The sequence below is a fragment of the Bubalus bubalis genome, chromosome 10 (assembly GCF_019923935.1).
Source record: "Bubalus bubalis isolate 160015118507 breed Murrah chromosome 10, NDDB_SH_1, whole genome shotgun sequence".
Taxonomy (NCBI): domain Eukaryota; kingdom Metazoa; phylum Chordata; class Mammalia; order Artiodactyla; family Bovidae; genus Bubalus; species Bubalus bubalis.
Window position 1 is genome coordinate 69,518,580 of NC_059166.1, and position 141,803 is coordinate 69,660,382.

At 38.7% G+C, this 141,803-nt stretch overlaps 1 protein-coding gene across 1 annotated transcript; it reads right to left on the reverse strand.

The window, feature by feature from the left end:
• Positions 1–21,760: 21,760 nt before the first annotated feature.
• Positions 21,761–121,644, reverse strand: FRK (fyn related Src family tyrosine kinase). Its single transcript, XM_006055673.4, has 8 exons — positions 120,335–121,644; positions 61,108–61,229; positions 40,062–40,225; positions 37,764–37,932; positions 34,713–34,871; positions 25,912–26,093; positions 24,080–24,245; positions 21,761–23,700 (listed from the first exon to the last, which is right to left on the reverse strand). Exons 1-8 carry the CDS (start codon positions 120,706–120,708, stop codon positions 23,492–23,494), a joined length of 1,545 nt encoding a protein of 514 aa, XP_006055735.1. The 5' UTR covers positions 120,709–121,644; the 3' UTR covers positions 21,761–23,491.
• Between the last annotated feature and the right edge of the window lie 20,159 nt (positions 121,645–141,803).

Below are 141,803 nucleotides of genomic sequence, written 5' to 3' on the forward strand. Positions count from 1 at the left end.
AAATCAGAAAATCAGGTACTGAAGACCTATGCTGAAAAAATAGGGGATTAAGGATAAAGAGAATGAGGTTAGATTGCAATGCTCTCTAATGATGGGTCCTTTGTGTTGAAATTGTGAGGACTTGAGTATATTTTTTAAAGGGGGGTTACATGATGAATGGAGAAGGCAATGGCACCCCACTCCAGTACTCTTGCCTGGAAAATCCCGTGGACGGAGGACCATGGTGGGCTGCAGTCCATGGGGTCACTAAGAGTTGGAAACGACTGAGTGACTTCAATTTCACTTTTCACTTTCATGCCTTGGAGAAGGAAATGGCAACCCACTCCGGTATTCTTGCCTGAAGAATCCCAGGGACGGGGGAGCCTGGTAGGCTGCCGTCTATGGGGTCGCACAGAGTCGGACACAACTGAAGCGACTTAGCAGCAACATGATGAATTGATTTTTGTAGGAAGACATAATCTGGTAGCTTCTTCAGACCATCCCCTTCTGGGGTGTGGAAGGGGGAGAGAGGGCATACAATCAGAGGATCTTGTGGTAATCCAGTGACCCAGGGAAGAAGTGGGCTTGCATTAGGGCATTGCTGCTAAGAATGGAAACATACTGACATGTGTAAGACATCCGTTGAAGGAACAATTTATGGAGGCTCATGCCTGATAAAGGGAATGAAAGGAAAGAAAAAAAGGGAAATAGCAAAGTTTCTATGCCATGGGATTAAAATAATGAGAATTCCATTCATATAAGTAAGTCTGATAAAAGGAGAAATAATCAAATCGGTACTGGATCTGCTAAGTCTGAGATGACAGCAGGATATGTCTTCTCTGTGCTACAGTTTCCACCTCTATAAAGTGGGGAAAATAGCCTCAGCTTTTAGGATATAATTGAAGATTAAATGAGATAATACTAAGCACTTGGAACAGTGTCTGGCACTTGGCAAGTACAATCTAAGTCTTTGTTATATAAATATACATCTGTAAACAGCTTCAAATGCAGGAAGAGATTTTACATATGAGGCCTTCTACTTAGGTATAGACTGAAGTATCATTGACTTCTCTTCTGCCTCAGGCTCTCCATATTTGCTGATTTATTTCTCCTGCCCTTCCAATGCCTACCTTACTTCTAATCACTGATGTCTTACCTCATGTATTACCCCCATGGGAACATATTTCCATGTCTAAATTAGCTCCATATCCTCACATCTGTCTGCTTTTTAAGCGCCCTTTTTTCTTTTTTGGTACCATAAATTTTATAGTAAATGGTAGCAGTTGTTCTTACTTTTAGTTTGCTAGCTCATCAACTATGCCCAGACTAGGATGTTAAATTCCACAGAGACAAAACTAGGATGTTAAATTCCACTGAACCTGTTTAGTTCACCACTGAATCTCTAACGCATACGTGATCCTGGTGCCCAAAGACAAGCAGCCACTGTCAGGATCTGAAGTGTGGCGGGATTAAGGGACTCAAAAGAGAAAGTCACACAAACTAGCAACAGAAGGAAACCGCAGTTAACTCCAGATACAAAGGAGCAAGAGAAGAAAGTCATGTTACCTGAGCCCAGTGGGAGCTGGTGGTAGAGAAGAGACCTGGCAACAAGAGCTAAAGCCAGAATCAAGGTTCAACAGTGAGGAGGGAAGATGTATGATGACTCTAATTCACTTTTCTCCCATCCTTCCATTGTCTAAATGCAACCAGAGGGCAGGGCAAGGAGCCAGGGTAGTGCAGTCTGTGGCAATCAGCCTCTCATGGCACAAAGCAGGGCAGAGAAGAACTCAAGGGCAATAAGAGAATAACCAACACAGCCTCCAGTGAGCACCAGTAGCCGTTTAATCAATGTAGAGATGACAATTAAAGCCAAAAGCATAGACCAGAATTCTAGCAGAAGTATATTTAGAAATGAACAGAAAATCCAGGAGCAAATCTTATGACCAGATTTAGGGACCAAGAAAAGAAAAAGAGTTTAAAGGAAGGAATGTGATATCTGCTGCATGTCACCCATTTTCTCATATCTATTTTTCATGTGCTGATTCTATAATTTTACCCTTGAGTATTTTCAATAACCAACTTTCCCATCCCACATTTCAATTGAGACACATTTCTCATCCATTTTGAAGCTTGTGGTGTTTATTAGAATGTGAAGTTCTGCCTTTGAGTCCACTGGAGAGGAAAAAAAAAAAAGATAAATGTAGTAAAAAGAAAAATAAAAAGAGAGGGGGAAATCAAGTGACTGCAATCACCATATCACTAAACAAATTAGTTTCACTAGCTAACTATAAAAGCAAACTTGGAAAAGGTGAAGTAAGTAGATATCGAAATGTCCTGCTTTATCAGAGAAGCTGGAAAAGCAGGGGGGCAAACAATCATGAAAAAGATAACAGACAAAAAAGGAAGTTCCATTTCAAACCTACAGAGAATCGTACCTACAGAGTCCAGTTTCTGTTTAGAGTACAATACCTACAACAAAGGTAATTAGAATGTTTGCAAAGTTTTGGAGATCCAGAGTTCAAGACAGGATCTAAGCTTCTTGGCAACAGGAAATCTCATAAGGCCCTTTTCAGCTCTGGTCTACTGATCAGATATTTAATAGAACACAGAATTATTGTTGTTTTTGTTATAGTTGCAGAAACACTCCAAGTGACAAAATTTGGATAGACCCTTATAGAAAAACTGAGTGAGATGCTTAGCAGTATTTGTATTTTCAGTTTCTCTATTAAAAGACCTGTAATTGCTAACAGTGCCCTCTTGAAGCTCCCCTAATGTACACTATGATAATCTAAGCCTTAAATGTTACATTTTTTACAAAACAAAAACGTTACATGTAGGCACTTAGATCATTTCATGAGTTCTGCCTAAAATATTCATAGAAATTTTATAGGATTAAAAAAGTCTAGTAATCTTTATTTCACCAAAGAGATGGGACTGTCAGTTCTCTATTTCCCAACATAGGACAATTGATACCAGTTTCAAACAATCATCAAGCCCTTGGAATTTGGCTTGAGGTAAAACTCAACCATATATGCAGTGTGAGTAGACAGAGTCTTTTAGAACTTTGAAGATTAGCTACATAATTAGAAGCATTTTGGTTCTATTTCACTCATATAGGGCTTCCCTGGTGGCTCAGCCTCAAAGAATCCATATGCAATGCAGGAGCCACAGGAGACACAGGTTCGATCCCTGGGTTGGGAAGATCCCCTGCAGGAGGGCATGGCAACCTACTCCAGTATTCTTCCCTGGAGAATCCCATGGACACAGGAGCCTGGCAAGCTACAGACCATAGGATCACAAAGAGTCAAACATGACTGAAGTGATGCAGCACACACACACACACATGCTTGTATTCCCATAATACTACCCTTCTGATTGTGTAAACTGCAGGATTCAGGCAGAAATAATGGATCATGGTAAGGTTAAGGGTGAAATCATCCTTAGAATGTGGGGCAGAGACTTGCTCTATTTTGTTTGCCTCATTATTCCTAGAAAATACCTGGCATATAATAAGCACTCAAAAAATATTTGCTGAATGAAAATGAATGAATGAACAATCACTTTCAGTTCAGTTCAGTCCCTCAGTCATGTCCACTCTTTGCGACCCCATGAATTGCAGCACGCCAGGCCCCTCTGTCCATCACCACTCCCAGAGTTCACTCAAACTCATGTCCATCGAGTCAGTGATCCCATCAGCCATCTCATCCTCTGTCGTCCCCTTCTCCTCCTTCCCCCAATTCCTCCCAGCATCAGAGTCTTTTCCAATGAGTCAACTCTTCGCATGAGGTGGCCAAAGTACTGGAGTTTCAGCTTTAGCATCATTCCTTCCAAAGAACACCCAGGACTGATCTCCTTTAGAATGGACTGGTTGGATCTCTTTGCAGTCCAAGGGACTCTCAGGAGTCTTCTCCATCACCACAGTTCAAAAGCATCAATTCTTCAGTGCTCAGCTTTCTTCATAGTCCAACTCTCACATCCATAATGACTACTGGAAAAACCATAGCCTTGATTAGACGAACCTTTGTTGGCAAAGTAATGTCTCTGCTTTTGAATATGCTATCTAGGTTGGTCATAACTTTCCTTCCAAGGAGTAAGTGTCTTTCAATTTCATGGCTGCAATCACCATCTGCAGTGATTTTGGAGCCCCAAAAAATAAAGTCTGACACTGTTTTCACTGTTTCCCCATCTATTTGCCATGAAGTGATGGGACCGGATGCCATGATCTTCGTTTTCTGAATGTTAAGCTTTAAGCCAACTTTTTCACTCTCCTCTTTCAATTTCATCAAGAGGCTTTTTAGTTCCTCTTCACTTTCTGCCATAAGGGTGGTGTCAACTGCATATCTGAGGTTATTGATATTTCTCCCGGCAATCTTGATTCCAGCTGTGCTTCTTCCAGCCCAGCATTTCTCATGATGTACTCTGCATATAAGTTAAATAAGCAGGGTGACAATATACAGCCTTGACACACTCCTTTTCCTATTTGGAACCAGTCTATTGTTCCATGTTCAGTTCTAACTATTGCTTCCTGACCTGCATATAGGTTTCCCAAGAGAATACCAAACCCCCAGGTCAGGGGGTTTGGTATTCCCATCTCTTTCAGAATTTTCCACAGTTTATTGTGATCCACACAGTCAAAGGCTTTGGCATAGTCAATGAAGCCGAAATAGATGTTTTTCTGGAACTCTCTTGCTTTTTCCATGATCCAGCAGATGTTGGCAATTTGATCTCTGGTTCCTCTGCCTTTTCTAAAACCAGCTTGAACATCAAGAAGTTCACGGTTCACATATTGCTGAAGCCTGGCTTGGAGAATTTTGAGAATTATTTTACTAGCGTGTGAGATGAGTGCAAGAGTGTGAGATGTGTGGTAGTTTGAGCATTCTTTGGCATTGCCTTTCTTTGGGATGGGAATGAAAACTGACCTTTTCCAGTCCTGTGGCCACTGCTGAGTTTTCCAAATGTGCTGGCATATTGAATGCAGCACTTTCTCAGCATCATCTTTCAGGATTTGAAAGAGCTCAACTGGAATTCCATCACCTCCACTAGCTTTGTTCATAGTGATGCTTTCTAAGGCCCATTTGACTTCACATTCCAGGATGTCTGGCTCTAGGTCAGTGATCACACCATCGTGATTATCTGGGTCGTGAAGATCTTTTTTGTACAGTTCTTCTGTGTATTCTTGCCAATATTAAGAGATATTCTCTTCTTACTATCTTCTGCTTCTGTTAGGTCCATACCATTTATGTCCTTTATTGAGCCCATCTTTGCATGAAATGTCCCCCTAGTATCTCTAATTTTCTTGAAGCGATCTCTAGTCTTTCCCATTCTGTTGTTTTCCTCTATTTCTTTGCATTGATCGCTGAGGAAGACTGTCTTATCTCTCCTTGCTATTCTTTGGAACTCTGCATTCAGATGCTTATATCTTTCCTTTTCTCCTTTGCTTTTCACTTCTCTTCTTTTCACAGCTATTTGTAAGGCCTCCCCAGACAGCCATTTTGCTTTTTTGTATTTCTTTTCCATGGGGATGGTCTTGATCCCTGTCTCCTATATGATGTCACGAACCTCCATCCATAGTTCATCAGGCACTCTATCTATCAGATCTAGTCCCTTAATTCTGTTTCTCACTTCCACTGTACAATCATAAGGAATTTGATTTAGGTCATACCTGAATGGTCTAGTGGTTTTCCCTACTTTCTTCAATTTAAGTCTGAATTTGGCAATAAGGAGTTCATGATCTGAGCCCCAGTCAGCTTCCGGTCTTGTTTTTGCTGACTGTATAGAGCTTCTCCATCTTTGGCTACAAAGAATGTAATCAATCTGATTTCAGTGTTGACCATCTGGTGATGTCCATGTATAGAGTCTTCTCTTGTGTTGTTGGAAGAGGGTGTTCGCTATGATCATTGCGTTCCCTTGGCCAAACTCAGCCTTTGCCCTGGTTCATTCAGTATTCCAAGGCCAAATTTGCCTGTTACCCCAGGTGTTTCTTGACTTCCTACTTTTGCATTCCAGTCCCCTATAATGAAAAGTACATCTTTTGGGGGTGTTAGTTCTAAAATGTCTTGGAGGTCTTCATAGAACCGTTCAACTTCAGCTTCTTCAGCATTACTGGTTGGGGCATAGCCTTGGATTACTGTGATATTGAATGGTTTGCCTTGGAAACGAACAGAGATCATTCTGTCGTTTTTGAGATTGCATCCAAGTACTGCATTTCGGACTCTTTTGTTGACCATGATGGCTACTCCATTTCTTCTAAGGGATTCCTGCCCACACCTGATCTAATACATGTATCTTCAGAATGGAGAAAAGCACTTACAGTGAATCACCCTGGGATCTAAGTATAAAAGTAAATTTGTGAAAATTTCCTTTATGACTCAGGGAACTCCTTTTTAAGAATCAGCTCATAGTGCGGAAACTTCTCAGTCTAATATTTGACAGACCATTCCCTATTCTGACTTTCAAGTCTCCTCAAATTATTAAGTCACAATCCTGACAAACATATCAACCAAGGTAGACTCCATGAGCACTTAGCTTTTGTTCTTAGCATGGGGGGAATAGAAACAACAAAAGTACTTCTTGTATCTAATTTATGTAAATGAGATGATCCATTTTTATACTATATTTGGATTCTATCAATCCCAGCCACAGTTAACTTGTTTGATTTCACATTGAGAGAAGGGAATGGAGATAAAGAATCCTTGCAAAATATAACCCTAAACAAAAAAGAATTTAATAATACCTTTGTTTCTATTTATTCTGGAAGCAAGTATTCTAATGAATGTATCAGGAACCTTATCATGTGTCTCTTAGTAGACAGCTTTCAAGAAAAGATTTATTATCACCTAGTTTTTTTGTAGAAGCAGGATTGTGAGTAGATGACTAGTGGAAAATGTCTTTTGACCTGACTTTCAGGCTCCATTATTCACATCTGCTCTATGGTTCCAAGAAGCTGTGCTTTAGTCGTGGAGGTTTTCATTGTCTCACTTTTTAGTTTATTGATGCAAATATTATATATCGGTTGCCTACGTATGCCAGTACTATACTAAGATTTGGTCATCTGTAATGTGAGGCCAGCTTCCTCTAGGACAAGGAAATCATTGTAAATTCCAAGGGGAGTTCTGTCCATGAGCACAAACTAGAACCAACTTAGATTGTTCAGAATCTTTGGTGTGCTGGCCATTTTCATATTCATTATCCCATGTGATATGCATATATTTAAGAGTCTTAAAGATGAGGCTCAGAGTGATTGCTTAATCTGCTGGAGGTGACAGAGTTAGGGAACAGGACTTCTCTCCCACAAAATTCATTACATGCTACATTGCTACCCTGGAGCCACCTGTCCTAAATCACTGCTTTCTCTTCTACAATATATTCCATACTGAAAGGAAATTGTGAGGCAAATAAACATACTTTACAAGGGCCAAGAAATTCCAAAATCCTCTAAATAAAGAGATTAATTTTAAAATAGAAAAAAAATGTACAGAATAAATTGAAAAATATGGCTAATATAGGTAGATAAAAACCAGTCAAATGTAAAAATGATTTTTAAAATTTTGATCGGATAAAGGGATCCCTAAAAATTAAATCAAATATTTGATGGGCTAAAGAGTCAAAAGCTTAAGATGTAAAACTAAGTTCTTTCATGTCTCAAGGGAAACAGTTATCAAAGATCATCTGAGCTTGAAACTCAGACTAGATGCTTGTAAATTTTATACCAATGTTTTTTCAGACTAGAATATAGGTCCTTGGCTTAGCATGAAATTCTCTTCAAAATCTAGTGTTAACATCCTCTTCCATTTGCATTAATCTTCTAGTCTGATTTCAGTGTGTGTCCCGAGTCTTCTTAATAGACCATGCGTGCCTGGGTGACACCACTTACCACAATGTTATATTCATCAGTTACTTACCCAGATTCCCCATAGATGCCTGAGACTTGATTTTCATAGCTAACATATACTGAGTGCATACTCAAAATGCTTTTCTCATTTAATTTTCAAAACAACTCTCTGACCTAGGTGCTATCCTCATTTTACAGATATCGGGTCAAAGAGATTAAGTACCATGCTCAAGGCAAAGGACTAGTAACCCAATTCTAACTCAAAGCCTTAACCACATAACCACATCAGGCTTTCTCTAGTATTCATATTTTTATTCCCAATTCTAACCCAGTCCCTCAGATGGAGCAGATGCTGAATAAGTGTTGGACTGATGATTGAATGAAAGCCCAAATTAGTTCCTCCTCCTCCTCCACTCCCCCACTTCCTTATATCTCAACCTTCATTGCAAGAGATTTACTGCCCAGACTGAAATTAAATTAGATTGCTTTTCTTAACTACACACTGACTAACTTGTGAAGGGCAACAGCTCAGAAATATACTTCGTAGCAAGGGGATATCAGTCCGGAACTAAATCCACACATAACCCACTAAGTGAGATTTGAGAGTTGGCTGTATTCAATAACACATACTTAGATCCAAATATCTCCAGATCTTCATGAAATATTCATGGCTTTATGTTTATGAAATCCTCATTGCATTTCATAAATACTAACAATAATATTTCACCAAGAGCAAAAAAAAGGCTTATAGAATTAAGTGATTTGATTTGGCAAAGATCTGTCAGTAAATCTCTAGCTAAGACTGAAATAGATACTATAAATCTGACTACTTAGTCTCAAGAGAGAAGAACTAGTTTTCTTCCACTAGCTCACCATCTTGCTAACTACATTTTTTATTCTTCCTACGTCCCTTTTTCTCTTTTCCCTCTTATCTCATTCCCACCCTTTGCCAAACACAGGAAGTATGTTGGAGGGGAAATAGGACAACCCTTGTTGGATCCATTAAGAAAAAAAATCTTTGAATTCCTCAGAAAGCATCACCCTTTCCCTTTCTGGAACCCATTCTTTTCCCTAAATATTCAGTAATTATAAAGGTTTTCTGAGGGGGAATGTGTGTGTGTGTGTGTGTGTGTGTGTGTGTGTGTGTATTAGTCACTCAGTCGCGTCTGACTCTTTGAGGGGGAATGGATACAAATATATTTATGGCTGAGTCCCTTTGCTGTTCACCTGAAACTGTTACAATTTTGTTAATTGGCTGTACCTCAATACAAAATAAAAAGATTTTTAAAAATAAGTAAATTAAGTGTCTTCTTAAATGGACCCCAAAGCAAATTTTCTCTTAGCACAGCATTCTGTCAGAACCAGACTGGGATTCTAACATTCTATATTTTTTCATCCATTTTACCCCGGAAATAAGACCAATGAGATGCAAAAGCAACCTTTCATTGGCATTTTTCTAGCATTAATCAAGTAGTGCTTTCCTTTCTTAAAGCCCTCTCACTAAAGAAGAGACTACCAGAATTTAACCATGTAATATCAGAGGTGAAAAAGAAAATATTGGATTCACCTTCATTCAGGTTTTTTTCCATCGGATGTTATGGAAAAACTTGAACAAATGTTTTGGCCAGCCCAATACAATTGTATCATTTATTCAGAAAAAGTGCATGAATCTTACTAAGTCTTTCTCACAATATTAGAAATCTGATTATCATAATCGAATGAACTTGCAGGACATAATTCTTCTTCAGTCAACAAATTAACTTAAAATCATAATATTGAGTAGATAATAAAGTACAGATCAACTTGTTTTCAGAGCCACCAAAAAGTATCGATGTGATTTAGATAGCCTTAAAATGTTAACACAAAATCAATATTTGACATATTAAAATATTTAAATTCTGTGCTGAAAATGCATTAAAGATTTAATGGAAGAAAACAAAATTATTATAAGGTTCCAAATTAAGTAGAGTTAATGCCACAAACAACATATCATTTTTACTGTTTCATGAACTCAAAATTCTAAACCACGGTAGGGAAAATTGTTCAATTTTTCACTGGTATAATAATAATTTAACTCTCCTATGGTTGAAAAAATGGACTATGATTAGCTGTCAGCTTTGCAAGTTGGTATTGAAAATGTTTTACTTTTTGTGCTAATAACAATCTAAACACCTGTAATTTTTTTAAATTAATTTTACAAAAGTCTCTTCATACTTCTTTGTTAAAAGAATGGATAAGCAAAGAAAGCAAGCAAAGATACATAAAAAATATTTCAGTGCTTTGGAAACATAATTGGGCATTGTAGGAAGATAACCAGAGTGCACATAAAAATAAGAGCTGAAATACTAGAAACTGTATATCAAAAAAGAAACATTCATGAGGACTGCTGCTGCTGCTGCTAAGTCCCTTCAGTCGTGTCCGACTCTGTGTGACCCCATAGACGGCAGCCCACCAAGCTCCCCCGTCCCTGGGATTCTCCAGGCAAGAAGACTGGAGTGGGTTGCCATTTCCTTCTCCAATGCAGGAAAGTGAAAAGTGAAAGTGAAGTCACTCAGTCATTTCCGACTCTTAGCGACCCCATGGACTGCAGCCTACCAGACTCCTCCGTCCATGGGATTTTCCAGGCAAGAATACTGGAGTGGGATGCCATTAATTCTACTTTGGAGAGGAGCACTCAGTTACTTTGATAATTAGAGTTTGGTGAGAAGGGAATTACATAATCTTGCACTTCTCTCAAACTGGGAGCACTGTGTCATAATCTGTATCAATGTCTTCACTTCACCTCTGTCTGAGCAGAGGTACTTATGATCAAGTGAGCTTACTTCCAGAATTTTTTTTTTCCACATAGACTAAATATAAGGATTTTAGAATACTTTAAGGTCTCTTTTTCTCTCCTAATTATAAACTGTTTGGCAGCAATCTGGGCCCCCACCTGCTGGTCAGTTTGAGAACTTGTGGAATTCATTTATCCTGTTGTTTTGACTTTTGCTATTACTCAAGATTGGCACTCATTCCTATTTGCACAACATTGCACATTTTGCAGGCTTTAAAATATTTTTAATGTGCAGCCACAAAATCAACTCTTGAATCTTATCTTTACTATTCTCTAAATTAAGTGCTGTAAGTTTCTCCAGAAATATAGGGAAGAGATAATTAACTTGAAACAATCTTATTTATGCCAACCCTTTTTCTGAAGATTTTCAAGTAATTCTGCAAGGATTTTAGGAGTATATGAAGCAATTTTATTTGAAAAAAAAAAATCTCTCTCAAATGACTAAATAACCCTTGCTTTTTACTATTTTTGTTTCTGAGTTTTCACTCCAAAAGAAAGAGAACTCCTGAGAGACTGACAATATGATCTCCAAAGTTTCTACCCGCTCTCAAATTCTGCAATTCTGTGAAAATAGATCGATGCAGATAATGCCCAGGAAAGATTCTATTGCAAAATCACTTGTTTGACGCAGGTCCTAAAACTTAGCTTGAACTAAGGATATGTTAAAATCAAATAAGACCATTTTTGCATTATTCATAAGATGAATAGCCAAATAAAGGAAGAACCATTTTTCCTAAGATTTGATGATAGGTTTTCTTAAAACAGCTTTGCCTTTCTTTGCTTTATTTTCCTTTCTTTTCCCCTTTTATTCTTTCTTATAATTATATTCTTTGGGGGTAGTTCAAATGTCTTCTCCCTGAAATATTAAAACCCCAGTTTTCTTATCACCTCTTTAAATGGGTTTCATAATTCCTCTACAATGAGCCTTATTGTAATATTTTGAACAATTAGACCTGACATCCATGTTCAAGGAAAATGAATAGATACTTTAGTTGAAATTACTTGAATTTTTTTTTTGGCCCTATTTCTTTAATCCAGATAAAACTTACATTTCCAAAGAAAAGCGACCTATCTACTACAGAATGTTAGGAAACTAGATCAATCTTGAGCAAACAGCTAAGAAAAATTTACCGTGATATTTGCCTTATAACTAAATGGTCCTGGAATAAGAGATGTGTCTGTTCAAAATGTGTTTTTATAGGTTCCAGGCCTTAGTTCTCCTAAGGCAAAAATACTTAGTTTAACAAAGAAATATTCATATTAGATAGTTCGTACAAATGCAGTGAGCAAGACAGCAGTTATTCTTTCAGATTTATTTGAATCGGTAAATGTTCCTACACTGCAGACTCCACTCCCGCTGAAATAAGGTCCAACAAGCATCCTAATGGCATCCAAACAATATCTGGTCTCCCCGATTTTTAGAAACACAACCCCCACCTCGAATCCCACACTCCCTGTGAGCTGATGCCTCTCTCTGACATTCACAACCCCGTGGGGAAAAACTGCCAGGGCCCTAGACATGGTCCCCACTCATCACACACTTCTGCCTCAGCCCACTCCAGTCTCACTTTTGATCCTATTTCTCCAGCAAGAACGCACTTCCTCAGGAGGGCCAAGTTGCTAAAAGCTAGTGGAAAACTCGGAGAAGGCAATGGCACCCCACTCCAGTGTTCTTGCCTGGAGAATCCCAGGGACAGAGAACCTGGTAGGCTACCCTCAATGGGGTCGCACAGAATCGGACAAGACTAAAGCGACTTAGCAGCAGCAGCAGTGGAAAACTTTCACTTTCCAAAGTCTTTGACCTGTCATTTTTTTTTTTTGATATGATATTCTTTTATTCATCATTTTCTTTTTTTTTTTTTTTTGAATAGCAGGTTTTTAAAGATAACATTTGATACAAATGTCTGCTCCTTAATTCTTAGCTTCTGTGATAACACTCCTGATTTTTCACCACTTTTCTGGCTTCTTCTTTTCCACCCAAATTTAAATGTCCACCTCCCCAGGGAAAAGCGCTGATCCCTTTTTGGTCCTTATTCTGCACCCTCTCCTTCAGTGGCCCCCTTTTCTCATGTGATTTTCTTATGCCAACTCCTCCGAATTTACACTTCACACGTCACTTCTGAACTCCAGGTGCAAATATTCAACTCCTTAATTAACATCTCAAGTTGGATGTTTTATGGTGACCAGTCAGCTAATTAGCTCCTATGATCATTGTCTCCCCTACTTGCTTCTTTTCTGTTATGTCATATCTAGTTTCTCCTAGAGGACAGGTCCTCCTTGATACCTAAGTATTCCTCATTCACAGAAGCAAACAGTACCATTGCTTCTACCTCCAGTCTCATGTGGGTTTGTTTGTTTTCTCTGTCTCCTGCCATCCACTCACTTGACCCATTATCACTGCTCCCCCAATCAGTCCTCCTTAATTGTCTCCCCATATCCATTCTCCATAGATTAGTGAAAAGAATATTTTAAAAGTTCAAATTTGATTATGCTACTAATTTAAAGGCTATCAATGTCTGTCCATTACTAACCTGGACTGCACAGCCTCCCACAATTGGGGCAGGACTTGCCTGGTCAGCCCTAATATCTGCCTCTCCCCCTCACTCCACACACTCCTACAAGTCCTGCCAAACAACTTTCTCTTACATTTCATAGGTACTCCTAGCTATAAAAAGAGGCTAAGAAATGTGATCTTTTAGCTGGGATCCAAGAACACAGATTCTGTTGTTAAGGGGCAAGGAGAGAATGAACAGTGGATAGCAGATTGGAGACAATAAGTTAATTCTTAGGGAGAATAGGAGAAAGTAAGATTGCTTATAGGTTTATGGGTTGAGGTTCACATGAACTGGACATGGAACAACAGACTGGTTCCAAATAGGGAAAGGAGTACGTCAAGGCTGTATATTGTCACTCTGTCACTGGGCACATGGTAGGATTATACATACAGTGCTCCTTGTGTCTGGGCGAAGTCATGTCACTATGGCCAATGAATTGCAAGCCAAGGATTTAATTGCCAACACGAGACCCACCAATACTGTCATTCCCACTGCCACAGCTACAAACTACATAAGAGCTGGTAGTTTTTCCATTTGCTTGGGTTTCTGAGAAAGGTGACATAAAGCAGCTAGCCTGCTATAAATATGTGGCATAAAAAAGACCATATTCCCAAGGTTCACAGATGTACTTTACCCATCATACAAATATAAATTCTTTTAATATAATCAACTGAGGAGATATTTTACTTGCTATGAAATACATTAGTGAATTCACAACCAACTTGAACTTTGAAACAGCAAAATCAACTTTAAAATCATTTTAAATAACTAGCATAATAAATTGATTTGAAATAACTATCATAATAAACAAATCCAGTAAGAATGAAGATAGAACACTTAGGGTAAAATATATTTTTAAGAAAACCCTTTGCTTTAGTATTTTGAAGAACACAATTAATTTTTTTTAATTTAATACTTGCACATGTACACATCTGAATGCAGAGTTCCAAAGACTAGTAAGGAGAGATAGATAGCCTTCCTAAGTGAACAATGCAAAGAAATAGAGGAAAACAATAGAATGGGAAAGACTAGAGATCTCTTCAAGAAAATTAGAGATATCAAGGGAACATTTCATGCAAAGATAGGCACAATAAACCACAGAAACGATATAGACCTAACAGAAGCAGAAGATATTAAGAAGAGGTGGCAAGAATGCACAGAAGAGCTATACAAAAAAGATCTTAATGGCCCATATAACCATGATGGTGTGATCATTCACCTAGAATCAGACATCCTGGAGTGTGAAGTCAAATGCGCCTTAGGAAGCATCACTACAAACAAAGCTAGTGGAGGTTATAGAATTCCAGCTGAACTATTTCAAATCATAAATGATGATGCTGTTAAAGTGCTGCACTCAATATGCCAGCATATTCAGAAAACTCCAGCCAAAGGACTAGAAAGGGTCAGTTTTCAATCCAATCCCAAACAAGGGCAATACCAAAAAATGTTCAAACTACTGCACAATTGCTTTCATTTAACATGCTAACAAGGTAGTGCTCAAAATCCTCCAAGCTAGACTTTAATAGTACATGAACAGAGAACTTCCAGATGTTCAAGCTGTATTTAGAAAAGACAGAGGAATCAGAGACCAAATTGCCAACATCCATGGGGTCATAGAAAAAATGAGAGAATTCCAGAAAAACATCTACTTCTGCTTTGTTGACTACACTAAAGCCTTTGACTGTGTGGATTACAATGAACTGTGGAAAATTCTTAAAAAGATGGGAATATCAGACCACCTTATCTGCCTCCTGAGAATCCAGTATACAAGTCAAGAAGCAACAGTTAGAACTGAACACGGAACAATGGATTCATTAAAAATTGGGAAAGGAGTGTGTCAAGGCTGTATATTGTCACCCTGTTTATTTAATTTATATGCAGAGAACATCATGTGAAATGCTGGACTGGATGAATCACAAGCTGGAATCAACATTGCCCAGAGAAATATCGATAACCTCAGATATGCAGATGACACCACCCTTATGGCAGAAAGCAAAGAAGACTAAAAGAACCTCTTGATAAAGGTGAAAGGAGAGTGAAAAAACTGGCTTAAAACAACATTCAGAAAACTAAAATTATGGCATCTGGTCCCATCACTTCATGGCAAATAGATGGGGAAATAATAGAAACAGTGAGAGACTTTATTTTCTTGGGCTCCAAAATCACTGCAGATGGTTACTGCAGCCATGAAATTAAAAGATACTTGCTCCTTGGAAGAAAGCTATGACAAACATATTAAGACAGCATATTAAAAAGCAGAGACATCCCTATCAAGCTACCAACAGTATTCTTCACAGAGCTAGAACAAATAATTTCACAATTTGTATGGAAATACAAAAAACCTCAAATAGCCAAAGCTATCTTGAGAAAGAAGAATGGAACTGGAGGAATCAACCTACCTGACTTCAGGCTCTACTACAAAGCCACAGTTATCAAGACAGTATGGTACTGGCACAAAGACAGAAATATAGATCAATGGAACAAATAGAAAGCCCAGAGATAAATCCACGCACATTTGGACACCTTATCTTTGACAAAGGAGGCAAGAATATACAATGGATTAAAGACAATCTCTTTAACAAGTGGTGCTGGGAAATCTGGTCAACCACTTATAAGAGAATGAAACTAGAGCACTTTCTAACACCATACACAAAAATAAACTCAAAATGGATTAAAGATCTCAACGTAAGACCAGAAACTATAAAACTCCTAGAGGAGAACATAGGCAAAACACTCTCCAACATACATCACAGCAGGATCCTCTATGACCCACCTCCCAGAATATTGGAAATAAAAGCAAAAATAAACAAATGGGACCTAATTAACCTTAAAAGCTTCTGCACATCAAAGGAAACTATTAGCAAGGTGAAAAGGCAGCCTTCAGAATGGGAGAAAATAATAACAAACGAAGCAACTGACAAACCACTAATCTCAAAAATATACAAGCAACTCCTACAGCTCAACTCCAGAAAAATAAATGACCCAATCAAAAAATGGGCCAAAGAACTAAATAGACATTTCTCCAAAGAAGACATACAGATGGCTAACAAACACATGAACAGATGCTCAACATCACTCATTATCAGAGAAATGCAAATCAAAACCACTATGAGGTACCATTTCACGCCAGTCAGAATGGCTGCTATCCAAAAGTCTACAAGCAATAAATGCTGGAGAGGGTGTGGAGAAAAGGGAACCCTCTTACACTGTTGGTGGGAATGCAAACTAGTACAGCCACTATGGAGAACAATGTGGAGATTCCTTAAAAAACTGGAAATAGAACTGCCTTATGATCCAGCAATCCCACTGCTGGGCATACACACTGAGGAAACCAGAAGGGAAAGAGATATGTGTACCCCAATGTTCATCGCAGCACTGTTTATAATAGCCAGGACATGGAAGGAACCTAGATGTCCATCAGCAGATGAATGGATAAGCAAGCTGTGGTACATATACACAATGGAGTATTACTCAGCCATTAAAAAGAATACATTTGAATCAGTTCTAATGAGGTGGATGAAACTGGAGTCTATTATACAGAGTGAAGTAAGCCAGAAGGAAAAACACCAATACAGTATACTAACGCATATATATGGAATTTAGAAAGATGGTAACAATAACCCTGTGTACGAGACAGCAAAAGAGACACTGATGTATAGAACAGTCTTATGGACTCTGTTGGAGAGGGAGAGGGTGGGAAGATTTGGGAGAATGGCATCGAAATATGTATAATATCATGTATGAAACGAGTTGCCAGTCCAGGTTCGATGCATGATACTGGATGCTTAGGGCTGGTGCACTGGGACGACCCAGAGGGATGGTATGGGGAGGGAGGAGGGAGGAGGGTTCAGGATGGGGAACACATGTATACCTGTGGTGGATTCATTTCGATATTTGGCAAAACTAATACAATATTGTAAAGTTTAAAAATAAAATAAAATTAAAAAAAAAAAAGCAGAGACATTATTTTGCCAACAAAAGTCCATCTAGTCAAAGCTACGGTTTTTCCAGTAGTCATGTATGGATGTGAGAGTTGGACCATAAAGAAGGCTGAGCACTGAAGAATTGATCCTTTGGAACTGCAGTGTTGGAGAAGACTCTTGAGAGTCCGTTAGACAGCAAGGAGATCAAAGCAGTTAATCCTAAAGGAAATCAGTCCTGAATATTCATTGGAAGGACTGAAGCTCCAATACTTTGGCCACCTGATTCGAAGAGCCGATTCATTGGAAAAGACCCTGATGCTGGGAAAGAAGGCAGGAGGAGAAGGGGATGACAGAGGATGGGATGGTTGGACGGCATCACTCACTCAGTGGACAGGAGTTTGAGCAAGCTCTGGGAGATGGTGAAGGACAGGGAAACCTGGTGTGCTGCAGTTCATGGGGTCGCAAAGAGTCAGACACCACTGAGCGACTGAACAACAAGTAATAGCTTTATAACAAGTGGTACAATTAAAAGAGGTCTTTTTTAACCTTTTGTTACACAGATAAGTTACAGAGATGTGTAATATATTCACATGTAATTGTACAACATAAATATTATTAAAGGGTACACTATAGAAATACACATTTCTAGAGAAAAAAATCTCACTGACATTCCTTTAAAATATACTAACCTGGCTAATCTGCTTTGCTTCCCACTTTCTGAATCTATAATTAAATGTAGATTTTGAAAAACGACTGAAAGCTGAGATATATTTTATTCTGAAATTGTGTGGACCATAAAAATTAAATCTAATTTGGCTAATATCAACCAACTTTTTCCTTTACAATTAGTACAATTAAAGCCTCTATTCTAAAATTTCAATAAATTATTACTAGACGATGTTTAGATCCTTCCAAACCAAGCAATTTTAGTTGTTTTTAACCACTTCACCCTAACATACAATTCCATGATTCCTATGTTATTTGATTTGAATCTCCTGCATAGCAATACATATAACTAGATGGTTAAGGCATGTTCAAGATTTGCTACCCTTTTCTGGAAGAGTTGACTACTTTCTACGAGGATGAAAAAGATGTTACACTGAAATCTGTTGCTTTAGACGACTAATAGATTAACTACCCAACCAAGAAAAGTAAAAGGAAATAATTGGGTGTCTCTTTCCTTATGACTTAATCTTATAACTCCTATATAGATAGTATCACCTGAGTGCAGACTGAAGCTAAACTAGTTAAAGTTCTGAGATTCAACATTTCTACATTATTTTTATTCTCCAGCTCATTTCTAAATGTCATAAATAATCTAGGAGTTTTACCATCAGTTCCTTAATATAAAAAAAGCAAATCTGAAGGTGTTTAATAGAGCAATGTAGGCAGTAAAAGGATGATACAGTGAAAATTAAAATATTTCTGGGGTCATGGATTTAAAAGATTTCTAAGTATTCTCCATCAAACCTCCCACCTTTTTTTTTTAGCCCATTCCATGGAATTTGGGGATTATGTTGAAGACTGTAGACCAAGACTCTGTAATGATGCCAGGAAATACAAAAACTGAGTATTTCCAGATGAACTCACTGGCAATTCCACTCCCCATGTATAAAAGCTTCATTTACTTTTTTTTTTTAAGTGGCCTTTCACACAATCTGAATAAGTATCCAAATTATCACCATTGTAGTTCACATATCTTTGTGAAGAGTCCTGAAAAGTCACCAGAAAACCCACTACCAACCAGACCATTTGGACCAGAAACCACATGCTCGAGTTCACGAAAAACAGGATTGCAGATTGGGCATATGCTTGGCAAAGCTACAGATCACCAGCTGAGCCTTGCTTCCTCTAGGAAACACCAGCTGGGTGACAGCCGGCATCCTTCCAAGGGCAGTGGTTCCCATTGGGCCGCCTGAGAATGGAAAGAGCTTGGGCCCCTATAGTTCAGTCATCCGTGCAGGCACCATGCAGACGCACATTGTGAGCAAAATATGCGAGCTGATGTGGCCGGCCTGATATTTCCCCATGGCTTGTTCTGTGGTGTCCTTTAAGACAACCCATTGCACAGCCCAGTTTTCAGATTTCTGGTCACTTAGATTTATGCCTCTTTTAACCTTAGACAACATAAAGCTATTTCCTTCATAACCTTCTTAAGAGAGGCTTATTGGAATTTTGAGGGTTTTTTCTATTTTAAAAATCCTTAGATTTTTGTCAACAGAGATTTGAAATACCACATGAAATTATGTACTCACATCTCTCACCACCACCTCCAAATAACTGAACTACATAAATAAAACATTACATAGAAAATGCTTTGCTTCAATTTAATGGAGGTAAATTTAACAAGAGCTGGCTCATTGTAGGAGAATTCAACTTATCTTTTCCTGATCCTTTTATTCTATACAGGGAAAGAAATTTATATCAGTTTAAAAATCTATTCCTGCTTCTCATAACTGAATCTATTATTTTTCTCTATGATCCATCAGGTAAAAACAAGAATAATAGATTGGTTTGACAGAAACTAGAACATAAATGTCTCCAAGAATCAAACGTGTTAAGTCAAAGGGTTTCAGGTAGTATAAAAACAAGAAAGGATAACCTTATTTTTACATTTCAAAATCGGACCTTATGAAAAAATTTATTGTTATTAGCTACTGCAAAAAGAAAATGATATAGTAGTTGAATTTTCACAATGAAATGGGAATATTTTAATTCATTTCTGTATATGTTCAATCAGGATTGAACTCCTAGAAATAATCTCAAAGAAAATGAGCTATTTTCTTTTAATTTCTAATAACTGGCTATTTATAATTTGCTCTTTGCATTAGACTCTTTGACTTTAAGTAATTGAAGTTGCCTTCAGTTCAGATCAGTTCAGTCGCTCAGTCATATCTGACTCTTTGCGACCCCATGAATCGCAGCACGCCAGGCTTCCCTGTCCATCACTAACTCCCGGAGTTCACCCAGACTCACATCCATCGAGTCAGTGATGCCATCCAGCCATCTCATCCTCTGTTGTCCCCTTCTCCTCCTGCCCCCAATCCCTCCCAGCATCAGGGTCTTTTCCAATGAGTCAACTCTTCGCATGAGTGGCCAAAGTACTGGAGTTTCAGCTTTAGCATCATTCCTTCCAAAGAAATCCCAGGGCTGATCTCCTTCAGAATGGACCGGTTGGATCTCCTTGCAGTCCAAGGGACTCTCAAGAGTCTTCTCCAACACCACAGTTCAAAAGCATCAATTCTTGGGTGCTCAGCCTTCTTCACAGTCCAACTCTCACATCCATACATGACCACAGGAAAAACCATAGCCTTGACTAGACGAACCTTTGTTGGCAAAGTAATGTCTCTGCTTTTGAATATACATAGTCAAATAATTAGAAAGATTAGTGTTGACCTTCCCTTACAAATATTTGCTATTCAATAATCCTTGTGGCTCAAACCGTAAAGAATCTGCCTGCAATGCGGAAGACCAGGGTTCAACCCCTGAGTCGGGAAAATCCCCTGAAGAAGGGCGTGGCAACCTACTCCAGTATTCTTGCCTGGAGAATTCTATGGACAGAGGAGCCTGGCAGGCTACAGTCCATGGGATCGCAAAGAGTCAGACACCAATGAGCAACTAACACACACATACTCACACACACACACACATAAAGGAACCAAATGACTCTATAATTGTTAGCTCCACATGGCCCATTTTACTTTCAAAAAGTTTAAGTGTATATACACACACACTATTATATGTATATTGCATAGCTACTTTATTCTAGGGGACTTTCTCCTTAATGGACACCTACCCAGACTTCTCTAATTTTATTCAGATAAGTCAACCTCCCAGCCTGTCTCCAGAAAAGGTACCCATATTCCCAGCTTCAGTGGCAGAACATATTCTGAAAAAAAAAGCAAAAGTGTTAGTCGCTCAGTTGTGTCTGACTCTTTGCGACCCCATGGACTTTAGCCCACCAGGCTCCTCTTTCCATGAAATTCTCCAGGCAAGAATACTGGAGTCGATAGCCATTTCCTTCTCCAGGGGATCTTCCTGACCCAGGGATTGAACCCAGATCTCCTGCATTGCAGGTAGATTCTTTACCATCTGAACGACCAGGGAAGCCTAGAACTTATTCTAAGTCAGCACAAAACAGTCTGTTATTGGTCTAGGGCTGGGCATATGACCCCAACTTGCCTTAAAAGAAAAATAATGATTTTTATACAAGCTGAAAATGCAAAGACAGAGGCTTCCCATTTTTCTTGCTGGATGGAGAAAAGGCAACCCCAGTTGGCTCTGATGGCCATCTATGATCATAGGAATGAGAACAATGCTGATGGCAGAGGGAAGGTTGGGAAAGGACTTCAATCTTTGTTAACACCATTGATGGGATCCCCAGGTGGCCACTGGTAAAGAATCCACCTGCTAGTGCAGGAGCTTCAGGTTGGATCTCTGGGTCTGGAAGATGCCCCAGAGAAGGAAATGGCAACCCACTCCAGTGTTCTTGCCTGGGAAATCCCATAGACAGAGGAGACTAGCAGGCTACAGTCCATGGGGCCTCAAAAGAGTTGGACAACAAGAGCATCACTGAATTGCTAATGGTATTGTTCATGAAACCCTGTCTCCTTTGTTAAATAACAAAAATGCAACTGAGTAAATTTAAAGATCAACTTGGCTTTATTCAGTGATTCTTGAATCAAGACCGCATCTCATTTAACAAATAGAAAACAGGTAGGCCATGCCATAGAAAAGGAAGGACTTTTAAAAACAGAAAAGAGGGTGGGCAAAGGAAGTTATTAGCCAAGAATGGATTGTTTTGGACATAGTTGTCCTCCTAAGTGGGATGGAAGGGGTCTATCATGAAGATTACCTCCCTCGTGCTGGCCCAGTGATTCCAGGTTGACTGGTTGGTTAAAGGTTACATTCCTGGGAGAGGCTGAAACTGCAATTAGGTTAAGTGTTAAGTCTAGGTTTGCTGACATGGGGCTTAGCATGAGTGACTCCCTATCCGGGGCCTGTTATCTCCTTTTTAACCACTTCTGTCTTCCAATTAGAGTTACAGATTTACTTAGTGCTTAATCTACTTTGTGTTGGGGCTTCCGTAACTGCTTAGAAATGCTCTTCCTTCCCTTTAAAGAAAGAAGAGAAAATATACTCAAAATATTCTCAATGTACTCAAATTTTCTTATTGTTTCATTCATATTGCTTTACATTAGAAGATCTTTGCATATATATTTTGATTTGAAACCTTCTTTGAGGACTGTCTACACTTATCTAATGAGGCACAAAACTTGATAAACCAACTGCTTAAAAGAAAAAAGATTCTTGCAAAGGTTAATTAAAACTTAAGATGAGTAAAAAATCCTTTTGGCCTAATCAGACAAAAAATACAGTTTTAAAACCAAGGTTATGAAACCTTATTATTCCTGATTCTTACTCTCTAGATCTGAAGCAGAATTTGACCTGTCTTGTAGTCAGTTTGAAAATCTGGCCTATATGCCAAAGGTACATTTTTTTTAATTATTCAGAAATCCTAGGTCATAAAACAATCCTACTGATCTCCTCTCATTTTCCTGAACTATTTTGATACTTATTTCTCAGATCTTGCAGGCTATTACATGTTTCTTGCATATTTCCATAGATAATAAGTCATCAGCTTTGCAATCTGATTCTTAACATTAAGAGACTAAAACTAATGTAGATGAATCTCAGATGACACACATCGAGGTATAGAAAAATTCCATCATTTCCTTCTACAAAATGAGGGAGATTTTAATTCTTTTTCTCAACAGCTGCTTCATTTTTTTATGCATAGAAAAAAATATGTGCAATTACTCCAAGTACAATCAAGTCATTTAACATGGCTTTGCCATCATTGTAGTTACAGGATATTTTAAATGAGAAAAAAAAAATCTCAAAGCACAGGTCCTGCTGTGCAGCAAAGCAATCAAATTCCTTCATAATAACAGTCTGATGGGATTCTGCAATCCAAGGAATAATGAATAACCACTTTAATCAGTAAACAGGAAAACGCTACAACAGTCACTGAGTAAAAATTGACTATCATCTCTTGATCCTCTTGATCGGCATTTCAAACAATAAATAGAAATGTATGTCTCTTTTAAAAAGAAAAATAACTCTGTTTAGTACGTTTGATTTGGCCAGGCAGTGGGGAGATGATATTTCATCCTAGACTGTCCTTCAGTATTGCCCAGTTGGTAAAATGCACATTTAATCTTTTTTATATCATATGGCCAAATTTACCTTATCACTTGAACATGTGAAGAGAAATTCATTTTTACAGTTGGTTAATATGATTGTATTGCTGAACTGATTATTGGGTTTTATTGCTGCTTCATTATTTGTTCTTCCTCTTCAGTGTTCCTCATAGAAAGTTATTTGTATCCGAATATGAAGACTCTGTTACAAAATAATCCTCAAATTTCCAGTGCAGTGTCTCAAATGTTGGCCGGTCCTTAGGCTCTGCATTCCAGCACTCCAACATGATATTGTAGAATTGCAATGGACAGTTAGATGGTTGAGGGAGTCTATAGTTTTGACCCAACATCTGGATTACCTGAGCACCCGTCATACCTAAAACATATACAATGGAACCAACAAAAAACAAATTGAAAATCAGAGTCTTAAATCCACAGATACTGATACCCTAGAGGACAAAGCAAATTGACTTTTTTGGAGAAACTGTGACGTCCACCATTCTCTTCCCAGGCTGTCAAGACTAAATCCTGCAGCAAGTACTGTCTATAAGACTGCAATTCAAGAGCAAAGGATAAGGAGGCAATAAAGCACCTCATTAATGCAAATCATTATCATCAAATTTTATCTATTATGCTCCCACAGGCGCATGGTGTGGTCAGCCTCATAACTCTGCCCTCTAAGTCTGGGCAAAGCAGTTAAAGTCACACCTAAGTAAGTGACCTACAGCAGAAAGGTCCACTTTAGAATTACTTACCACTATAAGGCATTTTGCCATAAGTAATGATTTCATAAAGAAGGATTCCAAATGACCACACATCGGACTTAATGCTGAATTTATTAGTACGAATGGCTTCAGGTGCAGTCCACTTCACCGGCAGCTTTATTTCGTGTTTAGATTCATAGATGTCTTCATTCTCTACCTGTTAATGCATTAAGGAATCAAGCCAAGTTAAAGTGGTATTTTTTTTGGCCACCCTCATTCGTCTGTAATCTACTGCTCATTAAAATATAGAGGGAAAAGATTCAAAATGAGTTTAGTTCAGGTGATAAGTACAGCAGCAAATTAGTCATTAATGAAACATTATTTGAAAGCCTGAAGTGAAAGTGTTAGTGACTCAGTCCTATCTGACTCTTTGTAGTGCCCTGGCTCCTCTGTCCATGAAATTCTCCAGGCAAGAATACTGGAGTGGGTAGCCATTCCTTTATCCAGGAGGTCTTCCTGACCCAGGGATCAAATCTCCATCTCTTGCATTGCAGTCAGATTCTTTACCATCTGAGCCATCAAGGAAGCCCTATTTGAGAGCCTGTGTATGCATGCTAAGTTGCTTCAGTCGTGTCTGACTTGCAGTTGCCTGGACTGTAGCCCACCAGGCTCCTCTGTCCATGGGATTCTCCAGCAAATAACACTGGAGTGCGTTGCCATGCCCTCCTCCAGGGGATCTTCCCAACCCAGCGATGGAAACCAAGACTCCTGTGGCCCCTGCATTGCAGGTGGGTTCTTTATTGCTGAGCCACTGGGGAAGCCCTTTGAGATCCTACTATGTGCTAAAAGTAGTACTGGAAGGAGCATTATATTACATATGGGAAATTCGTCTGTGATGACACGGGTTTTATACCTGGTCTTTAACAAACTAAAAAAAGTGAAAACAAAGCCTTTTATTTTTTTTAATTTACTGCTGGTATTGAAGAGCCACTGACTTTGAGAATTACCATGTAACCATTTTCTAATACTGAAAAGTAGGATCCAAATGATTTAAATTACTATATCAACTCACTGGGGATCTAATTATTTTACAAAGAGGAAAGACAACTTCATAAAGATCAAAAGAGAATCATATACTTGTGTTTCATGCTCCACACTCATATTTTAGGATATAATGCAGAAATAAACATTTAAATTCAGAGAAAAACAGCTAATACTACACTTTCCATATCAGTGTCTTCTGGCCTGATGTCACAAAATTGAGGGAAGTAGGGGGAGGCAGTATTTTAAAAACCAATGATTGCTGTAGAGTTCTGGCAGCATGCATATTAGTCTGGCACAAAGTGAACAACAATACATACAATGGCTATACAAAGTGTGCTGCTTATAAATAAACAAAGGCAGACAGAGGCTACTGTTGTTTAGTCGCTAAGTCACGTCCAACTCTTCTGAGATCCCATGGATTATAGCCCACCAGGCTCTCCATGGGATTTTCCAGGCAAGAATAGTGAAGTGGCTTGCCATTTCCTTCTCCAGAGGATCTTCTCGACCCAGGGACTGAGCCCACCTCTCCTGCATTGCAGGCGGAATCTTTACCACTGTGCCACCAGAGACTGATACGAAAAACTGATCATTAATTCAACCACAAACTTAATTACATACTTTCCCATGTGGTTGGTCATTGTTTTCTCTGTTTCTTTCAAATTGATGAAGAAACAGAAATAGAAGGTAGTTTTGCCTGTAGGGCCTTGGTATCCCGACATGATCTATGGACCACAGGACTCTCAGAAATATTGTGGAAAAAACAGCAGGAATACTACTAGTCTACTGGCCTGTGAGCCTTTTGACTCATTACCAACTAATTAAAACAAAGCCAAATCCACCTTAAAAACTCTGGCAAGTCCAAAATCTGCCACTTTGTAGATATTATGTTCCCCAACAAGGACATTTCTGGCAGCCAAATCTCTATGGATATAGTTCTGAGATTCCAAATAGGCCATTCCAGAGGCAACCTGGGCTGCCATGTCTACCTGCTGCGTCAGATGGATTTTTGATCCAGCATCATCTAGGCAAAAAGAGAAAATAAGAGGTTCAATTTGGAGAATATTTGAAATATTGAAGCAAATTCTAAGAATTCTGATGACTGAGCTCCCAGTGGGAGTAAGTGCCATCACACTGATCTGTTGAGAAAATAAATATAATCAGTACAAGCCGTTCTATTTCCTGTGAAGGGTTAATGAGGCAGCAATTTTCAGAGTTCAAACACATTTCAAAGCTGAGTCCCTCCCTTCCCTAAATGAACATTACTGAGAGAAAGGATCAAAAGTACCACATTATCCAAACACAGCTATAAATATCTGAAAGAGTCCAGCTATTGCCATTTTGAATACCACATGTCACCGACTCATCTCTTCCTGGAAATTATTTGGTTGCCTCTGGATTTCTTTCATTGTATAGTTTGCTTTAGTCTTTGAACCTAAAAATAATGCTAATTTGCATGGTTGAGCCAATGAAAAGGTCTCATTCTTCCATCATATTGTTCTTAAAAACTAGCTCACAAAAAAATGAAGGCTCTATATGTGTAGTTATAAGCTGTGTATATTACATTTGTACTCCATCAAGTTTGATGCATGTGTTAAAGTTTCTTTCTTAGTCTGTTATTCTTAGAATAGGTTGCTCGTCTCTTGAGGCATGGTATACCTTTCATAGACATAGTTTCTCCTACTGCTGATTCTGCATAATAAAGTATAGGAAATTTATATAGTAGAGCCAGTCTGATAATTATAGAGAGATTAGTGTTATCTTATGATGACTTTGTGAAACAGTGTCAGCCATCCCTGGATAGTTGAGATGCTATACTGTTAATAGATACCTTCAAATTTTTGGAGAATTGAAATTGTCTCACATAAACCCAAACTATCATTATCCTTGTCTGAATAAGCCAAACATTACCAAAAATGCATTGAATTTATGGTCAAGAGTCTTACACACAACTCCTGACTTGAGAGGTAATTACAGTACAAGCGGGGGAACACTGGTTTGAAGCTAGAGTGCCAGCTTTGAATCAGGGCTCCACCTTAGATTTCTTCCTGACTTTGGGCAAGCTGCTTAATACTCCTGTGCCTCAATTTCCCCATATATACAGCAATAATTATCATTACCTCATGGTGTGCTTAGTCGCTCAGTCGTGTCCGACTCTTTGTGACCCCATGGACTGTAGCCCACCAGGCTCCTCTGTCCATGGGGATTCTCCAGGCAAGAATACTGGAGTGGCTTGCCATTCCCTGCTCCAGGGGATCTCCCCAAGCCAGGGGTCAAACCCAGATCTTCCAGATTGCAGGTGGATTCTTTACCATCTGAGCCACCAGGGAAGCCCTTACCTCATGGGATTAGTTGTTAAAAGAGAATTAAAATGAGTTAATACACGTAAAGCACTTAAAATAGTACTTGACATAGGAAGAACACAGTCAAGTCTACCTGTTCTTATTAGCTATCATTGCTGCTGCCTAATCAGAATTAAACAGTTTAAGATTTGTGAAACTAGAGATGCATGTGGATTACCCAAGTGGAAATGTCTAAAAGAAGACAAGCATATGGTTCAGAAGCTCAAAGGAAAGCATGTAGCTAGAGATATGGATTTAAGGGTCATTGTTTATGGGTGGAAGTTAAACATTAAAAGTTGCTGAGATTGCTGCAAGGTGATAGAATCATGAGAAAGGCCAACATTTACAGTGGGCATAGAAAAATAAACCTGCAAGAAAACTGAGAGGAATCAGCCTACAGAACGAGAGAAGGACCAGAAGAGAACATCCCAACAGTCAGAAGTTTGAGAAGAGAAAGTCACCACTAGTGTCAAATAACCCCAGCAAGATGAGAACTAAAAAGCATTTCCTAAATACAGCAATTAAGAAGTCATTGGAGGCACTGGTGACAGGAGAAAATCTCACTGGAGACGGGGTATAAAGGGTGAAGGGCTGAATGGGAATTGAGGACATGGAGATAGCAAGAAGAGAAATCAATTTCCAAAAGCCTAATCAAGAAGGGAAAATAAGAAAACACTAGCAGAGGAAAATGAAGTCAAGGAAGAGAGAGCAATTATCATGAAGTTCATGATAGTGAGGGATCGTCATTGATAAGGTACTAGAGCAGTTTCTGGAATGCTGAGTATCTTATTCTTCATTTGCATATCGGCTGCATAGTTGTTTATTTGCTCACTTTACAATTACATGATAAATATATATGTAGAAAGGACATAAATCATACATGTTCCATTCTACATGCCTGTCATCTTTTATAATTAAGAAAACGAAATTAAATAGAGTCAAGGAAAGTTTTCAAATGAGAAAGACCTAAGCATTGTGTGTGTGTGTTTAATACAAGCAGTGTATTTAAATAGGACTTGAGTAATATTGACTTATGCCAAAGCCTTTGACTGTGTGGATCACAATAAACTGTGGAAAATTCTTCAAGAGATGGGAATACCCGACCACCTGACCTGCCTCTTGAGAAACCTATATGCTGGTCAGGAAGCAACAGTTAGAACTGGACATGGAACAACAGACTGGTTCCAAACAGGAAAAGGAACACGTCAAGGCTGTATATGGTCATCCTGCTTATTTAACTTATATGCAGAGGACATCATGAGAAACGCTGGGCTGGAAGAAGCACACGCTGGAATCAAGATTGCTGGGAGAAATATCAATAACCTCAGATATGCAGATGACACCACCCTTATGGCAGAAAGTGAAGAGGGACTAAAAAGCCTCTTGATGAAAGTGAAAGAGAAGAGGGAAAAGTTGGCTTAAAGCTCAACATTCAGAAAACGAAGATCATGGCATCTGGTCCCATCACTTCATGGGAAATACATGGGGAAACAGTGGAAACAGTGTCAGACTTTATTTTTCTGGGCTCCAAAATCACTGCAGATGGTGACTGCAGCCATGAAATTAAAAGGCGCTTACTCCTTGGAAGAAAAGTTATGACCAACCTAGATAGCATATTGAAAAGCAGAGACACTACTTTGCCAACAAAGGTCCATCAGTCAAGGCTATGTTTTTTCCAGTGGTCATGTATGGATGTGAGAGTTGGACTGTGAAGAAGGCTGAGCACCGAAGAATTGATGCTTTTGAACTGTGGTGTTGGAGAAGACTCTTGAGAGTCCCTTGGACTGCAAGGAGATCCAACCAGTCCATTCTGAAGGAGATCAGCCCTGGGATTTCTTTGGAAGGAATGATGCTAAAGCTGAAACTCCAGTACTTTGGCCACCTCATGCGAAGAGTTGACTCATTGGAAAAGACTCTGATGCTGGGAGGGATTGGGGGCAGAAGGAGAAGTGGACGACAGAGGATGAGATGGCTGGATGGCATCACTGACTCGATGGACGTGAGTCTGAGTGAACTCCGGGAGTTGAGGATGGACAGGGAGGCCTGGCGTGCTGCAGTTCATGGGGTTGCAAAGAGTCGGACACGACTGAGCGACTGAACTGAACTGAACTGATGACAAACTTAAAGCTAACATCATACTCAATAGTGAAAAGCAGAAAGTTTTCCTCTAAGGTCCAAAATAAGGTAAGTATGCCCACTCTCACCACTTCTATTTAACACGCCAGAGCAATCAACAAGGAAAGAAAGAAAGTGGAAGTGAAGCAGTAAAACGTTAACTATTGGCAGATGACGTGACACTGTATATAGAAAATCTTAAAGACCCCATCAAAAATACTCCTAGAGCTAATAAATAAATTCAGTAAAATTTTAGGATACAAAATTAATATACAGAAATCTGTTACATTTCTATACATTAATAATGAACTATCAGAAAGAGAAGACAATAAAACAATCCTGTTTACAAGCAAATAAAAAGACTGTGGCCTTGGTGAGAAACCCTGAGCCAGGAGACCTGGCTCATCTGCACCTGGATTCCTGATTGCAAAAGCTGTGAGGAAATAAATGTTTGCTGCTTTAAGCTACTAAGTTTTGGGGTAATTTGTTGTGCAGCAATAGATAAAAGTTTGATATTCGGAAAATAATATCAGTGCTATGTATACAATTTAAAACATGGACCATGGGGCTTCCCTAGCGACTCAGTGGTAAAGAATCCACCTGCCAATGCAGGAGACACGTACTTGATCCCTGATCCGGGAAGATTCCACATGCTGCGGAGCAACTAATCTTGTGCTCCACAACAACTGAGGCTGTGCTCTGGAGCCTGGGAAGTCACAACTGCTGAAACCTGCATTCCCTAGAGCCTGTGCTCTGCAACAAGAGAAGCCACCACAATGAGAAGCCGTGCACAGCAACTAGTGAGTAGCCACTGGCCACAACTAGAGAAAAGCCTGGGCAGCAATGAAGACCCAGCACTGCCATAAATAAATAAAATTATTTTTTTAATGGATTATGGAGCCAGATTTCCTGGGTTTGAATTCTCACACAACCATCTTGAATAAGTTACTATACTTAACCTCTCCATACTTCAATTTCTTCAACTGCTAAGTGGGGATGATAATGATAAGAATTCATGAGGTTGTTAGAAGAATGAACTAAATTAATACTTGTGTATGACTTAGAAACATTCCTGGCACATAGTAAGTGCTATATAGTTTTCTTTAAAGAAAAAAATTAAAAATATATGCTCCTCTCCTACCACCATCCCATATGGTTGATTTCCAGTAAGTCACCTCATCTAATACTCAGAGCAACTACAGGAAGTAGTTTGCCCTGTTCGATAGGGATTCCTGGCACTCAAAGGAACAAATAATTTTTTTAAATATTTTATTGATTGATTGATTTTTGGCTGCCCTGAGTCTTCCTTGCCGTGTGGGCTTTCTCTGGTTGCCATGAGCCGTGGCTACTCTCCAGCTGTGGTGCACAGGCTTCTCACTGGGGTGGCTTCACTTGCTGGGGAGCGCAGGCTCTAGGATACCTGGGCTCAGTAGTTGGGGCTCACAGCTTCCAGAGCACAGACTCAGTAGTTGTGGTGCAGGGGCTTAGTTGCATGTGGAATCCTCCCAACCAGGAATCGATGCATGTCCCCTGCACTGGCGGGCGGATTCTTAACCACTGGACCATCGGGGTTGTCTGGTAATAAATTGCAGAGATTCAAATCCAGGATATGTTGGAGACTGAAATTTTATGACTCAAATTTATTCTATACTGCCTCTCTAAAATCCGCCTTACACTCCAGAGCACCCAAAAATCAGGGGCTATGAAGAGACTTCCATTCATACAAACAGTAAATAGCTCTATAGTTTTGTTCAGTTAAAGGATATCTCAGTGAAAACATTCCTGTCTGCATCAATCCACTAGGTGGACTGTCCGTGAGAATGATGAACTACATGCTGGAGCTTGATTCGTAGGAAAAGAAAATATACTGACATATACTAGATGCTCTACAAGTATTTATTGGAAAGCAAACAAGCCCAACTAAACTTAAAAAGATGCAGGTATTTATCCTCTTTAAGTTTCAATAAGAAATACCAGGCATCAATTACCCACAGTGCTAAAGTTTTTGACAGGCTTCTCCCATTTTGGAGAAGTTTATTACAAAAAAAAATATTCAGCCAAGCTTAGGGACTACAAAGATGGTTCTATAGAAAAATGTGTTATTTCAACTATCAAATACAACATCTAATCCTATTACAGTGGATATAAAAAGGTTTTCATTGACAGGCACAATAGTGAAGGAAATTGAGTAATACATTTCCTGCCCTGAAAGAGTGCAGTGGCCCAGGAACCTCAGAGCACACTTCTAATACAACAGCCACATGTCAAAACTGATATAAGGGTTCACAGACCTGCGACAATTTACATCTGCAGCAAGGAAATATTTTCATTATGTTCCATTACTCAAGAGCCTTTCAGCTTAATAATATTTATCATGATGGGCTGTTTAAGAGTGGAAGATTCATTTTAAGATCACTTTGTTGAAATGAAACCCTCTTGATTGGGAAGGAATTGCCTCTAATAAACACACCTTCATTACTCCCCCTGGCAACTAAGAATCATGGCAAATGAAGGCCTTTGTCAACTTGACCCTGATGGCTCAACCCAGAAGACAACAGAGTTCATGCTCAACCCTGAGTAAAACACAATGGCCACAGAAATCCTCAATGTCAAAGGAGTCTGCAACATAATATAAGTGTACCTGGCATTCAAGCTGAATATCAAGAGTCTTAAAACAAGTGTAACCCCAAGTCCCAAATTAGGTTCACAATAGCCCCAACTTAATCTATTCATCATTTATTCATTCAATTAGTCAACACACAATTAGTGCACACCTTCTGTGCCCCTGACATTGTTCAAGCACTAAAACTGAGTTGTATTTTAGAAGAGACTAAAAATAAGCTATCTAAATAAACCATTCATTACAAAATGAGTAGGGGCTTCCCAGATGGCTCAGTGAGTAAAGAATCCACCTGAAATGCCAGAGACTTAGGAGATGCAGGTTTGATCCCTGGGTTGGGAAGATCCCCTAGAAGAGGGCATGGCAACCCACTCCAGTATTCTTGCCTGGAGAATCCCATGGACAGAGGAGCCTGGCAGGCTACAGTCCCTAGGGTTACACAGAGTCAGACACAATTGAAGGGACTTAGCAGCCCAGCTATTGTGTTAAGAAGAAATATAAGGGGTCAAGAACCTAAAGAGGGACATCAATTAGAAGGCTACTGCAAAATCCAGGAGAGGGTTGATGATGATTTGCACTGGAGTAGCAGTGTTGAGAAGTGGTAAAATCCTGGATATATTTCAAAAGCAAGCCAGTGGGATTTGCTGGTTGGTCTGACATAGGATCTGAGAGTAGAGAAGACTGAGATAGTAAGCCTGTGTGTTGGCATCATGAGAGAAGGAAAAACCTCAAGAGGGGCAGGTTACCGAGGATAATATCAGAGATTGGTTTTTGGACATGTTATTTTGAGATATCCAATAGACATATGTAATGGAAATGAGGGCTATTTATAAACTTTTGTTTTTTTCTTGCTCTTAAGCACTTTAGAGGGTTGTGCTCCCCTATCCCTTTGACTTGATTTAACCAAATGAACAGTGCACAGAAGTTACCTCTGTCACTCCTGGTCAGAAATTTTAACAGACAGAATGAGATTAGTCATATTTCCTGCTCCTGACAAGGTGATCAACAGACCTGAGACACTAGCCAGTCTACTTTTCATATGTAGCATGAGCAAGAATAAATACTTGTGTCAAGCCTCTGGGATTTGCAGGAGTTCATTACTGCATTATACCCACATTATCCCACATCATCCAGACTGATACAGCATTCACATAGAGAAGTTACAAAGGCAGTTGGATATATGACTCTGAAGTAATGGAGGGATATGATTTGGGCAATTGGTAACACATAAATGTTACTAAACAATAAGAGTGTTGAGATTAGCAAGGAATCTAGTGATATTGCAAAAGAGTTTTGGAAAATCCCAAGATATCCAGAGGTAGGGGAGATGAGGGAAATCACATAAATTGAGAAAAACCAGAAAGAAATAAAGGAGAAAAGGCCACTGGATGAAGTGTCCCAGTAGCCAAACGAAGGTAGTGGTTCCAGAAGGAGAGAGTATCCATTGAATTGAACACTGCTGTTAGTTTTGAGGACTGAGAATTGACGTTGCTGTTTAACAGCCTGAAGGCTTATCATTTGACAAAACATTTTTGTTAGAGATGACCTGAGATGGCTCCTATACTTTTGTCCTTGGGGATAAGGCAAAAGGAGTCAGTGCTGAGGTTAGTCTCCCAATGATGGGTAACACAATACTGTTAAATATGATATATTTATGCAAGGGAGCTAGGTATACTTTTTGTTTTTAACAGTTAGCAGGTCTTATGCTCTTTGTTCTTATCTAGTTTTGCAATTTAATATCACCAGCTTCACCAGTCACCCTGAAATAAGAAAATTCTCCTATCTTTCTGACATCTTTGTTCTGTTTTTCTCACCTCCCTTTACCTCATACATTGTATCAGTCCCACTCTGGCATGTCAAGAAAGTACAGAAAATGCCTGTTCTTTAAGCATGAATTGTTCTCTCAGTACTTGATCTCCATTTCTTTGAACATCTCATTTTAATGCTTATAATATTGTTGTTTATTAAATTATTCATTTGTAATAAACAACCAAAAATCTACAGCACCCTTGCGTCTTCTCAGACTACAGGAAGCAGATGTAAAAATAAGGTAATAGTATGTGTCTGCTTTTTAGCCTGAACATTCTTATGTTTTCTAGCAGTTGGAAGTATTTTAAATACCAACAAGCACAGTGTTGTCAAAAACTGGCAAAGACAAAAATGAGGGTAACTTTCCCTCCCTTCCCCACAAAATAGTCTATGTCTCCTAATTCTGGGCCATTGGAAAATACTGCTCCATGACTGATATTGTTCAATTACTTACTGTAGGAAACAAAGCATCAGGCAAAACATCTATTCTTCAATTTTCACATTGCATTTAAGTACTCTGATATGTCTATGGTGAACAGTTTGTTCTTCCACTACATAAATATTTTTCCTCCCTTTGAGTACACAGCATACAGCCTATTAAAGAGTAGTTGAGCAATTCAATGTTAAGACATTCATTGTCACAGATATGCCATAGTAAATATCCTTTGGGTTATAGAAGGCTTGCTAAATTGACATTTATAGGATTCGCTAAACTAAATTCCTCTTTTTTTTTCCTTTTATTAAGTCTTCAGCTTACTTTGGAGATATTCTTGCAGACTTCCATGTCTCATCAACTCGGTAATAATATAAATTGGATCTTCTAAAGTGCAAACAGCATAAAGCTGGATAAGCTTTGGATGTCTTAGGTTCTTCATTATCTGTGCCTCCCTCAGGAAGTCATTTGGATCCATTGAACCTGAAACAAGAAGAGGGGAAAATCACTTTATGTTATTGAGGCATTCCTGTCCTCAGAGCAGCCTGGTGGGAATCACCGAGATTGCTTCCTGCCTCTCAGTAAAGTAAGAGCACTGGTGTCACAAATCTTCAGATTTATCAAGGAAGAGAATCAGTTCCACCAGGGCAACCTAATAACTGGTGTGTTGGTGCATCAGGGCTGTGCAGCTTATGTATTATGACCTGTCGGTGAAGAGAGGTTGCTTCAGGTCCATATGAAAAATGAATGAAAAAGGAGAGACTGATTGATAAAGCAGTCTAATTGATAAAGCAGTCTAATTGATAAAGCAAGGCAGGCATCTTAGGAACACAAAGAGAAGACATTCTATTAACATGAACCCTGGAAGACACTGAATGTTTAATCGCTGCAGTGAGTTTTTCTGCCCAAGATCCAAAGACTAATCATTGCCCTGTCCTTGGTACCTACTGCAGGAAGAGCTGGATAACTATCCTAAAAAACAATGACATTCTACCACGTTTGTGTCTTTAATTCTGTAGGGACATAGAGTATAGGCCAAGCAGAAAACAATCATGGGCCCCTCCCACAAATTAATGTTTTTTTCACCACTTGAAACTGCATTCCACATTTTCTCATGTATTAATACCTCCACAGTTGGAGTTTTAATAGCTTGATAAGAGAGACATCGGAGCCTATTTTGAAGACTCATCTAAGTTAAATTGCATTTATATTGGCTCGACTCTGACTCACCATGCAGAGTGCCAAGTAGTTACAATCACATAGAATTTAAGAGAAAAAAGGCTACCTGGAGTTTACATTTCATTAGTCATTTTATTTTTTTTTTTGTCTTTTTTTTTTTTTAAACTTTACATAATTGTATTAGTTTTGCCAAATATCAAAATGAATCCGCCACAGGTATACATGTGTTCCCCACCCTAAACCCTCCTCCCTCCTCCCTCCCCATACCATCCCTCTGGGTCGTCCCAGTGCATTAGTCATTTTAAAATCTTTTATTTCTTATACAATATGATGTTTCAGACTCACTGATGTAATTGAAGGAATTCTGTCATTTCACCTCTCAGTATTCACTATAGATAGTGCAAACATTTTCAGTGATGCTCAGAGAGTCCATTTTGTTCCTTATTCTCTCGTTTTGAAGACTTCACAGCTAATATTTGAACCTCAAGCATGGATAAGCTTTGACCCTCCAAGCTAACACTCTGACTTGTTCATTAATAAGGCTATTTATTAATAGCCTTATTAATGAAATGCAGGCTATTTCACAGAGGCAATCTATCCTTTGGTATGCCATCTGAGACTCTAGAAGTTCACTACCCAGGCTCAATCAAGCCCTACCTCACTTTGTGATCTTGAACAAATTACCAAACATCTCTGAACTTCAGTTTCTTCATCTCTAAAACATGGCTAATAATTCCACCGACATCATAGAATCAATGTCAGGGTAACAGTATTGTCTGGCACATGTGTTCAATGAGTGTTGGCCATATTTGTACTATTATTAGCAATCACATTCTTAGGTAAACCAAACAGATCAACTATAAATATCTCTTCACTGAGTAAGGAGAAGAGGCAAGGACTTACAGAGAAAGAATATGGGGAAATGGCCTATTTTCTTCTCCATCAATTTTTACTGAGCTCCCTCATTTCAGTTTCTACCACTGGTTTGCTCCACATAATCAAATAGGATTAAAGTCTTGAATCAAGACCTAATTTAAGACTGTGGCAAAATGGAGCTAAGAATAAAAGAGGCACCCACACCATAATAAGGGACCACTTAGGGTTGTTATAATTAGTTTGGCCTATGATCAATTACATATATAGTGGGATCATGCCCCCACCCCCAAATAATCTGATTCATGAAGTTACCAGTGAGAAACTTCATTCAGACAATTATGATCTTCATTCAGACAATTTATCTACAATACGTTTTTATGTTGATGCTTTGGGTGGTCATCAGATTCATGGAATACAGGCCACTTATGTATGTGTATGTTTTAGTTGCTCAGTTGTGTCCAACTCTTTGTGGCCCAATGGACTACAGCCTGCCAGGCTTCTCCGTCCATGGAATTATCCAGGCAAGAATACTGGAGCGGGTTGCCATTCCCTTCTCCAGGGGATCTTCCCAACCCAGTGATCAAAACCAGGTTTCCTGCATGGCAGGCAGATTCATTACCATCTGAGCCACCAAGGAAGCTTAAATCATTGCCAAATCAGACCATCCACTAGAGCTGGAACCACAGTACATCAGGAGCCTCTGCAGGGGAAGCTTGACCAGCTGCACAGCAAGAGAGACCCAATCTCAACTCAGCTAGTAATGCAACATTAAATATTAATTTTTGCCTGTCAAAGCTACTGTGGGAGTTGATTTCAGGCTCATCTTTATTGCATGGCAGTCTGCTAAGCAATAAATAGCTGAGAATATTGATTAATGACCCCAGTGAAGTGAAGACATTTAAGCAATCACCAAAGCTGTTTGCTGCTATTACACTGTAAATCAATAATAATTATTCCTGTTGGAGAGAAAACTATCGTGGAGCTTTTTTTTAATATAAGAAATCTAATTTTTTTGTTCTCTTTTGACCTGTGAAAGGCCTTCCTTAGAGAGCAATGTTAGGATGGATAGCTAGCTGTTTCTTTTTTGGAAAAAAAGATAATAAGATTGGACAGTAAAGGTTAGTCTCAGTTTTCAACAGAATTAGGATTCAAAACCACACATCTGCAGTAATTGTGAAAATCTCAGGTACTGGGATCGAGTACTGTGGTCACTAGCAAAACACTTGCTTGGTCTCCAAACCAGCTGTTCCATGACCTCTTGAACATTTATAATGGCAAGTAGGTTATAAAAATCAATGTATGCCATTCTGGTTCTCATACCTGGCTTTAATGTTTTTACTGCTACCGGAGTGGTATTGTTCCACAGGCCTTCCCACACTTCACCAAACTGACCAGATCCTAATCGCTTCAAAAGTTGTATGGAGCTGCGGTCAATCTCCCACTGGTCCACAGTTTTATATGACAAATCAAAGGGAGCTGGAACTTGTATCTGTTTCACAGAATAATTAGAATACTGGTAAGAAAAAAGTTATATTTAACAATTTTTTGGTTGAAAATAACCTAGGTACTTTTAGAGATATCACTTTTAAAAACAAAATATTGTATTTTGTTTTTAAATTACTTTAAAATGAAAAGCAATAGTGGTAGAATCTGTGCTATTACCTAATCCAGCTGCTCTCCTCCCAGATGCTGCTACATAAGGCACCTTGCTGTCCATCTGTCCCACCCCAAACCCCAATGTCCCCCTCCCACTTATCTGGTGTACATTCTCTCTGTATCCTTGCCTACCTAAATCAAGGGTCAAGGTCAAATGAAGTTCCATCTCATCCACAGTTATTTCCCCAACTCTCTGACCCGTAGCATCTACCATATGTATCATCAAATTTCTCATAATTAATTTCATCTTTTTTCAATTTCATTTACTTATTTGTTCACTCATTTATTTAATAAATATTTTTCAAGCACCAACTAGGCTTCATTGTGTAAACAAAGCAGGCAAGGCCTCTGCTCTCATACTTCACAGTCCAGCTTGTCATCTGTCATTAGATATTTATCTTATTTCCTCCACTAAGTCATTGGCATCTTGAGTGCACCGAAGGTCACCTATGTTTTGTAAATCTTTTCCCTATCTGAATTCAAAACTATGAGTTAAACTAAGTATTTTTAAGTCATGTCTTGGTATCAGGTGAGATATTTCTTAGCATAAGCTTAGATTTTCTTGTGAGGTCATTTCTGTACCATCTAAGATGTATATGCATGCATGCTCAGTGGCTCAGTCATGTCTGACTCTTTGTGACCCCATGGATTGCAGCCCACCAAGATCCTCTGTCCAAGGGATTTTCTAGGCAAAAATACTGGAGTGGATTACATTTTCCTCCTCCAGGGGATCTTCCCAACCTAGGGATCGAACCCACGTCTCCTGCATTGGCAGGTGGATTCTTTACCACTGAGCCACTGGTGATACCCTAAGATGTATATACATATATCAAAATTGCATATTCACTGGGCAGGATTTAACTCAATAAATTCCCTACATAATGATCAGAACTGTTCAGCTTCTACTTGTCTATAGAATTATAATCAGGCATCACCAGGAAGCTTTCAGCAGTCATCCAGTTATAAACCACAGGACTGGCTATACCATTGACCATACATGAGACCTAAACTCTGATGAGAAGCTGAGGGTTTGCCCAACGAAGGTGACTGACCACTATCTAACTTTAAACACATTTAGGTAAAACATGCAAACAATGGAATTTAATGACAGATGTAGATAAAAATTCTATAAATGTTATCTCCTTCCACCAAACACCAGGCCAAACAAACTGTTAAACAGTTAAATGGTATCTGTTATATGCAGACAACTGGATAATGAACCTGGTCATTTCATGTTAATATTCTTGAATACAGATCATCTAAGTAAGAATTATATTCCAGCACTTTTTTCTCCTCCAGCTGTATCACTAAATGCTCCAATATCAGGATATTAGATTAGTGTCTTAGTGCAAAGAATGAATATTTTCTGTGTTCAGTGATTGCTTAAGGTCAGGACTTGGCAAACTTCTTCTGAAAAGGATGAGATCATAAATGTTTTAGACTTAGTAAGCCATATAGTCTCTGTTTCAACTACCAAACTCTGCTATTATAGCAAAAAGGCAAAGACGATTGTAAATGAATGAGCGTGTCTATGTTCCAATAAAACTTATTTATAAAAATATTGGGGCTTCCCTGGTAGTTCAGTCAGTAAAGAATCTGCCCGAAGAGAAGGAGATCAGGGTTCAATCACTGGGTCGGGAAGATCTCCTGGAGAAGAAAATGGCAAACTACTCCAGTATCCTTGCCTGGAAAAATCCCATGGACAGAGGAGCCTGGTGGGCTGCAGTACATGGGATCACAAAGAGACAGGCACGACTGAGCGACTAACACTTTACACTTTCATAAAAATATTAATAAGTGTGGGGTAGTATTGGCTCATAGGCCATAGTTTGCCTATCCATGCCTTAGGTATTCAATTAATTTTTTTTTTCCTGAGCTAGCATATCATATGACAAAAAACTTCAATATCTGAAGGAAAAAAGTAATTTCAAAAGTAAAGCACACAGCTTGAAAGCATTTCACCTTTAAGCATGGTTTTCCCAGCTTGACACACAGTCCATCACTTGTCTTGGTGTAGTGACTCACGAATTCATTCAGTGTTGGAAAGGTTCTTCTCCGGGCGAGGAAAAAGCCCCCTTCGTCCAGTCTTCTGATTCTGTAGTGTTTCACAACCCCTTCATCTAAAACTGGAACCCAGAATAAGTCCTTTTAATAAACTTGCCAAAGCAAAAGAGATTTGCTTTTTTTTAATGATGATAGCTCCATGCATGGAATAAAATTTTAACAAATTCTATTTATTTCTCAACTTTTCTTTCAGAAAAGGCTTCAGGAGGTTTACAAAAGCATATAGCAGAATAAAAAAGGAAAAAAGAATGGGAAAATCATATTTTAAAGGAAATATAAAAATAAAAGAGTATGGTTAGCACTAAAAAACTATGCTTTGGGGCTTAGTATACTTGTTTAAAACAAGCTATAAAAGTGACTGTATTATTCTAGCAATGTAAAGAAGGAAATAGTTTCAGAAATCACAGTGTTCATAAGATAAAATCACACAAGATATTTAGAAAGAGTTCTTTCTGGTACAGAGACAAAGGATAATTTTCTCCCATTAAATTATATAACATGGACACTGAAATAAAAGTGCTCTCAGGAAACAAAATCTATGTATAGACATATAGATACAGATATAGGAAGGGAAGGAAAGAGAGACAGAGACAAACATTATTTAGCCTTTAAAAAAAGAAAAAAAAGGAAATCCTGTCATTCGCAACAATGAATGGAACTGGAGGCCACTGTGCTAAGTAAAATAAGACAGAGGAAGACACTGCATAGTATCATTTATATGTGGAATTTTTAAAAAATGAACTTATAGAAATAGAGTAGACAAATGGCTGCCTGGGGGAGGGATGGGAGGAATAGGAATAGGGAGGAACTGATAAAAGGGCATGAAGTTTCAGCTGTAAGAGGAATAAGGTCTAAACATCTAGTATATAACGCGGTGACAATAGGGGGTAGCACTATATTATACAGGCGAAATTTGCTAAGAGTGATTGTCACATGTTCTCACCAAAAAAAGAGAGAAATATATGAGGTGACAGATATTTTAATTAACTCGATGTAGGGAGAGGGAATCCTTTCAATATGTATATGTATTTCAAATCATCATGTTGTACACTTAAATATCTTTTTGTCAATGAAACCTCCATAAAACTGAAAAAATCACATCATCTGCATCATGAAAATATTTTACTTTCAGTTCTTTATATTAAATGCAGAGGGCAGGCAAACATTTAGCTCTTCTAAAAATAACATAAGGTTCTTAAATCATAATTTTTTAAGTGTCTAGAACACATTCTTATACTCTGATCTGTCAAGTTACCATTCCCTTTGACTATAACTCTTGAGGCAATGTTAACTGCCTTATATAATCATCACCAAATAGAGGGGTTTTATTAGGATATAGAACTAAACGCATACAGATTTCTGTATATGGATTAAAAAGCTAAAAATAAAAAAACAGAGATGTAAACAATATTAACCTCAATATATTTCTCCACAAACCAATAAAAAATATTAGAAGTAGGTAGCTACGTTATAAATTATACCTGCAATTTATATAAATATTGGCCTGAAAATTCCAGTTGCCATTTATCAAAAAGAAAAGTACATAAATTATAACTGAGATGTCTAGCAAAGCAATATGTCTCTAACTGGAAATAATAGGAAGCATGACCATTTTTTTCAATAAAAAATTTTCCAATAAAAAATTCTTTTTTAATCAAGATGGACCATATCTGGCTCCAAACTAAAATGGACTACCTGGAAATTAAACTTAATTATCTTTTAATGCATCACAAAAGGCCTAGTGACTTCTATGCCAGAGACTAAAGTCAACAGATGACTGAAGAGTCAAAATACTCGTGATTTTCTCAACAAGGGATGCAAATCCCAATGATTGATATGGCTTTGGCAATTGCTATTGATTATAGAGAAAACCTAAGTAAATGTTTACCAACTATTTATAGTTAAAAATTTAAACTCTCAACTGTAAAAACCAATATTTTCTAACTAGTATGTGACCAAAACACGGAAATGTCACTGAACCTCCATTTCTTCAAGATTAAAAGAGCAGGCTTTAAAATTTTTCAAAATTTCCTAATGTTTCTACCTTAATGTTCCAACATTTCTATTAACTGTTGCTTTCTCTTTCTGAATTCTCATTGCTTTTTGTAGTCCTTTCAGAAAACTACAAATTGTGAAAACTACACATTACCAAAAGAAAAAGTCATTCTCACCTTACAACTTTAAATACCCCTTGAATGGTTTTCCCATGAATTTTCTAAAAGCCAGATCTTCTTCGGGTCTCAATTTAAATCCTCAGAACCAGCCTCCTCCCATCACCCTGTTGCATGTACCCTTCCAGCTCCTTTCTCTCACATCACCCAGGTTAATTGTGATGGTGGATTTATCTCAGTAGAGGTGGCTCTGTGAATTACAGGGTCTCTGTGTCATGAACTAATACCTACTCAGAGCCTGACACAGACTAACAACTAATACAAATATTTGCTAGATGAATGAACGATGTCACTAACTTTTAGATTTGAAATAAAATGTAAGCTTCTGAAATGTCTGCTGAAAAATTAAATAGCTAGCATTACTGATTCAACAGACATGAATTTGAGCAAACTCCTGGAGATAGTTAAGGACAGGGAAGCCTGGCATGCTGCAGTCTGTGGAGTGGCAGGGCCAGACACGCTTTAGCAACTGAACAACAGCAACAAATTTTACAAATGTCAGTACTTTGAAGTCAAGACTCCCCAGAATTTTATTTTTAAATAGAGGAAAACAAACCTAACCCCAGCATATAAATACCATTAAAAGACAATCATTCATGTTTATATCCAATTTTTTAAGTTTTGCAATAACACAGGATGTGTACTTCATCTCTGATCAACATCACAGATTATTTATGTATAGTTCATTCAAGTTTTCAGTCTAGGCAAGACTAAAAGATATATATATACACACACATATATATTTTTTTAAATTAGATCACAGAAGCCACCTAAGGTAAATTCAATACACTGGGTTAGGATGAAAGCACTTTTAAAGTTATATTCCTGAGTAATCAAATCCAAAATTCATGTCATTTTCTTAAAGTGGTTTTAATTCGTTAGTAATGGGTCCACACATTTGTAAATTGCCCATTCCTAATAAAGATTGAATTCAGAAGATGTCAGAACCAAGGAAAAATGAATTTTCTATTCCTGTTCTAGTTCACTGTGATCTCTTTTATTGAACCAAATCTATTCTACATTCTACAGGCTATAAGTGAATGATAATGCTTATGCCATCCTTATTGTGAATTACTATGAGTTAAGACTAGTTAAAGTATTTTAGTAGTTTAACTGCAAAACATACAAGGCTAGCTATACAATGGAATTATCCATCAACAAACTCAGGAGCAGCACAATTGAATGAATTGAGCTACTAGAAGGCCAGACATCCTAAGCTGGCATCTTGACTTGCATTTATACTGTTTGACCTAGGGGAAAATATTTCACCTGTCAACTGATTAATCTACCAAAACATGTCCAAGAAGTAGGATATACTGCCGCGATGCAGGTAGGCATGTATGCAGAGTACAATAAAGGCTTACTGAACATTGAAAGAATTCAGCTATTTCTGCCCAAGACCTTCTATAAGGATTGTAACACTGGTTACCTGATTTTTTTTTTTTTTTTTTTTTTTTTTTGGCCACCTTCATAACGAAGGTAACTGATTGTGCAGAAATCCATGTGATATAGATGCAGTCCTATAATTTCAGTCCCATATGCCAGGCCCAAATGCATTTACAAGGAGTTGGTGGCAGTTATGGAAGCCCAGTTTTCTCCTAATGGTGAGATCTTATTTTAGTCTCTAATGTTAGAAAAGGTGTTTGTTCACCACTGCACAAAGGAGCGGTATTTCATAAAAAAAAAAAAAAAACACTTTTAAAGAGTTTTTTCCTCAATTTACCATGACTAACATATTCAGAACATATTAAATAATTCTGATATTCCAAAATTGTTTTTAAAAGACAGAGCCTCCAGAAATTAACTTTAGAAGGCAGTATAAACATTGAGTTAGAGGCTGTGTCTGCAAGACGTGAAGACAACTTATTAGGCTTAGTGAAAAATATCAGTAGAATGAGCAGTTTGGCATTTTGCAGATAAACAAATGGTTGAGTGAGCAGATTTTCATTTTTCAGCTGGTCTTCTGGCATCATCTGGGCATAGCCTTATTCCTACTGACTGATAATAATCTGCTCTCATACTGAGTAAAACAATGTGACTTAGATGATTGAGCAAATGATTGAAAATCAAGAACTCACTGCTCTAATCTTATTCTGCCAGTGATATGTTCTTTGACCTTCGGCAAAGAATTTCATTTCAGTTTCCTTATCTAGAAAATGAAAATAATGATCTTATCTATACACTCCCACAGGGGTAGTTTGAGTGTCATTATTCACAAAGGATGATAGATATTTCTAAATGTCCAATGTGTGAGTACTATATTAGAATATCAGTATTATCAAATAGCATTGTCAACAAAAGAGAGCCACTTCCAAAGTAAAATTTTCCACTCTTTGCACAATAATGACTACATAACATAGTGGCTACCAAACACATTAAGTAAAGAAACTGCTGTAAATTTGTGTGAAAGAACTCCTACACATGTAAACCCCTGTTTATTTGGTTTCTCTTTAGTAGGTTGATTTGCACTTTTCGAAACTGTTACACTCATGATAACACCTACTATGCCATTGCTTCAGAAATTATGTCAAGATAGTTCTACACCCGTAAGTAAATAATATTTGAGTCATTACACTGAATCCCCTATTAAAACAGAAGTGAAAGTCGCTCAGTCGTGTCGACTCTTTGTGACTCCATGGACTGTACAGTCCATGGAATTCTCCAGGCCAGAATACTGGCCTGGGTAGCCTTTCCCTTCTCCAGGGGATCTTCCCAACCCAGGGATCGAACCCAGGACTCCCGCATTGCAGGTGGATTCTTTACCAGCTGAGCCACAAGGGAAGCCCAAGAATACTGGAGTGGGTAGCCTATCCCTTCTCCCCCGGATCTTCCCGATCCAGGAATTGAACTGGGGTCTCCTGCATTGCAGGCGGATTCTTTACCAACTGAGCTATCAGGGAAGCTCCCATTAAAACAGAATCCAAAACAAATATCCATCTTGCACTGTATTTTGTTCTACAGCAAACAGAGTAGAATTCCAGTACGAGTAGTTTTGAAAGAACAAAGTATTGATACAGCTATCTAAAAATATTAAAGTGGCATCATGTAGAAGACGTGTTATTTTTTGGTGAAAAAAAAAAAAATCCATCAAAACCAAAGAGAACAAATGGATTTGACTCTTTTCATGCATAAAACTCGACTACTGTGTTGGTCCCCAAGGTCACCTGCCTCCCTGCAAGGCATATTCAGTGAGCTAGGAACATTAGTCAGTAAGTCTGACTACTAAACTGGTAGGTTAAGTGAAGACTCAAGAGAATATCTATATTAGGTGACTCAAACAACTTACTAAAATAATCTATTTGAAGGGTGGGGCATGGGAGGGAGGTTCAAGAAGGATGGGACATATGTATACTTATCGTTGAGTCACGTTGTTATGTGACAGAAACCAAAACAACATTGTAAACCAATTATACTCCAGTTAAGAATTTTTTGAGAAAAGCTATTTGAGGATACATCTGACAGCTCTCGTGTCCTGAGGTCTTCCAGCATTGTTACTGGTCCAGGAAACCTGCTGACGTACGTTTTAGTCAAAGACAATATAAACAATTATACTTACAGGCAAAAATCAACTGCCTCTTCCATATTATATAGCATAGAAATCCATGAGCTTGAATCACATGTCTATCCAAATACTTAGAATATTTTTGAGAAAACCACTGGTCTTATCCTCAAGACCTATATGGTCTAATTCCTTACAAAGGCAGGCCAATCCCCTGTCAAAGCTGGCTCTTAAATTTTCAGAACAAAATAATCAATTTTGTTGTTTATACCTATGATATCATATGAAGATGAGCATCACTTTAATTAATACATTATTATAGCAATCAATATTTTGTCATAATTTAATTTAAAAACATCTACCACAGTTTTCCATGAAAAGAGCATTTACAGCCTCTGATATTGCACAGAGCTAGAGACATGATGCTGAAGCTGAAACTCTAATACTTAGGCCACCTGATGCGAAGAAATGACTCATTGGAAAAGACCCCAATGCTAGGAAAGATTGAAGGTGGGAGGAGAAGGGGATGACAGAGGGTGAGATGGTTGGATGGCATCACCAACTCGATGGACATGAGTTTGAGTGAGCTCAACATCGCCTGTTGGCGATGGACAGGCGTGCTGCAGTCTATGGAGTCGCAGAGTCAGACATGACTGAGTGACTGAACTGAACTGAACTGATATTGCACAGAAAGTCTCTGGGAAACAATTTGACTGTTTATTCCGCTCAGGACTCTAACTTCTCACTCAGTATTACATCGGCAATAAATCACCAGGAATTTACATCCATGGATTATATTATCTCAGTTTCCTACAGAAAATTTTTCACTGGGTTAAGATTTAATGTGACACGAAAGCCAGTGCTTCTACTTTTCAAAACTTACCCTAAGGAAATAATTCAAGTATTTACATGTATTTATTTAGTTATATCTCTGCTTTGTTCCAGAAAGCTCCAAAAGCTTGCATAAATCATCAAAATAGAATAAAATTTAAGGGAAGGGGATGAAGGAAATAGGACAAAAAGGAAAGAAAAGGATGATGACTCCAGAAACAAGGCTGGTATACTGTATGTAAGGTATTCTTTAGATTTCCATTCCATTCATGTTTGCTAGATATGCACCAAAGATTTGGCTCTCTGCATTTTTGACAGCTCACAGCCATGAGGGAAAATCATTCAGTTACCTGATTCCCTGAAGAAAATATTAATAAATTCTTATTCAAAAAAACACATGATTTCTGGTACTGAAATAAGAGAAATTTCTCACATGAGTCCTCATAAAGAAAAACACAGAAAATGTAATAAGCAATATCACCGTTAACATTCTTAAGAGTAAATACATCAACACATTGCAAAGGGCTGGTTATTAGACTGTCCACTAAGGTGAGCCAGTTTCCAACTTGAAATTCAATGAAAGCATTGTATGGGAAACTAACCACTGTTCATCATCCAAAACAGGGAACGCAATAAGTGTAAGGATATTTATGCAACATTTTTATAGCATGAAATGACTGGTAAATTGCAGCAAATCTTAAAATTGAGAATTAAAAATAAAATCATAAAAAGTATGTAGTAACAAGAAAAATATATAATGTGTTCAGTGTAATAAGTAGGGTAAAAAATTAAGAATATAATTGCAAACATGAGGATACATTTGGCTGCTGCTATGTCCTGGGGTCCTTTCCTGCTGAAGAAACCCAGCTGAGGTTCCTTGTGAAAACCGTAATTGCATGAGGGCTAAGATGATTTAATTTGCCAACAGGATAATAGTTGTGCTAGATTGGCAGATTTGTGAATATTTTACTCAGTCTGTTTTTTCAAACCAACTGTAATAAAAGTATAGCGAATTTAAAATAAAAGCATATACATAATGCTTCCCACTTTATAGAGAGGCAACATAATTAACCACCTGAGACAATGTCCACACACATTATTCAAGACTGTCTATTAAGATACTTGATATTCTTTATATAAAGACCTCTATGAACTCATTTCTCTTTGAACTTGACACTTAAAATCATAATGCATCTCTTCTCCCATAACCCAGTGAGAAGCACAATATGGTTCCATTTCTGCCTTAACTGCAAGAGAACCCCAAGCTAAACTGATTTCTAAATTGTGATAATTATCTCCCATTAGAGGCTCAGCAAGATCTATTTCTCTGTTCTTTTTCATTGATTTGTCTTTTTTACTGTTTAGCTGTATTTTATGTTTTTTTTTTAATGTTTGCTTATTTTTTTATGTTTAGCTCTGTTTCAGCAATGTAAGCCAACTTGAAAGCTTTTGTAGAAGTAAACACATTCACAAATGAAATGATATATAATCAAATAAAATGGCATATCTGCCAAACATAAGAAAGAATTTCTAATTAAATGAATTGCCCAGCACTGGAACAGGCTGGTTCTCTGGGGTTTCTGGGAGGTTTAATGCTCCACTTAGAAAGTTAAAATTATAAGGGATTTCTTGGAAAAAGCAATATTAGTCTAGACAGCTTTTGCAAATTCTACTAGTCTATCAAAAAAAGGAAAACATGATACGTGAATGGCAAGAAACTTTACATATGACTGAGTCTAAATCCCTCTTTTACTGATGAACCTAGAGTTTCAAAATAAACTGCTAGTAGTTTGCAGGGCTGGAATCCACTTCTAGTCATCTAGGGTGCCCTGTTAATGACAGTAGAAATAGGAGAAACCTTAACAATGTATTTCCTGTTTCCTGTTTTGTTTCTCTTTTTTTCAAGAAATTGACTGATTTCTTAGGAGAATGTTTGAGGACTTTTAGAATACCACCTTTATCTTCCCTATCAAACTCACCCCAAACTCTCAGGAAGCCTTCTCTGGGATGGAGAACTCAAGCCCTGAATCCCTCTTCTCCTTCTTTGCACCCCATCTCAGTAAGTAGCAGACATGTTAAACAGAATGAACATGAAAGTCATGGAGAAATGTAATGAAAGATAATTGAAATACTTTGAAATGAATTTTTACCTCCTTGGGAAAATACAAAGGACCTTCTCATGTATTAACTAATTGATTTTCATAGCAGAATACTGCCTCCTTCCATTTTTCACTGTTTTTACATATGCAAGACAACTTTTGGTCATTTGCTCATTATTCCTTCGCATTTCCAAAAGCAGAGAGCTCTCATTCTCCATACCCAATGAGGACCCTTGATATAAGATGTGTTCCTGCTGTTTAGTTCAGACAAGTATTAGGTGAAGTGTACACAGGTCTGTTCAGATTTGGCTTCATTTGTCATAGCTGGTGGCAAACACAGCTCTGGTCATGTTCAAGTAAACATGTCACATAAAGACAAACCATCTCCTAGTCATAGGCTGCTTTTGGAAGGCTGGCCAACCATCTTCCTAATGCCTCTGACTAGTTCAGGTATGAATCAGGTGAACAGCCATGGATACTCACCATGATTCATCACCATCCCCAGAAAAAGAGTTCAAAGTACATGTTTCAGTGCAAGGGGGGGTCAACACCTCCATCTTGCTGCGCAAAAGGTAGTACTCTTTATGCACAACCATAAAACCAATTGGATTTTTATTGAGCACCCGCCTTAAGCAAGCACTGTGCTAAGTGCCTTTTTATGTCGTATTTTATTTAATTCTCATACCAGCCCTAAGGGATGTGGATATCTCTTCATTGTTTTACAGAGAAGAAAACAGAGGGAGATTAAGTAAATGTCCCCTGGATACAAAGCAGGTAAATATTCATTCTATGAGTCGAAACCAGGCAACAAAATGCTGAATCCCACACCACACACTTAATCCCTCCACCAACTGTCTCCTTCTATTGCCAAACAGCAAGTATTTTTAGGCTACTCTCACAAGTCACTGCTCACAGCTCTGGGAGCAAGTAGGCTTATGGGTACTATTCAATCCCGAGATTAGGATAATGCTACAAAGAAGGTCTATTTCTGCAACTGACACCTTTTAAGGGAAACATAGGTTGAACATTCTTCCATCTAATGCTGTGATTCCACTTTTCTTATTCTTACTAGTTCTGAGTCTTCTCTGCCTACATCTTCTCCTTCTAGATTGGTTCTGACCTGGACCACCACCTCAGCTCTCACAACTATCCTTGGTAGCACTACAGACACGCGGCTTCAGCTGACTGTACTAAGTGTGCGATGACCCCCCAGTCTCTCTCTCCAATGCACCTTCCCAACCCCTGCGGGCACCTCAGATGTACCAAGGTGCCTCAGATGCACCAATCACAACTTTAATTCCCATGGTCTTATTCCCCAGTTTCCTCCCCACTTGAATATTCTCTCTCAGTGAATAGCATTGCCATCCTGAAACCCAGACAGCAAAGCTAGAGATTCAAGGATCACCCCTGATTCCTCTGTCTTCCTGATTTCTCATCTCCAACTGAGCATTATATCCTATCTATTTGTACTCCCCATCACCATCACCCTATGGCGTGTCCCCTCAGTTTCTCTCTTCTGGGCCACTGCTTTCCCTGTCTCCAACATCTCTGTCCATCTTCCACAGTCACCAGAGTCACCTTCGAAAACCCAGATCTGAATTTATGATTCTCCTTTTTAAAGCTCTTCAAGTGTGCCCCATTGCCTAATGGTCATACACCTTAATGGAATTCTCTTCTGCACCCTACCCTCAAGGTTTAAACACTTATTGGTAGTTTCTGGAAGGCACCATGATGTTTCCTGTTTCTGTGCATTTGCACGAACAATTTACTTCAACTAGAATGTTATTCTATTTATAGATTAGAGACAAGTTCATTTTTCAAGGTCCAGCTCAGGCTCTCCTCCTCGATTAAGCCTCCAGACCTGAGCAAGCAGAGTGACTCACTTGGTCCTTCACATCCCACTGTTAATAGACTTCTGCTGTTGAATTCATTCCACAGTGCTGCTCCTGCTATTTACACTGGCCCTCTCCTACTGGCTTTTGAGCCCTTTGATAGCATTTAATTAGAGGTGCTAGTGCCAGTGCAGGAGAAGTAAGAGACATGGGTTCGATCCTTGGATCAGGATGATCCCCTGGAGAAGGAAATGGCAACCCACTTCAGTATTCTTGCCTGGAGAATTCCACAGACAGAGGAGCCTGGTGGGCTACAGTCCATAGAGTTGCAAAGAGTTGGATACGACTAAGCAACTGAGCATGCACACATACACACAATTATGTGAGACATGAGGCCCGTGAATCAATCATTCTTTCTTGGCTTCTAATAGGTGCAGCATCCTTCCCCATCACTTTGACTTAGGATGTGCGTGTGTAACTTGCTATGGAGTGGGGGCAAACAACATATGGCACATCCCAGCAAAAGCTGTAAAGAGTCTGAATAGTAGGTCTCCTCCCACCTTGCCCCTTCAACCTTCTGCTCTCCACCAGGAGAGTGCCATACCTGGGGCAATGGCTACTCCTTTGACCTAAGTCCCAGAACAAAAGCTATATGGAAATAAACCTAGGCTTTCTATCTGGGGCAGAATCTAACCAAGTGTGACCAAGCAACACGTCACAGGAGTAAACCACTGAGATTCAGGATCAAAATCTGATTGATTCAGGACATTTTAAAGAAAGCAATGTGACTTCTGAACAAGATTTAAAAGCTGCCCAAAGATCCAATTTTGGAACTAGCTATGCTCAGATCTAGTTAGGTTGCCTTTGATGAGCAACTTACTCTGTCTTGTCTCCAATTCCATCAATTACAAAATAAGTGTCTTGAAAGTCCTTTCCAGTTCAGATTCTCTAATGTCTAGCATTCTAACAAGGAAATAAATATAGTCATCATAACATTCGAATGAGGTAGAGAAAAATTATGACTGCTACTTTCCAGAAGAGAAAACTGGGACACAAACGTAAACATTTAAATAAAATCTGAAAATTCTGAAGACTCATCGTTATGGACAAAGGCACCTGCAGGGAAAGACAGCAGGCTGCATGTGGAGGACAGTGCTTGACGCTTAGGATTCTGCCCCGTCTACTAGGCAACCCTCCCACCCAATAGCAGCTTCATTAAAGTATCCAACCCTCATTTTTTGCAACCTAAATTACCAAAATAAACACAGCAAAGTGCTGAAGTTACAGCACAAATTTAAAAGAGAAAAGAACATAGCCAATGTCTTCTTCCTGCCATCCCAGACAGCAATGACCATATTGACAGTTTCAGAGTCCCATCATTAAGCCATGACACTAAGCTAGGATCATGGTACAAGCTCTCCAAAGGCTTAGGTTTGAATTTTAATGACAATAACATGTATTTACATTGCCAACTTAGTGCCAGGCAGTGTTCTGAGCACTTCTCATGCATTAACTGGTCTAACTTGTCTAATCCAAATACCACCAGGAGGTAGATACTATCTTTAATCTCCATTTTACTAAAGAGGGCTTCCCTGGTGGCTCACACAGGAAAGAGTCTGCCTGCAAGGCCGGAGACCCTGGTTCGATCCCTGGGTTGGAAAGATCCCCCAAAGAAGGAAATGGCAGCCCACTCCAGTATTCCTGCCTGGAGACTCCCTTGGACAGAGGAGGTCCATGGTGTCATAAAGAGTTGGACACGACTGAGCAACTAACTCTTGCTTGCTTGCTTGCTAAGGAGGAACCTGAGGCACAAAGAGGCTAAGTGATTTGCCCAAAGCCACATTGCTACTAAGAGAAAAGAGCCAAACCCATGAAACCAGGCTGCTGAGTTTATTACTGTTGACGGGAGAATCCAACTGTCACTCTGATGACCTCATCGTCCCAACCTAGATAACCTCAGAATAAAATTCTGCTTCCAGATTTCTCTCAAATTTCCAATGTAAGAAAGCAATCCTCATTTCTACTCCAACCCATCATTATTCAATATAGAAAATCAAAATGTTTTCCCCGATTTCAACTATTTGCTTAGTCTTGTAAAAACCACAGTTAACACAACAAATAAGTAGATACCTTTCCTATAAAAGTGTGTCTTTTCTATTTAATTGGCGTTTCCCCTCCACTGCCAACTAGAAGGTACACCTCATGAGGGCAGGGACTGTCTTGTTTACCATTGTAGCCCAGCCTTCTGAATACCAACTGCACATAGTAGGCATTAAATAAGTATTTGATGAATGAATGAATAAATCACAAGTTCTTTAAGGCTTGGATCATCATTTTGTTCAGGATTATACACATAAAAGATATAAAGAAAATGATGCTTACTAAAAGTACATGAAAATAGAAATATAATTTTTGCTTCTTTCCTTTTATGTTTTTTTCCTCCATATTTTACTTCTGGCAAGAGATTTTTAAGTTTCTGCAAGTGGAAAGGAGATAGCTATGAAAGAGGATTTAAGGAAGGTCCCTGACCCACTGAAACAAATAGGAAAATAAATTTAGTCTCTGCCATGGCTAGGCTTTTAAGACAACAGAATACTTTCTTAATTTGTAGTTCCCGTGACAAAGCACCTAATAACCTGATGCAAAGCATGTTTCTAAGATGCATTAGAAATGATTTCATGATTGATGCAATGCTGACAAATAGTTATAAAGTAGCTAATATACATGTATCATTTGAAATACACAGTTTAAAAATTAGAGCTACTCATTTATTAAATTGGATTGTGTCTATTTCATTTACTTTGTATATCATGAACACATCTTATGTAACTATCAGGACACGGAAAATAGATAACCTGAATCATTAAGAAAATACAAAGCTTGGTCAATTTTTTGAAATTAATAAAATTATTGCCAGTTGGATGTGGTTTTATTTATAGCACAAGATGATAGAGATATTTTAAAATTAGAAACTTCTTTTCAACTAAAAATCAGATATTCTTCTCCTTTCTATAAATTAATGAGTCGTGGAAACAGAAAATCTAAACTAAAAAAACCTCCTTTATTGTTTCCATAACGGCATGCTATTTCTTGACATGCCACTAGAGGGAGCACATGCTTGACTGAAAGCCCTCCTTGGCTGCAGTTGCGAAGAAGGGGGACCAGAAAGTAGAAGTCAGCGTGGTGTTTTGGTTTTAAAATAAAGGTACACATATAGCATTCAGCATTGTAGACAACATCCATGTTGTGTAAACATCGTGTGAAAAATTCTCCTTAGGCTTAATGTTACAGTTTTGTTTTGTTTTTTTCCAATAACACGTTTTCTCCACTTGGTGTAACAAAAAGAAATTACTTGGACACTTTATTTAAGAATCAGGTAACCTTGAAATATAAACATTTATTTAGTTATTATTTCCCTGAGATATAAACTAAACTAACTTTCTCAAGGCTGGTGGTAAGGAGGAGGAATTGGAAGGCCTGTGAGTCTCTGACTTTCCTTTCCAAAGTCAAGATATCTTAGCTTCCTGTTCAATCAAAAACTCAGCACCACACCTCAAATGTTCTTCCTTATCTATGCCTCCTTTGTATTCCCCTGTTCAACTCTTCTCCTAATCCTTCCCTCTTTTCCCCAGTTTGAAAGCATCAAGTTCATATATTATCAAAGCCCAAGATCCAGAAAGAACTGGTTTGACACCTCAGGTCTGGCAATGTCCTACTATCCAAAAATATAATCCATATTGAATTTGGATGCCTGGAGAAAAAAGTTTTTTGCCTGTGTATCATGTGTGTGCGTGTGTGTGTGTTTGTATACAGACATAAACACAGATATATGTACTACATCATAAAATGTTAATTTAACTTTATAGAGTAAAACATCTGAAATATAATTTATCAGTAGTAATGTTAAGAAAAGGCAGGCATAATATGATTACTTACCAAAAAACACCACTTGCTATTATGGGCAGTGATATTTGCAATTAAGTTGAACACAACTAAATTATGACTTGAATTAAAAGGCATTTTCTAAGATGGCACCAACATGTTTAAAATTTAATACATTTTATGTGAGATACTGGAATTGTTAACATAGAATTTTCTTTCTGCACCATGTGCACTTTTTAAAAAGCAAAACATCTCTAACCAATATCAAAATGCTCCCAGAATCCATAGACATTTCATTGCATAATAAATTGAAGGAGCACTTTTTTCCCAACCAATTATTACTTGCCCTTCCTTGGGATATATGATTGTATTTATATCCATGGCTAATAGTAATAGAATTCCTGACATTCTCTTGTGGCCACTATGTCCACATTAATTTTAAATGAAAACTAAATGGAGGCTGGGGGGACTGATAATGAAACACACAGCCTTTTGCCATTGGTCAGTATCTGATTAGAATGAGTCAGCAGGTCTTAGAAAGTTTGGGAGCAATAGTGGTATCTCAGCGGTTAGTGAAAAGTGAGTTTGGGTCTGAATTCTGGGCCAGACAGAGAGATACAGGGCCACAATGCCAATGACATCCTTCTCCAATTCTGTCTTCCCTACAAGTCTTATTACCTGGGAACAACTAATTTGTTAAGGTGAGAAGCTGTCTTTTTTCTAAAAGAAGCCTGAAACACAGCACACAGGATTATTTGTGATCTTACATGGTCCAGACCTCTGAGGTTTAACAAAGTGACAATGGCCTTGCTTATCTTTGCTGCTGGTAGACAACAGGGTAAATACGTGAGTGTGTGAGCATCTACCATCTTTACAAACTGTTCTAGAAACCGTGGAGATAGAGAAGAAGCATGAAACAGAAGCAATAAAAGTATGTTGTTTTGGCTCAAGGAGTGTATCACCTAGTTTGAAAAGCACGTTTTTATCTACACTGAAAAAGTAACTCATAAATTTAAATGAGTCTTTGAATATGTAAGTTCAACATGAAGGATACACACAAGGTCAACATGAAAGGGTACACTTCTGCCCTGATGAAGCTGCTGCTGTTCGCATTGTTTTTTGAATTGCCTTCAGAATGAACTTAGAAGGCATGCAGAAATATTTACCAAGTTATAAGTCCATGGTATCACTCAGGTTAATCAGCCATATGATTCAGAAATTTCTTCCAGTGATTCTGGCCACTTCCAAGTATTGAAGCTGCCCTTAATGAACATATTAACATATTAAATTGCCCCAGCTATGGCCTTTCACATAAAGTGATATCCTTTCTGTAAAGGCAGTTCTGCTATTTGTGTGATACTTCAGTTCTAAAAATTCTAGTATATTTATTTTAAAAATTAAATTATGTTGCTGCAGAGACCTACCTTATATTCTCGAGTAGATAGCAGGCTTCAAAGCAATCACAAAGTACTATTATAAAAGTGCTGCACATTCCATGGGACCTATGTGTTCAATGTAATGGAGATGTATCACAGTGAGTTCTCAGTTCAGCAGACACAAGTTAAAAAATAGATATGCCCTCCTGCAATTGCTTCAAACACCTCTGAACTGATTTCCTTTGGTTCCCTCTCCTCTCTCCAAGCATGTCTTCGCATGGACTTCATCATGGCTCAGGTGACTAGTTTCCCCCAATCACAGTTACTCTAGATTATCCATTCTCCCTTATTTTATCTCATTTCTGATCAGCCACCAATTCCTGTCGGCTTTATCTTTTAAATATTTCTCACCTCCATGCCCTCTCCTCTATTTGCTAAACCTCTGCCCTGATTCAAGCCATCACTGACAGAGACAAACAGAACTCTCTAGCAAAAAGCCCCAGGAGCTCCTTCTAAACTGCATGATACTGGGCCCACTGGGCCTGTCCCCCCACCACCCCCTTTGAGCAGTAAGAAGGGCTGCACCTGAATTCTATTATACTTCTGACAGGTCCTATGGTTTCCTTTTCCACAAAAGAGGAGCTACAATTTCCCACAGTGCCAAAGCCCAGAGGAGCTGGGCTTTCCAAACCACCCTGCAAACAGCTGATATCCAAAATCAGGCTAAGAGGCTTGTGCGAGTTTCATGATGAGAGGGACTGGCTATGGGGAAAACTGGGTCTTGCTCTAGTGGGCAGGGTCATGCTCAGTAAACCTTTAATCCAATTTGCTGATGGATGGGCCTGTGCTCCCTCCCTGTTAGGTGTTTGGCTTGAGGCGACCCATTCCCAGAAAGGCAAACCAGTCCTGGAGCCCATGGGCTCTATGGCAGAGCTAAAGAGGACTTATGCCAACACGCGCCTCCCAGGACTGCTGCTGCTGCCGGTGCCCCTGTCTGCATAGCAGACCACGGCCAACGCACCCTTCCAAAGGAGACCCTCAAGCACTGGCAGGCAGGTCTGGCTCCGTCTCCTTTCCCCGGGCTCCTGATGCACACAAGGTTTCGTCTGTGCCCTCCATGAGTCTCTGTTTCCCCAAGTCCCGTGGAAGTTCTGTAATCAAATCCCACTGTCCTTCAAAGTCAGATTCCCTGGGGACTCCCAGTGCCTTTGCCAGATCCTCAGGCTGGGAAGTCTGATGTGGGGCCTAGAACATTTGCAACAGTGTGAGAAATTCTTTGGTACTATTGTTCTTCCTGTTTGTGGGTCGCCCACCTGGCAGGTGATTTTAATGTGATTGCACCCTCCTACCATCTCATTGCTGCTTCTCCTATGTCCTTGGACACGGAGTATCTTTTTTGGTGGGTTCCAACGTCCTCCTGTTGATGGATGTTGCAGCTAGTTGCAGTTTTGGTGTGCTCACAGATGAGTGAAAAAGCTGGCTTAAAACTCAACATTTAAAAAACTAAGATCATGGCACCCAGTCCCATCACTTCATAGCAAATTGATGGGAAAACGTGGAAACAGTGACAGATTTTATTTTCTTGGGCTCCAAAATCACTGCGGATGGTGACTGCAACTGTGAAATTAAGACACTTGCTCCTTGAACAAAAATCTATGAAAAACCTAAAAAGCGTATTAAAGACCAGAGATATCACTTTGCCAACAAGCGTCCATATAGTCAAAGCTGTTGTTTTTCCTGTAGTCATGTATGGATGTGAGAGTTGGACCATAAAGAAGGCTGAGCACTGAAGAATTGATGCTTTCAAACTGTGGTGCTGGAGAAGACTCTTGAGAGTCCTTTGGACAGCAAGGAGATCAATCCAGTCAATCCTAAAGGAAATCAACCCTGAATATTCTTTGGAAGGACTTATTCTGAAGCTGACACTCCAATACTTTGGCCACATGCAAAGAACAGACTTATTGGAAGAAACCCTGATGCTGGGAAAGACTGAGGGCAGGAGAAGAAGGGGGAGACAGAGGATGAGATGGTTGGATGGCATCACCGATGCAATTGACATGAGTTTGAGCAAACTCCAGGAGTGAAGGACAGGGAAGCCTGGTGTGCTGCAATCCATGGGGTCACAAAGAGTCAGACATGGCCTAGCAACTGAACAACAACAACAAACTCAGGCTGCTCTCGAGAGCCCTAAGGCCACTCCTGCACTTGCCCCATAAAAAAAGGAGAGTAACAGAGGGGCCGTGCAGCTTCTGGGGACAAGCAAAGCATCAGTGCAGCTGGCTAACTGTAGGTTCCCAGGCCCCACTCCATGGAATGCTGACTGACTCTGCTGTCTCACACCTGTGATTTCAGACAGCAGCGATGCTGCTTCTGTGTTTACCTGTCATTTCTCCCCAGAATGAGTGAAGTCACTCAGTTGTGTCCAGCTTTTTGCTACCCCATGACCTGTATAACCCACCAGGCTCCTCCATCCATGGGATTTTCCAGGCAAGAATACTAGAGTGGGTTGCCATTTCCTTCTCCAGGGGATCTTCCCGACCCAGGGATTAAAGCCCGGTCTCCCGCACTGCAGGCAGACTCTTAACCATTTGAGCCACCAGGGAAGCCCTGCTCCCCAGACCATCACCTATAAATCGTTCACCTGCTCTGCTTTCCACACTGCCACCAACATTTAGCCCAAGGCACTTTCTACCTACCACCTCCTTCTATATTTGAACCTAGAGAAAAAGGTCCACATTTCTCATGCTGGTAAACAAGGCCCTGAAGAGTTCAGCTCCAACTTTTCAGGCTCATTTTTGGCCATTCCTGCTTTCCTCCATCACTGCTTTACACACACACACACACACACACACACACACACACACACACACCCCTGCACTATCCTTCCCCCTTCCCACCCTCCTTTCCACATAACACCGGACATATCACAACTCTGTGTGTTGGCCTTGCCAGAAATAATCACTGTCACTCCACTACCTTGTGACGCAAACTGAACACAAATGCGGCCTCCTCTGTGAAACCTTCCGAATGCCCTCTCCTAGACTTGGCCCCTGCCCCCTCTCATCTCACAACCATTCAGCCATGTTATAACCCTCCTGAGACAGTGCCCTGCTCTCCTTGATGCCCTCGATTTAAACAAAGGCCTGGCACAGAGTAGGCACTCAAATGTTTGTTCCAGAAATAGTATTAAAAAATGATATCAGCTATTAGATGTATCAACCTGAATATTGCTAATGAACCCTTTTGTCTCATGTCCTCAGGGTGGTCATTTCTTGACTATCTTCAGTCTAGTATCACCTGCTCTTGAAAGGGTTTTACGGAGGATGAATCTGGAACTCCCTCTCCTCCTCTAGAGATTTTCCCATGCAGAGTTACCTAAAGTAAAATCACTATGTGCAATGCAGTGTTTTCTCTGAAAAACTCAACTGAAAGTCATTTTTCAGCCCTCAAGATGTATTTTTCTGAAAGTGTACCTTAAACAATAATATATATGATTATGGGACACCAAACATCGAATTAATATTAATGGCAATAACAATGATCATTTCCTTTAGAGTAATTGATTGAAGTCAAGAAATAGCCGAACCAGTTGACATGCAGTCAGAATTTTACATTTTTCATCAGAAAAACAACTCTCTACCAATGACAAATAACAGTAAAGCCACGAAAACTACCTGTCATGCATCTAATGAAGACAGATTCTCCGGCTACCACATATAATATGTAATATCCAAAAGCACTGCTCTAATTCACAGCTAATTAGTGTCATGCCATCATGAGAGGTGTCACGGCCCCAACTCTCTCCCCAGATCAGCGCAGACCTCACAAGAGCTGACAGCCGTGCAAGGATCACAACAAGCCAATTAGCACCCACCCCAGCCTTGGGCTGCTGCTTCTCAGCGCCTGCCCCAGCATCAATAAATCACGCTTCCTCGTGAAGCTCTTCTCTGACAGCTGCGAACCACTGCCGCCGGAGGAATAAAGACAATACTTCGAAGGAAAACTCATGTGGGAAAGACAGAGATAGAAAAGGGATATTATTTGCCTTCCTTTAGTGGCACAACTGCCAGCAAAATTGAAGACCATCAATTCAGACTGATTAGGAGGCAACTGCACTGAGAAATAAATTCATGACTGATGCACCTGAAGACCGTTAGTGGTAATCCAAGTCAGCAATTGGCTTGTTCGGTCATTTGTTTGTTTGAATGTAGATATATCAAAGACCCGTTTTCCCCATTTTTCTCCCGTATCACCCTCCTTCTGGCTAATGAGAAAATTTCCCTTTCAGCAGAACATAAAGGTCTGCATTTACTTGCCTCCCAGTGAATACACAGCAATCAGATAATTTGTTTGCAAGACTCTAAATGGCTTGACTTCATTGAAAAGGAATCTATAATGATATGCTGGTCTCCAAGTAGAGCCTACTAAGCTTCCTAAATCCATAGGCAAGCGCTCGAGTATTCTCAGCACATAACAGCCAATATCCTTGTAATTTTATTCTAAGCCTACAAAGCTGTTTTGTTCCATAATATTCTACTTAGAAAGTGTTCAGAACAGTCACTGTAGCCTGGGAATTATTTAAAGATATGACTCAAGTAATCCTACTTTTCCTGTGTTTTTCTCATGGAAATATTCTTCTTCTATATTTTTAATGCTAGGATCTAAAACATTTAATCTAGCTTTTGACTGATGACTACCTAATATATAAGCACCTGTAACACTTAAAGATAACTCTTAGGTCCCCTACGCTTCTTGTCTTCTAAGATATTATTAAGTAAGCACATAGTTGACTATTAGCCAGAAAACTACATTTGACCAAATGTTACATGTCATGGGTTAATTAAGTGCATTGGCATTCAGGATTTCAATTCATTTTCTATTTACCAGGCAAATACAAAAAAAAAAAGTATTATGGCAAGATCAATTCTGACAAGTTTAGACTCTGCTTCTTGCTTATCATTTCTCTAGAAGGATAGGCCAGTAGATAATGCAAAAGTGTGAAAACACAGATCCATACAGTTTTCATTTCATACCTAGAGAGTATGTATTTGAAACTATTTACAGATACTTCTAACAATAGATAGAAATTTTTTTGCTAATTTTTATATTACTTGAGCAGTTCAGTAAATTTATTGTTGGTACTATTCTGAAGATAAATAAGCCAAACTTAAAATTAACATGTCCATGTTCACACAGAAGGACATGACTACAGACTCTCAAATCCATACTTAAATCACACAGACAATTCCCATACCTGAAAGGGCAAAATCGCCTTTCTGACTTTCACTTTCTCTGATTAGAAAAGCTCCCGTCTGATTTTCTGAATATAATAGTTGTTTTTCAGCATCTGTTCTCTTGATTGCTCCAAAGAACCACCTAAAAAGGGAGAGAGAGATAAACTTTAATTAACCAATCAACATTTTTTTTTTAAGGAGGAAGAAGTTTGTCAATAAAGTATTTCAATATCACAGAGACTTGATACTCTTCAGTGAAACTATAACAGGTACAAATGGTAGCTTTCGATACTTGACATGGTTCTTCTGGATGTCTTCAATCCTCATCAGGAGTCTTTAATACATTACAAAATAGGAATTTGGGTGATGTCTGTTATGACAACCCTTCTCACACATGCATTCTCTCTGAGAAATCCTGTATTCACTTTCTGTCAAATGCAAAGCTTCCAAGGTGGGCTTACCACCACATGGTTAAGTCTGCCATGCTCCATGATCCAAAACTGCTCATCATCACCATCAGACTGTCCACTAACTCTCCTAACACCAGGTGTTAAGAAGAAAACATTCCAATCCAGGGATTCATATATTTCACATCAAACTGTGAACAGTCAAAAATGTAGTTCTCTGAGCTTTTCTTCTTCTGCTTCTTCTTTTTATTATACCTTTTTGCAGCACCCAGGCTTAGCTGTCCATAGCATGTGGGATATAGGATTTTAGTTCCCCAACCAGTGATCAAACCCATGTCCCCTTCCCAGAATATTGGAAATAAAAGCAAAAATAAACAAATGGGATCTAATTTAAATTAAAAGCTTCTGCACAACAAAAGAAACTATAAGCAAGGTGAAAAGACAGCCTTCAGAAGGGGAGAAGATAATAGCAAATGAAGCAACTGACAAACCACTAATCTCAAAAATATACAAGCAACTCCTGCAGCTCAATTCCAGAAAAATAAACGACCCAATCAAAAAATGGGCCAAAGAACTAAACAGACATTTCTCCAAAGAAGACATACAGATGGCTAACAAACACATGAAAAGATGCTCAACATCACTCTTTATCAGAGAAATGCAAATCAAAACCACAATGAGGTACCATTTCATGCCAGTCAGAATGGCTGCGATCCAAAAGTCTACAAGCAATAAATGCTGGAGAGGATGTGGAGAAAAGGGAACCCTCTTACACTGTTGGTGGGAATGCAAACTAGTACAGCCACTATGGAGAACAGTGTGGAGATTCCTTAGAATCCTGGAAATAGAACTGCCTTATGATCCAGCAATCCCACTGCTGGGCATACATACTGAGGAAACCAGAAGGGAAAGAGACACGTGTACCCCAGTGTTCATCACAGCACTGTTTGTAATAGCCAGGACATGGAAGCAACCTAGATGTCCATCAGCAGATGAATGGATAAGAAAGCTGTGATACATATACACAATGGAGTATTACTCAGCCATTAAAAAGAATACAATTGAATCAGTTCTAATGAGGTGGATGAAACTGGAGCCTATTATACAGAGTGAAGTAAGCCAGAAAGAAAAACACCAATACAGTATACTAACACATATATACGGAATTTAGAAAGATGGTAACGACAACCCTGTATGCAAGACAGCAAAAGAGACACAGGTGTATAGAACAGTCTTTTGGACTCCGTGGGGAGGGGATGATTTGGGAGAATGGCATTAAAACATGTATAATATCATATAAGAAACGAATCGCCAGTCCAGGTTCGATGCAGGATACAGGAAGCTTGGGGCTGGTGCACTGGGATGACCCAGAGGGATGGGATGGGGAGGGAGGTGGGAGGGGGGTTCAGGATGGGGAACACGTGTACACCCGTGGCGGATGCATGTTGATGTATGACAAAACCAATAAAATATTGTAAAGCAAAAAATAAAAATAAAATAAAAAGTTACCAATAAAAAAAAATGTCCCCTGATTGTAAGGCAAGATTCTTAACCACTGGACCACCAGGGAAGTCCCTCTCTGGGCTTTAATTTCCACCTTTCCCCATGTCCATTGCTGTCAACTCCTCCAGTAATCTAAGATGATTTTGCATGTTTAGAAGGAAGTTTTCATCCATGGAGTGAGTGAGTGAAAGTCACTCAATCGTTTCCAACCCTTTGCAACCCATGGACTATAGAGTCCATGGAGTCCTCCAGGCCAGAATACTGGAGTGGGTAGCCTTTCCCTTCTCCAGGGGATCTTCCCAACCCAGGGATTGAACCCAGGACTCCCGCACTGCAGGTGGATTCTTTACCAGCTGAGCCACAAGGGAAGCCCAAGAATACTGGAGTGGGTAGCCTATCCCTTCTCCAGCAGATCTTCTCCACCCAGGAATTGAACTGGGGTCTGCAGCATTGCAGGTGGATTCTTTACCAACTGAGCTATCAAGGAAGCCCCTTCATCTATGGAAAGATTATATGGAAAAGATACTTCTGCCTGAGTAGTATCTTCTCAGTGTCTCCTCCACTTCTTATCTTTACCCTCTTATCTATAACATTCCAGAACTACAAGAGTCAATAAATGTGAATGTGATCAACTCTAACAAAGAATTATGGATATTAATATCAGAGCCAGTTTGAAACTGGCTATGTCAAGTCAGTAGACACCAATATTATAAAGTGGAAACTAAGATGGCCAGATTTTCACAAATAAACTTTCACTATGGGGTCACAATTTTGATCTTTATCATTAAATATTTTAAGTAAAACATTTATCTTTCCAGGTTGTGATCTTTTAAAATATAAGCACTGAAAAGGAAATGTAGGCTTGAGGGAAAAGATTCAGGCTGAGTGAGGAACTGCAGGCTGGGAGAGGCCCTCAAAATTGGCTCCAGTTGTTTGAAGAGGATACAGGTATCAGGGAGTATGAGGGCACTAAGGTGATATAATTGAAAGAAGAAGTGGAAGAAGTTGGGGAAAAAAAGACATTAAAATATAATTACCTCCTGACAAAAGTAAGATGATTGTTTACCATTTTCCTAATTATCAAATTTCAAATTATATAATATTAACTGTATTAGCCAGGAAATGCCAGATTATGTTAGAGCAATGAACCACTCCAAAAATCTCAGTGGTTTAGAGGCACCAGAGATTTATTTTGTACTCAGCTGCACATCCATTGAAGCTCATCCATCTCTCTGTCTACCAAAGAATTTCCACCTCCATGCTTCCATGACTGGCCAGGAAGGCAGAATTGGAAACTGTGGCAAATCACAGGCTGGCTTCTGGAGCTTCTTTTTAATGGACAATGGACAAATAAGCCTATGGACAAATAAGTTGTATGTTCATGCCTAAATGCAAAGAGAAAATGCAATCCTACTATTTCCTCGAAGGCAGAAAACTTGGAAACACTGGGTGGACTACACTAAAGACTACCACACTGATTCAATAACAGGAACCAAATTAGTACCCATAGACTTGTTTGCCCAACTGAAATTATAAAAGGCTTGGAAATGTTCCAACCTAGACAGCATATTAAAAAGAAGAGACATTACTTTGCCAACAAAGGTCCGTCTAGTCAAGGCTATGGTTTTTCCAGTGGTCATGTATGGATGTGAGAGTTGGACTGAATATTCATTGGAAGGACTGATGCTGAAACTCCAATACTTTGGCCATCTGATGCTAAGAACTGATTCATTTGAAAAGACCCCGATGCTGGGAAAGATTGAGGGCAGGAGAAGGGGACCACAGAGGATGAGATGGTTGGATGGCGTCAGCAACTCTATAGACATGAGTTTGAGCAAGCTCCGGGAGTTGGTGATGGACAGGGAAGCCTGGCGTGCTGCAGTCCAGGTGGTCTCAAAGAGTCTGACACGACTGAGTGACAACCGAATGGATTGGAAATGTTCCAAGGTGGCGATGGAATAAATTCATAGAAAAATAGAAATTTATTTTTTCCATCATTGCATAAATAAGTAAATAGAATGATGGAACATAATTAAAAACTCCAACAGAACCAAACATACAAATTAGTGATGAAAGTATAGATTAGTCAATAAATGATGCTGGTACCATTCATAATCCATATGAAAATATTAATTGATGCTACTTACAGCATACACAATAATTCTACATAGATTGAAGACCTAATATAAAAGGCAAAATTTAAAACATTCTGAGGATATTGGAGTAGGGAAGTTTTCCTCAACAATACAAAAAGAAAACGAAGACATAAGCCTTAAGGGGAAAGACTGATGATATTTATTGCATCACAATTAAAAACTAACAACACCAAGATTGCCATGAAATAAAATTTAAATATAAGCCACAGACCTGGAAGAGGTACTTACGCAACATATAACCAAGAATAAGATTACTATCCAGATTATATAGAGATCTATATTCAGTAAAAAAATAAATAAGACACAGTATATACTATGATAAAACTTGACATAGTATATACTTGATAGATGACAGAAAAGAAAAACCTAATAACCAGTAAAAAAAAAAAAAATAGGAGGGAAGTACAGCCTTTATCTATTTCCAGTAATTATGAATATTAAGAATATTTAAATATAAAAATGAAAAGTGATTTCACTTTTCAGGCTGGACAAAAGTTAAAACTTTCACATTCAGACATTAGGGAAAAAGTGAAACAAGAACCTTTATACAATACTAATACTAGTGGCAAGTTAATTGGTACAATTCATTCAGAGAGCATTTGGCAGTACCTGGTAAAACTGGATATTTGTATACTACTTAATTTCTTTTCTAGGTTGTATACTCTACATGCTCAAGGAAATATACCACAAGAACATTTACTAAAGAATTCTCACATTGAAAATTGGAAACAACCTAAATGTCCACTTTAGGGGAATTGATACATAAACTTAATTATGCATATAAAATGGATTACTATATTTGGAGTTAAAGCAAATACATTGTTGAGGGACAAAAGGAAGTTCAAGAATGATCCATAACATTATAATGCCATTTATACAAGCTTTAATCAAACACATTAAAAAAAAAACCACATAGATTTTTATGGATAAATGCCTATTTAGTGAAAGCTAATGTTGAAAATTCTGAAAGAGATAGGAATACCAGACCACCTGACCTGCCTCTTGAGAAACCTATATGGAGGTCAGGAAGCAACAATTAGAACTGGATATGGAACAACAGAACTGATTCCAAATAGGAAAACGAGTATGTCAAGGCTGTATATTGTCACCCTGCTTATTTAACTTATGGGCAGAGTACATCATGAGAAATGCTGGGATAGAAGAAGCACAATCTGGAATCAAGATTGCCGGGAGAAATATCAATAACTTCAGATATGCAGATGACACCACCCCTATGGCAAAAAGTGAAGAAGAATTAAAGAGCCTCTTGGGTGAAAATGAAAGAGGAGAATGAAAAAGTTGGCTTAAAGCTCAACATTCAGAAAACTAAGATTGTGGCATCCGGTCCCATCACTTCATGGCAAATAGATGGGGAAATAGTGGAAACAGTGACAGACTTTATTTTGGGGGGTTCCAAAGTCACTGCAGACGGTGACTGCAGCCATGAAATTAAAAGACGCTTACTCCTTGGAAGGAAAATTATGACCAAGCTAGACAGCATACTAAAAAGCAGAGATGTTATTTTGCCAACAAAGGTCCATCTAGTCAAGGCTATGGTTTTTCCAGTGGTCATGTATGGATGTGATAGTTGGACTGTGAAGAAAGCTGAGTGCTGAAGAATTGATGCTTTTGAACTGTGGTGTTGAAGAAGACTCTTGAGAGTCCCTTGGACTGCAAGGAGATCCAACAAGCCCATCCTAAAAGAGATCAGTCCTGGGTGTTCATTGGAAGGACTGATGTTGATGCTGAAACTCCAATATTTTGGCCACCTGATGCAAAGAGCTGACTCATTTGAAAAAGCCCTGATGCTGGGAAAGATTGAAGGCGGGAGGAGAAGGGGACGACAGAGGATGAGATGGTTGGATGGCATCACTGACTCAATGGACATAAGTCTGAGCAAGCTCTGAGAGTTGGCAATGGACAGGGAGGCCTGGCGTGCTGCAGTCCACGGTGTCAGAAAGAGTCGGACAGGACTGAGTGAGTGTTGAAGTGACAGTTAAAGTACTCAGGCAATTTCTTTTTAGACTCCATTTCCAGCAATGGCAAAATTTCTTCAGACAAATATTTCAAGCAAAGAAGCAACATGGATCAAATATATTGATCAATCCCATACATTTTCCTGATTTCTAGTGCATTAATTATCCAGCAACATTAAAATGTTTGGTCCAAATGTAAATATGTAAACTTCTATGAGAATTATAATTCATCTTGTAGATTGAATTATTAGAAGTACAACTATATCTCCTATATCTCATTTTTCTAAAGAATAAACACTCCATTATGTAAGTTTTACATGCAAACATTACATTTGTATTTTGGATAATCAAGTTTATAAAATGATGTGTTTTCTCTGCCCAATATACATATAAGCAAACAGTTCTGTAAATGAAATGGTTAAAGATATGGTCATTTTACGACATTTGAAGAGAGGAACTTCTGTCTCACCCATTCTGGATTATTGGACAATCACTTTACAAGGCAAATCACATCAGGAAAAAATTGATAATAACAATGAAATACATGAAACTATTAAGTTGGCATAAAAGTTTGTTCAGGTCTTCCCATAACATCTTGTGGAAAAAAACAAACAAACTTTTTGACCATCCCAATACTTAACTGGATGTATCAGCTCACTTAATATCTGGAATTTGACTTGGCTGAGCTACCATCAAGAAGTGAGGAAAATAGGGCTTCCCTGTTGGGTCAAAAGAATTTGCCTTGCAATGCAATGCAAGGTTTGATCCCTGGTCTGGAATGATCCCACATACATTGGAGCAACTAAGCCCGCACGCCACAGCTACTGAGCCTGTTCTCTAAAGGCCTGGGAACTGCACCTACTGTGCTCATGTGCCGCAGCTACTGAAGCCCACGCAGTCTAGAGCCCACGCAGTCTAGAGCTCTTGTTGGGGAGTCTAGGTGCTCCCCAACAAGAGAAGCCGGTGCAATGAGAAACCACAACTAGAGAGAAGCCCCCACGCCTCACAGCTAGAGAAAGCCCCTGTGCAGCGATGAAAACCCACCACAGCCAAAAAACAAATAAATTTTTAAAAGATGTGAAGAAAATGAATAAAAATAGTTTTCTGGATGCAGCGGCATTATACCATCTTTCACACTCAAAGATGATGCATCTGCTATAGATTGTGATCACTAGAGCGTATGCTGTTGTATAGACTAACGGGCAACTGATAGTGCATTCCACCCTCTGCACATGTGAAAATTGTTCCTTAATTTGTGGTCCGAGCCTCGGGCAGAACTGTCATCCTCCTCGATTCTGCCTTCAGAGCCCTTGCTGGCCGCGTTCTGGAGGAGTACATCCACCACAGCCATTTTCAGGGCTCTCTGTACGCTGTAGTTCTTATGTGCAGCAAACAGTGAATGCCAAGAAGAAATCAAGAAATTCTAAGAGGATATAAAACATCAAAGAAGAGTCTTATAGAGCATGATCCTCAAAATGTGGGTCAGCATCGCATGGAAACTTGGAAATTTGCATGCTTTACATCATACCTACTGAATCAGAAAGTCTGAAGGTGAGGCCCGGCATCCTGGGTTTTAATAACTTGTCCCCCAGTAAATCTGATGCACACCAAAGACTGAGAATTACTGAGGTACAGAAACAGTAAAGAGGTTAGAAATTTACATACGACACCAGAGAATAAGTTAGATTTGGCACTTACATGTGAATAACTATCCAATAAAATGACACTACACACACTCACACATATACATTTTATTGATATTTAATGAAAATAACCTTTATTACTAGGCTTTATCCACCATGAAAGAGACCTTGATTAAGACTAACCAAAAAGAAGAGGGGCTCTGTAGTAACCTATAACCTTGGAGAAAAATGCTTAAATTAGATGAAAATGGAGGAAAAAAATACAATTTTTTTAGACAAAAGGAATATGTAATTGAAATCTAAGATTTATTTTGCAAACATTTGAGTGTCTACTGTGTGTAAATTATATAGCCCTGACATAGAAAGATCTTCAAGACATATTGCTGGATACAAAAGGGTAAATTGCAAAGTACTAGGAATATTATAGTTTTATTTATATTCCAAAAGCCAACAAGTCAAAAATTATATGTGCTTACTTCTTTGGAGATTAGGGACATATAAAAAATGATGACAAGGGACTTTCCATTTTTATTCTGCATTCTTCTCTGTAATTTGGAGGTTTATAATAAGATGCAGTTATATCATTTCACAATTTATTTACAAAAAATGTTGAAAGAAGTCAATCAGGTACATACTGCAAAAAAAACTGCATGTTATAAAGATCTGGACTAGAAATTTGGGCAGTTAGAATTGAAAGCTACAAGAAAAATCTCAAAGGAGTATGGAATGAGTGAAAGTGGATGAGCAGTTAAACAGATAGAAGATCAAACATGACACCAGGGTATCAAAACTGCATCACAGAAGGACAATGTACTCAGCAGCACATCAGAAGGCAGAGTGTAATGAGAAGTAGGAGCTGCAGCATCTCACTGGGAAGTTATGCCTGTATTTCCTCATTTATACATGAGACTAATAATCATTACCCTGCAGTCTTATTTTCAAATTAAGGACAATCATGTGTGTAAAGTGATCAATGCCTGGCCACACTCACACTTAATAAATAGCACTTACTTTAAGAGAACTGACTGAAGGGACAAGTTATATATTTGTTTTTAGACATGGTGGCTTGGAGGAAATGATAGAACACAAGTGAATATGTGAACGTGATCTTAGGTCTCTGTGTCTGAACTGACTTCTCGGTCCTGCCTGTCCAGTCTTGACTAGGCCATGCCACCACTAGGTGGCAGCAGTCCACTTTACTAATCCAAAAAAGCCAACTACAGCAATCAGTTCAGTTCAGTTCAGTTGCTCAGTTGTGTCTTGACTCCAACCCCAGGGACTGCAGCACGCCAGGCTTCCCATCACCAACTCCCGGAGCTTGCTCAAATTCATGTCCATCGAGTCAGTGATGCCATCCAACCAACTCATCCTGTTTTGTCCCCTTCTCCTCCTGCCTTCAATCTTTTCCAGCATCAGGGTCTTTTCCAATGAGTCAGTTCTTCGCATCAGGTGGCCAAAGTATTGGAGCTTCAGCTTCAGCATCAGTCCGTCCAATGAATATTCAGCACTGATTTCCTTTACAATGGACTGGTTGGATCTCCTTGCAGTCCAAGGGACTTAAGAGTCTTCTCCAACACCAACTCCAACACAGTTCAAAAGCATCAGTTCTTCAGTGCTCAGCCTTTTTATAGTCCAACTCTCACATCCATACATGACTACTGGAAAAACCATAGCTTTTACTAGATGCAGCTTGGTCAGCAAAGTAATGTCTCTGCTTTTTAATATGCTCTCTAGGTTTGTCAAAGCTTTTCTTCCAAGGAGCAAGCATCTTTTAATTTCAAGGCTGCCAACACCATCTGCAGTGATTTTGCAGCCCAAGAAAATAAAGTCTCTCACTGTTTCCATTGCTTCCCCATCTATTTGCCATGAAGTGATGGAACCGGATGCCATGATCTTAGTTTTTTAAATGCTGAGTTTTAGGCCAGCTTTTTCACTCTCCTCTTTCACTTTCATCAAGAAGCTTTTTAGTTTTTCTTCGCTTTCTGCCATAAGGATAGTGTCATCTGCATATCTGAGGTTATTGATATTTCTCCCAGAAATCTTGATTCCAGCTTGTGCTTCATCCAGTCTGGCATTTTGCATGATGTACTCTGCATATGAGTTAGATAAGTAGGTTGACAATATACATACAGCGTTGATGTATTCCTTCCCCAATTTGTAACCAGTCTATTAGTCCATGTCCAATTCTAACTGTAGCTTCTTGACCTAACAGATTTCTCAGGAAGCAGGTAAGGTGGTCTGGTACTCCCATCTCTTGAGGAATTTTCCACAGTTTGTTGTGATCCACACAGTCAAAGGCTTTAGCGTAATCAATGAAGCAGAAGTAGATGCTTTTCTGGAATTCTCTTGCTTTTTCGATGATCTAATGGATGTTGGCAATTTGATCTAAATCCAGCTTGAACATCCGTAAGTTCTTGGTTCACATACTGTTGAAGACTCACTTGGAGAATTTTGAGCATTACTTTACTAGCATGTGAGATGAGAGCAATTGTGTGGTAGTTTGAATATTCTTTGGCATTGCCTTTCTTTGGGACTGGAATGAAAACTGACCTTTTCCAGTCCTGTGGCCACTGCTGAGTTTTCCAAATTTGCTGGCATATTGAATGCAGCACTTTCACAGCATCATCTTTTAGGATTTGAAATAGCTCAACTGGAATTCCATCCCCTCCACTAGCTTTGTTCATAGTGATGCTTCCTAAGAGCCAGTTGACTTCACATTCCAGGATGTGTGGCTCTAAGTGAGTGATCACACCATTGTAGTTATCTGGGTCATGAAGATCTTTTTTGTATAGTTCTTCCATTATTCTTGCCACCTCTTCTTAGTATCTTCTGCTTCTGTTAGGTCCATACCATTTCTGTCCTTTATTGTGCCCACCTTTACATGAAATTAAAGCAATAACTATATATATATATATATAAAGCTAGCTATATAAATATATATTAAGCTAACTAAAGCTATAGTGTGATTAACTGGACTATATTTTACAAAAAATACAGAATGTGTCTTTTTTAAAAAAACAAAATTTATGCAGTGTTACTGAATACCAACATCTAAATAATATAGGTATCAATCAAAATTTAGGGAAATAAACCTGTGAATACTTGTGGTATCTCCATTAATGTTTCCTTATTTCATTTACTAGAGCCTTATTCTGTTCGCTCTGCTGCCTCACTGACTGGCACAAAGTAGACACTCATAACTCCAATAAGATGGAGGTGATTTCCTCCTATCTTTTTAAAAGGGGATATTCATCCTCAGTAACTTCTAGCTAATGTTTAGAAATTTAACAAATAATTTCTTTCCCCAATGTCTCCCTAACAACTAAGATGGCTAGCCTTAAACTCTAAAGACAGCTGCTGCTGCTGCTAAGTCACTTCAGTCGTGTCCGACTCTGTGCGACCCCATAGACGGCAGCCCACCAGGCTCCCCTCTCCCTGGGATTCTCCAGGCAAGAACACTGGAGTGGGTTGCCATTTCCTGCTCCAATGCATGAAAGTGAAGTCGCTCAGTCGTGTCCGACTCTTAGCGACCCCATGGACTACAACCTACCAGGATCCTCTGTGCGTGGGATTTTCCAGGCAAGAGTACTGGAGTGGGGTGCCATTGCCTTCTCCTAAAGATGGCTAGCTAGACTTTAAAAAATAGATCTCTAATACCAATACTTGTATCCTCCCCAAAAATAGCAAAAAAGAAAGTGGGTAGATCAACTTGGCATAGCCACCAATGGGAAAGTACCCGGGGATGACTCCCCCGGTGGAACGCAGGTTACGGGTGTTTTTATTGCTGTCATCATGGTAACACAGGTTATTATGGATAAAAAACCACCTATTGTCCCCACCAGTGTGGGTTGGGAGAATCAGAAAGACTAACATTTTTGCAAAATACCTACAGTTTGCAGGGTACATTCATAATCACATTTAGCCATTTATGGTACCTAAGCCTTGGAATCATGAACCCTTAAGCTATGGAGGTTCTATATGACTTGCCTGCACTATTCTGTGTTTCAGTAACATTGCCAGGAAAGCCTCTATCAAAGTTCCCTGTGGTCCAGGTAATTTTCATGTCCTTTCCCCTTCCTTCCCCTTCCCTTCCCTTTGGCTCAGCATCCCTCTTGGCTTGTAGTAATTAACCCTGTCACTTTTCCCCACTCCCCTATTATGATAAGGACAAAAAGATAATAATAATACTGATCATCAATGTATTCTCGTAGTTTTCCCTCCTTTCCATTTCCCCCACCACAACCTTTGTCCCATGCATCATCACCATTTGGACTATGGAAATGTTTTATTGCTACCTTTAATCTTAATAGCTTCTGCTTCCAGATCACACACAAGGAGCCAGGCACCGTGGCTACAAGTTTTATGTGCATCACCTCAGTCTCTCTCCCACTTGCTCACCACCACCGCTAGATTAATCATCAGAAAACATGACCTGGTACATCTCACCAGTACATACACATAAAAAAAAGTTTTAAGGGTTCCCTTTGCTCATGGAGTAAAACCTTTTTTAACTCACCTCAATGTGGCCACTAGCCATTTCTTCAGCCTTATCGTCCCTATATCAATTCTGCTCCAGCTAAACACATCTTCTTCCCACTATTGGTGGTAACATCACTTAAAACCTGCCTCCCTAGCATTCCTTCAGTGCTCAGCCACTACTCCTCTGGTTTGGCAAGATGCACACAAAAGCTAGTGCTGCACAGTATTACTTTTTATTTTGAGATTAGTCCCTGTGTTCACCTGAGGCTGCAGACCTCCCTGGCATAAAGACTGTGTCTGATAACACCAGATATGCTTTTTGGAGCAGTTCAAATAAATACTTGCTGATGAAGCAGTTAACACATTGTATCTCAGCGTGGGCATTTTATATAGTCTTCTGATTTATACTGAATGTTGGACTTAATGCCTGTGTTTCACGTAATCTTTTATTTGTTCTTGCCAAAGAGTGTGGAGGGCAAAGTATTTAAGGAAGAAGCCTTATCTGCTCTGGGCCAGTCGCAGCACAGATTGGAATGTTAATTGGCCTCAGACCGCAGATTTCAATCTAACTACTATCTTCTGCCAAAGGGAACAGTTCTGCGTGAATGTAGAGACCAAAAATGAGACTGACTTTTCTGTCCTCCAAAACACAGGGATATCAGGGCTGCACACAGGAAAAGCATGTGTGAGAAAATGACAATGTCACATCCAGTATCTGAAGTAGAATTTGCAGTCACAGAAAAACCAGGAAATTCCTTGTATGGGTCATTTGATAAAGCTTTGTTGTTGCTATTGTTTACCTTTGTAGTCATCATGAAAGGGGACTTTTGAAGGAATTTTCTCAGGGAGGAAGTAAGGTTAACTAACTGGTACTTTCCCCACTGAGGAAGGTACAGCACCACGTGTTCATGAAAGCATCGGATTGTAACCTGAATCCACTTCCCTGAGTCTAGTCATCAAAAGTACGCAATTCCTCACAAAAAGTTTAGGAAGAATACAACAAAGTTTAGACAAGCATTCAGTCTCAAGGCGCTGTTTTTGCTTCCCAACCATTTCAACAGTGTAAAAGGAAATAAAAGTTAATATTGTTAAAATAAAAAACAAAATGTGTACATATATGATGGTATTTTCAATCATCCAGCCTGAAATGAAAGTGTAAAATTTAACCTATGTACTCTTTTTTGTACATTTGTGATAATGCTTGTCCTAGAAACTAGAGGAATATGGGTTAGAGTTGAAAGTGTTAAATATTAAATAGTTTCTATCTTTGTCACATCCAAAGAAAGTAAACTGATTTTGTAATTCCTGAGGAAATGCTTTACTTCACAAAACACCGCACATGTTCATTCACATTTCTTTCTTACATGAATAAGCTTTGAGGTACTAGGGTTTCTTTTTAATGGTTATATGGGTCACTAATTTCAGAGTGACTTAGTTTCCTACCCCTCAAAAATAGTTACCTTCCTTCATGAATCATTTTCTTTCTCACTCCAAGACAGAAAGCTAAAAGGAACTTTTTAATTCACTTTATAGAATTTTAATTTCCAGTGTCATGAATGATATTTATCTCAACCCACTTTGTTTAAACCATTGAGTATTCTTTAAAAAGCTACAAAATAACTTTTTCTTTGAGAACCATCTTCATGGAGAAAAACAAGACCAAAAGTTTGAGTCTAATCAGTGGGTGGTCCCTGTGTGTGCCTGCTCTGGATGGGTTCATAAAGCCATGTTTTGGATTTGGCAGGCCAGTCTGAATTTTCTGGATAACAAGTTTCTCATACAAAAAGAAAAAAAGAAGGAGCATTTATATCCTTTTTATAAATATCAGAGATTATATTCAAAATATTTTGCGATTGATACAGCACAGGTACCCATTATTAGAATAGACACCAGCAAAACCAGAGGCTGATGTTTAACTTTCAAACATGGTATTAATCATTTTAACACTAAATGATGCACTGTGTCATCCCTCACTTTCATTGAATTCTTTATCCCATATAAAAGATAGGAAACATCTTTAAAGTATCTTTACCTTCTTATTACCATACAGGGTAATATTGATATAATTTTCTATATGCTGAAATATATCAGTTATATTTACTTCATAAGTATATGAAGAACAGATGACAAAGCAAAAGAGGAAAAGAAGAGTACATTTCTTTTCCTTTGAGAATCTTAGAGTATCAAGGGAGGGACAAAAGATCATTTTAACTGAGTAATAACTCGAAGAGAAAATGATCAAACAAAAAGAACATTTAATCACCAAGGTGTACTGTCAGAGATATGAACAACTAACAGTGAGTCAATGATGGAAACCTTCTTAAAGAAAACACACTTTGAATACAGGTTTGGAAAAGATGAGAAATCCAAAGAAATGAAGGGCAAGGGCGTGTGCACAACTGAAGAACCAGCAAGGTGTCTGTGAGCAGGCTGGTTTGGTTGGCAACAGTGAGCGGGGAGGGACCATTAAAGGAAGAAACAAGAAAACCAGTTCTTTGATGTTTATAGGTAATTGCAGGTGGAAACTACTAACTCAATGGGAGAAGCAGATCATCAGCAAAATTTTAAAAGTTCATTGGGAGGGTAGGATATTCCACTTAAGATTTTAAATGGGAGATAGTATTAAGTTTGAGGCACACCAGCAAAAATGACAGAAAATTTTGATTTGTACTTTAAAAATTATTTAATGAACAAATATAAGAGATGACAATATGGAGTGTGGGAACAAGAAAGAGTTCTTCTGTGGGAGGAACACAGGAGAGTTGATCAGAAGTTTAGAGGTGCAAAGAAATTTTCATGTGGGTCCATGAGTAAATCTTTGAAATTCACTGTAAATGTGTTTTAATGAGTATATGCATTTTTCTGGGACATGAATCCATCATTTCTTTAAATTATCAGTGATGCCTATGACAGAAAATACTCATCTTCCTCAGTAAGTTTAAGTGGTTTTTTTCAGATTCACACAAGAACTGGTGACAAAGCTATAACTACGGTCTGCCAGCATAAAATTCATCCACTCATTCATTTTTCACTCAACAGCGACAAGGATTCATGCAAACACCTACTCTGTGCATGCACAGTTCAGGCTGGTAGAATTACAGCTGAGAATGGAAGGAACACAAAATCCTGCCTCTGTGGATCTTGCATACTAATGGGGAAGGACAGCAACAAACAAAATACAGGAGTAGTTATACAGTGTGTTCAAAGGCGATATGTGCAAAAGAGAAAGAGAAAGAAGCAAAGGAAGGAAGAAGGAGATTGCATTTTTAGAATCACTCTTAGTAGGCAGCAGTATGTGGCAGGTGGAATTCCAGAGGGTTTTGTCTTGTGTTCCTAAACTCAAAGTAATCAAAATAAATAGAGATGTGGAGAAAAACTGAACTGCATCTTTGAGAGGAGTAAACGAGTAAGGATCATAATCTACTCTAGGACTGAAGCCAATATCCAGATTTTTCAACTGCCATTTGGCCAAGATCTGTTAGCAGATTTTTTTCTAATTAAAGAACAAACAATGCCCATCAACTTCACTCATGTTTATCAGTGACGTTTATGAAAATGCAAAACACCAGGAGCTACAAGTATCCTCCAAGGGTTTCCTGGGAAGCAGTGGCTCTTTAGCCAAAGAAAAGTGAGCAACCTGTTTAACGGAAAGAGTATTGTTTTATGAAAAATAACTATACATAGAATAGAAATCCTATTTCTGATTATAGTAGAATAAATAAAGTAGGATTCGTTCACAGATATCTCTTAAAGCCATATAAAATTAAACTATTTAAATAAAATTATCTTTCACATTTGGCAAATATACAATGAAGAACAAAATCTCTGTCTAATCTTAACCCATACAGGGCACAAAGACACACACATATGTGTGGAAATGGATGTGTAAATATGTGTGTGGGGGTGGGGGGCATGCATCTGCAGCTAGCATTAATCAGGTGTGCACTAATCGCACTGCCATTTTAGGGATTTAAATGAAACAGGTGTTCCCAGGCAGACAAGGAGTGAGACAAAGAATTCAGTAAAGGTCAGAAAAAACATTGCTTTTCCTTTTTCTTTCCATAATCTGACCCTGTGTATGCAGCTACCCACTAAAATTGGATATAATTAACAATTACCAATAATAACCCTAGCATAAATAACTGAAGCTTATAACCTTCGTAAATGCCACCCACTGGACTTTGAAATGCTAGAAGCTGAACAGTCCATAGAGCAGCTGGTTCTTGTCAAAAGGAAAGCCAGAAGCAGTGCCAGAAAATACACCTTTTGTTTTCAGTGTCAACAAGCTATTTGTCAGGAAACAAAAGGAAGGCTCCGCCAGCCCTGGTGGATGTTTCTGAACCTGAAAGTTGGTTTTCTGCCTGATTTTGCTTAGAGTTAGAGAAAAAGGCGGTTGCAAAAGTATATTAAAACCTCACTCCTGGGAACTGTTAGGAGGAAAGGCTGTCTGAGAGAATGAAAACTGTCACTCAACACCCACCCTGCCACACCAACCAGCACCACTTAACTTCCTCCAGGGCCTCAGTTTCCAACCGCCTAAGTCTGCATAAGAATGCCAGGCAGAGCAGGTCCCAGACGAATGCCCCCAGGCTGAGGTGGAGCTGTGGATGCTGAAAGTTCCCAAGTGTAGCACACAATTCAGAGGCAGGAAGCCAAGTACCCAGGGTCTGAAAATTACAGCCTTGTTTAGGTTTTGTTTTTTATTTTTTAGAATGGACTTGTGGACATGGGATGGGGAACTGGGGGAGGGGGGACGAATTGAGAGAGCAGCAGTGACATGTCTCAGTTCAGTTCAGTTCAGTCACTCAGTCGTGTTCGACCTTTTGTGACCCCATGGACCGCAGTACGCCAGGCCTCCCTGTCCAACACCAACCCCCGGAGTTCACTCAGACTCAAGTCCATTGAGTCAGTGATGCCATCCAGCCATCTCATCCTCTGTCTTCCCCTTCTCCTCTCACCTTCAATCTTTCCCAGCCTCAGGGTCTTTTCAAATGAGTCAGTTCTTCGTATGAGGTGGCCAAAGTATTGGAGTTTCAACTTGACATGCATACATATGTAAAATAGATAGCTAGTGGGAAGCTGCTATAAAGCACAGGGAGCTCAGCTCGGCGCTCAGCTCTGTGTTTTGAGGAGACAGCCTTTCTCTTACATCTGTATCTTCAACCTCACACCTTTGTTCTCTCTGGTCCACTCTGCTCCATGTTGGACTCCACTCTCTTATTTTCAACCCATCCAACAAGTCATAAATTTAAAAATTCAAAGCAAATATTTAGGGACAATCTAGAATAGAAAGCAAGCTCACACATACCAGAAATCTTTGTTCTTAAAATTTTAATATTCTTTCCCCTAAAGAGAAAACTTGCCAACACCTTCTTTTCCCTCAGATCCAGGGCCCTACTTTTACAGAGTTTTACAGTAAAATATCCCCTGCTTCTGGAGGCAAGGCAATTTGGTCTGGGCCTCCTGGAGATTCCAACAGACAACAAATTATTCTTTCAGTAAAGGTTCGGGAACTCCAGGTCTTGATTCTCATCAACACCAACAGTGAGAGTTTTGAAAATAGAATTTTCTTCAGCACATCAAATCCTTAGGCAAGCAGCTCTCCCACCACTGGCCATATCAGGGCATGGCCGCGTAGTTATGCATATTCTTGTGTCAAGGGCAAGGACACACCCAGGCTTAAGGGTGAAGGGGCAGAGTTTCTTCCAGTTACAATTATCCTTTAAATAATGCAATATTAAAATAATGGATTTCTTGAATTAGGTTAAAATATTTGCTCTCTCAAAGTGTCTTAATAAGGGGATACATTCCAATGATACACAATGTAAATATTATTTATAAATAGCATATAAGCTATTTGCATACAAGTTCCTAGGCAGCGTCAGTGTTAAAGAGTCCACCTGTCAAGCTAGGAGATAAAAGAGGTGCAGGTTCGATCCCTGGGTTGGGAAGATCCTCTGGAGAAGGAAGTGGCAACCCACTCCAGTATTCTTGCCTGGAAAACTCCATGGACAGAGGAATATGGGCAGGCTACAGTCTGTGGAATCACAGAGTCCAATACAAATGAGCACGCACACACTGGTAAATTGACATGTGTTCTAAGAAGCTGAACTATGCCCTGCATGGATGGCCACCTTACTAATTAACCAACTGTAATTCAGTAAGATTTTATTTCATACTTTTCATGATACAAAGACTTTCCCACCTACTAAAACACTAGTAGCCTGGGATTAATTAAAGAACTCAGTGAAATATATAGTATAGTAAACTCACCTGTCAGTTGTATCCCAGAAAAGGGATTTTTTTTTTAATTGGAGGATAATTGCTTTACAATGTTGTCCTGGTTTCTGCTATACAACAATGTGAGTCAGCCATAAGTATACATATGTCCCCTCCCTCTTGAGCCTCCTTCCCAACCTCCATCCCATCCTCTAAGTTATTATCACAGAATACCAGATCGAGCTCCCTGTGTTATCCAGCAACTTTCCACTACCTACTATTTTACATATGGTAATGTATATGTTTCAGTGCTACAGAAAAGATTTTTAAAACTTACAGATTTGAAAAGTCCTGCTGTTGAAATGACAACACAGGACAGGAACACTCAAGAGCTTCAAGATTGGACTCTCAATAGGCATGAGGTTTTTTACCAGGCTGAGTGATGATAGATTTATTGTATAAGACCCCCTCCTTCCCACTTAACTCCTACTCTTCCTTTGGATTGTAGCTTAAGTATCTCAGGCTAAGAAATCCTTGTCTGCAGGCCAAGTGAATAGGAGCACCACATTCCTTTCCTTGTTTTTTTTTTAAATATTTTTTTATTAATTCTCACTTCCCTACCATACTTGTAAGTGCCAAGAGAGCAAAACCCTATTTTTCTGCTCATCACTCCAATGCTCAGAGCCTAGCACAACACCTGGTATTAAATATACTCTCAGTAAAGACCATGAATGAATGAACAAATGATTATTTGGGGATGTGAGTCTTACCAAGTCAAACTGAGTCCTACAAAGTTAAAGCTGACCAAATGACTTTTAAAAATAAGACATTAATATAGAGAGAATCGTCTGAAGGTTTGGAACAGAGAACAAAAAAGTAAGTCAGATTTTATCAGTCATTAATATTCTCATAGCCAATCAGATGATCACAGTCCTACAAATAAGGGGACAATAACAACAATCACCGTAAGGACAGCACCTGGATTTCACTTCACAAGTCACAGTGTCATCAAACCTACATCACGGAACTCGTTCTCATGGCAGATGTCGGGGTAGTCAAAGCAGGTGCTTCAATATCCTCATTGTGTGGAGGAGAAAACCAGAGCCAAGAGAAACAGCGTAACCTGGTCAAGTCTTGTAGGTAACAGGCAGTGCCAGAGTGTCGGCAGATGTGCAAAGCACTTCAGTGCAATTTCTCTAACACGGTGCAGAATGTGGAGTAAGAAACATGTCCACAAATCAAAATTTTACTCTACAGAGTGGGTCAGAAATAAAAAGAGATGATTACATAAAGGGGTTAAAATATTATAAAAAGATATTTTAAAAATTTTACCTAAATTTGTAGAAAACTGCCCCCACAATATGGTTTTAGTAAAAAAACAGGATATTTGGGAATATATCCTTTTCATTGTGAGTAGATAATCTCTTATGCTATCTTCCAGAGAGAGTGCTAAACAGAGTGAACCATCGCATTGGACTATTGTAATAAATCATGTATTTTTGTTTTTCATTTTTTACATTTCTCTTCAACTTCACTGATTTCCTACAAAAATAGAAAATCACATGAGGATATTTGCCTTTTATTTTCTTTGACATCCTGCCTAAAAAGATACTACATACAACACAAAGGACTTTCAACAGTCTAGACTTACTATGAATCAACTTATTAAAAATGTTCTCATAGAATAACAGAATATCCTTTTAAAAAGTTAAACACTAATTCCTGTTTGTTGTTCAGAGGCAGACTTGGCTGCACAAAGATCAAAATTTGAAAATGGAAAGCAAAATAAGATTCAAATAAATATTTAAATAAGTAAAACAGCCCTAAAATTATAGATGATATTGCAGATAATGAATTACAAAGCTTAAAGCAGATTTTCTATACTACCAACCAAAAAATTGATTAGACATCTCAAAAATAAAACTAAATTATTACTTATTCTTTCTATACAAAATGGTATTATAAAATCATTTTCACATGAAGAGCCAATCAAAGAAAATGAAGTCAAAATATGAAGGAAAAAAATTCATGGAGAAGGTAGTTTATCTAATAAATGTGATGTTATGTTTATTATTTGTCAGCTTCTTTAAATAATTTGTAGTGCTTTAACCTTCTAGATAAACATTCTCCTTCTTACAAATTTGGTCCATATAGTTTTTAATTCTTTTTTTAAAGAGAACCTCCTCCTCTAGACTATGTAAGCTGTAGATTCATGAAACCTAGATCCACCCATGTTCAGATATATTTTCTTAAAAAAATCTTAATAAGACACAAGCTTCCCATTTCCTTTGGTTTCATACTCATAACAAATTTTTAAGCTGAGTATTATAGCAATTTTAAGACATATTCCAAAGTAGAAAGAATAGTTTAATGACTTACTTTTACCCAATTGTCAACTTTATCAACATTTTTGAAGTCTTATTTTTTGTAGGGCAGGCAAACATTGGAGATACTGAGCATTTTCGATGGTTCCAGACCATCAAAATAAAGTGTATATAATAAGTGTATATACAATAATAAAGAATCTGCCTGCAATGCAGGAGACGCCGGTTCGATTCCTGGATTGGGAAGATCCCCTGGAGAAGGGATTGGCTATCCACTCCAGTATTCTTGGGCTTCACTTGTGGCTCAGCTGGTAAAGAATCCACCCGCAATATGGGAGACCTAGGTTCGATCCCTAGGTTAGAAAGATCCCCTGGAGAAGGGAAAGGCTACCCACTCCAATATTCTGGCCTGAAGAATTCCATGGACTGTATAGTCCATGGGGTCTCAAAGAGTCAGACACAACTGAGCGACTTACACTCACTCACTCACTCATCACAATAATAAAGTGAATCACTGAATTTTTTAATTTCCCAGGGCATATAAAATGATGTCTACACATTAATGTAGCCTATTAAGTATGTGATGGGCTTCTTTAGTGGCTCAGTGGTAAAGACCCTAGCTGCAATGCAGGAGACATAGGTTCAATTCCTGGGTCAGGAAGATCCCTTGGAAAAGGAAATGGCAACCCACTCCAGTATTTTTGCGTGGGAAATTTGATGGACAGAGAAGTCTAGCAGGCTGCAGCCCATGGGGTCTTGAAAGAGTAGGACATGACTTAGCGACTAAACAACAACAAAGTATGGGATAGCCTTGTGCCTAATTAAGACAATTTACATTCCTTAATTTAAAAGCACTTTATTGCTTTAAAATGCTAACTAGCATCTGAGCCTTCAGAGAGTTGTATTCTTTTTGCTGGTGGAAGGTCTTGCCACGATGTTGATGGCTTGATGGCTGCTGACTGATCAGGGCAGTGGTTACTGAAGGTTGGGACAGTTGTGGCAATTTCTTAAAATAAGACAACAATAAATTTTGCCACATTGATGGATGACTTCTTTCCTTAAGCCTCCTGAACTAACGTGTGCTAGCTTCAAAGTTTCTTCTGCAGCTTCCTCACCTCTTTCAGCCTTCTAGAAGTGAAGAGAGTTAGCACATTGCTCTGAATTAGGCTTTGGTTTAAGGAAATGTTGTGGCTCGTTTGATCTTCCAACCAGACCACTAAAGCTTTCTCCATATGAACAGTAAGGCTGTTTTGTTTCCTTATCATTCATGTGCTCACTGAAGCAGTACTTTTAATTTCCTTCAAGAACTTTTTCTTTCTGTTCATAGCTTGGCTAACTGTTTGGCACAAGAGGGCCAGCTTTCAGCTTATCTTGGCTTTCAACATGCTTTCCTCACTAAGCTTAATCATTTCTAGCTTTTTATTTAAAGCAAGAGACATATACCTCTTCCTTTCACTTGAACACTTAGAGATTCCTGTAGGGTTATTAACTGGCCTAACTTCATTATAGTTGTGTTTCAAAGAACAGGGATGTCTGCTGGAGGAGAGGCAGAAAGACGAGGGAAAAGCCCATTGGTGAAGTTGTCAGAACACAACCAACATTTATCAATTAAGTTCTCTGTTTTGTATGTGGTACATGGAGTCCCCAAACAATTACAATAGTAACATCAAAGCTCACTGATCACAGATCAGTATAATAAATGTATTAATAAAAATAAAGTTTGAAATACAGCATGAATTACAAAAATGTGACAAAGACATAAAATGAACAAAAGGTGTTGGAAAAATGGCCCTAGCAGACATACTCTAATTTGTGAAAAATACAATAAAGCAAAGCAAATTTAAACAAGGTATGCCTGTATATGGGGCTTTCCTGGTAGCTCAGCTGGTCAAGAATCCGTCTGCAATGCTGGAGACCCTGGTTCAATACCTGAGTCGGGAAGATCCCCTGGAGAAGGGATAGGCTACCCACTCCAGTATTCTTGGGCTTCCCTGATGGCTCAGTGAGTAAGGAATCTGCCTACAGTGCAGGAGACCTGGGTTCAATCCCTGGGTCGGAAAGATCCCCTGGAGGAGGCCATGGCAACCCAGTCCGGTGTTCTTTCCTGGAGAACTCCCATGGACAGAGGAGCCTCGCGGGTTGCAGTCCATGGGGTCACAAATAGTCAGACACCACTGAGCGACTAAGCATAGCACAGCACATGCCTATATATATCTAACTGATACGAGTACAAATGGTTTCCAAAATTTGGTGAGAAAATTATAGTGAAAAAAAATAACTACAAAAATTTCAATGGTGTTGTTAGTTTTTAAAAATGATATTTTATGATCCACTAACATTTAAAATCAGATTCTGCTTGTTCTTTAGAAACTAAACAAGTAGATTTTAAAATGTTTTAAACATTGAGAATTCTCTAAAATGAAAAACATTACAATAAATATTTACTGAGACCTACTCTAAGACTAGGCTTACTTACAAGTTTACATTATAATTGGAAAAACATACATGTATACCAGTATAAAAAGACAAAAAGTCAAAAAACATATGCTACCTAACCATATCATACATCATTATGATGTCAGATAATTGGAGAAATACATTTTAAAAGAAACATATTGTGAGAAAGTACTTCATAATGTGACATGTATGATCAATACATCAATGGTGCAGACAAAATTTCACATATAGTGGCTGATAAGGCAGAGACTATGAAAAAAAAAAAAGACCTATGCAGTATACTTGCTTGAAATACATAACTATATTTCTACTTTCAAATTAAAGTGCTATTTTTAGGAGTTTGATTTGACAAACAAAAAACAAGACTTTCCTGCCTTATTATTTCGCTATGCCTTATTATTTCTCTATTGTAAATATTCATGTCTATTGTATGTAATTAATTAAAATTAAATTCACAGGAATAATTAGGTTACTTGAAAAGAAATCCTTGATAACAAGAATAAGATTGCAAAACTGTTTAACAAATTTCCTAAGCATACATATACATCTCTCTAGTGCTTTTTCGAAATCATACCAAATAGTCCCTTTAAAAATAATAGAAAAAAAAAATTAAACCTAAGAGACAGTCAGAAAGAAATAATAAAAACAATGGTGGGAAAAACAAAAAATAGAAAAAATCCACAGGACAAAAATTGATTTTTTGCAAAGATTAATAAAAGGTATAAGCCTCTAGCAATATCTCTCAAGAAAACGATCAAAAACAAAATATCAATATCTATAATTAAAGAAGGAACCACCACAAATTCCCACAGACATTAAAATAACAATAAAGGAATATTGTTAACAACTATATGTCAATAAATTTGACAATTTGGATGAAATAGACATGTCCCTTGATAAAAAACATCTTACCCAACAAACACAAGGAGTCGTAAAATCTTTATAACCTTATATTCATTGAAGAAATTGTGTTTGTAATTTGAAACCTTCCTACAAAGAAAACTCCATATTCCCAAGGCTTTACAGGTGAATTCTGTGAAAATTTAAGGAAGAAATAATATCAATCTTATACACAAACCCTTTCAGAAAATACAAGGATATTTTCCAATTTATTTTATGAGGTCAGAATTACCTGGTATCAAAATCAAAGACATTTCAAGAAAAATGTCTCTCATTAAAAAAAAAAAAAAAGTCTCTCATTAGCTCAGATGCAGGACCTTTAAAATATATTGGTAAAATAATTCCAAAAATATATTCATATATATATATATATATATACACTCTGATTTTACCATTGACTTCAATATTAGGTTAGGTTATATAGTTATGTATAAACCCCATGTGGTAGTAAAATGATATGTCTTACAGAATAAAGATACAAGCAGTTATATTTCTTGTAGGAGGCAAAGTTTACCTCTAGAGCCCAGTCAGTTTAGCTACCTACTAAAATAGAATGCCACTAATTCTCAGAAGAATGTGACAGCATCTAGAGTAGCTACAAGAAGGTCCTGTATTCATTCAAAAGTTAGCAGTATTGCAAAGAAACAGGAAAGTGTGATTCACACTCAAGAAAAAAATAATGCAGTCAATAGAAATGAACTCCAAGTAGGCCTAGATACTGGGTTAAAAAAAATGGACAAAAAGAACAGACACTTCACAAAAGGAGGTCTAAGACTGGCCAACACACACAAGAAAACGTGCTCAACATCATTAGTCATTAAGGAAATGCAAATTTAAACGACAGTGAGTGGGGCTTCCTTGTAGCTCAGACTGTAAAGAGTCTGCCTGCAATGCAGGAGACCAGGGTTTGATTCCTGGTTCAGAAAGATCCTCTGGAAAAGGGAATGGCAACCAAATCCAGTATTCTTGCCTGAAGGATCCCATGGACAGAGGAGCCTGGTGGGCTACAGTCTGTGAGGTCTCAAAGAGTCGCAGACGACTGAGTGACTAACACTACTATTTCTACTACTAACGAACAGAAAGATTATTTCAACTATATGAGCTTCTCAGGTGATACTAGTAGTAAGGAACCCTCCTGCCAATGCAGGAGACATAAGAGACCTAGGTTTGATCCCTGGGTTGGGAAGATCCCCTGGATAAGGAAACGGCAACCCACTCTAGTATTCTTGCCTGGAGAATTCTGTGGACAGAGGAGCCTGGTGGGCTACAGTCCATAGGGTCACACAGAGTCAGACACAACTGAAGCAACTTAGCACAAGATATTTTTGCTGCTACTGGTTAATTTATAACCAGTAGAAAGGCTAAATTAAAAAAAAAAAAAAAAAAGACCAAGAATATCAAACACAGGCAAGATACAAAGCATCTCTCATCTGTTGTTGTAGGAGTACAACCCTTTGGAGACCTATTGGCAATATCTCATGAAGTTAAACATACATAGGGTAAACCTTTGACACAGCCATTCCACCCTTGGGTGTTACTTCAGAAAAATGAAAACATGATCATAAATAGACCATAATGAGAGCAGTTTTACTTGTAATGGGCAAAGATGGGAAACAGCCCAAACATCCATCAAGAAGAGGATGAAAAAGCACCCTGTGGAACAGTCATCTGGTGAACTAGTACTTAATGCTAGAAATCAAACTAATGATACATGCAACGACATGGCTGAGTCCCAGAACCATCATCTTGAGCAAAAGGAGCAAGACCCCAAAAAGTAAATGTTGTAGGACTCCATTTATGTGAAGGACCAGAAGAGGCAGCAAAATGAAGAACTCACAACAGTGTTTGTCTAGAGACAAAAGAAGGGAGGTGTCTGGAAAAGGACTATGAGGGGTCTTTCTCAGGTGATGGGAACGTTCTACATCTTAATTGCTGTCGTTTGTACAGGCATAAGTACACATTTATCAAAGTTCACTGAAGTTTAGGATATGCGCATTTTGTGGTGTGTACTCTGTACTTCATAAAATTTACTTTTTCAAAAGCCAATACTATTTAGTTTTTATAATGCCAATTCTTCCTTAGTTCAACTTGAAAATACATAGGTTGGCATTTGTGAAAAACATTCACTTGGCAAGTCTGAGCTTCTCAGAAATCTCCCTTTAATAAAATGTACCTTCGCTACCACCAGTTCAGTTCAGTTCAGTTGCTCAGTCATGTCCGACTGCTTGCAACCCCAGGGACTGCAGCATGCCAGGCCTCCCTGTCCATCACCAACTCCTGGAGCTTACTCAAACTCATGTCCATTGAGTCAGTGATGCCATCCAACCATCTCATCCTCTGTGGTCCCCTTCTCCTCCTGCCTTCAATCTTTCCCAGCATCAGGGTCTTTTCTAGTGAGTCAGTTCTTCACATCAGGTGGCCTAAGTATTGTGTTTCAGCTTCAGCATCAGTCCTTCCAATGAATATTCAGGGCTGATTTCCTTTAGGTTAGACTTGGTTGGAACTCCTTGCAGTCCAAGGGACTCTCAAGAGTCTTCTCCAACATCACAGTTCAACAGCATCAATTCTTCATCACTCAGCTTTCTAGAAACCCCTGCTTTTTAGATGCCCCATGTGAATATGACTGTCCTGGCTTGTGCTTCCTTAGGGTCATATTCTCAGGGAAATGGCTGGGTATGGCTATGTGAATCTCTTGATGATATTAATATCTACTTCCCTGGTAAGTTATTTTCCTTTGTTAAAAAAAAAAATCTTCTGGAAAGAAGGCTTTAACTCAAAGGACAGCAAAAATTCCAGGCTCCATGTAAAGGAAAGTTGGGATTAGTGCAACCTCATAACATCTGTCGAATGATACCACTTAGACTGCTACTGCTTCTTTGATTATGACAGTATAGATATATGTTTTCAGGGGACTAACCTGGGGCTTAAAGCCAGAAGACAGGAAAGCAGGTATCTAATCTTCAATATGTCATACAAAGCTGTGCTTCTGGTTAGCTAGTTTTCTTAGAAAGGAAATATTAAGGCCAAGAAGTAAAAAAAAACACACTGTTGTCACTCTTTGAAAAATGACCATAAGTTTCATATTAAAATCTATACATGGACTCTATGCTTATTTAACTATTAAAAAACTACTTAAATTTCGGTTCTAAAAGGAAACCACCCCTACTGATGATGTCATTGTGAACTTATGCCTGAACCACAAACATATTTTCAAAGTAATCAAGCCCTTTTTAGAAATAATGAAGCTGCAAGCCACACCTTTATAATTTTGACCTTTTGAAAGACCAGGCTTATAAGAAGCCCCAAACACTCAACGTATGTGATGACATCTTTCTCTGATAGTCTATTTCTCAGCAATGCTCTCAACTATTACTAACCTTTCATCTGTCATAATCCTTTGTTAATACTATGAGTCATGTTACATGGATTTCATAATCCAGGATGGTAAACACTCAGGAGAACAAGCTAAAAGTTCTCCACTGATGCTAGAGTCCAAAGTCTTCCATTTAATCTCTGGATATAAATATGTTCCACATGCTGTATGACCTCTGACCTCAGCTTCCTTATCAACATTTCTATTGGATGTCCCTTATTCTGGTAACCTACCAATAGCGCTATAAGGCACGGAGAGCAAGGGTCCTAACTTTCCATGCTCTTCTTCCTCCATGACAATACCTACAGTTGAGGCACTCTGTATTTCTTTACAATGCTAGAGCCATCAAAAATATTTTTTAAAGACTCCAGCAAATATAGAGACTATGGCTAGTTCATCCATGTATTCATTTACATAGTTTATGACTTTGGAATCAAGACTACTGATTTCAGTTCAGAAGAGTGTAGCAAGTAAGTCTCCAATTAAAATGCAATTAAAATACCTTAGCAGCAAGGTAAAATCAAAAACAAAATCTTCAGAATCTAGGGCTACACAAAGAGATCTTAAACTTTCCACCAAAAGTATGACACATATTAGGAAAACATGATAAAATTAACCTCAGCAAAATTAAAAACTCTTGCTCTGTGAAAGATCCCATTAAGGAGATAAGAGACAATTTACAGACTGAAAGAAAATGTGTGTGATATAGGCAAACTTTGTATCTGACAAAAGATTAGTGTCTATAATGTATAAAGAATTCTTAAAAATCAATAGTAGAAAAAAGTCCCTCAAGGAAATGAGCAAAAGACATAAAGAGACACTTCATGGAAGAGGATATACAAAGGGTAAATAAACACATTAAAAGATGTTCAACGTCATAAACCACTAGGGAAATGCAAAATAAAATAAAAAAAATCATTACTACTTTTCAAAATGGCTAAAATAAAAGATAATGACAATATTAAATGCTGGTGAAGATGCAGAGCAGCTGGATCACTCATACATTGCTGGTGGGAACATAAAATGGCACAGCCACTCTGGACAACAGTTTGGCTGATTTGTACAAAACTAAAATGCAGGTTGGACAGCAAGGAGATCAAACCAGTCAATCCTAAGGAAATCAATACTGAATATTCATTGGAAGGACTGATGCTAAGGCTGAAGCTCCAATATTTTGGCCACCTGATGCGAGGAACTGACTCATTGGGAAAGACCCTGATTCTGGGAAAGATTGAGGGCAGGAGGAGAAGGGGATGATAGAGGATGAGATGGTAGGATGGCATCACCAACTCGATGGACATGAGTTTGAGCAAACTTCAGGAAACAGTGAAGGACAGAGAAGCCTGGTGTGCTGCAGTCCATGGGGTCGCAAAGGGTCAGACATGACTTAGCAACTGAACAACAAAATGCAGTTACCATAGGCTTAGCAATTGTACTCTTGGGCATGCATCCTAGAGGAATGAAAACTTATATTCACAAAAACCTGAATAAGAATGTTTATAGAAGCTTTACTTATAATAGTCAAAATATGAAAATAACTCAAATGCCCTTCAGTGGGTGAATGGTTGTGTGCATCCACATCATGGAATACTATTCAGCAATGAAACAGAACAAACTACTAATACCCGCAACAACCTACATGAATTGCCAGGCAACTATACTGGGCAGGAAAGAAATCCAGTCTCAAAATGTATACCTTCAGTTATGTAAGATTCTTGAAGTAAAATTAAGGAAATGGAGGTTAATAATTTTCAGGGGTTGGGGCCAGGGGCTGGAAGGGCTGCGACTGATGAGAAGCAGGGCAGTGGTTGACACAAAAGACTAAGAAGAGGGATTCTGGTGGTGATGGAACTGCCTGAATCTTGACAGCGTCCATATCAATTTCTTGGTCCTGACATTACAGCACAGTGTTTTGGGTGGTTTTTTTTTTTTTTTTTTTTTTTTGCTGCACTGAGTCTTCCTTGGCTATGCAGGCTTTTCTCTAGTTGCAGTGAGTGGAGGCACTGTTCATCGTGGTGTGCATGTTTCTCGTTGCAGGGGCATCTCTTGCAGAGCACAGGCTCAGGGCGCGTGGGTTTCAGTAGTGGCCGCATGAGGGCCTGGTAGTTGCAGCACCCGGGCTTAGAGCACAGACCCAACACTTAAGGCTCATGGGCTTAGTTGCTCTGAGGTACGTGGGATCTTCCTGGATCAGAGATCAAACCTGTGTCTCCTGCATTGGTAAAGGCAGATTCTTTACCAGTGAGCCACCAGGGAATCCCAACAGTACAGTTTTGAAAGATGTTACTATTAGGGAAAAGAGGGCAAAAGATATACCAAATATCTCTGTATAATTTCTATCAACTCCACGTGAACTTACCATTCTCTCAAAATAAAATGATTAACTCAAAAACTGATATTTACAGCTACTACATTTAGAATGGATAAACAATAAAGTCCTATGTTAGAACACAGAACTATATCCAATCTCCTGGAATAAACCATAAAAAGTAAAGTGTTAGTCAGTCATGTCTGACTCTTTGCAACCCCACGGACTGTAGCCCACCAAGTTCCTCTGTCCGTGGGATTTTCAAGGAAAGAATACTGGAGTGGATTGCCATTTCCTTCTCCAGGGGATCTTCCCTACCCAGGGATTGAACCCAGGTCTCCCGCATTGTAGGCAGATTCTTTACCATTTAAGCCACCAGGAAAGCCCCTGGAATAAACCATAATGGAAAATAATATATTTTTAAATGTGTATATGTGTAAAACTGAGTCACTTTACTGTACAGCAGAGATTAGTACAACATTGTAAATCAACTATCCTTCAATTAAAAAAAAAAAAAAAGAAAACTGATGCTTACAGATCACCCAGTTTCTTAAAACTCAGAGTGGAATCAGTTATCCCACTTGCTTATAATTCAATGTGCTTTATTGTTTAATAAATAAAATTGTTTAATTAATAAAAATATTAATAAAATTAATAGAAAGAAGAAACAGGTTTATTTCATCTGTGCCACAGGCATGAGTAGTTGTAGAATTACAAATTACTGTGGTACAAGATGTTGAAATATCAACTGTGTCTTGTGTTTAAAAGTATCCAAATTATTAGTATTAATTGTAATTGATCTGCTACTGTTCTCAAGGAACCAAATTGGAACAGCAAACAAAAATATCATATATTGATAGAGAAAAAAAAAGTAAAGAAAAAAACAATAAGAAGATAAACATCCACTTCTAGAAAAATGACAAGGAAAAAGCCACAGGGCACCAATTTCTGTGCTCCAGTTTTCCAGTTAAATGTTTGAAGTCAGTGAGATGATGAACAGGACCTATTGATTAGTAAGAAAATTCTTAGTGATTGAAGAAGAGATGTGCCTAGAGCAATTCTTGAGTAATAATGCCCCAAAATTTGACGTTATTGAAAGTGAAGTGAAAGTGAAAGTCATTCAGTCGTGTCCGATTCTTTGCAACCCCATGGACTACACAGTCCATGGAATTCTCCAGGTCAGAATACTGGAGTGGGCAGCATTTCCCTTCTCCAGGGGTCTTCCCAACCCAGGGATCAAACTGAGGTCTCCTGTACTGCAGGTGGATTCTTTACCAGCTGAGCCACAAGGGACGCCCAAGAATACTGGAGTGGGTAGCCAATCCCTTCTCCAGGGGATCTTCCTGACCCAGGAATCAAACTGGGATCTCCTGCATTGCAGGCGGATTCTTTACCAAGCTCAGTGTTGTTATTACTGGTTTTTAAATAGTTACCACATTTGTGGTAAAAGCATAACAGAGACAATAAAGGGGCCAAAGTAGATCAAACATCAGTTACTATAAGAAAGTAATATTAATAGATGATAGATCAATAAATAGAAAATTAGATTTGTTTTCACTAATGAAAAAGTGTCGAGAATGGGAATAATACATCCTTCAAGGAGCCAAGTTCTTAAGGACTTAAGTTAGAGAAAGCTGGCTACTCTTCCAAGAAGAGTAATCAGGAAAGAAAAGGTTTTGAGAAGACAAAAGCTGAGTTATTAGAAAGAGAATCTTTACAACTGATTTACCAGAAGAAGGGAAACACAGCCAATAATAAATGATGGCATGACTTGGGACCTGAAGAGATGAGTCCAATGGGGCAAGAAATAAGGATATGGATCAGGGAAGGGGTGATAAGGAGTAATAAATCTCAAAACGTATTGCACATGGCCATCATATTTGCTTTATGCAGAGTGATATGCTCACAACAGGGTTAGGATCGGGCCTTAAAGAGCTGGCCATGGGACGTCCTAAACTGACTGCTGTGTTGAAGATAATAAGTGTTAATGACTTCACATGATGAAGGGACTAATGAGAAAACATATTTAAATCATCTAGCAGTGTTTAAACACTTCTATTCTTTAAGATGGAGAAGGCAATGGCACCCCACTCCAGTACTCTTGCCTGGAAAATCCCATGGATGGAGGAGCCTGGTAGGCTGCAGTCCATGGGGTCGCTAAGAGTCGGGCACAACTGAGGGTCTTCACTTTCACTTTTCACTTTGATGCACTGGAGAAGGAAATGGCAACCCACTCCAGTATTCTTGCCTGGAGAATCCCAGGGACAGAGGAGCCTAGTGGGCTGCCGTCTATGGGGTCGCACAGAGTCGGACACGACTGAAGTGACTTAGCAGCAGCAGCAGCAGCAGCAGCAGCATTCTTTAAGATGAAATAACTTCCATCCATCGTGTTAGTAGAGCAACATAAAACAGTCTCAAATAAAGACCCTCAAGAAAAGGAGCTATAATTTTTAAAGTGTCAAATAGAATGATAAGTGACAATACCTATAACAATAAACATTATATAAGCAAATGAATATTATTTAATGAATAATGGATATAAGCAGCCTAAGTGGTCCTTCAAGTCATAGAATTTAAGACTAGTTTAAAAGACAAGACCTAACTGCATGATTTATTGTTTGGGGCACCAAAGATAGAAAGACCTAGAAATAATAAAAGTCAAATGTTAGATAGATGCTTAGCCACTTACATTTTTTAATCTCAAAAAAAACACTAATTTAGAAAAAGAGGAGTTTGGAGTTTTTTAATAGCATCAAAATAAAGTCATTGTAATTGATAAAAAATTACAGTTAAAAATTAAAATATGTTCATATATATAATAGGATAAATCAAAATAACATAAAGAAAGAACTATTTTAAATTAAAAGTGAAAACAGGAGATTTTTAATCCAGTATTATAGGTCTACAACAGATTCAATAAACAAAAATGTGTTAATGGCTTAAAGAAGAAAAAAATATGATTAAAAAGATTGAGATCAGTTAGAAGAAAAGTGAAACAAGAACTTTGCAGGCTTTTTTTTTTTTTTTCAAGGTAATGTACAGGAGTAAGGGGGCTTCCCAGGGGGCGCAGAGGTAAAGAACTTGCCTGCCAGCACAAGAGACATAAGATACATGGGTTCCATATCTGGGTTGGGAAGATCCACTTGAGAAGGAAATGGCAACCCACTCCAGTATTCTTGCCTCGAGAATCCAATGGACAGAGGAGCCTGCTGGGCTACAGTCCATGGAGTTGCAAAGAGCTGGACATGACTGAGCAACTTTACACACACACACACATACACACACAGCAGTAAGGCAGGGTAGTTGGAGACACTAATCAAAAAGAGCTATTCAGAAGTAGGATCAGGGCTCAAGGGGGAAGCCAGCCAGTATCTACAAGAAAGGAAAAGTGAAAATCATTGTAATATTCATAAAAAGGGTCCAAGACAGGGACTCAGTAACATAATGTCATGAGACGATGGGCGGCTAAGGCACAAAGCCATTCTAGACACACGCTCCTTGAATGAAAACTAATGGTATCGATGTTATGAGTGAATAGAGTCCACAAGTAACACCACCTGGGAAACGCTTTTATCTGAGTTCTTGGATTCATTGGAAGTAAGTTTACAATCTCATAGATAGGCCGGGCATACCACACCCAAAGAAATAGCATTTGTGGGACACCTGAAGGGTCATTCTCTCTGCTTTCTGCTCTCTCCTCCCCTGCCCCACTCACTCTGAGACTTAAGAAAAATAAAACACTAACATAACCAAAATCAAAAACAGAAGGCAGCTTTGCTTCTCCCAAAACCACACCTCAAATCAGCCTCTCACCCTGCATACGCAGACCACGGAGCCTGTGCTCAACACCACAATAGCCTCAGGAAGGAGTAATATCTACAGAACAAATACAGCAGAAACCAAAGATTCACGTGGGAGACATAATAAACCTGTTTAATAATGCAGTACTCAAAAACAAATCTTTAATAACCATGAGGTATATTGATGAATGTGCCTAATCTACTCAGCATTGTTACAACACTTCATGTTTAAGGTATTTTACATTGTTAATTAATGTTGGCCAATATTCGTAGTCCTGTTAATTACAACTAAAATGTCAAGTAGCATTCCAGCAAACACATATTTATTTATATTTCATGTTTGTGTTTAATTTCTTAGGGGAGGGAGAAACATATTTGAGATGCACAGGATAATTTTACATGATGACAACACAGTATTACTCACAATATTTTTGTGTTCAGAGCTATTTTTAGATGTGCATACATTGCATTGAATCCATTAAGAAAAATTCTCTTATAAAAGACATAAATAAGAGAAGATCAAATGCAATATAAAAGGTTTTGAAATGCCTAGGACTGAAATCTAGATACCCCTTTATTAATAACACAGCCTTTCATTGATGTTAGAAGTACAAGGGATCAATTTGTTCAACTCCCAGATTTTCCCTTTTTGCCCTCAGCATCCATGGGCAAGAAAGACTGTGCTCTCAAAACTTTACAATGGCCTACAGGCTGCCCCTTATTAATAAGAGTCAGTTTGAAATGCCAAATACAGAAGAAACATCAGCACAAGCTAATTAAAAGGCCACTCTTCAGTTCGGAAAATCTAAGTGAAAATAATAATCTTTCCTACATGAATTAATACAACTGAAACTGGTTATGTTCTCCAATATTCTTAGGATGAATGTACATATTCATGGACCAAGAAAGACGTCTCCCTTAATATCAAAATAAATAATTTGGGAGTAATTTAGCCACACCTTGTATATCAACGGTTCAGGGTAGAGCAAGATATTGCATCTGTGAGACCATCTACAAGGTTCTTCATTTCTCCCTATTTCTTACAGGTTTAATGAGCAATACTAATTCAAATTCCAGCCTGTAAACAAAACTTTACAAAATCATTTTCAGCTAGACCCACACTCCCTCTGCCCACACCTTCCCCAAAAAGTCATGTGGCAGAAGTATAAGCCAAAGGGAGAGAAATGAAGAGTGAAGTCAGAAAAGTAAAGGTGGACATGGCGGGTCACTTCAAGGAGACTTGGAGTCACTAGCTCTGAGTGACGTAAGAAATTGCTGGAGAGTTTCAAGCAGAGAAGTTATTTTAACTTTTGGCATTTTAACAGTCACTCTGCCTTCTGGGTTGGGCACAGACTCTATTTAAGGCAACAGTCAAATCAGAGAGGCCGCAGTAATGCTATCACAGTAAGCCAGACTGAAAGATCAAGGTGAGTTGGACCAGATAATGGCAGTCAGTGATTCCAAGATATTTAGCCTGAGTAAATGGAGAAATTGTTATGGACAGAGCTGGGGAAGATAGTGGGATAGGTTCACAGGAGAAACACAGAAGCTCAGTTTTGGAAACGTTGGAATGTTGGAAATGCCTGGAATTTGGAAACTTCCATGAGGATATAGTGATGTCAAGTAGATCACTGAATATACATGCATCAGGTTGAGTGAACTGACACAGAAAATGAGGCCAGATTGAGAAGAAGATCAAAGTTAAAGGACTGGGCACTCCTATATTTAATGGTCAGGAAGAAGAAAAGGTGCCAGCACAAATGTCTCAGGCAGTGACGCAGGATAAACCAGGTGCTAGGTGAGTGGGTGTCCTTGTGATCAATTAAAAGAAGTGTATCAAGGATAGTGGAATTATCAAGTGTGTTAAATAGTATTGATAAGTTTGCATTCCCACCAACAGTGTAAGAGGGTTCCCTTTTCTCCACATCCTCTCCAGCATTTATCGCTTGTAGACTTTTGGATAGCAGCCATTCTGACCCGCATGAAATGGTACCTCATTGTGGTTTTGATTTGCATTTCTTTGATAAAGAGTGATGTTGAGCATCTTTTCATGTGTTTGTTAGCCATCTGTATGCCTTCTTTGGAGAAATGTCTGTTTAGTTCTTTGGCCCATTTTTTAATTAGGTCGTTTATTTTTCTGGAATTGAGCTGCAGGAATTGTTTGTATATTTTTGAGATTAATTCTTTGTCAGTTGCTTCGTTTGCTATTATTTTCTCCCATTCTGAAGGCTGTCTTTTCACCTTGCTTATAGTTTCCTTCGTTGTGCAAAAGCTTTTAAGTTTAATTAGGTCCCATTTGTTTACTTTTGCTTTTATTTTCATTACTCTGGGAGGTGGGTCATAGAGGATCCTGCTGTGATTTATGTCAGAGAGTGTTTTGCCTAGGTTCTCCTCTAGGAGTTTTACAGTTTCTGGTCTTACCTTTAGACCTTTAATCCATTTTGAGTTTATTTTAGTGTATGGTGTTAGAAAGTATTCTAGTTTCATTCTTTTACAAGTGGAGATTCCTTTAAAAACTGGAAATAGAACTGCCATATGACCCAGCAATCCCACTGCTGGGCATACACACCGAGGAAACCAGAATTGAAAGAGACACACGTACCCCAGTGTTCATCGCAGCACTGTTTACAATAGCCAAGACATGGAAGCAACCTAGATGTCCATCCACTGACAAATGGATAAGAAAGTTATGGTACATATACACAATGGAAGATTACTCAGCTGTTGAAAAGAATACATATGAATCAGTTCTAATGAGGTGGATGAAACTGTAGCCTATTATACAGAATGAAGTAAGCCAGAAAGAAAAACACCAGTACAGTATACTCACACATATATATACAATTTAGAAAGATGGTAATAATAACCCTATATGTGAGACAGCAAAACAGACACAGATGTATAGAACAGTCTTTTGGACTCTGTGGGAGAAGGTAAGGGTGGGATGATTTGAGAGAATAGCATTGAAACATGTATATTATCATATGTGAAACAGATCGCCAGTCCAGGTTCGATGCATGAGACAGGATGCTCGGGGCTGGTGCACTGGGATGACCCAGAGGGATGGGATGGGGAGGGAGGTGGGAGAAGGGTTCAGGATGGGGAACACATGTACACCCATGGCTGATTCTTGTCAACGTATGGCAAAATCACTACAATATTGTAAAGCAATTAGCCTCCAATTAAAATAAATTAATTAAAAAAAATAGTATTGATAAGATAACTAAGATGAGGACTAAGACCTGACCAATGGACTTTCTGTGTGGAGTTTTCCTGGAGACCTTTAATAAGAGCAGCTTCCCGAGTGATAAAAGTCTAACTGCAGTTAGTTCAAGAAAGAATCAGTCAGCAAAATCCAGTTTGGGAAGCAAAAGAAATACATAGCAAGGAATAGACATAGAAGAGGAATCCATGTTAAGAGATATTAAAAGAGATAAACCAGTTGCAATATGTGGGCTTTAAATGGATTGACGAACAAATCACAAAGTAAATCCATAAAAATTTAGATTCAAAGTATTAAAAATACATTTATAAAATTGGGAAGTTTCACATTAACAGAGTAGTTGATGATATTAGGGTTATTTTATATTTTTAGGAGTGATCACTATATTGTACTTATATTTGGTTTCTTGTTTCTTAAAAGTATTTTGTGTATTATATTTCAGAGCTAGCTACAAAAGAATTTATGGATACAATTATATGATGCCTACTGAGTGCATACTAAGTCACTTCAGTCATGTCCCACTTTTTGTGACCCCCATAGACTGTAGCTCACCAGGCTCCTCTGTCCATGGGATTCTCCAGGCAAGAATACTGGAGTGGGTTGCCATTCCCTCCTCCAGTGGATCCTCCTGACCCAGGGATTGAACCTGCGTCTCCTGTGGCTCCTGCATTGTAGGCAGATTCTTTACCACTTGAGCCACCAGGGAAGCCCATGATGCCTAGTATTTGCTTCAAAATAATCAGCCCTGGGATTTCTTTGGAAGGAATGATACTAAAGATGAAACTCTAGTACTTTGGCCACCTCATGCGAAGAGTTGACTCATTGGAAAAGACCCTGATGCAGGGAGGGATTGGGGGCAGGAGGAGAAGGGGACGACAGAGGATGAGATGGCTGGATGGCATCACTGACTTGATGGACATGAGTCTGGGTGAACTCCGGGAGTTGGTGATGGACAGGGAGGCCTGGCATGCTGCGATTCATGGGGTCGCAAAGAGTCGGACACGACTGAGCGACTGAACTGAACTGGACTGAAACCATTGGTAGGGTGGGAGTAGGAGTTGGAAGAAGGATTATCAAGAAATTTGTTGAAGCTGAGTGATGAGACATGGGATATAGTTTTCTATAGTTTTGTAAATGTTTGAAATTTTCTGTGAAAAACATTTAAAAGAGGACCATGGTTGAGAGAGAGAAAAAGAAAAAGACTCCAAGTAAAGGCAACTTTTCAAAAGTTTGCTGTACAGGAGAGATTAATGTGCAATAGCCAGAGGCAGAGAGGAGTGACGGGTTGCTTTTAAGATTTAAGAATGTTGATTTTATTTGCTTGCTGCTGCATAGCTTTCCAAGAGGAAATTAGTTCTGAAAGATAATTTAATTCTTTACTAACTGGGATGTAAATTATAGTGATGAACTTAAGAGAGGTCTAGAATTTTTATAAGAAATCAATATCCATAGATTCAATTTCAGTTGAACCTACAGAATGCTAAAGATTCAAGCACATTCTAAACTTGCTAATTCTTTTCCAATATGCCCACAGCCATTATTCACTCCTATCCATTTACCAAAAACATAGTGTCAGAAACCTTCTACCTAATAACATTGATTGAAAATTCAGTTTCAAAGTTATAATCTGCTAACATATTTGGTTATCCAAGTATTGTCCATGATAGTTAATTCATTTGAATTAAATGTAACAAATGACTGAATCAAAAATGGTAGAAGCAAGAGAAATTGTCATTTAAATTGTGTAGCCACTCTTTACAATCAAGCTTTCCAACTCATTGACCTCTTAATAGAGTTATTATTAAAGATTTTCCTTAATACTCCACTGTACTGACTTTTTTTCAATATTGGTGGCTAAACTAACAGGTAGTTTTTGTATTGCAACAACTTCTCACAAATAAATAGTGAGCAGGTGAATGTCTGTCTGTATGGTTTCTGTTTACAGTAGAGAAGAACATGCACAATTGTTTGACATATTACTTTCCTCTGTCATAGAAATTTAAGTATTGCCTTCTTATCCTCTCCTTCATCTCTTCCATCTTATCTTCATTCTATTTTCTTTCTCTTCATCTGACTCTCTTTCTCAATGACCACTACCTCTAGGTTCCACTAAACATGATTTCATTTCAATTTTTTATTCTAGGCAAAGTGTCTGTAAAAAAAAAGGATCATCCAGTAGGACATCCATCTGCCTTTTTTAAATGTTTGTCTTACAAAATACTTGGTTTCTAAAATAGATCTGCAATTTAAGAAGTAATAACAGGTACTTTCTTTGCCTGGACAAAGCTTCTCTCATGACAAATCCTCCAGTGATAAGATTAGTTTGCTCCCCTCTTTCAGCAGGGACTAAGATCCAGCAGATAAGGTAAACTCCAGGAATGCAGTAACCTTGCCAATTACTTGGGTTACACTTAGCAAATATACTTACTTTCTGCTGGATCAAACTAAATCATATGTTATTTATACTCCTATCTTTTTTTTACAATGGCCCAAAACTATAGCAACCACAAGTTGCTGACATATGCCGAATGAATAAGAATGTAGGTTTGAAAAACAACTTGGGATCACTCTTCTCACAATACCCTCTGTACAAAACTAAATCACAGGCATGTTCAGTGACCTCCATCAGCTGTAACAATGCAGTTAGAACGCTAAAACAAAATGCTTTCTAAATATTTCATATTCCCAGAACTGTTGAGCAAAAATTCCTGGGAGATGTTCTTCCTTTGCATTTGAAGATTAGCTTCTATTAACTTAATTTCAAAGTCAAATTAACTGAAAAAGTTCCAGAAAGGAAAAAAATACTATTTTGTCCATTATATAAATGAAATAGCTTTATAAGATAAATATGAGTCCTCTTAACTGCAAATGTAAATGTAGCGATAAGGTGAACAAAGTAAATGAAAAGTGAAAAGTCATCACTGGAACTGTGCAGAAGCTTATGTAAACCTGACCTGATAAACATTCAACCATCTATTCTTTTAAATCCTCAAAAGGAGATTTCATAGTCTATATGTGAATATGTCATCAGAACAAAAGTGGTTTTACTATTGTGAACATAGTATTTGACTATTAAATCAGCAAACAAATCCTTCTTGTTTGCCTAAATGGAGAATGCCAGACTTTCTTTGTGAGACCTTCTCAATCAGTGTGAATGAGCAAGGCTACTAATTCCTCTAAGTCCCTGCAAAAGTCTTCTGTTTTACTACTTCGCCCATACAGCCAATTTTCCATCAGTGAATGCAAAAGGCTTCTTATCTCACTATCGAGTTGCCTTAATCCAAACTGCCCACAGTCCAGGCAGGAGGTCAATTCATTCTTGGATCACTGAACTCAATCCCTTGGTTTCATTCGCAGTATGATGAATATTTTTGTGGGTTCTTTTCTTTTTACATTGTGAAAGATGATCAGCACTAAAATGTAACATATCATTTGGATGGTAGAAAAAGGTAGAATGAGGGAAGAAAAGGATGTAACTCACTTTCAGCGACAATGATTAGCATTTTATTTTCTTCACTATAGGACCCAACAGAAAGCCTGCCTTTGAAAAGTTACATCTGGTTATAGTCTCCTTAGTATAAACACTTATGTAGCACAAATGCAAAAACTCCAGGGATATTTTTTAATACAGTTAACATACCATAAGCCTAGAATTATGGACTTCCCTGCTTGCACACATTTGTCTGACTTCCATTCTTAGCATGGAGATGCTAAATATCCTTACCAGCCTTTCCTCAACTACAAACCAAGCCATGCTATTGTTTCTACTCATCAATCCCCTTTCCCATTCTCTCTAATCCCTCACATACTCTCACTTTGTTTTTCTTAAACATCAGTTTTGCTTTATATTCTTTTATTTTAGCTTATGAGAGCTTCAGTTTGCTCCTTACATCTCTTCTTCTGATGGGGTTTATTAAAAATTCATCCCCCTTTTCTGAGTCCCTTTGCTGTTCACCTGAAAACTGTCACAACATTGTTTGTTAATTGGCTATACCCCAATGTAAAATGAGAAGTTAAAAAAAAATTCATCTGCCTTTTTATTCACATTTTAAACCTCTGCGTGCCTTCCTTCCCTTTTGTTCTTGGCTCTTTGTATATTTCTCCTCTAACGCATGTGGGCCTCACAGAAGGCTAAAGCCTCTAGGGAGGGCACTTTTCTGCCTTGCCTTACGGATCAAGAGATAACCAGAATGAATCCTACACACGTACGCAAACACACTGACTGCTATCCTGGAAACAAGGAGAAAGGGCCGGGAGGTTGCATCAAATTCTCCAGCAGACAAAGATTGGTGCCCCTGGTTGAAATTGAAGAGAAATGAAACAAACAATTGAGGCAGGAGAGACAGCACCAACTAGTGTTAGACCCAGAAACGCAAAGTGGGAGCAAGGTAAGGGAGCGGTGGTAGGTTTTTGGCCAAGTCTTTAATTGTATTCTATCAAGCAACCTGTTAGTTTGGCTTAGAATTAGTCTCTCGACAAAGCTCAAAAAAAAGACAGTTTTTTTAAGTACTCTTTAATCAGTAAGTAGATTAAGACATAAAATTATTTTCTTTATAATTCAAGATCCAAAAACATTAAACATGTCTAGACCTCTACAGACCCCTACAAAACTCAGTATATGTTCTTGAGAGTAGAAATAGAAAAAGAATTCAAAAACAGAAAGAGAGAGAAGGAAGAAAATAAGCTAGCCTTAAGGTCAAATCCAATTATTATGAACACGCATTTAACCGGACTCTGAACTTCCTCATAGCTAAGAATAAAAATGTGATGTGTAATAAATTAAGAATTTACTATCTGCTATAAGGAAGTAAATCAATTTCTCAAGAGAAGCAAACTATGTGTACTAATTTAATGGCAGGTTCTTATATTTTTAAAACATGATTCCTTTTAGAACATGATAAAACCTATAACACCTTATCCTAAAAAACGCACAAATATATATCACACAAATTTTATCTGCCATTTCAGAGGGCTCATGAACTCTCTCAGGCCCCTCTCTGGAACCTTTAGGAATCTGCAGTCTATAGGTTAAGAATTATTGTCACCGAAATTTGGAGGAGTATCTTAAAAGTCATAGTGGATAAAGACAACAGTAATTGCAAAAGCTCTATTTTTAGGTCTTTCTTATATTAGGAGGACAATATTAAAAGAATAATTCAGTGAAAACCATATTGTGAGAAAGGCAGAGTCATGAACGACGTAAGATTAATCACAATATCTACATTTGACCTTTTGGCCAACATTGTTACCTTTAATTTTCCTGATTGATGCATGAAAATCACTCTTCAACTCATTTCTTTAAATGTTCAACAGAAGCATAGAATCTACAACACTCACATAAGCAAATCCAGCAGCTGTTTGTCATTCCTTTACCTTATATTATAGTTTACTAACATATATGCCCAAACAATATATTGTTTGGTTTTATTTGTAGACTTCAGGAAATATAATCGTATTATATGCAACCTCTTAAAATTTTCTTTCCACTCAACATTATACTTTGAAAACATACCCATGTTGTTGCATGCCACTCAATTCATCATTTTCACTAATGTATAATATTTCATTGAATAAATAAACCACAGTTTATCCCTCTCTTATAATGGACATTTGGATTGATTCCAGTCTTTCACTATTAGAAATTGAATTGCTATCTACATTTCCTAGGAAACGGTTAAATTTACCAAGGAGAAGGGGGAGGGGAAGAACTCATAGATTATTTGTTAGTAACAGCCAAGGTCATGAGCTGGCTGGTTAAGTGGATGTTCATTATTCATCAGGCTTTAAATCTTACCTTAAGCTTCACACATTCTTTTGTATTTATAAAATGTGTTTTTCAAATAGAACTTTTTAAAAGCCATTGGTAAACTGGAATATTTTGTAATATTAAATTTTTCATAAAGTGAACCATGATGCTTTAAAAGCTATCAGTGGTTTCACTAAGCACCAACACTATCATAAGAGAAAAATCATCTATTGAGATCCTTTGATGTCCACTAATTCTCATGTAACTATTTCACTTTCTACCACTTTACCAGGACCTACAAAATCAATAGCATGACTTTCCATTCTCCTAAACTACTGCTTGTTAAAGTAAAGTTTTTGATAAGAGATAGTACAGAGTTCAGAGTGATTCGCATCAAAACCAATAGGTGCCTATAAACTATTGCATAACATAGATACAAGAAACTGAATCACTTTTGTACTGTTTTTATCTGAAACATTATTCTGTTCTCTCTATGATAATACCCTGAAGTTAATCCAGGAGTATCCTATAACTATAGTATATAATAGAAGATGGAGAAGGCAATGGCACCCTACTCCAGTACTTTTGCCTGGAAAATCCCATGGATAGAGGAGCCTGGTGGGCTGCAGTCCATGGGGTCACTAAGAGTCGGACACGACTGAGCGACTTCACTTTCACTTTTCACTTTCATGCATTGGAGAAGGAAATGGCAACCTGTTCCAGTGTTCTTGCCTGGAGAATCCCAGGGACGGGAGAGCCTGGTGGGCTGCCATCTATAGGATCGCACAGAGTCGGACATGACTGAAGTGACTTAGCAGCAGCAGCAGCATAATAGAAGATAATCAGGGCTTACCTAACAGATGCCCTATTTGTCTTCTAAGAAAATGCAGAGGGCTACATATTGCTTTTTTATTCAAAGGAGGACTACATAATGCCTTTTTATTCTGCAACAGGTGTATCTGAGTTCATTCTTTTTATTTGTAAAATAGTACTACAACTATACCATAAAAAAGGATTAACAATGTAGATGAAGATTTATAATAAAGTATGAAGTATTTTCAAAGAGCTTTTAAAGTGACTAAGTATTTCCAAGTAAGTTTTGATCATCAAGTCTATTTAATATACAGATCTTCCTAGACTTAGGATAGAGGTTATGTCCCAATAAACTTATCATAAGTTGAAAATATTATAAGTCAAAAATTCATTTATTACACTTAACCTTCTGAACATCATAGCTTAACATAGCCTACATTTTATGTGCTCACAACACTTACATCAGCCTACAGTTGAGCAAAACCATCTAATAGAAGGCTATTTTATAATATAGTGATGAATATCTCATGTGATGTATTGAATGATGTACTGAAAGTGAAAAAGAGGATGGGAGTATGAGTACAGGATGATTTTAAGAGTACGGATTGTTAAAAACTCACCATCGCATGGCTGCCTGGGAACCAAGGCTCACTGCCACAGTCCAACATCATGAGTGAGCATAGGACCCTGTAATGCTAGCCCAGGAAAAGGTCAAAATTCAAAACTTCAAATTCAAAATTCAAATTATGATTTCTGCCAAATGCATATTGGTTTCACACCATCATAAAGTTGAAAAATCTTAAGTCAAACCATTGAAAGTTAGGGACCATCTCTATTTTCCTATATGTTTCTCTTCCTTCACAGACAAACTTCTTTAAAAGTTATTTACGTATTTGCTGCTTCTACTTTAAGACCTTGAACTAAGCTCAGTCTTTCCACATGACCCTAAAACTTGAGAGTATAGCATCCAAGAGAAAATTCTTTCATTTTTCCAACAGTTTTGGGAAGCCCAAACTGCACTAAAGCTGAACCCTTTATTTATCTTCATTCTGCCTTAACTTCCAAATCCAAATATCTAATTCACCGAAGGATGTTGCAAAGCCACCAACTCTGATGCCCTAAAGAGGGTGAAACTTTTGGAAAATCCCAACCAAACATAGTCCTTAAGATCCTGAATATTCTGCACAGAGATGGAGGCAGCTAAGTTCCACTGCCTCTTTTGATTTTGCCTTTCCTCAGCTCTGATTCTCAGGATGGATGCAAGCCCCATGAGTAGAGCCCTATCATACAAAACTTCTATGGCTCAGCCCTACACCTCCCAGTGCAGAGTCCCAGTCAGAGCATGAAGTTCCTTGTTATAACTCACTTACACTCTTCACTGCATGATCTCATCAATAATCACAAAATAAAACTGCTTTTTAGTGTCACCAGTAGTCTTCCAGTAAATCTAATGGTCTTTACTTCTTCCTCATTACTCTGACCTTTGCTTAGCATTTGACCCAAAACCTCCCTCTTGACATTCCATTTGCTTATTTTGATAAGATGCTGTTTTTCTACCTTTTGAATTCTTCAGTTTCCTTCAGAAGCTCTTCTTCCCTGTATTAGTTAGGTTTTGCTTTCTAACAGCTAGTCTTCCCTCCTTATTGGAGGGGGTTGGTTCCAGAATACCAATATCTGTGGATGCTCAAGTCCCCTATATTTATAAAATCATGTATTTTTTGCATACAATCTACACATATCCTTTAGAGATACTTTAAATCATCTCTGAATTGTTTATAATACCTAATATAACAGAAATGCTATGTAAACTGTTGCCAACATGTGACAAATTCAAGTTTCATTTTTTGGAACTTTTTTTCCAAATATTTTCTATCACATCTAGTTGAATCAGTTCAGTTCAGTTCAGTTGCTCAGTCGTGTCCAACTCTTTGCGGCCCCAATACACAGATAGAGAACCTACAGATATGAAGAGCTGACTATATTTGGTTAACTCAGGAATCTAAAAGTGAGCAATTTGGAGTGAGTTCAACTGATCTTAGCTGGGCTTGATCATGAGTCTCCACTCAGCTTGTGAGTCACCTGGGACAAACAAGGCCTCTCTTCACATAGTCTTCCATCCTCCAGGAGGTTGCTTGAGCTTTTTCATAGTAGTTGCAGAACTCCAAGAACAATAAGAAAGCAAGCCCCAACGTGTAAGCCCTTTTCAATCTCTATTTTTGTCATGTTGATAATTGTTCCACTGGACAAAGCAAGTTTCTTGGCCAACTGAGAGTTTGTATGGGAGGAGATTACCCAAGAGTGTGTAACAAGGAGGTGTGAACAACAGAGTTATTATTACAATCTACTCACCACGTCTACTCACCTAAACTATGGGCATTTCTAGAGAGTTAATCTTTGACTCCTCCTGTTTCTTAGCCTCGCACACTATAGTTCTGAAATCTACAATGCCTGCATTTCTCATATTCCTGAAACATCTATAACATAGATGAATGTGAATTCCTTCAAATATCTATCTTTATAAAATAGACCTCTTTTTACCCGTATTTTTTAATTTCTGCATTTCTCCTGGACATTTTCACTGAGATGACACATTAGTACTTCACATTCAACTTTCTTAAAAGTGAATGTATTGTCTTTCTTTCTGATTCAACCATGCCCCCAATAAAAAGAGGACTTTATGAAATGTATATTTCTCTTAATATTTCACGTGGTCTCAAAAACATATTTTTAAATCCTCTCTCTTTTTCTTCTAATTACTTTTGCCTCTAGTATTTACCAGATAAGAATGCTCTTGCATTTATTTAAATCTGAGTTTCAATTTTCTTGTCCTAAAAGCAGTGATAAGAAAACTTGCCTTGCAGGACTATTACAAAGATTAAATTAGCTCATGTATATAGTTTTGTGTGTTCAGCACATCAAAGATACTTAAAAATGTTAATTACTTCTCTTCCCCTAAGTCTTCTTGATTTTTCATTCATGAAATTCCTATATTCCTACTCTTCCTTTTTTAACAGTACCACAATTAGAAATTAAACCCTGATAAACTCATGCTGGAGACATTAGGTACAGCTTCTCTATCACCACCTAGCCTGTTTCTTCTCCATTTTACTTCCACATCATCACTGCCTTTTCAAAGCATGACTTTTCATCTGTTTCTTATCAGACAAAACCCAAAGTCTTTAACCTGGCACACATGGTCTTTTCCAAAACCTTGTCCCAACCTCTTTTTCCAGATTTATTTCTCATAGCTCTCTCCATAAATACTTCAGTTAAATTATACAACTTCCCATTCCCTGAATGTACTTTTACTTCCTTTCCCCCATGTTCAACAATTTGTACTGAATTATCTCATGGATAAGCATTGAGTAAAATTAAATCAGACAGTGCTTCTACCACAGGGAATTTACAATTTCAGAACGCAATAGAGAGTCTCACCTCCTGGGATTACAAATTGTCTGGAGCACAGACATTGTCTTAAACAGTTTTCCAGTCATGATGCAGGAAATGTAAGTATCCTGCCCTCTAAGACTTCACAGTCTCATATGAAAGACAGAAGTTATGCAACTTAGCCATTATATGATAAAAGTAGAGACTCCAAAGGCAGGATTGAGGCAGGCAAATCTCATTTTCATCATTTATTAGCTGTGTAACTTTGAGCAGTTTGCTTAAATTCTCTTAGCTTCAATTTCTTCATCTGTGAAGTGTAGTGCTAGTCACTCAGTTGTGTCCGATTCTTTACGATGCCATGGATTATACCTGGCTGGCCTCCTCTGTCCATGGAATTCTCCAGGCAGGAATACTGGAGTGGTTTGCCATTCCCTTCTCCAAGGGATCTTCCGGACCCAGAGATCAAACCCAGGTCTCCTGCATTGCGGCAGATTCTTTACCTTCTGAGCCACCAGAGAAAGTAGCTACCTCAGCAAGTTGTAATATATAAAGGTAATACAAGTGCAATTATTTTGTATTTTTTGAGTAGCATAATGATAAAGTCTCAATAAATACCAGTTATTAATTATTATTCTGGAGGCGGGCATGGCATCCCGCTTTGTTATTCTTGCCTGGAGAATCCCATGGACAGAAAAGTGTGTGGGTACTACAGTCCATAGGGTCACAAAGAGCTGGACACAACTGAAGAGACTTAGCTTGCACATTATTTACTATTGTTCTACTAACAAGATATACAAGATTGTGGGGGAAACAAATTATGAATTATTTTTATAAAGGTTAGAAAAAGACTCTTGGAAGAGGGTCATGAGAGCGGAACCCTGAAAGAAAGGTGTGATTTTCCCCAAACCAGAATATATCTCTTCTACCTCTGCACATATTCATTCATGTATTTGTTTCTTCAACATCTTTTAAAATACTATTTTTAAGTGCAAGCTATATGACAGACAGTTGTGCTACTCTCTGGCATTTAGCATCTGTCCTATGCTGGCTGAGAGAGAAAAGCAGCCCTGGCACCAAAGAGTTTGCCTGCCACTTCAGACTAGGCTTAGGAGTTCTCCTGTTGAACATAAACAACCTCACAGAACACCAACAGCAGACAAGGCCAGTCTGTGACCCTGACGGATCAAGACAAAAACAAGATCAGCTCACCCTTAATCATATCTGAACACTCACCAAAAAATGGACATTGTCCAAGCACAAAAATGACCAAGCATCCACCTATTTTGGTTAACATAAGTGACTGCTATTTCTTTACCAACCATAACTTTAATCTTGATCTAATCTTCCCTCTTTCTCAATAAGATTAACTAAGATACAAAATCATAGTTACCCTGCTTCCTGACAGTAATCCATCCAGAGCAGTCTTGCTTCCTAAACTCTCCCCAAAGTCAATGCCCCAAATCCTCTCGTGTGTTCTAATACTCCTACTGAGATGCTCCACTCTTGTCCATGGAGTGTCGTCTCTTTCCTTGTAATGAATAATAAACTACTATAGGTGTGTTCTTGGTAGTCTTTGTCTAATAGGCATTGACATACATTCTTGGTTTAATAGTCTTACCTCCAGAAACTGTAAAATGATCTGGAGAAAAAGCACTGCCTTATTCATTTTGTTATCTCCCATGGTTCAAAAAACAATGCCTTTAACATGGTAAATAGACACAAAAAGTGTATTCAATGGATACATGAATCTGGTAGACTCTATCTTCTTCAATAACTAGAAATGCTGAAAAGATTTGCAGAAAAGTATCCTGAGTCCAATTTCACAGAAATAACACAGGCACCTCCAGAGACAACGTTCTGGCAGCGACTTTGCAACAAGCACAGTTCTGGAGCTTGCAATAGTGTCCCTTATGGGAATCTTGGTATGTTGTAACTAATTTTCAGAAATGGCTAAAAGATATAGGTGATACTGGAGTGACTTTAGTCTATCGAATTACTGGCCTTTCACTGGAACTATATAGGCTTCCCAGGTGACGTTAGTGGTAAAGAATCCACCTGTCAGTGCAGGAGACACAAGAGACTGGGTTTGATCCCTGGGTTGGGAAGATCCCCTGGACATGGAAATGGCAACCCACTCCAGTATTCTTGCGTGAAGAATTCCATGGACAGAGGAGCCTGGCAGGCTATAGGCTATGGGGTCATAAAGAGTCCAACACGACTAAGCAACTGAGCACACGTATCAAATCATCCAAATCAACTGCCAGTGTGTTACGCAAGATTTGTGTTAGTGGAAAGATTTATTTTAAAATAAGATTCTAAATGTTCTTCACATTAGAAACCTAATATAAAGTTCAAGGGTTTCCCTAGTGGCTCAGTGGTAAAAAAAAAAAAAAAAAATCCGCCTGCCATGGAGGAGACCCAGATTCAATCCCTGGGTCAAGAGGAGCCCCTGGAGAAGGGAATGACTACCCACTCCAGTATTCTCGCCTGGAAAATTCCATGGACAGAGGATCCTGGCAGGCTATACAGTCTATGGGTCGCAAAGTCAGATATAACTGAGCAACTAACACTTTCACTTTTCATAAAGTTGAAAAGTTCTCAGCAATAACATTTCTTGAATTGTATTTTCATTTTACCCTTAAGAAGGTGCAAAATTAATGGATAAAAACCCTAACTGAGAAATTTATTCTGAATTTAAAGGCTGTATAAAATAATGTCATATGAATAAAAAAGAAAACATGAAAAAAAATTAAAGGCTAACACTAAAATTAGTTCAGTTTTTAAATAAGAAAAAAACCTAACTGAAAAACTTTGTGGGAAAAAAATGACATGACAAAGATACTACACGAGGGTAGTTTATCTGAAATTAGCCAAATGAGCAATAAGTTGGGTAATACAGATCACATGTTCTACGTTTGAATCTATGCATTTTAGAAAAATTCTTCTGTTATGTTCATCTTCAAAGAAACATTCACATAGACTAACTGCTAAAGTTGCAGTCTTCAGGAAAATAGCCTTAGGAGGTCTGAAATATTATTCAAGCTGCAATTAATCTGCACAACTACCTTCCCTAGAAAGTCCTTCCAGTGCTATGATGTGCTAAGAACTGGGAGTCAGAGAATGCTGCAGAGAAATTAACAGCTAATTAGTAAGAAAGCTAGTAAAAAAAAGACAATTATTTTGTTTGGTAATGTTTTAGAAGGTAATAGTGACAATCCTAATATTCAGTAAAAAAAGTCAAACTTTCAGCATGCACAAACTGAAAAATATTTCATACACATAATAATTTGAAGTTGTATATGTTCAGCATAAAAACTGAAATTATAACTCTGGTCCCACAACATTAATTTTGTAAATTGGGTTTTGGTTTTCCATCCATTAAAAGCTCAGGCCAGTGATTCCTTTACTTTAAATTAACCACAGTATAGTTTCAGTTCAGTTCAGTCGCAATGAATACCAGGCCAGGAACTGATTGTGAATCTCACTGAAGTGATATCTAAAAATAACATATATATATACCGTTTAGGTATTCATTCTACATTACAAAGAATATTCAAATCAGTCTATAACTCCCTAAATATTTTTCCCTTAGGGACCGAATGAAGCCACTAATTTCTAGGAGCCTGGAAATTATGTTATTATGACTATGAGTATAAACAGAAATTGAGGCATGGACAATTCATTGAAAAAAAAATGCAAAATAGCCTATCCCTAAAACAAGGAAACTCAGTAGATCTTCTTGGTAGGTTAAAAAAAAAAAGCAACTCAGAGAGAAAAAGTCAAAGAAAAGAGGTGCTTCTTATTTCAATAAAAGACCTGAGATTTATAGATAAGCAATCACTATTTAATTATTCATTTACTCAACCAACATTTATGAGTGTTTATTATGCACAGGCACTACACAAAGTTTCAGAGCCCAAGGCAATAGCTCATCTCCCCCACCTCCCACAAACAGAGCTTAGAGCCTTAGAGAAAATAACGAGAATAATGAAAGCTGATACTAAAGGCTCTGAGCAGGAAGACCTGATGTCTTCTAGAAAGTCAGGAAAGCCTTCAGGGAGAGAGGAACAAACAAGGTAAGATTTGAGGGATGAATGAGAATTGGTCAGGAAAAAAAAAAAGAGGGAGAGTTTGCAAGCGCAATAACCCACTCCTGGGGGTAAAGAAGGCAGAAGATGCAAAAGACGAAGGTTCAATCCATAGGTTGGGAAGACCCTCTGCAGAAGGAAATGGCAACCCACTCCAGTATTCTTGCCTGGAAAATCCCTTGGACAGAGGAACCTGACAGGCCACGGTCCGTCCGGTCGCAAAGAGTCGGACATGACTGAGCGACTGGGCACACACACACAGGAAGCTAAAGACCACAGGGAAAGGAGAGTATGGAAGAAAGATGGAAAGATGCTCATCATGTGGATGTTGTTATAGGGAAAGAATATTGTGAGTTGAGGCTGGAGTGGAGGGTGCAAAGTGTTATCCATTTAGGCAGAGGTAAAGGAAGAGCTGGCCAGCTAAATAACAGATAACATTTCTTAAGCCCTGACTATGTGTCAGGTTCTCTATGGTGCATGCTTTCTGCACAACAACCTAATTAATTTATGTCACATGTTGATCCAATGATATAGGGGTCATTTTTATTCCTGTTTACTGTAAGTTGCTCAAAGTCACATGGCTTGGTCATGAGAGAGCCAGATTCAAATTCAGATCTTTGGAACCCATAGCCTGGTTTTTAAGCACACCACAGGCCAAATCAAAAGGGGCAACCAACATTATACCTCAATCAAAATTCTATACCATTAACATTTGGACCAAGTTAAAATATTCACCAGAAGAACTAAAAAATGTCTCTGATTTTTATTTACTGTATAGATTCTCACTGTGGTATAGGCAGTTGTGAAATGCAAAGTTTTCTGAGCTGAAAATCAGACACTTAATTGAAGCAAAGTCTTGTTTGTTTCTCTTTAGGAAGCCTCAGGATCTAGTCCATAGGACACAGTGGTTGCTTAACAATAGTCCTACTTTACTATAGAGAAGGTTGTGTCTACTTTTATGTCAGTTTGGTGAAATGCTTGAAAAAGTAATACTAGAATCTATCTACAGAGACAAACCAAACCTTTAAATAAATTCACTTGAACAAAATCAAACCAGTTTGAAAAAAAAAAAACAATAGAATCTTTCTTCTTTTTTCAAAGAATGAATTCAATCAAGCTGGAATTTAAGTTCTAATCTTTAGGACTGAAGCACAGTAGTTTATGAGTTATTAATATTCCATGCACATATAGTATTTTCCCTCACTAAAAATTTGTTGAAAACCTGAAAAGGAAAAAATAACCCATACTTTTATTAAGAGAGACTGATTCTGAAAGGCATATTGCAGCTGAAACTTCCAAATTAAGTTTACCAATTAAATGACTGACTCCTGACTTATTTTAATAATTCCATACTATGGTACTTCATTGCTTCTCAAAGAAATAATATTTTGAGATGCATGTAATCAAGTTTTACAGCTATTAATCAACTATTTTTAACTGTTATTAATTACACTTATACTTTTACTCTGATTTTAATGAAGTTCTGCTGAATTCTCTTTTCCTCATTTCTATGATTTTGCCATTGTTCTTATAAAATGTATTTAATGTAGCAGTTAATTATCATTTTTCTTAAAAATGATGAAAATATATATATAATGCATTAAATAATGGACATAAACACAGTTATATAAACATAAATGTAGTACAATTATATTAATATGAAAAATCATGTAAAACTATACCTGAAATGTAATTTTAAAATAAATTTTAAAAGTACTTACTTCTTTTTTTTAAATTTTATTTATTTATTTCTGGCTTTGCTGGGTCTTAATTTTTTACAAAGTATTTAAGCAATAAATTTATCACACTGTTATTTTATATCAAAGGATAAAGAAATAAGATAATATCATAATTTTATAAGAAATGCAGTCATTTAATTACAGAGTTTTCCAGTTACTCTCAGCATAAAAGTATGCTTTTGTTGATTTAAATTATTTGTCTGAAAAGTCTTATCTTGGGATTACCCAAAACATTTAATTTGATAAATAGCCACATGTATTTTTATAATGCATTTTACTTTTATATAAAAATAAACACTTTACTTAGCTTTTTAAACTATAGATCTAAGAATACTTTGTCTTCAAGGAGAGAAATTGAAAATATTTTATTTTCCAGTTCTACCTATATGCATTTAGTCTTCCCTGAAAACTAGAACAAAGGAAAAGAAATAAATGATGTGGATTAAGAATATTTATGCGACTGCTTACCCATAGGTGGTTTTCTAATGATTTCAACTACTCAAAGTAGATATGTTAGATTGATTTGTGAATATCCTTATGCCTTTTTCTTCATTTATTTATTGATGGTAAATAATTTTTAAAACACATTGTTCCTCTCTCTTTAAGATTCAAATGCAGGCTTCATATCCTAGCAGAGAAAGACATCTACTGACATCTAGGCTGAAAACAACTAGGAACATTGTGTACAACTTATATTGGATAATTATTATTAAATTCAACAGTATTCAAATAACCAAGTAGCAAAGTTGCAATTGTATTTTTAGATAGTGGTATAAGAGAATTCTCTTTCTGAGCATGTACTAGTTTATTTCCCCATGCTACTTTCTTCAAGCCTTAGCAAAGACTTAGCAATGACTTTCTTCAGACCTTAGCAATGACTTTAAGTTAGATAAAATCTTGACAGAATTTTAGTCTGACACATTAAAAGAGGAGCATGATTAGAAAAATAGTCCTTAAACAAATAGAAAGTCTATTATCTTAAAACTTTATAAAATTCTAACACTTGTATCTGACAAGCATAAACTAACAATAAATTTACAAGTTACAAATATTTATTCTTGTGCTGTTTTTCAAGGCCGTCTATATCATGGTGAATAGGAGAGGAATTGTAAACAATATACCTTTTGTTGTTGCGTTTAGTCCTTAAGTCGATGTCCAACTCTTTTGCAACCCCATGGACTGTAGCCCACCAGGCACCTCTGCCCATGGGGTTTCCCAGGCAAGAATACTGGTGTAGGTTGCCATTTCCTTCTCCAGGGGGTCTTTCCAACCCAGGAATCGAACCCATCTCCTGCATTGCAGGAAGATTCTTTACCACTGAGCCATGAAGGAAGCCCAATCTACCTTTACATGGCAATAAGAGTAGGAAAATCTTTTCACAAAGTACTTCTGAGTCTAGTCCAGTTTAACATCAAAGGTGGGAACCACCAAAAGCACAGAAACAACTAGGGAAACAACTTTTAAACTCTTCATAGATGACTGATGCTTTGTGGAAATTATACAATCTCTGCGACCCCATGAACTTTATTCAGAATAAGTTTTTATTTGAGGAAAGAAGGAAAAAAGGGAAGGTATAATTGATAGGAAAAAGAGGACAAACTAAAACGAGTCTTTATACAGCTTTGAGCATTACATAACACAAGACTTCATGCTACCAAAAATTGAAAACTTGGTTAATTTGTACGGTTAATACAGAATGAAAAATGAAAATCATTCTTCAGGTCTCCCCCTCCCCCACCATCCCTCTTTAGAGGTAACTGTTGTTAACAACTTGGTATGTGTCTCTATCTAATATATAAATGTTTTAGTTTATCTTTGGCCTTTATAAATGTTCAGTTCCCTGAAAGCAATTTCTTGTTGAGTTGCTAAGTCGTGTCTGACTCTGTGACCACATAAACTGCAGCCCATCAGGCTTCCCTGCTCTTCACTGTCTCCCAGAGTTCACTGAAACTTCTGTCCATTGACTCAGTGATGCCATCCAACCATCTCATTCTCTGTCACCCCCTTCTCCTACAGTCCATGGGGTCCCAAAGAGTTGGACATGACTGAAAGTGTTAACTGCTGAGTCGAAAGCAATTTCTACCCTATGTCAAATTCTGCCCTCAATCAATGACCGACTTTGCAAGAACAAATCAGAATCATACCTTTTAAAAGAAAGTTAAATCAGTGATGACAGTTCTTGAACTAGAAGTTAAGTACCTGACTCTTAAGATGTTGTACATTTCCTTTAAGAGTAACTAGCATTCTGGGGAAAAGCCAGTGGCAACCCACTCCAGCACTCTTGCCTGGAAAATCCCATGGATAGAGGAGCCTGGTAGACTGCAGTCCATGGGGTCGCTAGAGTCGGACACGACTGAGCGACTTCACTTTCACTTTTCACTTTCATGCATTGGAGAAGGAAATGGCAACCCGTTCCAGTGTTCTTGCCTGGAGAATCCCAGGGACGGGGGAGCCTGGTGGGCTGCCGTCTATGGGGTCGCACAGGGTCGGACACGACTGAAGTGACTTAGCAGCAGCAGCAGCAGCATTCTGGGGAGAAGGCAATGGCAACCCACTCCAGTACTCTTGCCTGGAAAATCCCATAGACGGAGGAGCCTGGTAGGCTGCAATCCATGGGGTCGTGAAGTGTTGGGCACGACTGAGCGACTTCACTTTTCACTTTCATGCATTAGAGAAGGAAATGGCAACCCACTCCAGTGTTCTTGCCTGGAGAATCCCAGGGACGGTGGAGCCTGGCGGGCTGCCGTCTATGGGGTCGCACAGAGTGGGACACGACTGAAGCAACTTAGCAGCTTAGCAGCATACAATTACTGATCTTTTTGCTTTTCATCAATATATTTCATCACTTGTTTTTTAGCAATAGAATTTAAAGCCATTGTTATTGGCTCCAAGATTCATAGGTAATTTCCATACCATTATTTTCTGGGAGAACTTTAACTATATCTCTAAGAACATTGAATTTTAAAAAGGTGCAGTGAGTTGTGAGTAATCAGAGCCTAAGAGTAAGATTTTTGAGGGATTCCATGTTGAAGATGTGGAAGAAAAACATTCATCTATGAAAGGATCTAGGAATTAAAATTGAAGATAAACCAGTGATTCTTCCTAGAAACAAATAAATCATTAAGAATGAATTTATTATATCATTTAATGTAAAGTATTCAGAAAAGGTAACGCATTTCTAGGTGGAATTTAGTAATCAATTATTATATTAGTTTGTCTTTTAATAATAGCCTAGTTCTTTTTCTAACATCTTTATTTCCTAATGTTAAAAGAAACAAAGGAACAAACCAACACTGAAACTTAATTGACATGCCCTGCCACTAATTACTCCAAAAGTATTTGCACTGTCTTCTTATTAATGCAAGTCAAGGATTAAGATATTAACAATAAATACTAAAATGCATTGCACTAAACCAGTCTAATAAGGAACTGGATGATAATTTCCTTGATTCCCCACTGCCTCTCATCTCACACATGTGAAGATAATAATCTTTACTTAATACTATATACTGAGCTCCTTGTAAAATAAACATTAACTTTCATAGAATTCATAAAGAAAAAGAGGAAGTTTATTTATTTATTCATAAGGAATAGAAGTTTAAAAACTCACATAAGAAAGTTATTAAAAGAAGCTTTTAAATAATAATAATAATTCCCCAGGGTATTAAGGCACTGTGGGTCACTTGGATACCTTCACTTAGAAGACTAAAATTGCTTCTACTTGAAATGGGGTGAAATTCTAGAGGCTACAGCCACCTGCATAAAGAGCACTGAAACAATTTAGCTGTTTGGTTGCAAGAACCTCAATTAGCAACCTGGGTTCACAGGTGAAAGTCATGGTGTACGCTTAAAAGGAAACAAATGGCTCTTGCTGACCAGGAGGCATGAGAGCAATATCTGAGCATCAAAGGTTTTGTTTTTTTTTAATTATTTTCTAACTGGAGTATAATTGCTTTGCAATGTTGTGTTAGTTTCTGCTATATGGCAATGTGAATCAGCTATATGTATAGATATATCTCCTCCCTCTTCAGCCTCCCTCCCACACACCCACTCTCATCCCACCCCTCTAGGTCATCACAGAGCACCAAGCCGAACTCCCTGTGCTACACAGCAGCTTCCCGCTAGCTATCTACTTTACACATGGTAGTGTGTATGTCAATGTTACTCTCTCAGTTTGTCCCCGCTCTCTTTCTGCCCCTGTGTCCACAGCTTCGTTCTCTACATCTGCGTCTCTATTCCTAGGCAGAAAGTTTTTATGCCGGTGGATGTGAAGATCCCAAGAAAAACCTACCACAAATATACAGGATTGTAGTAACACATAGGAACACTGCTGAGAACTAATTCCAAGAGGAAAGGTCAGGAGTTACGTACAGAGGGAGAAAAGTATTCTTGGCTACAGACAACCCCTGAGAATCGAAAAATAGCCATGATAATGTAACTGTCTTACTTTGTTAGGCAGAAAGAATCTAAAGAAGTAAGGGTGCTGTGTTTGATCCTGTTACCCAAAACATTATTGCTTTTGAAATGCTTATTTCAATTCACTTGCTGTCTTCAGCATTTATTGTTCTGTCAAGTATGAATGTAGTTGAACCACTACATTTGAAAATAAGAGGTCATGTTCCTACATAATAGAGAAATCTAGAGGACTAGGAGACCCCAGAGAACTTACAGATGAGGAAACGGAGCCCTAAGCAGTTAAACGAATTGAATATATTCAAAACTAGTATATTATGACCCACTCCAGTGTTCTTGCCTGGAGAATCCCATGGATGGACAAGCCTGGTAGGCTGCAGTCCATGGGGTCGCACAGAGTCGAACACGACTGAAGCGACTTAGCAGCAGCAGCAGCAGCATTAATATTATGTTAAACTGAATATAAAACATATATAATACCATACCTTACATGGAAATCACGTAGTAGGAAAAAATCATATTACAAATGCATATAACTAAGCATTCAGTGAATAAAGACATTTCATATAGATTATCACAGAAATAAATGCTCATACAGCTGATTTTCTCATCTGAGAACAGATCAATTCCATTTGTCAGAAGTCTAGATTTCAATTCATTTCTATTTAGGTTTAAAATAAGGCACTTCTTAACATTCATAGACCCCTGATGTTGGAAAGAATCTCAAAGTCCCCTAACCCTCTCTGTATTTGAATTTGAGTTTGGAAAGCAGCAACAATGCACCATAGCTCTTCCTACAATATTTTTCCCCAGACCAGTAAAAAATGCTGCAGTTCACATCAAAAGAGAAAACACATAAGAAAATGAGTGAGTCCCCAGAGGTTCCTCCACTAAGAATATACACTCTATAAAATGAGTCCTGAGAAACATTCCCAGTCTTGGGTTTCATTGGAACAAGGTGGAAACAGTTTGGGCAAGTAACAGTCACAGCCTGCTTCTCATCTCACCACACCCCAAGAATCCATTGTCAAGACCTTGCTCTATCTGTTTTATATTCAAACCACCACTAGGATAACCTTGCCCTTCCCCCAACTCCCCATGCCACTGCTCCACCTGCCACTTGCACGGATGGATGGATAGGTGCACAGATGGATGGATAAGTGCCTAAGTACATAAAATTTTCTTCCTTGGTTCCACTATAAGTCACAGGATTTATTCAAATATCAGGGTAAAGTCTATCCCCTTCTCTGGAGAAATAACGTCATTATTTTCCTTGTTAAAACCTCTTGAATATCTGTAGCTGGCTAATTTCTAATTATAATAAAAACCAAATGGGATTCAAAGAAGAATATCCAGTCATGATTTTACTAGGAAAAGGTGACACCTTCTAAATGTGATCTTCTATTAATTCGTTAGTTAGCCTTTGTGTGTCTATCGGGACTGGAGTTGATGCTTCAAAAGTTTAGAAAAAGAGAGAGCTAGACTTTAGGTTTGAAAGTGTGGTTTAAGGAAGACCTATGATACACCTGCTGCTGGTGGTGGTGGTGGACTCACTAAGTCGTGTCCGATTCTTGCAACCCCGTGGACTGTAGCCCACCAGGCTCCTCTGTCCATGGGATTCTCCAGGCAAGAATACTGGAGTGGGTTGCCATTCCCTTCGCCAGGGGTTCTTCCCGACCCAAGAATCGAACCCGGGTCTCCTGCATTGCAGGCAGTTTCTTAACCGACTGAGCTACCTGCTAAAGAAACACAGTTCTATGTTAATGTGAGGCATGACTTCTTTTGTGCTTAGTTATTCAGTCGTATCTGACTCTTTGTGACCCCATGAACTGTAGCCTGCCAGGCTCCTCTGTCCACGGGGTTTTCCAGGCAAGAATACTGGAGTGGGTTGCCATCCTCTTCTCCAGAGGATCTTCCCCAACCAGGGATCAAAACCTGGGTTTCCTGCATTGTTGCAGACATATTCTTTACCATTTGAGCCACCAGGGAAGCCCTGACTTCTTTTACAGCCAAAGAAAAGAGAGAGTATTAAATACACCGTTTGTTTACGTTGATGAAACTGCCCCTAGGACAGGTGGAGTATGCCACTGTAACGGAAGTCACTTCAACAATTACCTTCCACTTTCACTCTCACCTCTCAGGGGAGGTGGATTTCAATTAGAAGGATCTTTCCAGTACTTCCTCATAACTTTCTAAGTAGCTCTTTGAAAATTAATGGGTTTGCAGCTAGGTAAGAAAGAAAAACCCATTACCCGCCCTCAGAGAGTTGAGAAATAGTGTGTGTGGTACTCACGGCTCTGCCTGGAGGCTCCTGTCTTCAGCCACGTAGTTAGAAGGAATGTAGCCCTGCAGCTGCTGGCTGGAGCTGTCGGCCCTTTTCTCCAAGTGCCTGGCCAGCCACCAGCCCTCGTGGGACTTGTCTAGGACTTGGAGCTTGTCACCCGCGTGGAAGCTCAGGTCCTCGGCTGTCCGAGCCTGGTAATCAAATAGAGCCACAAAGAACTGGCCCTGGCTTCTCTCGGGCTCTGGAGCCAGTGGCCGGGGAGGATCAGGAGGGCAGTCAGCCCATGGGTTCTGAATCACCCCAGGCTTGTCCACCTCCTCAGACCACCGGCAGTGAAGACAACGATCCAGGCAGGTCCAGAGCCTCAGGCAGAGGTTACCCATGGCGCCCCCGGGGGGAGTGGGGGAGAGGGGCTTCTCCCTCTCCCCTCACTCTCTGCAGATCCACTTTCTCTTCCTCCACCCGGAAACTTTGCAATCAGCACCAGTCCTGCCGGCTCTGGGAGAGTGTACAAAGCCCCGTTCACAGCCGTCCGGCCAACCTGCTTGCAGAGACTCACCGGCTTGCTTTCTGTGGCCCCCAAGGCAAAACCAGGTGGAAAGTGGGCAGCTGATGGGTGGGAAGGTTTCTCAGGATTCCCACCACAAAAAGAAATTTGAGAACGCTTTATTTAGACAAACGCCTGAGAACAGAAAAGAGGCATCTTGGTTCTTGTCCCAGGAAAAAGTTACCAAGAGAAACAGGCGAACTCCAAGTAAGCCTGTCTCCACGTCTTGCCTTTGCCAGCAGCTCTCTCCCCACCTCAAGTCCGTCTCAGAGGTTTGACCGGTCCTGACCCTCAGCGCTCTTTCTTTTCTGCTAATGACTAACCAACCTGCCCAGGCTATTGCCTTTAACATCCTGAGCGATGAACAGACTGTAATAATTTCTTCTTACTTCCTGGTTCCTTTGTGCCTGTGATCGTAATGGGATTCCAGTCGCCTCTGCCTCTCCCTTCTCCCACACCCAAGGGAGACCAGCGCCCTCACCAGGGAGCCAATTCTTGAAGCAGCTGCCAAAATCCTTACTCCTGGACAGACAAACTAGCCCAGGGACTGTTTTGTCCTGCTGAGCTACCAGCACAGAAAATAAAGGCAGAGATAGGTCCTTTCATAAAGACGAGTAGGATTGTTTTGCCACCACTAAGGGAAATAGAAAGGAAAAGTAAAGCATTTGGGTATTTGCTACTAGACAAAAGGGCAATTGGGAAAGAGTCATTGAGTCCCTATCTTTTTTTTTATCACCATGAATAGATTTTAATAGCCTCAAAATAAGTTCACAGTCTGGAAAAATACAAGAGCAGATGACTAAAATGCTGAGAACCCAAAATACTACATTTTCCCACAGAGACAATTTCCCATCCTTCGTGTACTATTTCTGAAACACGGGGGCACACACACACACACACACACAGACTAGGTGACCAGTAGAGAGAAAGAGTACAAGGGTTGCATATGAACTGGTGTGGAAGCTCTTGCTGTTCAACTTTGACCTCTAAGCCTGCACTAGTTCTTTCTAGCTTCATTAGCAGGAACTCAGAAACTAAGGAAGCCAAGCTCTTGGAGAGAGGTTCCAATAGGCAGTGAGTTTTGTTCTACTTCGCCTAGTTCAGGACAGCTGTCTCACAGGTAGGTGCCCTCGATCCCAAGAAACCTAGGCAGAGAGTTTAGACACATCAACACAAGGCCATTTTCACTAGCAGAGAACTCTGCCAACTTGTTTAGGCTGTGTTACTTATTTTTGTATAAGGCATTTATTTTAAAGTTTCTTTCTTAAAAACAATTTCTCTGAATGTTACTGGATCCCAGAACCTCATCCAAACTCAGAATTTCTGTTCTTTGTCAAACAGCAAAGCATTTTTAGTAATCAGAATAACTGAACTCAAGAAAAACAGGAAAAAAGAAGAAAAGAAAGAAAAGAACTGTGGCCTTAGTCTCCCTTCCTATTTCCTTGTACTGAAATCAGGCATTCATGATGAACAGATCATTTGGTTAAAACAAGGTCTCATGTCACACTTCCAGATTTCTCCAGTTGTCTTCAGAGTCGGATTGTGTGTGTAAGTGTTTGTGTCTTAGTCGCTCAGTTGTGTCCGACTCTTTGCCACCGCGTGGACTGTAGCCCATCAGGCTGTCTGTCCATGGAATTTTCCAGGCAAGAATACTGGAGTGGATTGCCATTTCCCGCTCCAGAGGATCTCCCTGACCTAGGGATCAAACCTGTGTCTCCTGCGTTGGCAGGTAGGTTCTTTACCACTGAACCACTAGGGAACCCCTCAGAGTCAGAGCAGACGTACTAACTTGGCAGAAAGAGAAAAGCCAAAAGCCATGCCAGGTTTGATTGCTTTTTTATTTGTGATATGAGACCAAAAATATAATTCTAATATAAAACAGAAGAGAAAATAAAGAGTATATAATATTAAGAAGCCATAATAAAATTTTGTTCCAACACAATGTAAATTATAAAAAGTGTAGAATTCTATTAATGCTTCTAAACAGAGGCATAAATGTTAAAGTCTTTCTAGAGATAGTTACGTGATCTAGAATATCTAGAATATGAAACATATGATCTAGAATATGAAATAAGATTTGGAAGCATCTAAAGAGATATATGGGCTCATATATAGAGAGATATATGGGCTTTCCAGGTGGCGTTAGTGGTAACAAACCTGGCTGCCAATGCAGGAGATGTAAGAGAAGCAGGTTCCCAGGAGTCAGGAAGATCCCCTGGAGGAGGGCACGGCAACCCACTCCAGTTTTCTTCCTGGAGAATCCCATGGACAGAAGAGCCTGGCAAGCTACAGTCCATAGGGTCACAAAGAGTCAGACACAACTGAAGTAACTTAGGACGCAGGCATTGAAAGATTTATTCAAACCCAATTTCTAAGTGGAGTTTAAGACTTCAGAAATTTGAAGATTCTAAATTCAAATATGCCTTCATTATGATTTTGACAAGGCATTCCAGAAAAAGGCAGAGTGGCAGACCTACATAGCACAGTCACTGACCTAGTGAATGAAACCGAAAAAGGAACTCACCATCGAAAGATGTCAGGCGAGCAATGGCCTGAGAAGCTTGAGGTAATGGGTGGGAAGAGAAAGCGCTTCCTTGTGTAGATAGTATCAGAATTCTACAGTCACCTGAGCTTGAAACCTTGCAGTCATCTTTCACTCCTTCCTTGGTTTCTTTGAACTAATCAGTCACTAAATTCTACTTGTCCATCTTTTCATTTATTCTACATTTTTTATTCCTTCTGAATGACATTTAGGTATCGGATAAAACAAATATTCTTCCCTAGATTATTGCAGAGGCCTCCTAACAAATCTCCTTTCCTCCAGCTTATCTCATCTTCCACACCACTCCCAGAACAGTTATTGTAGTAGTAACAATGCCAGAGGTGATATGAGTACTAGTAAAAGTAGCTATCAGCTTTGAGGGCTCTCTCAGTGCCAGGCACTGTGCTAAGAATATTACAAATGGTGAGTCATTTAACTATCAGAAAAAAAAAAACAACCTACAAGGAAGGTAGTTTTTGTTGTTGTTGTTTCTTTTCTTAATGAAGAATAAACTGAGGCAGAGAGGTTAAGTTACTTGCTCGAGGTCACACAGTCCCCAAGTAGCTGAACCACCAGTAACATCTCAATCTGACTCCAGCCCTGAAATTTTAACTCCTTTGTTTCAATGACTCTTTGCCTGCATGCTTTGTTGCTAAGTCATTTTGGACTCTTTGTGACCCCATGGACTGTAGCCCGCCAGACTCCTCTGTCCATGGAATTTTCCAGGCAAGAATACTGGAGTGGGTTCCCATTTCCTTCTCCGGGGCATCTTCCTGACCCAGGGATTGAACACATGTCTCCTGTGTCTCTGTGTCTCCTGCATTGGCACGCAAATTCTTTACCACTGAGCCACCTGGGAAGCCCCCTCAGTGACTCTTTAAAAGGCTAATATTCTTCTTCGTAAAATCTTATTCCAAAACATGTTTGGAATAGAATCTAATGTCTTTAGCAGGACACACAAGATTCTGGTAATTTCTTGGACCTCACCGTCCTTTGCTCCTGCACAGACACACTGTGATCAGGTTCACCAAGCCACCAGCTGCCCCTGAGGCCCAGGGTCCTCTTTCCTACTGCATCTTTGCTCCCTCTTCTACCTGCTTCCCTGGTGATTTTTAAATTAAAGTAGCAAATTAAAGTAGCATCTTCTCTGCCATAATAGATTAGAGGACCCTATTCTCTGTGCCCTTAAAAGCTGGCACACACACTTCTACTTGATCCCCTATTAAATTTCACTTGATTTCCTTACTTGTTTGCATTCCCCAAGGGAATAAAATTTCCTTCTCTGAATCTTCAGTGCCTTATAAAATGTCCAGTATGTAAGTAGTAAATATTCAGTAAGTATTTGTAGAAGGAGGGAAGGAAAGAAGAAAGAGGGAGGGAGGGAGAGAAGGGAGGGAAGAGGGGTGGGGGAGAGGGGAGGGTAAAGAAGGAAGGATGAGGAAGGAGACAGTGTGGTAAGATAAACACTTTGACAAGTATTCACAAATGAGAGCACAGAGTATGGAAAGAGCTGGGAGCACGAACGTTAGTGACTTTCTGTCTATTGCCTTTTAGTCCCCTCCTTTCCATGCATCATCTCCCGAATGTTAGAGTCCTTTGCCAGCCTCTTAAACCAGTTGTTCTTTCCACAACCACTCTCTTCTCATCCTTACAGCACTCTGCCACCACATCAGTCTTCTTAAATCACTCTCCTGCACAATAACCTTCAACAGTTCCTTATTGCCTGGAAAATACAGCTTGGAATTCAAGACTAAAGAATTTGTTCTTTATTCGGTCTTTATCAGATGTACTCTTTCAATATCTGCCTTCTATTACTGCCTTAGATTAACCCTCCTACTCAGCCAAATAGACTTACTGTATCTCCAATAGGTCTTGTTCATTCCCATCTCTGGTCCTGTTTTCATTCTTTTGCTTGGTGTTCCTTCCCTTCTCATTAGACTCCTGCCTGCATTTTGAGGCCTGAATAAAAACCCCACACTTCCTTTGGAATTACTTTGTCCGTTTCTGCCAAAATAATTTTTCTCTTCCTTGATTTTTTCCTAGCTCCTACAACCCCACATCCAACGCATAGGCAATGTTAAATGAATTTAGCCATGCTCCTATATCTGATTTGTTAAGCACTGAATAGCTGAAAATCCCACAGCTATTCAGTTCTGTACCAGGACAAATTAATGATCTCCAGCTCCTGCTAAGCCCTTATGACCATTCTTTTATATTCCGGTCCACTAAGATGTGGTTCTTGTCATTTTTTCATAGCACTATTCCAAATCGTCCCCCATACTTCTCAGACTGTCTGCAAATATCCCTTTTCTCTAGTGATGAACTTGTCACTGAAATTTACAGAAATTCCAAATCTCTTCAACATTAACAGATTCAGTGTCCTTCTCTTGCATCAAAAAGATATATCTACCTCTGCAAATCCCTGCACCTTCTTTCCTTCTAAGACAAAAACATCTACTTGCCTACCCAGTGTCCAGTTTCTTCTTCCTACTAACAGAACCTTACTTTTACAGAAGTGAAATGCTGGAGACTACATTTCTCACCCTTCCTTACACCAGAAGTGATCAATACTTAGGGTTGGTTCATGTTGTTGTACAGCAGAAACCAACACAACATTGTAAAGCAATTATCCTCCAGTTAAAATTAGAAAAGAAAGTAAGCAAAAGTCATTGGTTGGAGTTTCAGGAAAATCCCTTAAGAAAACAGACTCAGCTGGAGAATCTACTCTTTTTCCCTTCCCTCTCTTCTTTTTCCTCTTGCCTGAAACTCGGTTGAGTTGAGGTGGCTAGAGCTCCAGCAGACATCTTGATTTTTAGAAGCCAACATGGACTCAAAAATGAAAAAAAAAAAAAAAAAAAAAGCCAAATTAACTCCAATTTTTGCAAAGGGAAAATGTTTCACTTATAGCAGCACTTGTGCATGCATGCATGTTCAGTCACTTAGTGGTATCCAGCTCTTTTGTGACCCCATGGACTGTAGCCTGCCAGTCTCCTCCGTCCATGGAATTTCCCAGGCAAAAACAGTGGAGTGGGTTGCCATTTTCTACTACAGGGGATCTTCCCAACCTAGGGATCAAACCTGCATCTCCTGCATTGGAAGATGGATTCTTTACCACTGGGCCACCTTGGATAGAAGCACTTAAGGGGAATATCAAAGCCAAACCTGTGTTTCAGAATTAGTTGAAACAAGGTAAAACTATTGAAGGATATGAATTTTCAGGGACATGCTAGATCCTTACTGTAGCTAAGGCACCCTTCCTGACCAGCGACAATAGACTACTTTAAACACAGGCAAATGCTGAACTCATTTTGTCCTTTCCAGAGGGTATGTTTTCAAGAGTATAACCAGGAAACTCCATTTCTAACACTTCAGAAACCACCATTTTTTCCCCTCAGTAAACAATGCAGTGAATTTCTTTACTGATATGAATCTCTTACCTGCAAGTAAATCAATTTAGCTTCAGAAAGTTTTTTAAATTTTTAACTAAAGAAAGGTAAAACCTATTTAAAGTTCTTTGTTTTGTTCTTGGCACTAAAGGACTTGAAATAGACATAATATGTCTAGATTTCAGCATGATACTAACCAAATATTCTAGAGATATCTGTAAAGAGGTAATGAATTTTCTTTCTTTCTTTAATTTTTTGGGTGGCACCACTTGGCATGTAGGATCTTAGTTTCCTGACCAGGGGTCAAGCCTCCAGGGGAAGCAGAGTCTTAACCACTGGCCCACCAATGGAAGTTCCACTTGCTTTCAAAAAGGAGTTAATATTCTCATATATACAATCTCCTGGAAGCAGCTGATAAGCCTTTTCTAAGACGAGGATAGATATGCATGGTTAACTCAGGTGGTTTGTCCTTCCCTGTTAGACATTTCATTAATCAAGGTTCTCATTTATCTAGCAGCAAAATTATTTTAGTAATCTCCAGGAGTCTTTCTAGTCTGTTAGCAACCATCACAATTTCCCCAAATGATAAAAAATGAAAACACCTAGAAGTCTCTGTTTGTTTGCTTTTTCGTTAAGCCCTTCTGTTATTTTGACAAACTTGAGATAGAAAATTTCTGGCTGGATAGACAGAGCATGAACATGTATAGTATTAAAGCGTGCTTCCTACTGTTAATCTTGTAAGTTTCTTGACTAATTCCAAACTTCATGTGCAAAATAAGATTAGCGGAGCCATGCCTCTGTTGGGGTTTAACTCCTGTCAAAAGATTAGTTCTTAATCAACATTGCTAGGAAGATTTTTCTAGTGTACATCGGATAACAGTGAAGTTAGATAGAATCACAACTGGCTGAAGAAATGAACCCAAATGTCACTGCTTGTTAATCCATGTCATTTGGGTGGCGGGCTCCGTGTACTGTCACGGGGAAGCAGCATGGCTTGTGGGTGAGATTTCCTGTTCCCTTGGCACTCTTTGGCTGTGTGCTCGTGGATAAATTATTGACTGCTGAGCCTCAGTTTCTTCTGTAACACACTGACAATTCCTAAACAGTAATGTTTACCCTATAAAGTTATAAGAATTAAATGTGGAAATACAGTAAAATATTTATTCCACTGTCCAGGACACAAAGGTGTCCAATAAACATTAGTCATTATTGTGAAAATATGAACTGGGCCACCTCTGGGTACCCAGAGGTGCCCTCTCCTTGTACTACTGAAAGCGACTAAGGAAATTGTCACATTTCCAACTCATTTCCCACTTAAAGCAAAAGCAAAAGGCAGGCTACATATCCAGTTTCAAAAGCATTGCTACATACATAGCCAAAACTATTGTTCTGTGAGCATATGAAGGAAACAGTTAGATTGCATGGGAAAACATCCTTTAAAATCTCTGACTTTCCCCAGAAATTCTCTCCATATGACTACTATCCCACCCATCATTTCTTAGTTCTCACCCTCCCCAACTGCACCCCTCTCCTCATCTCTCATCATTCTTTCATTTGCATTTTTCTTTCAGGAAAATAACAATTTATAAGTTTGTGTGAACTAAAATTAAAATTACACCTGCATCGCCCAAGTAGATCAACTAAGATACGTTTCCATCTTATATTTTGTGTTATTTTAAGATTTGATGTTAAAAGACACCAAAATACCAAAATTTACTATAAAGTTTCAAATGATAAAATAATGTTACAGAAACACTAGAACGCCTTTGTTCACATCTGTTATGTCCTAGCCCCATGAAAGGGGTGGAGCGGTCTCTTTCTTGCTCTTGCTTTCAATATGGAAGGGCCTCTGAAAAGTCTGAGAATGGGTCTGTATGAGCCATGTAAGTTAACAGAGTCATTAATAAATAGATTGCATGCACATGCAATAAAATAATGCACATTATTTTATTGTGTGCACATGCACACACACACACATCACAATATTTCTGTTAATGAGATAGATTGGAACCTACAGAAAAATATCTCAGATAAGCATGTGGGGAAATAGGGCATTTAGAAAAAGTGACATCTAAACTGAGACTTGAAGAAAGAATAAAAGTTACTAAAGAGTTTCATTAGAGTTACATAAGACTTTCTTATTCTTGAAGAAAGAATAAGTGAATAAGTGAAATAAGAATAAGTGAAAGGGGGAGTGAAAGATGCAAAGTGTGCCAGGTGGAAGGAAAGCAAGCATAGAGATCCAGAGGAAACAGAAGAACTGGTGTGCTTTGAAAACTAAAGTCTAGTACTCTTGCCTGGAAAATCCCATGGATGGAGGAGCCTGGTGGGCTGCAGTCCATAGGGTTGCTAAGAGTCGGACACGACTAAGCGACTTCACTTTCACTTTTCATTTTCATGCATTGGCGAAGGAAATGGCAACCACTCCAGTGTTCTTGCCTGGAGAATCCCAGGGACGGGGGAGCCTGGTGGGCTGCCGTCTATGGGGTCACACAGAGTCATACACGACTAAAGTGACTTAGCAGCAGCACCCTCACTTGACATTTCCAGGAGATCTTGTGCAGGTCCAGAGAAGTCTCAACTCTGCTTAACTTCTCACTTCAAACAAGAAAGGACTCAGGCTGAGGGACCTGAAGATGGTCAAGGGAAATTGGCTGGGCTTTGGACTTCCTTCCGTCCCTCTCGCCTCTGACACAAAGCATAACTGAGCCGGCATCAACATTCACGAATTTGATCTAGCCCAGCTGCTCCTCAGACTTGAATCTGCTTATGTAAAAACATAAATTCTGATTCTGTAGATCTGGGATGAGGCCTAGGAATCTGCATTTCTAAAGAGGCCCCAGAGGATGGCTTCGCTGCTGATTTCTAGACCACAGTTTGTGTAGCAGAAATTTAGTGACAACTCTCAGCTTGATTCTCTGAGCAAGACACCAGCATATAAATGCTCAGTTGGCAATCAGTTACCTTTGAAAGAAATGCTATTGTCTAGTCTCTTCGATTTTTTCTTTTATCCTGAAAGGGATTTTAAAGACCTTTTAGTCCAGTTGCCTCATTGTTGTTGTTGTTGTTGTTTTTTAATTTGATTTATTTTATTTTGGCTGCACTGCATCTTCATTGCTGCACAAGGGCTTTCTCTAGTTGCAGTGAGCAGCCACTACTCTCTAGTTTTGGTGCCTGGGCTTCTCATTGCAGTGAGTGCTCTTGTTGCAGGCTCTAGGGCACACAAGCCTCAGCAGTTGGGCCTTAGTTGCCTTGTGGCATGTGGGATCTTCCTGGTCCAGGGATCAAACCCATGTCCCTGCCTGCATTGGCAGGCAGATTCTTAACCACCAGACCACTAAGAAAGCCCCAATGACCTCATTTTTAGAATAAAGGAAATAGCTCAGAAACGAGAAGTGACTTGCTTCAGGTCACTGAGCTATTATTGATGATAAAGTCAGGAATATCCAGCATTCCTGCCCTGGAGGGATCCTTCCTTTCCACCACACAGAACTCTGCTTCAAGAAGTTCAGTCAAAAAAGGATTCCATACAATCTTTGGTTGTCATAGTTGAGGGAAGAGGAATCAAGAAGTAGAAGATGAAGAGGACCAAGGATAATTTTGATATGGCCCTATTCAAGATCCCAGAACCAGGTTATGCGAGCTTCAGGATAGGACTCCAATCTCCTGATTTTCAGTCTGGACAACTTATTTTGTATCCTTCTAATTATGCCAAAGAATTGATGCTTTTGAACTGTGGTGTTGGAGAAGACTCTTGAGAGTCCCTTGGACTGCAAGGAAATCCAATCAGTCCATCCTAAAGGAGATCAGTCCTGGGTGTTCATTGGAAGGACTGATGCTGAAGCTGAAACTCCAAAACTTAGGCCACCTGATGTGAAGAGCTGACTCATTGGAAAAGACCCTGATGCTGGGAGGGATTGGGGGCAGAAGGAGAAGGGGACGACAGAGGATGAGATGGCTGGATGGCATCACCAACTTGATGGACATGAGTTTGAGTAAACTCTGGGACTTGGTGATGGACAGGGAGGCCTGGCATGCTGTGATTCATGGGGTCGCAAAGAGTCAGACACGACTCAGCAACTGAATTGAACTAAACTGAACTGAATTATGGTGTCTGGACTTCCCAGGTGGCTCAGCAGTAAAGAATCCACCTGCCAAGCAGGATACGTGGGTTTGATCCTTGGGTCTGGAAGATTTCCTCAAGAAGGAGGTGGCAGCCCACTCTAGTATTCTTACCTAGCTTGGTGGGCTATAGTCCATGGGGTTGCAAAGAGTCAGACACAACTTAGTGACTAAACAACAACAGCAACAATGATTATGGTATCCATGACCATGAATCATTTAACCTGAACCCAGGCTTCCCTTTCTTAGAATGATGCATTTATGATAACTATAAGTCCCAATAGTACTTTTTTTTAGCATTCTTAGAACTTGCAAAATTTTTTTCACAAAATCCTAACCCAAAGGGTGAAAAGAATATTGCCATATGTCCAACAGGCATTCTCCAATTAAAAGAGATTATATTAGGTTTATTTCTGTTATTCATCATCAACAATAACAAATGTACTGGTTCTTACTTATACATACATGATTTTATATAAACACAAAGAAAATATTATTAAATACACTAAACTTCCTAGATCTAGAATTTTCCAATGTCCATGCCAAGTAATTGGGCAGAGCTTCAAGAATTTCCTGTTGAGCCAGCCCTTTTTTTGTGTCTCAATAAGTAGTATATTTGGCATTCTTTATTTTGATACTGAACTATTTCTAAGTAACAACATTTAGATTTCCAATAAGTGGTTATTATCTAATGGTCTCATTTTTAAGCATTTCTTTTCCTTTGTTTCTTTGATTTAAAAGAAAAACAAATCCTATTATTTTCATAAATTCCTACTATTTAAAGTCAAGGTTAAGGAAATATTTGGGTTGACTTCAGATAAATACCTCTAATTAATTTTCAAAAATAACAAAAGACTCTTCAGGATGGTTAGATTTTTTTTTTTTAAACTCCTGGCATTTTAATAACTAAGTTCATAATAATGATGTTTTAGCAACATTTATATTAAAAAATCTCTTGTTAAACCACATAACATGTAGAGGTGCAAATGACACAATGATTTACAGAGTAATATTTGGTGTAATTGCTGTCTTGTACCTTGAAAGATGGTTGATCATCTTGGAAATGTAACCAAGTCTCAATATTTATGTTCCTTGGAGAATTATCAAAGAAAATATTTTCAGCATATAATAAAAGCCTAGTAGAAGGTAGTTTACATTTCCTCATTTGAAGTTAAACTACAAGTCACACCTTGACCCTCATGTACAGAGTGATACATACATTTGCTTCATGTTAACATGAAAAACCTATAATCTGCGTGGTATATTCATCTTTAGAAAAAAGTATTCATTATACTATGGTTGATTGTACACATTTTTGTTGTTGTTTGCAACCCCATGGACAGTAGCCCACCAGGCTCCCTTGTACACATTTTTACATTTCCCCAGTTAAGAGAAATTCAGAATATCAAAACTTAAAATAGTACATATGAACTGAAATGCAAATCCATGCTACAAACCTAGCCCCAAATGTATAGAATGTGACAAACCTCCCTCTTGTCACTCTCAACTTTGTCCTCCAGTGGAGGTAGGTCTCCAGCCACTAGAAGTCATCTGTTAAAGCTCCATTGCCCAGGTGTGTCCAATGCAATTGGAATTTTGTTCCATTACTGAAACACTCATCTACTAGCCTATCAGAAGCGATTGTGTGTAACACTTATGCTTTAGAAAATTAAACCATATGTTACTAATAGACTGACTGAAGAAAGCACACTCTGCTGCTGCTGCTGCTGCTGCTGCTGCTAAGTCGCTTCAGTCGTGTCTGACTCTGTGTGACCCCATAGACGGCAGCCCATCAGGCTCCACCGTCCCTGGGATTCTCCAGGCAAGAACACTGGAGTGGGTTGCCATTTCCTTTTCCAATGTATGAAAGTGAAAAGTGAAAGTGAAGTCGCTCAGTTGTGTCCGACTTGGCGACCCCACAGACTGCAGCCTACCAGGCTCCTCCGTCCATGGGATTTTCCAGGCAAGAGTACTGGGGTGGGGTGCCATTGCCTTCTCCGAAGCACACTCTAGTGACTGCTATATAACAGTGGCTTATCTATTGACAGAGAAGGCAATGGCACCCCACTCCAGTACTCCTGCCTGGAAAATCCCATGGACGGAGGAGCCTGGTAGGCTGCAGTCCATGGGGTCGCTGAGGGTCGGACACGACTGAGTGACTTCACTTCACTTTATCTATTGACAGTTATTTACTTCAGTCGTCCTCAGGGCTTATCTCCTTTGCTTCTCTGAGTCATCGAAGGTTACTGAGTTCCTATCATGTGTCAGGCACTGGGTTAGTGCTTGGGGATAAAAAATAAGTCAAACAAGCATTGTTTTTCCTGTGTAAGGACATTATTTGGCTTCCCAGGTGGCGCTAGTGGTAAAGAACCCAACTGCCAATGCAGGAGACATAAAGAGAAACGGGTTCAGTTCCTGGGTCAGGAAGATCCCTTGGAGGAAGGAATGGCTGCTCACTCCAGTATTCTTGCCTAGAGAATCCCTTGGACGGAGGAGCCTGGCGGGCTACAGTCCACAGGGTTGCAAATAGCCAGACATGACTGAAGCGACTTAGCACACACACAAGGACATTATTGCAAACCAAAATACTGACCAGATAAATACTGTCAACACAAAGGGAGATACAAGTCTAAATAAGGTATATATTTGTTTGGAGGCAATGTCTCTCTCTTTGACTTCCTCATGAGTTTTTTTTCTTTTATAATACATTCAGTAGATAATCACTGAACATCACCTACTAGGTATTAGGCATGGTGCTTGCTCTTGAGATTATATTAATAGACATGAAAAGAGATACAGTCCATAACCTATATATAATATATAAACTGAGGTAGGCGATAACATGACACAAATAGTTGCAGAAATAATTACTACTTGCTAAGGACTATGAAGCAGAAGTAGCAAGCTCTATAAGAAGACTGTTGTACTCTATTACAAAAGTCCTGAGATCCACACTTCTTGCATCTTTGTATCATTCATAGCATTTGGCAAAATAGATTGAAAAAGTTGACACTCAAATGAATATTTGTTGAGTGATTGAGCCTTTCATTTGAGAACTAGATCAGAAAACATTCCTCCTTAAAAATGAAAATATTAATCAAAATAACTAGATGTGGTATTTATTATTGCTGTTAAAAGATATTTCTAGTTTTTCTCTTCCAAGTACACAGTAGAATTGTACTTTCCTATCCCGTTGAAGGTAAGCATGACTACAGGGCTTTGACCAATGAACCGTTATTAGAACTAGTATGTATCACTTCCAAGTAGAAGCCTGTAAGAGGAAGAGTGCAATTAACTACATTTCCTTCCCTACCATGGCAGCAATGTTCCAGACAAAAGGTTATTAGCCTGCATCCCTGAGTGAGCAAAACATGGAAAGGAGCCTCACTTACCAGATAGATACATATAACCTAAAGGAGAAATAATCTTGGTTGTTTTAAGCCTCACAGATTTTAAGCATTGTTTCTTGCAGACCTTAACCTAACCCTAACTGATTGATTATGCAGATAAAGTTAGACCTCTGTGGAAATTGTACCAGGGAGTTGGGCAGTGGGAGACATGTAGAAGAACATAAAATAAACCTCTGGTAAGATTAGAGAAACCTTAGCAAAAGACTTACGGTGCTCCCTGAAAAAGGAAGTAGCCCTTTGAAATAGATTCTAGTAAATGTAATATGTTCGTCATGAGGAAATTTGTTAGGTAATTATGAAGGGTTTTCTGTGTATGTTACTGGTAAGAAGAATTGAAAGAGAGGAGTTAACAAAAAGAATATTTTAGTGTGTTTCTACTGTATGTACTCTACTTTTAGTTATCAGTTATAATTACAGAATTTTGGTAAGAATGAGAAAAGCTCTCATTCTGGAACATATTAGAGTGAAGTCTCATCTTTTTGGTAACAATTTCCTTTTCCAGATTCTGTGTTCAGTAAGCAGTTTTCTTTGTGTGGGGCTCCTGAATGTCCCTTACTAGTTTCACCAAGTGTACCTTTAATTTGGGGTTAAAATTTTGATGTGTGTTTCATAAGTCATTCTCCCATGAATATGGCTAACTAGGATATATTTTATAAATTTAATCATTTGGAGTAAACTGATTTGTTTAAAAGTTTCTAAATATATATTATTGAGAACCAGGCCCTGCATCAGCATTGACTCTCCTAAGATATTGATGCTCCAAGACACTCAGTCTGAAAAGGCTGCCACCCTTAAGTGACACAGCATTTGGTGATGGGAGACAGCATTGTCGGTGGCTTAACTAAATAGCAGCTATGGCTGGGAAGAGTTACCTCTGTTGAAGTTAGGAGAAATTAAAGAAACATTTACAATAATAATTTTGGTCTTAAAGTTAGACATGATACAGAAGTTAAGCAGTTAAATGTTGAATTGTTAAAACAACAGCAGGTAGCTCTCCTTGCTGTCACAACATATGAGGCAGAATTTTTTAAAAATAATCTTTCTGAAATGGACCATCTTTTAACATGGAATGTATTTTTTGCCATTTGTAAAATACTACCATTATGAATATTTTGAGAATTGTTATTAATATGTGTTTTGTTAAAAGGTATAACTTCTCTATTTTACATAATTCATAAACTTAACCAAAAACTTAAGTAAAATTTTATTATGCTGAAAATCCCATTTTCTTCCAGCTAAATATACTTTTAATTTTATACAGAAAAATGTAAGAAGGGGACAAGAATTCATGTAACAGAAATTTGATGCAATGATCCTGACTACAGAAATATCTATTCTCTTAAGCAATGAGTTTCAATAGTTACTCTTAAGTAATGACAAATGTCCCTTTTAAACTAGATAAATTTCAATGGAAGAAAAATCATGGTCAATGATTTAGAAAACCTTAACTGGAAATAAAGAGATGAATTGAACTTAACAGGAAACAAAATGTGTCAATACAATAACAATAAAAATAAATAAATTTAGCAGATATCATTGCTGAAAACATTAGACAACAAAACACTAAACTTATTAAAGATGAAAGGGGAAACAGCAGATAATTGATCATTATTTTAAAACTCTTCCAAGAAGACACTACAGTCTATGGCTTATTTTCCTTTATGTATAATATTATGTAGGAAACAATTTTTCAATTCATTCAATAATATTTATACTGCACTTCTCCATTTAAATGTGTTCATAAATATTAATCAATTCCCACAACAACACTGTGAGATAGCTAAGAATTATCCAGAGTTGACAGACTGAGAGCTTAAAATGATGTTTGGCTACGATGCCAAGGACTGCTGAAGGAATTAATAAGAGAGCTGACAACAAAGTCCAAAATCCTGGCTCCTGGTGGCTGCTAGGGCGAAGGAGGCTGTCAGAGAATTTCTTGTCCTGTCCTGACTCCTATTCTCCAGAGACACAAAAGTCAAAAGCACCTGCTCCTATGTTACTCCTGCATGGTCTGTGAAGCCATCACAGATGCTTCTTTATCACCTAGCTCCTGCTGTTTCACAGACTTAGATATCTTGCATCTTCGTAGAAAATATTAAGAAAAATTTCAAACCCACAATTCAGAGACCTGCTGAAGACTCGAAGTCCTCAATGAGTCCAAATGAGGAGTGTCTATATAGAGCTTAAGATGGAACATCAGTACATTCTGCAGAGCTAAAACCAGTCATACTTGGACTGACTCATCTGAATTCCCTTAATGTTAGGGAAATGTGATTTGTAAGCAGGTGCTGACTAACTTGGAGAAGGAAATGGCAACCCACACCAGTGTTCTTGCCTGGAGAATCCCAGGCACGAGGCAGCCTGGTGGGCTGCTATCTATGGGGTCACACAGAGTCAGACACGACTGAAGTGACTTAGCAGCAGCAGCTGACTAACTACCCCGGTTTACCAAAGACTGAGGATCTCCCGGTACAAAAGGCTTTCTGTGTTAAAATGAGGAAGTCCCAGCCTAATCCATATAGTTGATGATGACCTTACCTCTAGGTAACAAAATATACTGGTACTTCTTTATGTGACAAAATGAATTTAACCAGTTATTTTACTTCTGCAGGTAATCAGATACACATGACACAAAACTAAATTTGAGCAAAAATGTTAAAGTTATTTTTAAAATATTTTTTAAAATTTCATTATGGTCAAATGTTCATAAATAGCAAAAGTTCATATATAGTAATCAAATTGCCATGGAGATCATCAGTAGACATAAAATCCATTTTCAAAACTTGCCTTGATTCTTTCCTTGCCTAAAAGTCAAACTGGAGAGATCTAACTCCCCTTGTCTCATCCCAAGGCTTCTTCTCATCTTTGGCTCTCAATTGCCTTACTTCAGAGTTCTATTCAGGGACATAGGAAACTTACCACTATTCTGCAAGGACACAAGAGAATCCGAGTGGTTGTCCCTATTTATCCATCTTGGCTCCTCCCCCTGTTATGCCTTGTTAGGTGAGATCTTCTCTGGTTACAACCTGGAAAGCAAAGGATACTCCCTGCACTGGGAGCCTCCACCATCCTCTCTCGTGAATGCTCAGCTAGAAGAGGAGAGGCAGAGATCAGACTCATTTCAATCACCCATGGGGTTCTCAGCTCTCACCAAGTTCCCTCAGTTTCTCTTCTTCCACCTGCTTGTTGAACTCTGTCTCCCCTTTGGGGAGAAAATCTGGCTCTTTTATCATCATGAATTCATTTGTCCACTTGTGGATGAAATAGATGAAATAGACTGCTAGGTCACCACGTTTTGTCTCTTCTATGACTACTTACCATCTATGTGATTATGAACAAGTTTGGGGTTTTTTAAATCTTGTTTGCCTAGTTCCTCATATATAAAAATGAGGATAATTATAGTATCTACACCACAGGATCACTGTGAAGATTATATGAGTTCATAGCTGTAAAATGCTTATAAAAATTTTTGACACAAAGTAAGCCCTCAATAGGACCCAGAGACCCCACAGAGACTGAGCCAGACCTGCCTTTGGGTGTTTGAGTATCTCTTGCCGAAGTATGGGTGAGCAGCGGCCTGCCAGAAGGGCGGGGGCTCTGGGTGCAGCAGACGTGGGTATGGCATAAGCCCTCTTGGAGGAGGTCCCCATTAACTCCACCATAGAGTCCTCAGAACTTACATAGGACTGGGCAAACAGACTCCTGGAGGGCAAAAACAAAACCTAGCCTCTTGATGAAAGTGAAAGAGGAAAGTGAAACAGTTGGCTTAAAACTCAACATTCAAAAAACTAAGATCATGTCATCTGGTCCCATCACTTTATGGCAGAAGGTGGGAAAACAGTGGAAACAATGAACAGACTTTATTTTCTTGGGCTCCAAAATCACCGCAGATGGTGACTGCAGCCATGAAATTAAAAGACGCTTGCTCCTTGGAAGAAAAGCTATGATCAAACTAGACAACATATTAAAAAGCAGAGACATTACTTTGCCAACAGAGGTCCATATATTCAAAGCTATGATTTTTCCAATAGTCACATATGAATGTGAGAGTTGGACTATAAAGAAAGCTGAGCGCCAAAGAATTGATGCTTTTGAACTGTGGTGTTGGAGAAGACTCTTGAGAGTCCCTTGGACTGCAAGGAGATCCAACCCGTCCATCCTAAAGGAAATTAGTCCTAAATATTCATTGGAAGGACTGACACTGAAGCTGAAACTCCAATACTTTGGCCACCTGATGTGAAGAACTGGCTCACTTGAAAAGACCCTGATGCTGGGAAAGATTGAAGTGGGGAAGAAAAGGGGACGACAGAGTATGAGATGGTTGGATGGCATCACTGACTCGATGGACATGAGTTTGAGCAAGCTCCAGGAGTTGGTGATGGACAGGGAGGCCTGAAGTACTGCAGTCCATGGGGTCGCAAAGAGTCAGACATGACTGAGTGGCTGAACTGAACTGAAGCCCTCAATGGTTAATAATATTATTTATTTTCTTGTGATTATTTAAATCCAAGTTTTAGAATTAGGAAACTAATAACAACTCTTTTTTTCTCATCTCTTACCTCATTCAAATTTGTAATTTGATCCTTGTAGGTAGGTTCACAGAGCTATTTCAGTATGATCTTTTAGTAAGTTTATGGTCTCCTCTCCTCTGGTTTAAATTGTGATTAACCCCTTAACTTCTTTCCTGCTTATTGTATTTATTTACACATTTCCTTGCTCATTGAACAAACATTTTTGACCACTTCCTATATTCCAGGGACTGTACGTGGAGAAAGCCAATGCTTCTTTCTTTTAGAGAAGATGGAGAATCACCTTTGCTTCATAGATCATAATGCAAATCCTGCCTGTCACCAGATTCCTTCCTTTTTTCTGGCCGTGCCAGATCAATATATGCTCTTACAGCAGTTACACAAAGCTGAACACCGATGTGTCTTACAAGACAATGTACCTTGGAAAATGAAAACTGGAGGAAACGGTTTTTTGATCCAGGAATAGAGTGTCACGTCTTCTGGATACCCTCGGTATCTTCCAGCAGGTATGAACATGACATGCCAGGATTTGTTAGACAGAGGTATTTAACTTGTTTGCTAATATAATTGTTTATTCACAAGATCAATAACAGTAGAACACTCCCATGCAGACAGCCTTGTTCTGCTTTTAATGCCCCTTGACCCATCTGGAAAAATGAGTGTAGCCAGCCTGGACTCCAGTTATTGGACAGAGGAAGATTCATAAGAGTTTGGGATGGACACACAGACTCCTAAAAGCAAATGTTGGTTATGGAATTTTTATAGTTCCAGGGCTTGTGTCAGGTATTTTAGTCCTCACAGCTCAAATTCAATGTTTGCTATTTCTCCACTCACTGACAAGCCCTCCCCACCCACATGCAAGTGCCTTGTGTGCGTGTGTTCATACCCACACATCACAGAGAGCAAGAGGAAGGACAGAGGTCACGTGTGCACCCAGAGACAGCAGCACTTTGCACCCTCCTTGGAGTACTGTCAAATTTGTGGGTGGAAAAAAGAAAAAAGGGAAAAATTGACATGTTGCTTATAATGCCTACTTGGCTAATTTCCAGAAGAAATTAATAATAATAAATTATGCATATATTGACACTTCCACTGCAAGCCAAAAAGAGAATTTATTCAACCATTCTCATTAAGAGCTGTTTGCATGTCCAAATGACATTTTTAAAATATAGCTTGAAGAATAAGAATAAATTATAGTGTATAAAAAATACTACCTTCCAAGGGTCAACAGTCCTAATGAAGAGTTTAATGGGAAGTATTAGCTCAATATAAGCAGAATCTATTACAGAAACTAGAAAAGTTCTGTGAACTTTACCATTAAATATATAAACCAAAGTTTCTAAAGTGAGTATTTTTCTACATGATTTACTGTTAAAAAGTAAGTGTGACTGGGGAAGTTAATTCTTCTCAAAATGTTGGCGTACGCTATTTTTACCCCATGATAATTTATACAGCCTGCATCAGAGCTCTTGGTGCACACAGTGAAGAGTCTATAGGAGGTCAAATAAAAAATTTGTGCCTGATACACTTATACTAGTATTTGACAGGACTAAAAATTAATGGTTGTCAGAACACTGCCTGAAACAGGCTCCAAGAGATTAAAATCTTTATTATAAATCTGTGAAATGTGAATCCTGATTTATTGATTACTGAGAACAGGGATTTAGAGTATCAACGAAATATAGTGCCTCTTGCCTTCCAAGTAAAAGCTTCCTTGCACCCATTCAAAAATTCACAGTGGATGAAGATGGAAATTAGGAAATGGAAATTTATTCACTCATTCAATGGGCATTATGTGCCAGGCTGTGTGCTACTGACTAAGGCACATAAAGATGAACAAGACACAGTTCCCAGTCTGAAATAACTTACAGCTGATAGAGAGTGGGTGAGTGAGTGAAGTCGCTCAGTCGTGTCTGACTCTTTGCGACCCCATGGACTGTAGCCTACCAGGCTCCTCCGTCCATGGGATTCTCCAGGCAAGAGTACTGGAGTGGATTGCCACTTCCTTCTCCAAGCTGGTAGAGAAGTCTGACAGAAAAACAGTCAATAATGAAACAACCCTGAAGGAAAAATACTTAGTGTCCTTAGTATTGGGTAACGTGTGCCTTACACAAGTGGATTTCCCATTACTCAATTCCATTTCTAACTAGTGCTCCTATTATGAGGCAAAAATAGTTAATGTGGTCAAAATGACAAGAGCTTTTCTTTATGCTAACAAAAATGGTGAAAGGGTTAAGAAGCAGCAACCATCAAAAGACCAGAGAATTGCTCATTGTTTTCCTCATCCTTGATCCTGACATGCCTGGCCATGTTTTTAAAGGACTATAAGCCACTTGTGAGTGGGAACTGTGGACAGGTGCGATCTGGAAACAGACCTTGGCCAACAAGATGTGTTTGTGTTTCTACAAATCCCAATACCAGTTCTGGGCAGGTAGGTGTGAAGAATAGAGAAAGGAGGTTAAAAGCAACTCAAAAACAAAGATAGGGGAGATAATACATGATTTCCTTTTTGCTTCCTAACAAGTCTTTTGATGACTAACCTGATTTTGCTTTATGATCCAGAAATTTAGAACTCTAAGCAAGAGTCCTTCTTCATTTATATATTCTATTTTTGCTTTTAATAAGTCAAATTAATAGAAATATGTTAGAGAAAATTAATAAAATGAATCACTATACTACAGTTTTTCCATGATGGCAGATAATTATGGTACACCTCCAATTTTTTCAAATGGTATTATAGCTTCATGTGTAAAGTTGGTTTCTTTAGATGGCATACTTGGATCTTACTTTTTGAACAAAACTAACAACTTTTAATTGGAGTCTTTAGATAATTTACATTTAATATAATTATCATTGGTGGGGAGTGGGAGGGAGCCTCAAGAGGGAGGAGATATATGTATACATATAGCTGATTCACTTTGTTGTACAGCAGAAACTAACAC

Coding starts and splice junctions, on each gene's coding strand:
- FRK (XM_006055673.4), bottom strand. CDS start 120,708: ATGGGTAACCTCTGCCTGAGGCTCTGGACCTGCCTGGATCGTTGTCTT. Junction 40,226..61,107: donor AGGCGATTTTGCCCTTTCAG/GTATGGGAATTG, acceptor TCTGGGTTCCAG/TTTTAGATGAAGGGGTTGTG. Junction 34,872..37,763: donor AGTAAAAACATTAAAGCCAG/GTATGAGAACCA, acceptor TTCTTGTTTCAG/GTTCAATGGATCCAAATGAC.